This window comes from Cyprinodon tularosa, unplaced genomic scaffold (genome assembly GCF_016077235.1).
Source record: "Cyprinodon tularosa strain WSP-4 unplaced genomic scaffold, ASM1607723v1 ctg845, whole genome shotgun sequence".
Lineage (NCBI taxonomy): Eukaryota > Metazoa > Chordata > Actinopteri > Cyprinodontiformes > Cyprinodontidae > Cyprinodon > Cyprinodon tularosa.
The window spans coordinates 27-144,205 of record NW_024039613.1 but is presented as its reverse complement, the minus strand read 5'-3'; the positions used below and the strand labels follow the sequence as shown (position 1 = coordinate 144,205).

The 144,179-nt window shown below is 47.9% G+C and overlaps 1 protein-coding gene across 1 annotated transcript; it reads right to left on the bottom strand.

The window, feature by feature from the left end:
* Positions 1-71,191: 71,191 nt before the first annotated feature.
* On the bottom strand, positions 71,192-140,951 carry LOC119775033 (solute carrier family 12 member 9-like; the record flags this gene model as incomplete). The annotated part of the gene is made up of 10 exons (XM_038272886.1): positions 71,192-72,699; positions 72,772-72,918; positions 73,896-74,070; positions 86,337-86,529; positions 104,579-104,703; positions 119,822-119,904; positions 121,411-121,568; positions 138,597-138,708; positions 140,035-140,142; positions 140,543-140,951. Coding segments are annotated over 10 exons (2,430 nt in total), but the record flags the coding sequence as incomplete, so codon positions are not given.
* Positions 140,952-144,179: the final 3,228 nt, after the last annotated feature.

The window sequence follows — 144,179 nt, the reverse complement described above, 5'->3', positions numbered from 1 at the left end:
CCACACTAAGGCAGCCCACTGCTCCCCAGGCGCCGCACTAAGGCAGCCCACTGCTCCCCAGGCGCCGCACTAAGGCAGCCCACTGCTCCCCAGGCGCCACACTAAGGCAGCCCGCTGCTCCCCAGGCGCCGCACTAAGGCAGCCCACTGCTCCCCAGGCGCCGCACTAAGGCAGCCCACTGCTCCCCAGGCGCCACACTAAGGCAGCCCGCTGCTCCCCAGGCGCCACACTAAGGCAGCCCACTGCTCCCCAGGCGCCGCACTAAGGCAGCCCGCTGCTCCCCAGGCGCCGCACTAAGGCAGCCCACTGCTCCCCAGGCGCCGCACTAAGGCAGCCCGCTGCTCCCCAGGCGCCGCACTAAGGCAGCCCACTGCTCCCCAGGCGCCACACTAAGGCAGCCCACTGCTCCCCAGGCGCCACACTAAGGCAGCCCACTGCTCCCCAGGCGCCGCACTAAGGCAGCCCACTGCTCCCCAGGCGCCACACTAAGGCAGCCCACTGCTCCCCAGGCGCCGCACTAAGGCAGCCCACTGCTCCCCAGGCGCCGCACTAAGGCAGCCCACTGCTCCCCAGGCGCCGCACTAAGGCAGCCCGCTGCTCCCCAGGCGCCGCACTAAGGCAGCCCACTGCTCCCCAGGCGCCGCACTAAGGCAGCCCGCTGCTCCCCAGGCGCCGCACTAAGGCAGCCCACTGCTCCCCAGGCGCCGCACTAAGGCAGCCCACTGCTCCCCAGGCGCCGCACTAAGGCAGCCCGCTGCTCCCCAGGCGCCGCACTAAGGCAGCCCGCTGCTCCCCAGGCGCCGCACTAAGGCAGCCCACTGCTCCCCAGGCGCCGCACTAAGGCAGCCCACTGCTCCCCAGGCGCCGCACTAAGGCAGCCCGCTGCTCCCCAGGCGCCGCACTAAGGCAGCCCACTGCTCCCCAGGCGCCGCACTAAGGCAGCCCGCTGCTCCCCAGGCGCCGCACTAAGGCAGCCCACTGCTCCCCAGGCGCCGCACTAAGGCAGCCCACTGCTCCCCAGGCGCCACACTAAGGCAGCCCACTGCTCCCCAGGCGCCACACTAAGGCAGCCCACTGCTCCCCAGGCGCCGCACTAAGGCAGCCCACTGCTCCCCAGGCGCCGCACTAAGGCAGCCCACTGCTCCCCAGGCGCCGCACTAAGGCAGCCCACTGCTCCCCAGGCGCCACACTAAGGCAGCCCACTGCTCCCCAGGCGCCGCACTAAGGCAGCCCACTGCTCCCCAGGCGCCACACTAAGGCAGCCCACTGCTCCCCAGGCGCCGCACTAAGGCAGCCCACTGCTCCCCAGGCGCCACACTAAGGCAGCCCACTGCTCCCCAGGCGCCGCACTAAGGCAGCCCACTGCTCCCCAGGCGCCACACTAAGGCAGCCCACTGCTCCCCAGGCGCCGCACTAAGGCAGCCCACTGCTCCCCAGGCGCCGCACTAAGGCAGCCCACTGCTCCCCAGGCGCCACACTAAGGCAGCCCACTGCTCCCCAGGCGCCGCACTAAGGCAGCCCACTGCTCCCCAGGCGCCACACTAAGGCAGCCCACTGCTCCCCAGGCGCCACACTAAGGCAGCCCACTGCTCCCCAGGCGCCGCACTAAGGCAGCCCGCTGCTCCCCAGGCGCCGCACTAAGGCAGCCCACTGCTCCCCAGGCGCCGCACTAAGGCAGCCCACTGCTCCCCAGGCGCCGCACTAAGGCAGCCCGCTGCTCCCCAGGCGCCGCACTAAGGCAGCCCACTGCTCCCCAGGCGCCACACTAAGGCAGCCCACTGCTCCCCAGGCGCCGCACTAAGGCAGCCCACTGCTCCCCAGGCGCCGCACTAAGGCAGCCCACTGCTCCCCAGGCGCCACACTAAGGCAGCCCGCTGCTCCCCAGGCGCCACACTAAGGCAGCCCGCTGCTCCCCAGGCGCCGCACTAAGGCAGCCCACTGCTCCCCAGGCGCCGCACTAAGGCAGCCCACTGCTCCCCAGGCGCCGCACTAAGGCAGCCCACTGCTCCCCAGGCGCCGCACTAAGGCAGCCCACTGCTCCCCAGGCGCCGCACTAAGGCAGCCCACTGCTCCCCAGGCGCCGCACTAAGGCAGCCCACTGCTCCCCAGGCGCCGCACTAAGGCAGCCCACTGCTCCCCAGGCGCCACACTAAGGCAGCCCGCTGCTCCCCAGGCGCCGCACTAAGGCAGCCCGCTGCTCCCCAGGCGCCACACTAAGGCAGCCCGCTGCTCCCCAGGCGCCGCACTAAGGCAGCCCACTGCTCCCCAGGCGCCGCACTAAGGCAGCCCACTGCTCCCCAGGCGCCGCACTAAGGCAGCCCACTGCTCCCCAGGCGCCACACTAAGGCAGCCCGCTGCTCCCCAGGCGCCGCACTAAGGCAGCCCGCTGCTCCCCAGGCGCCACACTAAGGCAGCCCGCTGCTCCCCAGGCGCCGCACTAAGGCAGCCCACTGCTCCCCAGGCGCCGCACTAAGGCAGCCCACTGCTCCCCAGGCGCCACACTAAGGCAGCCCACTGCTCCCCAGGCGCCACACTAAGGCAGCCCGCTGCTCCCCAGGCGCCACACTAAGGCAGCCCACTGCTCCCCAGGCGCCGCACTAAGGCAGCCCACTGCTCCCCAGGCGCCGCACTAAGGCAGCCCACTGCTCCCCAGGCGCCACACTAAGGCAGCCCACTGCTCCCCAGGCGCCGCACTAAGGCAGCCCACTGCTCCCCAGGCGCCACACTAAGGCAGCCCGCTGCTCCCCAGGCGCCACACTAAGGCAGCCCACTGCTCCCCAGGCGCCGCACTAAGGCAGCCCACTGCTCCCCAGGCGCCGCACTAAGGCAGCCCGCTGCTCCCCAGGCGCCACACTAAGGCAGCCCACTGCTCCCCAGGCGCCACACTAAGGCAGCCCGCTGCTCCCCAGGCGCCACACTAAGGCAGCCCACTGCTCCCCAGGCGCCGCACTAAGGCAGCCCACTGCTCCCCAGGCGCCGCACTAAGGCAGCCCACTGCTCCCCAGGCGCCACACTAAGGCAGCCCGCTGCTCCCCAGGCGCCGCACTAAGGCAGCCCACTGCTCCCCAGGCGCCGCACTAAGGCAGCCCACTGCTCCCCAGGCGCCACACTAAGGCAGCCCGCTGCTCCCCAGGCGCCGCACTAAGGCAGCCCACTGCTCCCCAGGCGCCGCACTAAGGCAGCCCGCTGCTCCCCAGGCGCCACACTAAGGCAGCCCACTGCTCCCCAGGCGCCGCACTAAGGCAGCCCGCTGCTCCCCAGGCGCCACACTAAGGCAGCCCACTGCTCCCCAGGCGCCGCACTAAGGCAGCCCACTGCTCCCCAGGCGCCACACTAAGGCAGCCCGCTGCTCCCCAGGCGCCACACTAAGGCAGCCCACTGCTCCCCAGGCGCCGCACTAAGGCAGCCCACTGCTCCCCAGGCGCCGCACTAAGGCAGCCCACTGCTCCCCAGGCGCCACACTAAGGCAGCCCACTGCTCCCCAGGCGCCGCACTAAGGCAGCCCACTGCTCCCCAGGCGCCACACTAAGGCAGCCCGCTGCTCCCCCAGGCGCCACACTAAGGCAGCCCACTGCTCCCCAGGCGCCGCACTAAGGCAGCCCGCTGCTCCCCAGGCGCCACACTAAGGCAGCCCACTGCTCCCCAGGCGCCGCACTAAGGCAGCCCGCTGCTCCCCAGGCGCCACACTAAGGCAGCCCACTGCTCCCCAGGCGCCGCACTAAGGCAGCCCACTGCTCCCCAGGCGCCGCACTAAGGCAGCCCACTGCTCCCCAGGCGCCGCACTAAGGCAGCCCACTGCTCCCCAGGCGCCACACTAAGGCAGCCCGCTGCTCCCCAGGCGCCACACTAAGGCAGCCCACTGCTCCCCAGGCGCCGCACTAAGGCAGCCCACTGCTCCCCAGGCGCCGCACTAAGGCAGCCCGCTGCTCCCCAGGCGCCACACTAAGGCAGCCCGCTGCTCCCCAGGCGCCGCACTAAGGCAGCCCACTGCTCCCCAGGCGCCGCACTAAGGCAGCCCACTGCTCCCCAGGCGCCGCACTAAGGCAGCCCGACTGCTCCCCAGGCGCCGCACTAAGGCAGCCCACTGCTCCCCAGGCGCCACACTAAGGCAGCCCACTGCTCCCCAGGCGCCGCACTAAGGCAGCCCACTGCTCCCCAGGCGCCACACTAAGGCAGCCCGCTGCTCCCCAGGCGCCACACTAAGGCAGCCCACTGCTCCCCAGGCGCCGCACTAAGGCAGCCCACTGCTCCCCAGGCGCCGCACTAAGGCAGCCCGCTGCTCCCCAGGCGCCACACTAAGGCAGCCCGCTGCTCCCCAGGCGCCGCACTAAGGCAGCCCACTGCTCCCCAGGCGCCGCACTAAGGCAGCCCACTGCTCCCCAGGCGCCGCACTAAGGCAGCCCGCTGCTCCCCAGGCGCCGCACTAAGGCAGCCCACTGCTCCCCAGGCGCCGCACTAAGGCAGCCCACTGCTCCCCAGGCGCCGCACTAAGGCAGCCCACTGCTCCCCAGGCGCCGCACTAAGGCAGCCCGCTGCTCCCCAGGCGCCGCACTAAGGCAGCCCACTGCTCCCCAGGCGCCGCACTAAGGCAGCCCACTGCTCCCCAGGCGCCGCACTAAGGCAGCCCACTGCTCCCCAGGCGCCGCACTAAGGCAGCCCACTGCTCCCCAGGCGCCGCACTAAGGCAGCCCGCTGCTCCCCAAGGGGAGCGGTTAAATGCAGAGAGGTGCTGCTGACAGTAGAATGACAATAAAACAAAAATAAACTTCTGTAATAAACGATGCATCAACACCATTAACAGGTGATTTTTGGTTAATAATATTTTCATCTTATAAGAAAAACCAGCTTTACAGCAAAGCAGAAGGCAGATGAGGTTCAGCTGGTTAATGAGGTTGATTAGGAGGATGTTTAGCAAATAGATGATGGATGATGGTAGAGACTGAATGGATAGAAAAGAAGCACATAGATGGCACAGACAGAAAGTCAATAAGTCATAGCAGGAGAGTGAGGATGAGGAGGGATGAGCCGTTTCACACAGAGAGAAGGAACCAAGTTTCTGAGCCAAAGCCAGTTTCTCTTTTCCTCAGGATGGAGCTCAGCCAGTGAGAGGGAGCCATTTATCCTGTCCCATTACCACGGACACTGCTGTGAAATTGTCCAATAAATCAGTGTCTGGGAGACGCTGTGCTCCCATTGCTGACCGGCTGACCGGCTAACTGACTGACTGACGGAGCTGCAGCTATCGAACCAAACACAGGCCATGGGGGGGGGGGAGCCGTCCATTAGGTGTTTGGTGACACGCAGAAGATTTCAGGTGGTGAGATGCAGCCGCTGCTGTTTAGATCAGATCAACCTTTTCCAGGCCAAGGACCCCAAACTGATGGAGCGGGGCCCCCCTGATTATAGATATTCTATGAAATAGTGTTCTATCAAACTGGTCCTATAGTCACTCTATTACAGATGGAGTAATGTAACTAAAGTAATCCCTCCCTGGGATTATTAAAGTATTCCTGCTTCCTGGTTGATGGGACAGGTGTTGTGAATGAAACTTTGCCCAGGTTGATGTGTGTCTCTGAATGTGAGCATTGATGACTGAAAGACATCTGCCTCCATTTATCTGTTTACTACAGTCTGTTGGATTCATGTTCATGTGGATTTAAAGACATTTCAATTAGTGGAAAAACTGCAGGAGGGAATATTAAAACTCTAATCAACCAAAACGTTAGCGACCCCCATGCAGTACCTCTGTGGACCCCCTAGGGGTCACGGACCCCCTGTTGAAGACCTCCGGTTTAGATTGTAGGCAGAATGATTGTTTTGATGGAACAGACCTCTGACAGCAGCTAAAGTCGGTCATATGGTCACATGCTAGTCTGAGAACAGACTGGATGTAGAGAACAAGCTGGGTGAACTCAAACAGATATTAAAAACGTAATTTTTGATTGATCAAAGCTTGTTTAATTGGTCCTGAATGTTTTGCATGTGGACTAAACACCTGAAACCATGACAATAGAACATTTCTATCATTTCTATTCTATTTCACTGATAAATCTGCTCATATTGGACATTAATAGACTAAACTTATTGCAGTTGTTTATAATCTGCTTGGCTCTCAGGCTGATAAAGCTACAAAGCTAGTTTCTATGCATTTAGGAAATAATGTCATTGGTCTGAGTGGTTTAGTCACTTATGATGTCATAATAGCAGCAGAGATTGATTTTGCCATAGAGTCATAGATGCTGTAATTAGCTGGAAGAATAAATCTCCAAAGTGGCGTCATTAATTGAGCAGCAGGACAATGACTCAGCTAGCATTTAATGGCTCAGTAGGTGCAGCAACAGCTGAATGCATTACACCTTAAAGAGCCTCTGATTTATCTGGGCTTCATTTAGGTGCTGCTGTTGCAGTTAAAGGCTCTAAAACACAGAGACACAACATCTCCATCATGCCTCCGTCTGATGGGGCTCCTTTCATTTAGCGATGCTACAGCTGGACTGCTTTCCATTCTGACATCGTCCTCGTGCTCCGAAGGCTGCGACACTCACCCTACTGTCGTCCAATTAAATGCTGTTATTAATTCCTTTATTTATTCAATGATGTCATATATTGTTCTACGAACACACGCTGAACTTGCTGTGTCTTTGCACAACAAATGAGTGTGAATCGAGCTCAAATCCTGGTGAAATATATGGGTTAGTTCACCACAATTTCCATTATAAATATTAGAATTTATTAACAAAATAAATTCAGCTCCAAGTTAAACATATTTCAGTAGAAAACTCTGAACTAAACTAGGCTACTATGAAAACAAACGAGAAGAGAAAATGAACCAGATTATTTAGTTATAACTGACTCCATCCTTTTTTTGTGCATATTATGTTTGTTGTTTTTGTTGTTTTTTTGCACCTAATGTCCCTGAGGATTTAGCTAATAATTTTGGATTTATATTGAAGGATGTTGAAAAAGTTTACGGGGCTTTTACTTTGAAGTTCTGCTTTTCTATTTCCTGAAGATGATTCTACTTTCATAGCGATGGCTTTTTCCTTTCTAAAGGACGTTACAGGTTTCCAAGCATTTCATTTGGCATCTGGCTGAAAGGCGAACAGGAACGATTCGTTTTATATGAAAACAAAGTTTAAGGAAACAAATAAGCTAATGTTAGCTAATTGCATTTATCCTTTATCGTTTGGTTGGCTAAATGCAGAGATGGGAAGTAATGAAGTACAAATACTTCGTTACTGTACTCAAGTAGATTTTTCTGATATCTTTACTTTACTACTTATTTTTATGGCGACTTTTTACTTCTACTCCTTACATTTTTACACAAATATCTGTACTTTCTACTCCTTACATTTTAAAAAATTGTCTCGTTACTTTAGTTTTGAATCATTTCAATGGAGTTACCGTTATTATTTTTCATGTCATCAATACCAAATTCAATCTAATTGGATGGGAATCTACGTTGCATTTGACGCACCACTACAAGATGAATCGACAGATTCGGCGGTATTCATTGGCGGCAAATCATTGCAGCTTGGTGGCGGTGGCGTTAGCATAGTAGCATGGACGACGAGATGATTGAAAATGAACACAACGGAGATCTAGTCCTATTGGCAGACATCCATTTAAAATGTAGGCAACGGCATGAAAAAAGTGGTTTCTACTTTTACTTTTAGACTTTAAGTAAATTTACAAGCCTGTACTTTGTTACTTTTACTTGAGTAAAGAAGTTTAATCAGTACTTCCACTTTTACCAGAGTATTTTTTAACACAAGTATCTGTACTTTTACTCAAGTACGGAAAGTGAGTACTTTTGTCATCTCTGGCTAAATGAGTAAAAAATTGATCATATGTAAACTGAATCAGTTTTTGCTTTATTTTATTTCCAGCTCTTACGTTGCATTTATGATGTTTTCTCCTGTTGAATAAATGGGTTGGATCACGCCGCCATAGTCCATCAGTCCTCATCATTTCTCGTCTGACTCCAGTCTGGCTAGAACGCTACAGGGACTATAAATTCAAAATAGACATTTACCAAAAACCAATCAAACGTATCCTAAGTTATCACACCTGTATGAAACTGTACTGGTCAATAGTTCCTGTTTTCCTATTTTTAGTGAAAGGTGAATATATGAGTTCTGAAGTAATAAACGTGAACAAGAGCGACGTTCACTCTGAGAAGAATGAGTGACACACTCGGCTCACGTTGGCGTTCATTGATAACAACACTTTTCTGTGGATGACGTCCGGTTTTAAGGCACGTATGACGGTAAACAGCCTGACAGAGCAGCGTGTCTCCTTTTAATGCCAGTCTGCTCCTTTCAGACGCATCTTCTGATGCCAGTTTAGCAGAACGCTTTGCAGAGTTTGATCAACTGGGACAGAAAAAACAGCAACAGTCTGAGGGTTTAAAACCAACATGGCGGATAAGAAAACACTTTTCAGAGCAAACGGCCATAAAAGAGGTTCTAATCTAAGGCAGGAATGATTGACGCAGAAATACTAAGACTTCTAAATAAAACCGATGAAACTACATTTCTCCTACAAAGAGCAGTTAATCCAGACTGTGACGTTAATAAAAACACCTGACCAACAAATGTGGATATGTCCTAAACTCTGATAGTTGAATATATGTTAAATCCAACGTTTGGCCCCCCTGCAAACACATTTCTGCACAGGTCCAGAGAACTAAAGATGAGCAATAAACTACCATGAATGTACAGAATAAATGCAGGTAAAACCATAAAAAAAAGTATATTTCTTTACAAAATAAGCCTAAGTTCAATTATTTCTAAATGTCAAATTAAAAAGTTGAGCTAAAAGAGAATTAAAATCCTTCACGGTGTTGATCGTTAAACAGCTTGGAGGCTGAAACTTTTAAATGATTTCAATCTATCAAATACCTGACTGTAGGTTTGTTGGTGGTTTATACTAATAATAACTGATTTATGAAAAAACTTTATATTTACAAAAAATCTTAAATCTGAGAGGTACATATTTTACTCGGCTCTGTTTCTCTTCTGTGGAACCAACTACCAGTTTTAGTCCGTGAGGCAGACACCCTGTCTACTTTTAAGGCTAGGCTTAAAACTTTCCTTTTTGATAAAGCTTATAGTTAGAGTGGCTCAGGTTATCCTGAGCTATCTCTATAGTTCTGCTGCTATAGGCTTAGACTGCTGGAGGACATAGGGACCCCTTTTTCATCATTCTGCTACTTTCAGTCTTCTGACTTGACCAGTTATTTTAATGAACTGAACAGCTCATCACTCTCAGTACAGTCTTGTATCTGCTGGGCGGTGCTTAAAGTTCTCGGTAGTCATGGAGCTCCTCTCTCCTCCACAGTGGAGGAGAGAAAATTACCCACAGCTGCAGTGATTTATGCTCCTCAGGAGACTCCAGATGCACAGAAGTGTTTCCAGCGTGGATGAAACCTACAATTGGTTAGTTAGTTTTATTTATTCAGAGTTGCTGAAACTGCTTGAATTATTTTACAAGAAATTTTCCTTTTTTCCCTCAATCATTCAGAAAAGATTAGCTTTTCAGTAGGTCCTTCCTTCCTTCCTTCCTTCCTTCCTTCCTTCCTTCCTTCCTTCCTTCCTTCCTTCCTTCCTTCCTTCCTTCCTTCCTTCCTTCCTTCCTAAAATCATTGCAATCGATGGATCATAATCAGTTTCCAAATCTGTTCCTGGGGGGGGGGGGCAGAGCTGTAAATTGGGATTATTTTTCATTATTTCAGATCTTATTTTCCTCTTTTATGTAAAGTTCCCTTCGATGGGAGGAAAAGGAGCTTTGCATCATTCTTCAGTGGATAATAATGCTTATTAAAGTAAAGAGTTGGTGCTTCATGAAGACCTGGACGTTTGCTACAACATTAAAGAAATAAAATCCGTTATATAATGGCTCCCATTATTGATCCATTTGCTTTTTATGCAGAACCTCATTTAAAAATAATTATAGAGTAATTGTTGTAATTTGTTAGATGCATCTAATATCAAAACCTCTGAGTGCAGATTTTAGTATTTTGTGGAAAATGAGATTTAATTTTTTTAAGAAAGTTTTTTTTAACACCTAAATAAAATTAAATGCTATCCAGAAATGAAGCATCTTTATAAAAAAAACAATATATTAATCTAAAAACAAGGTTATGGAGTAAATTTGCTCTTTTTCTCAGATTATGATTTTGATATATATATATACATATATATATATATGTGTGTGTGTGTGTGTGTGTGTGTGTGTGTGTGTGTGTGTGTGTGTAAAGGCAAATTAATAGGAGATAACTTTTATTTCCCAAAACTACTCTAAAAATCTCCATCTTTGCGTATGTGTCTCGGTCCTGTTGTTCTAAACATCATCCATGCGCTCAGCTGTCTCTGCCAATCAAATATATGTAGATGAAAAAAATGCCTTTATCTAATTTCAGGATTTTATTTCTTTAAACTCCTGAGAGGTCTTTAAATCTTTCTTTACTTTCCTCTGATGGATTCCCTTTATTTTGTCCAGAATAAACGTGATTGTTCTGCTGCAGACGGTTTGGATGAAGAGCAAAAGGCAAACAGCATCTTGATCACGTCTCTCACTGTTCCTCCGTTTCTGTTCAGTCTGGATGTAAATGTTTTTGTGTTTCTCTGCTTTCTTCTTTTAAGTTATGACTTTCATGGCTTTATAACCATTTTAAAATAAATCTCCCACATAAGTCCGGATCATAACAGCTCATTGGAAATGTTTCACGGAGCAGAGCTCAGCCGGAAGCAGCTTCATTTGTGGATCAGCGTCTCATTTCATCGCAATAATTCCAGTAAATCTTCTCCATCTTCTGCTTTCAAGGGTGTCAATAAATGGAGACCCTCATTTACAGGTGCTGGTCATAAAATTAGAATATCATGAAAAAGTAGATTGATTTCAGTAATTCCATTTAAAAAGTGAAACTTGTATATTATATTCATACATTACATACAAACTCATATATTTCAGATGTTTATTTTGTTTAATTTTGATGATTACAAATGACAACAAATGAAAATCTCAAATTCATCATAGCAGAAAATTAGAATATTGTGAAAAGGTTCAAAATTGATGGCCCCTGGTGCCACACTCTAATCAGCTAATTAACTCAAACCACCTGCAAAAGCCTTTAAATGGTCTTTCAGTCTAGTTCTATAGGCTACACAATCATGGGGAAGACTGCTGACTTGACAGTTGTCCAAAAGACGACCATCGACACCTTGCACAAGGAGGGCAAGACACAAAAGGTCATCGCTAAAGAGGCTGGCTGTTCACAGAGCTCAGTGTCCAAGCACATTAATAGAGAGGCGAAGGGAAGGAAAAGATGTGGTCGAAAAAAGTGTACAAGCAAGAGAGATAACCGCACCCTGGAGAGGATTGTGAAACAAAACCCCTTCAAAAATGTGGGGGAGATTCACAAAGAGTGGACTGCAGCTGGAGTGAGTGCTTCAAGAACCACCACACACAGACGTATGAAAGACATGGGTTTCTGCTGTCGCATTCCTTGTGTCAAGCCACTCTTGAACCACAGACAGCGTCAGAAGCGTCTTGCCTGGGCTAAAGAGAAACAGGACTGGACTGCTGGTGAGTGGTCCAAAGTCATGTTCTCTGATGAAAGTAAATTTTGCATTTCCTTTGGAAATCAAGGTCCCAGAGTCTGGAGGAAAAGAAGAGAGGCACTTCATCCACGTTGCTTGAAGTCCAGTGTAAAGTTTCCACAGTCAGTGATGGTTTGGGGTGCCATGTCATCTGCTGGTGTTGGTCCATTGTGTTTTCTGAGGTCCAGGGTCAACGCAGCCACATACCAGGAAGTTTTAGAGCACTTCATGCTTCCTGCAGCTGACCAACTTTTTGGAGATGCAGATTTCATTTTCCAACAGGACTTGGCACCTGCACACAGTGCCAAAGCTACCAGTACCTGGTTGAAGGACCATGGTATCCCTGTTCTTAATTGGCCAGCAAACTCTCCTGACCTTAACCCCATAGAAAATCTATGGGGTATTGTGAAGAAGAAGATGCAATACACCAGACCCAACAATTCAGAAGAGCTAAAAGCCACTATTAGAGCAACCTGGGCTATCATAACACCTGAGCAGTGCCACAGACTGATCGACTCCATGCCACGCCGCATTGCTGCAGTAATACAGGCCAAAGGAGGCCCAACTAAATACTGAGTGCTGTACATGCTCATACTTTTCATGTTCATACTTTTCAGTTGGCCAACATTTCTATAAATCCTTTGTTTTTATTGGTCTTCAGTAATATTCTAATTTTCTGATATGATGAATTTGAGATTTTCATTTGTTGTCATTTGTAATCATCAAAATTAAACAAAATAAACATCTGAAATATATCAGTTTGTATGTAATGTATGAATATAATATACAAGTTTCACTTTTTAAATGGAATTACTGAAATCAATCTACTTTTTCATGATATTCTAATTTTATGACCAGCACCTGTATTGTTAAGTAGTCAAAGATGGACGGACAGAAGAGAAACGGGGACTTTATTAGAAATGTTCTGAACATTAAACATGTGTGCATCTTTTCATCCTGAAATTGATAATCAAAAACAATAAATAATATTTATTATTCTCAAATAATCTAAATGGAAAAGCTAAATATAATCTAATATAAATATGTTCTGCTTTGCTTCATGCAGGGCAGATATATTAAAGTATGTCCGAAAATGATCTGAATACTTTAGCAAAGCCTGAAGTATCTGAGCATCAAAGCTTCTCCTGAAAGTTTCTAACAGCAAACTGCAGCTCAGCTTCATTATTCATGTAACTTATGCAGACTTTGCTAAAAGATTCGCCAGATGTTTTGGACTGTGGCTACCTGGGAAATGTGAGCAGCTGAGAAATAAATCAGTGGATATTATTTTAAAAAGTGATTTTTTTTTTATGGTTTGCTGCAGCAACTGGAAGGTCTCTATCGGCCATGTTGTATATTAGAAATAAATGTCCCGTTTGTGAGGCGAGCTGAGAGCGTTTCGAGTGGTTGTGTCCACAGAGAGAAGGATGTGAGGCCGTTTGGGGGGAGAATGGGTCTGCTGGAAGTCTATTGATGGCTTTGTTTTGTTCTTGATGGTTTCCTGCAGACATGCGGAGCGTGTTATGGTCTGGACCCGCTCTGCCAGACCCATCAGTGGCTCTGAGCTCAAACTGCAACCTGAGAGGAGCTCATTCTGCCAGTGAGTGACTGCTGCGCTCGCAGCTCTGATCCGTGTGTGTGGGAGGGGGTCAGGAAAAGCTGATCAGATTGTAGCTATCTGCAGACGTCGGTCCATCAGTCAGACTGAACTCTGCTCCATGTGTTTGTATGTGAGGCTGTTAACCCAGAAGCCCTTGAACATGTATGAACGGCATATTGGGGAAATACGCAGAGAATCAAAGAGTTTTTATTGTTTAGATGAGAGGAAAGCTGCTGCTGCTCTCCAGTCCCTCCACATCTGGAGAAGTCATCACATACAAACTCGCTGCGTGTTCCCATAGATCCTGGACTTATAGACCACATGGTAAGTCCATAAACTCTGTGTGTGTGTGTGTGTGTGTGTGTGTGTGTGTGTGTGTGTGTGTGTGTGTGTGTGTGTGTGTGTGTGAGTGTGCAGGCATCTGAGCTGATTGCAGCAGGGAGGATGTATATGTGCTGCAGTAGCTGCTCTTTATTTCCCTGAGCAAAGCCTGTCCTCCTCTGTTGGCTTAGAAACTCTTCCTGACCTAAAGAATCCTCAAACTGCCGGCAGCTTCTCCTGGTGTCCGCCCTGATGTCGGGCATGCGCTGGATAAATGGGCACCATGTGACAGCACGGTTCAAACTGCATGCAGCGAGGCTAACTGCATACAGCGATGCTAACTATATGCAGCGATGCTAACTATATGCAGCGATGCTAACTATATGCAGCGAGGCTAACTGCATACAGCGAGACTAACTGCATGCAGCGTGGCTAACTACATACGGCAAGGCTAACTGCATGCAGCATGGCTAACTGCATGCAGCGAGGCTAACTGCATGCAGCGTGGCTAACTACATACGGCAAGGCTAACTGCATACAGCGAGGCTAACTGCATGCATCATTGCTAACTGCATGCAGCATGGCTAACTGCATGCAGCGAGGCTAACTGCATGCAGCGTGGCTAACTACATACGGCAAGGCTAACTGTATGCAGCGAGGGAAACTGCATGCAGCGTGGCTAACTACATACGGCAAGGCTAACTGTATGCAGCGAGGCTAACTACATACGGCACGGCTAACTGTATGCAGCGAGGCAAACTGCATGCAGCGAGACTAACTACATACGGCAAGGCTAACTGTATGCAGCGAGGCAAACTGCATGCAGCGTGGCTAACTACATACGGCAAGGCTAACTGTATGCAGCGAGGCTAACTACATACGGCACGGCTAACTGTATGCAGCGAGGCAAACTGCATGCAGCGAGACTAACTACATACGGCAAGGCTAACTGTATGCAGCGAGGCAAACTGCATGCAGCGAGACTAACTACATACGGCAAGGCTAACTGTATGCAGCGAGGCAAACTGCATGCAGCGTGGCTAACTACATACGGCAAGGCTAACTGCATGCATCATTGCTAACTGCATGCAGCATGGCTAACTGCATGCAGCGAGGCTAACTGCATGCAGCGTGGCTAACTACATACGGCAAGGCTAACTGCATGCATCATTGCTAACTGCATGCAGCATGGCTAACTGCATGCAGCGTGGCTAACTACATACGGCAAGGCTAACTGTATGCAGCGAGGCAAACTGCATGCAGCGTGGCTAACTACATACGGCAAGGCTAACTGCATACAGCGAGGCTAACTGCATGCATCATTGCTAACTGCATGCAGCGTGGCTAACTACATACGGCAAGGCTAACTGTATGCAGCGAGGCAAACTGCATGCAGCGTGGCTAACTACATACGGCAAGGCTAACTGCATACAGCGAGGCTAACTGCATGCATCATTGCTAACTGCATGCAGCATGGCTAACTGCATGCAGCGTGGCTAACTACATACGGCAAGGCTAACTGTATGCAGCGAGGCAAACTGCATGCAGCGTGGCTAACTACATACGGCAAGGCTAACTGCATACAGCGAGGCTAACTGCATGCATTATTGCTAACTGCATGCAGCATGGCTAACTGCATACAGCGAGGCTAACTACATACGGCAAGGCTAACTGCATGCATCGTTGCTATCTGCATACAGCGAGGCTAACGCTTTTTTCCGCTTTCCCTGCCTCCTGTTGCAAGCGTCAGAATCTGACCCAGAATGGATGAAGACAGATAGGACTGATTTAAAGCACTTTGCAGAACATTTTAGAATGCGGTTTTTGGTTGTTGGCCTTTATATAAATATACTGGTGTGATACCTTAGTATACGTTTGATAGGTTTTTGTTATACGTCGATTTTGACGTTATAGCGCCCCCTGGAAAAAACTCCACCAGTCGCCACTGATCCCATTTGTACATTTCAGCAAAATAAGTCTTCGGTATTTAACATTTTCCTTTGAAAATCCCTCAGTGGGCAAACAAGGATTCTTCTTCTTCTTCCTCTCTTCTGTAAACCCAGCAGCATGGCGGGGGGGCAATGAGTGAAATGGAGTTCTTTCTGTCAAACTGTCAGACCGTAGTAGCCACGTTAGCTCAGCCATGTCTTTGTCCAAATACGTCGTCTCCTTTTCTTTTTAGGGCTTTCAGCACTAAATTGCTCAAATAACCAAGGCAGCGCGTTTCACTGTAGTGAGCTTCATGTTCCTCTGCTACTGGTTTCCAGATAGACGAGTCCGAGTAGCGCCATCTCACTGCGGAGCTGAGTCCCACCTGGTTTTTATTCGTACAGTGTGAGAAGGTAGATCGCATCAGAGCGTCGGGTCGCACAGCGTGAGGACAAACATCGTGAGCTGAGAACTTTTAAATCCTGCGTTTTTTTTCGTACAGTTTGAGCTGTAGCTGCGAGCAACAATAACAATATCGTACAGTGTACGCTCGGCTTAAGGGGAGCAGCTCACAGTCAGGAGGAGCAAATAGCAGCAGATTGTGGGGAACCAGCAGCCTACTTGTGAATAGAAGCGTCTGCTGGTCTCACTGAACGCTGGAATAATCTGGCACCAATGGATGGGAGGAGGCGGCTAAATAGCAGCAGGAACAGGTGGATCTGATTAGAGACGATGAGTGCTGGGTCACCGCTTTTCAATAATCAATCAACACAGACATCCTAACTAAAGGGTTTGAATAGTTGATATAGACAGACGACTGCATTGAATCACAGGCTTTACCTGCAGCATTTCTTCAATAAAGACTTTACTCTCTATCACTGGAATCTGGTTTTATTTTGATTATCTTTAAGAGAATGTAATCATGATGTGATGCTCTCTGTAGTCATGTTGTTTCATGGCTCTAAATGGCAATAGAAACAGCTGCTAATCCCAGCTCAGACTGATGCAATAATTAATGTTTGCAGAGCAGCAATAGTGTTTTCGATGGATCCAGTTTCTAATGTAGAAAACTCCTCTGGCATCCCAGGAAATGTTCCAGACTCTCGTTTCTACGTGACTCCAGGCTGCAGATGTGAACCTGAATGCAAACAGAGTTTCTGGTAAAGCCTCACACGCGTGTTTTGATTGGAAACCAGGAAGGATTTGATTGAAACCACAGATGGAAGAGGATTTGCTCTTTCCTATCGCTGCTTAGAAACCAACTTTCCCTGCTAGATTCTTCAGTCTAACTGTGAACTGAAGCTGAGCTGTTTATGTCCAGCCAGCCATCAGATCAGCGGCGGACAGCGTCTGCAAACCCATTTCTCACTGGACCTTTGTTCGCAGCACAAACTGATGCTGTTGCTCCGGGTCTCTGGCTCCTCTAAATCAACTAGGTGTGAAAACAGTGTCAGTAAGAGAGGAGCAGCGGAGCACCTTAGGGTGTTAGAGAGGGGGGGGGGGGCAATAGGAGGCATGGGGGAGGGGGGGGGAAGCAGGAATGAGGAGAGTTATGGGATGAGAGAGGGGTGCTATGAAATGAAATAAATGGGGTCAAAAGCAAAAAAAGGTGGCGGGGGGGGGCAGGAGGGAGGTGTAACAGAATGGAAGTGAGACTGAGAGAGAGAGTGTTTGAAGCAGATAGAGAGAGAGAGGGAGCCGCAGCTACAGAAGCTGAGAGGGACAGAAAGAGATTTATCAGCACCCAGAACTAAGCTCTGCATTTCTGGGCTCAAACTCTCTGACTGCAGCTGAGATGATGCTTCCTGCTTCCAGGATCCTGGATTTTATTCCCCTGAATCAATGTTCTGCACGGTGGGGCAGCTGCTTGTTCTGCTGCTGTGGTTTGATTCCAGGGCCGAGGTCTTTCTGCATGGAGTCTGCATGGTATCCCTGAGCATGCGCGGGTTCTCTCCGGGTACTCCGGCTTCCTCCCACTGTCCAAAAACACGACTGTTAGGTTCATTGGCTTCTTTAAATTCTCCTTAGTCCTGGGGGTTGGGGGGGGGGTGGGGGCAGGGGGGGGTGGGGGTGGGGGGGGGGGGGGGGGTGAATGTTGTTGCTTTAAACTTGTGAGACTGTAATGACAATAAAAAACTGAAACATTACAGGTACTAATCTGACAGCAGAGCCAATAAAAACCATTTTGCTGCTGGAACCTTTAGGGAGAACCGTTAAGCGAGCTGCCAGACGGTACCGTGGAATTGGAACGCATGGAAACGGTTCTGAACAGGAACCGGTTTTCAATTCCCATCCCTGTTCTTGGATGGTCCTTGGTTGGTCCTTGGCTGGTCCTTGGTTGGTCCTTGGTTGGTCCTTGGCTGGTCCTTGGTTGGTCCTTGGTTGGTCCTTGGCTGGTCCTTGGTTGGTCCTTGGTTGGTCCTTGGCTGGTCCTTGGTTGGTCCTTGGCTGGTCCTTGGTTGGTCCTTGGCTGGTCCTTGGTTGGTCCTTGGTTGGTCCTTGGCTGGTCCTTGGTTGGTCCTTGGTTGGTCCTTGGTTGGTCCTTGGTTGGTCCTTGGCTGGTCCTTGGTTGGTCCTTGGTTGGTCCTTGGTTGGTCCTTTGATGGTCCTTGGTTGGTCCTTGGTTGGTCCTTGGTTGGTCCTTGGATGGTCCTTGGTTGGTCCTTGGATGGTCCTTGGATGGTCCTTGGCTGGTCCTGGGTTGGTCCTTGGCTGGTCCTTGGTTGGTCCTTGGCTGGTCCTTGGCTGGTCCTGGGTTGGTCCTTGGATGGTCCTTGGATGGTCCTTGGCTGGTCCTGGGTTGGTCCTTGGATGGTCCTTGGTTGGTCCTTGGATGGTCCTTGGATGGTCCTTGGCTGGTCCTGGGTTGGTCCTTGGCTGGTCTTTGGTTGGTCCTTGGCTGGTCCTTGGCTGGTCCTGGGTTGGTCCTTGGCTGGTCCTTGGTTGGTCCTTGGCTGGTCCTTGGTTGGTCCTTGGTTGGTCCTTGGCTGGTCCTTGGTTGGTCCTGGGTTGGTCCTTGGCTGGTCCTTGGTTGGTCCTTGGCTGGTCCTTGGCTGGTCCTGGGTTGGTCCTTGGCTGGTCCTTGGTTGGTCCTTGGTTGGTCCTTGGATGGTCCTTGGTTGGTCCTTGGCTGGTCCTTGGTTGGTCCTTGGTTGGTCCTTGGCTGGTCCTTGGTTGGTCCTTGGTTGGTCCTTGGCTGGTCCTTGGTTGGTCCTTGGTTGGTCCTTGGCTGGTCCTTGGTTGGTCCTTGGATGGTCCTTGGCTGGTCCTGGGTTGGTCCTTGGCTGGTCTTTGGTTGGTCCTTGGCTGGTCCTTGGCTGGTCCTGGGTTGGTCCTTGGCTGGTCTTTGGTTGGTCCTTGGCTGGTCCTTGGCTGGTCCTGGGTTGGTCCTTGGCTGGTCTTTGGTTGGTCCTGGGTTGGTCCTTGGCTGGTCCTTGGCTGGTCCTTGGCTGGTCCTGGGTTGGTCCTTGGCTGGTCTTTGGTTGGTCCTTGGCTGGTCCTGGGCTGCTCCCCTAAAATTCCTTTTATAAACATCAATCTTTATACTAAAATATTCTGTCATGATGTGTGAACATTAAGATCTAAAGAGGAGCGCCATCTCCTGGTCAGACCCTTTAATTCAGTGGAAGGGAGGAGTCAGAGTGAAACAATATTCTAGATGGGGTCTCTGTAGTGGCTGGAAGTTGGAGGGGATTCTACTGGGAGCTGCAGGGAAGTGGGCTGCCATTCAGTATTTACTGGGAACGGCCATTTTGATTGGCTGCTGCTGTAAATTGTACCAAAAAATGTAAAAGAAAAGGCTTCTTAAAACGAGGTGAATGTAAACTCAGCGATGGATCATAAGTGAGGATCCCTTTGATCCTAAAGGGACTTGATGTGAACTTTGGAGCATTTTTCTGTTCACTTATAAACCTGCAGCAAATTTAGACGCATCCCATAGACAGGTTGAACATTTCACCCATTTTATGGTCTTTCCAGTCATTCAAAGAGACTCTTTAGTTGCAGGCCTTCCGATGCAAACCTGGATAATTATCCACAGGAATCCCTGAAGCCATCCATGGAGTCCTCCTGTGTTTAGAGTTACTGATAAACGATGATGACATCCAATGCTTCCTCTGACCGAGCCACCAGTGCTGCAGTGGAACCGTTGCCATAGCGTCTGCAGAGAACCTCCATCGCTCACAGAGCCGGACTGGAAAACATGTGATGATAAGAAACTTCACCCTCACCTGTTCAGGTCGACCTCCATCTATCCACACGGACAGAAATTCTCTGCTAGAGTCAACTTACATTCATTTTTATCTAAGTTATTCTGGCCACAACCTGTTTGATTTATTCCTGGAGTTTTATGCTTAAATGATTCATCAATAGGTGAAAATGACAGAGCAGCAGTCAGACGGAGAAATGTGAAACAGCCATCTAAACGTCTTTAATCTCAAACATAATTTCACTTCCTGTCACCGCCGGATGATGCATTGAAGTTTGATGCCGCAGAGCAGCACACTGGAAGGGAAATGGTATTCTGAAAAGTGCGGCATGCTGGTGTAATCAAAAATAATGTCCAAAGCGTTGAACATCTGAGCGAGCAGGAGACTCAGCAGCTGCCGCCTAAACCAGGCCTAACTGAACCAGGCCTGACTGAACCAGGCCTGACCGAACCAGGCCTGACTGAACCAGGCCTAACTGAACCAGGCCTGACTGAACCAGGCCTGACTGAACCAAGCCTGACTGAACCAAGCCTGACTGAACCAGGCCTGACTGAACCAGGCCTGACTGAACCAAGCCTGACTGAACCAAGCCTGACTGAACCAAGCCTGACTGAACCAGGCCTGACTGAACCAAGCCTGACTGAACCAGGCCTGACTGAACCAGGCCTAACTGAACCAAGCCTGACTGAACCAAGCCTGACTGAACCAAGCCTGACTGAACCAGGCCTAACTGAACCAGGCCTGACTGAACCAGGCCTGACTGAACCAGGCCTGACTGAACCAGGCCTGACTGAACCAAGCCTGACTGAACCAGGCCTGACTGAACCAAGCCTGACTGAACCAGGCCTGACTGAACCAAACCTGACTGAACCAAGCCTGACTGAACCAAGCCTGACTGAACCAGGCCTGACTGAACCAAGCCTGACTGAACCAGGCCTGACTGAACCAGGCCTGACTGAACCAGGCCTAACTGAACCAAGCCTGACTGAACCAAGCCTGACTGAACCAAGCCTGACTGAACCAAGCCTGACTGAACCAGGCCTGACTGAACCAGGCCTGACTGAACCAGGCCTGACTGAACCAGGCCTGACTGAACCAAGCCTGACTGAACCAGGCCTGACTGAACCAAGCCTGACTGAACCAGGCCTGACTGAACCAGGCCTGACTGAACCAAGCCTGACTGAACCAAGCCTGACTGAACCAGGCCTGACTGAACCAGGCCTGACTGAACCAAGCCTGACTGAACCAAGCCTGACTGAACCAAGCCTGACTGAACCAGGCCTGACTGAACCAGGCCTGACTGAACCAAGCCTGACTGAACCAAGGCCTGACTGAACCAAGCCTGACTGAACCAGGCCTGACTGAACCAAGCCTGACTGAACCAGGCCTGACTGAACCAGGCTAACTGAACCAAGCCTGACTGAACCAAGCCTGACTGAACCAAGCCTGACTGAACCAGGCCTAACTGAACCAGGCCTGACTGAACCAGGCCCTGACTGAACCAGGCCTGACTGAACCAGGCCCTGACTGAACCCAGCCTGACTGAACCAGGCCTGACTGAACCAAGCCTGACTGAACCAGGCCTGACTGAACCAAGCTGACTGAACCAAGCCTGACTGTGAACCAAGCCTGACTGAACCAGGCCTGACTGAACCAAGGCCTGACTGAACCAGGGCCTGACTGAACCAAGCCTGACTGAACCAGGCCTGACTGAACCAGGCCTGACTGAACCAGGCCTGACTGAACCAAGCCTGACTGAACCAAGCCTGACTGAACCAAGCCTGACTGAACCAGGCCTGACTGAACCAAGGCCTGACTGAACCAGGCCTGACTGAACCAAGCCTGACTGAACCAGGCCTGACTGAACCAGCCTGACTGAACCAGGCCTGACTGAACCAGGCCTGACTGAACCAAGCCTGACTGAACCAAGCCTGACTGAACCAAGCCTGACTGAACCAGGCCTGACTGAACCAAGCCTGACTGAACCAGGCCTGACTGAACCAGGCCTGACTGAACCAAGCCTGACTGAACCAAGCCTGACTGAACCAGGCCTGACTGAACCAAGCCTGACTGAACCAGGCCTGACTGAACCAGGCCTGACTGAACCAGGCCTGACTGAACCAAGCCTGACTGAACCAAGCCTGACTGAACCAGGCCTGACTGAACCAGGCCTGACTGAACCAGGCCTGACTGAACCAGGCCTGACTGAACCAGGCCTGACTGAACCAGCCTGACTGAACCAAGCCTGACTGAACCAAGCCTGACTGAACCAGGCCTGACTGAACCAAGCCTGACTGAACCAGGCCTGACTGAACCAAGCCTGACTGAACCAGGCCTGACTGAACCAGGCCTGACTGAACCAGGCCTGACTGAACCAAGCCTGACTGAACCAAGGCCTGACTGAACCAAGGCCTGACTGAACCAAGCCTGACTGAACCAGGCCTGACTGAACCAGGCCTGACTGAACCAGGCCTGACTGAACCAGGCCTGACTGAACCAAGCCTGACTGAACCAGGCCTGACTGAACCAAGCCTGACTGAACCAGGCCTGACTGAACCAGGCCTGACTGAACCAGGCCTGACTGAACCAGGCCTGACTGAACCAGGCCTGACTGAACCAGCCTGACTGAACCAGGCCTGACTGAACCAGGCCTGACTGAACCAAGCCTGACTGAACCAAGCCTGAACTGAACCAGCCTGACTGAACCAAGCCTGACTGAACCAAGCCTGACTGAACCAAGGCCTGACTGAACCAAGCCTGACTGAACCAAGCCTGACTGAACCAAGCCTGACTGAACCAGGCCTGACTGAACCAAGGCCTGACTGAACCAAGCCTGACTGAACCAAGCCTGACTGAACCAGGCCTGACTGAACCAGGCCTGACTGAACCAAGCCTGACTGAACCAAGCCTGACTGAACCAAGCCTGACTGAACCAGGCCTGACTGAACCAAGCCTGACTGAACCAGGCCTGACTGAACCAGGCCTAACTGAACCAAGCCTGACTGAACCAAGCCTGACTGAACCAGGCCTGACTGAACCAAGCCTGACTGAACCAGGCCTGACTGAACCAGGCCTAACTGAACCAAGCCTGACTGAACCAAGCCTGACTGAACCAAGCCTGACTGAACCAGGCCTAACTGAACCAGGCCTGACTGAACCAGGCCTGACTGAACCAGGCCTGACTGAACCAGGCCTGACTGAACCAAGCCTGACTGAACCAGGCCTGACTGAACCAAGCCTGACTGAACCAAGCCTGACTGAACCAGGCCTGACTGAACCAAGCCTGACTGAACCAGGCCTGACTGAACCAGGCCTGACTGAACCAGGCCTAACTGAACCAAGCCTGACTGAACCAAGCCTGACTGAACCAAGCCTGACTGAACCAGGCCTGACTGAACCAGGCCTGACTGAACCAGGCCTGACTGAACCAAGCCTGACTGAACCAGGCCTGACTGAACCAAGCCTGACTGAACCAAGCCTGACTGAACCAAGCCTGACTGAACCAAGCCTGACTGAACCAGGCCTAACTGAACCAGGCCTGACTGAACCAGGCCTGACTGAACCAGGCCTGACTGAACCAGGCCTGACTGAACCAAGCCTGACTGAACCAGGCCTGACTGAACCAAGCCTGACTGAACCAAGCCTGACTGAACCAGGCCTGACTGAACCAGGCCTGACTGAACCAGGCCTGACTGAACCAGGCCTGACTGAACCAAGCCTGACTGAACCAGGCCTGACTGAACCAGGCCTGACTGAACCAGGCCTGACTGAACCAGGCCTGACTGAACCAGGTCTAACTGAACCAAGCCTGACTGAACCAGGCCTGACTGAACCAAGCCTGACTGAACCAGGCCTGACTGAACCAAGCCTGACTGAACCAGGCCTGACTGAACCAGGCCTGACTGAACCAGGCCTAACTGAACCAAGCCTGACTGAACCAGGCCTGACTGAACCAAGCCTGACTGAACCAGGCCTGACTGAACCAGGCCTAACTGAACCAAGCCTGACTGAACCAGGCCTGACTGAACCAGGCCTGACTGAACCAGGCCTGACTGAACCAGGCCTGACCGAACCAGGCCTGACTGAACCAGGCCTGACTGAACCAGGCCTGACTGAACCAAGCACTGCCCCTACGATGGAGCTCAGTCTGTTGATTAGCTCTCTGTGTGTCACTGAAGCCTAATAAAGACGTAACTTTACTGACGTGTGAAACAGGATTGATTCCAGCTGTTAGTCCTTTTCTGCAGAGTCAGCTGGTCTCTGTGTTTGTTCCGCCCGGCCAGGTGAGTCCAATCAGAGGTTAATCCACTCTGCAGTTTGGACTCACCTGCTTCAGTCGCTGCACAGAACAAAGCCATTACATAGAAGTGACCCCCCCCCCCATCTCAGCTTTTCTGTGCTGCATTTCTGCAAGGCTGTTCAGAGCCATGGAGATAGGAGAGTTCTGACAATAGGTGACCTTCACAGAGCGACGCACAGTCTCGGTTTTGTTATGTTTATTTAGAGTATTCAGCTTGACTTTGCTTCTTGTTTTAGTGTTTAATTATTATTTTGTTGTTTTCTTGTTAGTTCCTGTCTTCCAGGTTTTCCATTTGTTGTCCTCTGCTGCCCCCTTGTGTCCTCTTTCCCTAGCTCTGTTTTCTGCTCTGTCCTCACCTGTTTCCAATCCCCTCGTTAGCCCTCTCTTTGTCTCTGTCCCCTTTAAAAGCCCTCCCTCTTCAGTTCCTGTTTGCTGGATCCTCGTCTAACGTCTGTCTGCTTACCTCGTCTCTCCCTGGTTCCTAGAGTTTGGTTTCCCCTGAGGTCTCCTTGGTTCTGGTTCGTTTGTTATTTTTGTTGGATTTTTTGATTCCTGCCTCGGTTCCTGTGAACCTCATTAAACCCACCTAAATTCACCTCTGCCTACCTGCCTCTGCTTTTGGGTCCTCAGTCCAACACCAAATCCTGACAGAGCGTCAGTGTTTGGTGGAAGCGATGCGCTCATGCTAGCGTTGGCGTAGACGGCGTGGAATAATCTATAGTGTTTAGAAAAGGTGAGCGGTTCAAAGAAACGATGGTTTCCATCCTCCGCTGAGTGGATCCACCTCCAATCTGAGTTAGTCTGTTCCACATTAAACCATTTGATAAATAGATCAAAGAGACATTTTACCTGTTACAGGTATAGTTATACATTAATACATTCCATACGGTTTAAGTCAGGCACTGCTTAGGAACTACTTCTCTGTACGTCCGTTTCATCTCCTGAACTATCATCATTCATCTATGACAGCTCAGTTTGGCCTCTATGAACCCTTTAACTATAGTTAGTTATCTTTTTATGATATTTTATCAGAAACTTCCTCACATAATATGCAATTCTTATCTATTTACTGAAGAAAAAACACAAGAAAAGGAAAAGCTGTCGGTTTATTATCAGGATCAATTGAATCATCATGGTCAGTTTTTCCCAGATCAGCGCCTCACGTCAAAGAATAATTCATTAAAATGTGTTAATGATCCAAATGGTGAGTAAATTTAAGCTATAGGTGTAACACTTGCTGCTCGGAGGTTTGAGCTCTCTGAGGGCTTTTCTAGTTATTCTATAGAAAGCAGAGATGATGCATAAAGTCGCATCAGACGGGATGAATAAGACATTTATTTATCTCCTCTCTATAGTGACTTTAGTTCAGACAGAAAGACGTCCAGCTGACTTCCTGCGTGTCAACAGACGCCCTGCTGTTTGAGATGCACAGAAGCAGGCATGTGCTGCAGATGAGGCTGAATCTACTCGTTTAGTTCCTGTCAGAAAGACGCCCTGCAGCGGTCACATGACGCTGAGGCAGGGAGGGGTTGGGAAAAAGGGAAGCAGTTCAGCAAGCATGCATGTGTTAAATCAACCTCCTCAGAAAACGGATCAGCGGCTAATCTGGGTTTTTATACCATCAGTCATCCAGGTCAGAGTCAGTAAAAATAAAGAAAATTAAAAACAATCCACTTTGTTTCCAAGTTTGAAGATGTTTCACCTTTTCAGCTGAATATTATCAACTATTCAGCAATACCCTCTAACGCCCCCCCTTTCAGAGACATAGACAGGTATGGGGCATTGCAGGCTAACAAAGAAGCCAAACGACCCCCATTCCAAAGGGGGGGACCCGTTCATCCGTTTCTATTTGCATGTTTTCTAAACTAAAACCAGGCTTTGTTGGGCTGCTGGATAAAACCTGGAACTAAACGCTATTTCTGCCATTTTGAATGAAAAATCTTCCTGGATGGAAGAGAAACGTCTTCAAACTTGGAAACAAAGTCCAGAGGATTGATTTTGTTGTTTTTTAATCAAAATCCAAGCTTTTTATAGCCTTCAGTATTATTTATTTCCAGTTACAGAGAAAATGCAGACATTCAGCAGTTCCTTCTGATAAAACAGTGGAGATCTGGACTGATGGTTTGATTAATTAACTGTTTATTTACTTTTTTCTAGTTTTTACCACCATTTTTTTTGGCTTCCTTTTTTAACACAGTTTAAATCTCTCTATTTCATTACATGTTAATTTTCAAAAGTCCGTCCATCAATCTTCTCCCCCTCAGTCCTGTCAGGGTGGTGGAGGGGGGCGGGGCCTATCTCCGGCTGTCTATGGGCGAGAGGCGGGGTCTATCCTGGACACGCCTCCAGTCTGTTGCAGGGCAACACAGAGACGTTCAGCCATTCACACTCACACCTTTAGAGAAGCCAGTTACCCTAACAGCCATGTTTTTGGACTGTGGGAGGAAGCCGGAGTACCCAGAGAGAACCCACGCATGCTCAGGGAGAACAGGGAGACTCCATGCAGAAAGACCCTGGGCCGGGAACCAAACCCAGAACCTTCTTGCTGCGAGGCAGCAGTGCTACCCATTCAACATATTCTCATTATCAGTTCGTATGAAATCGTACGAAAAGTTATGCACACTATTTCGTACGATTTGGATGTTTTTCCTCAAAAAACCACATCAGTGCGCTGGCAGACAGAAAAAAAAAGTAGATCCGCGGACGGACGTAAAACTGGGAAAAACAGTGCAATCATCACTTCTTCATGTCTCTAACTACATTGCTTGCTGTTTTATATCTTAGGGTTAGGGTTAGGGCTAATTGTAATTTATATTCTATATTTGTGAATGGTGCGTCAGATGCGCATACAACGAAAAAAAAAACGTACGAAATTACGGTGCATAACTTTTCGTACGATTTAATACGCACTCATGAGAATAGGTTGACCCATTGCTACACTGAAGCAGCCAAATTTCTGAACGTTCACATAACAAATTAATTTTATTGACCAAAGTTCTGATCAGTTTCTGGGCGGGGCCAATCTCATGACTTTTAATCATCTTTAGAGTTCTGCTGCTGATGTGCCTTTTATTCAAGTCACAGAAACCCATTTCTTTACAGGCGGCCATGAAAAAGTCAGAGAAATTCATTGATTGTCAAAGCTGAGAATCTATAATAGATTAAGGTTTACATCAAACACGATGAAATCAATGTTTATTAGAAAAGATGATGGAGGCAGAGTCTGAACACAGCTCAGATTATTAAACTGAGTTTAATCAGGGCCAAAATGGCCGCTCCCAGACTCAGCGATCGCCACGAAAATTATTACTTTTATTTTTTTACTGATTCATTAAATCAAACGTATTAATTTCATGTCTAAATAATGATCCATTGGTTATTCTGGACTTTAAGTAAACCAACAGTATTTATGATGCGTTTAAAGTTTAAAGCATCAGGGGGGGGGTTGGAGTCGGACTCATGGCGTCTCCCCAGTTCCACCGACTTCATCGCCTGATCAACGCTGCTGTGCTGCTCAGGTCTTTAAAGCAGCTCACCTCAAATGAAACAGCAGAATAAAAACATCTCATTCTATATAGATGAATCTGCCGTTCATCATGTGAGGGGATTCCTGACCTGAGTCCAGATCTGGAAACATAGAATGTAATCATGTTTAATAGGGTTTTAGCAGAGTTAGCTGCTGTTCATTTTTATTCAGTGAAGCCAAACTTAGTTTTCTATAAACCTGTCAGATATTTGTACTGATTTCTCCACCTGTTCAAGCGTTTCTAGATGAAACTGCAGATTAATGGAGGATTACTGAATGATTCTAATCATAAGAAGCTGTTTGGTTAGAAAACATTTGAACCTTAGTTAAACTGGAATAGCAGCATAGATTCTCCTCCTTTGGTGAAACAGAAGCAACATGTTTTTGCCTCTAAATGCCTGAAGAACAGCTGAGATGACTTACTGCGCAGACCAACCTCCATGTGTGCATATTTACAGCCGACGGGACAAAGAGGAGCTTCCCTTTCAAACTGCGGTGACTCAGCAGAGGCGGCAGACTAAGGATGGAAACTTCCTGTAGAGCAGAAAGCTGAACCACTGGAGGATCAATCAAAGTGGAGGAATACTCTGGCTGCTTCAAACACAAACAGAACTGCTCCCAGTAGGTCTTTATTCCCACTCCCTCCTCCCTCCCTCCATCTTTTATTATTTTATTATATCTTTTTTATACAAAGTTCAGTCTGTGATCAGAAGAAGGAGTAAAGTCTAGAGCAGCGGAAATGCTTTGCTTTTTCCTGAGCGGGAGCCAGAGATCCAGGACAGAAGAAGAGCTGCGTCCTTCAGGGCTCATGTAGGAACCAAAAGATCCAGAAGGTTTAATGCAAGCTGTGGTCAGAAGACAGGTCCAGGGTCGGCAGCAGGCTAAGTCCAGGTAGCAGTCCAGAACAAACAGGGGCAGTGGAAAACTCAGACGTCCGTAGGCAGAAAATAGATCAGGAACCGGAAAAACCAAACAATGGGAACGCTAGAGTTAGTCTGGCTTAGGAGCTTAAATAATCTGGCACCAAAGGCTGGGCTCCAGAGGCTTAAATAGCAGCAGGAACAGGTGGATGAGATGAGCGCTAATGAGCAGAGGGCGGAGCAAAGCAGAGGAGAGCAACAAGGAAGAAACCCAGCCTGAAGGAATCATTAGAAAAGTTGGTTAGAGATGATGAAAAACATCCTGGAAGAAAACCTGTTTGAGAAAAAACACAAATAAAAAATAAATTCATTCAATAATCTTTGTCCTTGATTGGAAACGGATCTATTAAATCCCTTCAGCTCTGCGGCAGGTTCTCCTGCCGGATCAGAGCTCTCTGGGTTTCATTAAACTGTCCAGTCTGCTGTTAAAGCACATCAGCTGGTTCACTATCAAAACTTTATCTGTTGGTTTTAAAGCTTGGAGTAAAATGGTTTTCTGACCAAATATCTATAGATTGCATAGATTAGAAAGGCTCAGACCATCCATGATCTTCCTTTCCTCTCATACCAGCCCTGTCCCACACCTCTCTCTCCTTCATGCCTAAGATGGATTGCAAAGTTTGCAAAGCCATAAATCTATTAATATCCCCTTTGGAGAGAAGAAGACAATAAATTGCATCCATAAATGTGCCACACAGGGAGCAGAGTACAGACTCACACCCCGCATGACGGCGTAGGCAGTTCATTAAGCGGCTGAGGGACGCCACGACGCCATCATGTCTGTTTATGTGACTTCTCATGATGGATTCAGGCTCAGCTTAGGTTAGAGAGGTCGCTCTGCAGGATCACACTCACTTCACTCATTAAATCACACAGTTAGATTTGATGGAGACAGAAAATAATTAATTTCAAATTAATGTTGACCATCGACCACTGATGGATCATATTTCTAACCCTAACTCTGTCTATAACACACCAAGCAGCTGCTGTTTGAAATTAGTGGATTTAAATGTTAGATATTCCTATAAAGCAAAGCTAAGAATGATTTATTTCTCTGGTGGGTTTTTTTAGGCACTTATTGCAAACATTAGACAGTTGCTGCATTTTAAAATCATCCCAGGAAGTATTGCTTCCGACTATTATATGTAATTGGGTGTTTTTTTTTAATGGTTCGACAGACAGTTGAGTCGGAAAAGAACAAAACAGAAAAGTAATTCAGGCATTTTCAGCTCTTTCCAAATGTCTCTGGTGATATCGGTGCTTTAACGTTGTTATAAACTACTTTTTAATTATTTTATCCTGTAGAATAGAGCTTGGCTCAGAAATGTAGGCAAAGTCAGAGACAGAGTTTAAAGTAAAGTTTTTCACCTCTTCTTACAGAAAACAAATGGAGCCTTTGGTAAAATGCAGTTTGAAAAATGGAGGCTACTGTGTTCAAATAATCAACATTTTTTGCAGGAAAAGCTCAGTTCCTGCTCTATAGGACAGACGGGAAATCAAAGTAATGATTTTAGATGACAACAGGAGCAATGCAGCCATTATAACCAGTGAGCCATTTATTTATACGCACCTTAACAGCAAAACATTTCCTAGATAGTTTATTTTTCAGTTAAGATAAATCATACAATCATCTTAAAAACTGTTCTTTGGATAAAAATATTACTTCTTATCATTCTTTATTAATCTTTTTAAAATCTCAGTTTAATAATCGGTAAAACATTATATTTCCCTGCAGTTGAGGCTTGTTGATCATATATATGTAGATATAATTCAATTCTATTCAGTTTATTTCTATAGCTCCAATTCACATCATGTCATCTCAGGTCACTTTATAGATCCAGATCAACCAGATCATCCAGTCAGATTGATTCAAAGTTTTCTATCTAAGGAAAACCAGCTGATTGCATCGACTCATTGACTCTTCAGCAATCCCTCACACTAAGCATGCTTGTAGCGACAGTGGAGAGGAAAAACTCCCTTTGAACAGGAAGAAACCTCCAGCAGAACCAGGCTCAGTGTGAGCAGCCATCTGCTGAGGCCCACTGGGGTTCTGATGGTTTATCGTTCTGAGTTTGTTCTGAGTCTGGTTGGTGCATTCCAGCAGACCGAGGCTACAGCAGCTCAGGCCACCAGGCTACTGGGTGACCTGATTGTTTATGAAAAGGCTGTTTCCAGCAATCCCTTGAAACTAGAAGAAATGCTCCATTCTCTGTATTGAGCTGATTAGAGTGAGATTTGTGGGTTTTTCTGTTGGAATAAAAAAATGTGTGTTATTGTTGGTAATGAGCAGTTATCTCCTTGTTGTGTCATCGGTCTAGCTCCAGCCTGTATTACTGCCGTTTCTTAGCTGCTATCATTGCGAACTCTGACTGGTTGTCATGGCAGCAGATTGGCGGGGTGTGGCCTATGGGAGGGCGAGGGTGTGAAACGGCAAAACAGCTCATTTAGAAGAAGACTGAATGAATGATTGGTAATCTGAGAGAAAGCAGCTCTGGAGGCTCGTTGTTAATAGTTTTTATTTGCAAATGTAGAATAAAACCGAACCTTTAATAAGTGTAAATTTATGTCATTTGTTCTAATCCTGGTTCTGTTATTAATATTTCCTCTCATTCTCTCAGTTATTCCTCCAGTTGCTTCTTGATCCCATTAAACCTTTTTCTTTTTTCATTCCTTTTTCAGTTAATGACCGATGATTCTCCGTCTTTGATTTACTCATAATTACTTGTAAATAAAGCTCAGCCACGCCTCCTGCTGAGTTAATTCAGTGGAGTCAGAGATGCGCCCTGTCGCTGCACCCCACGTCGCTTTAAAGGCTCTTTTTATATTCTATTTCTATTCATAAACGTGCCACAATATTTCATTTCAGTCATTTTTAGTAATTTTGCTTTTATTGTTTAAGGATTGCCTGCCTTCCTGCCACATCGCATCCCGGCCTGCAGACGTTTCTTTCTTTATTAATATTTTTCTGCTATTGTTATTTCTGAAGGCCGGAATATGTTTCCATGCAAACCGAGTATCTCCTCATTCTCTGGCTTCGTACTAAATCCCCCTTTGGGCTGCAATAGCTGAAGAAATGAGTTTAAAGTCGTACTGAAGTCATATTTAAATGTCAAATCATTCTGGCTTAAACATGTATATAAATGTTCTCTTTATCAGATCATATTGTCCCAAAATTTAGAATTTCTATTTTTTAAAACAATCCTGTCTTAAAATCTGTGTTTTTTCCGTTATCTTCTGCAGGCCAGTTAGTTCTACGTCAGCCTGGAAGCCTTCTACACCAAACCAAGCTTCTGCCGCCCTGGCGTCCTCTTCCACAACATCTTCGTCCCCGCTTTCCTCCTCTAAATAAAAAATGGATGACGGAGGAGACTCATCCACGACCTCCGACACTAAACTCTCCTCCTCTTGCATGTTTCCGCTGTCCATAGCGTTCCTTGACAGCGTCGTTTCTAAGTCACCAATTTAGTGCTACTTGGTCCCAATGGAATTTCCCATTGGGAACCTGCTAGCACTAAGATGCTAACTGGTTAGCAAGATGCTTCCCACAAACCGGCCACAATCAAACTTGCTCACAAACCTGCCACAACAATCCCGCCCCCTTGATAATCGACCAATCATATTCAGTTTATTCACTCGTTGAGAACCGCTCGGGAGAATTCGGAAATGCAACGATTGGAACGGCCGCTTCACTACGACTTTAAAACTAAGTTTTAGAAGGTATCATTCAGTCAATATTGAAAAGGCCAGAACTGATGGTTAAATCGTGATTCATGAAGCCATGCATATCATCAACCAATGTGAGAGCTGGACAAGAGCAAATAATTATCATAGCATTTCCTTATATTTTTCATGAATAATTAATGTCATTACTTCTGTCAAGGACTTTATGCCTTCAGTGGAGTTTGTGTTTGTTCTGTTTGTTCGTCTGTCCTCATTCCAAGGAACAATCCATTACACTTTGGTGATGATCCACATTATAATCCAGATGCAAGAATTTTATTAAGGATTATTTAAAATTATTTGGCGGAACAAGCAGTTCATCCCTAAACCAGACTCAAAAAGTCCTGAAGGCGTCATGACTCAGAAAAGAGGACCAAGTATTCAAGGCAAAACAGAAAGTGGGATATCTCAGAAGCGTTTATTTAAAACTAGCGAATCTGAGTAGCAGTGGCTAGGGCGTCTGAACTGGAAACTCTGCAGGAGAGAAACACAGGTTAGTGACCAATCTAACGGGGGAAGATTATGAACATGAGTCACTAACTGGGTTTTCTAACGAGGTAGGATCCAGCCAACAAGCAAACAGCCTGGAGAACATGCCAGGTCAGGCAAACAGATCAGAACAGGAACAGGCAGGCTCAGAGGTTGAGAAGCAGAACAGGTCAGGATCAGGTAATCAGAAGGGGAGTGGTTAGGGCATAGAGCTGGGAATCCAGAGCTTCTGAGTTCAAGCCCCACTCCCACAGACGGCACTAAAGTTTGTCTTAGTCTAAGGAAGTTAAGGAAGCTTTTAACTGGTAGCCATGTGGAGCAAAACCTCAGGCAGAAATTGTCTGACATGTCCTGATAACGGGCGGTAAGATCGTCCATCTTTGATGGAAGCTCCACGCTGATCACTCTGGGAGAATAACTCTCCTCTCATCAGTCCATAAACTATTTCAATTTTCCTGCTTCAGACATTTTTCTTGGGTTTTTCTGAACAGGTTTTTGTTCAGTGGTAGTTTGGTTTCAGCTAAGCTAACGTTGCTAACGCTGATGGAGCCTCTGGGTTCTGCATGTTGGTTGTTGTGCTGATGAAGATTCTCAGTCATTCCAAAAACAAAAAAAAAACTGACTTTGTTTCCAAGTTTGATGTTTCACACTTGGAAACAACTTCCAGTGGATTGTTTTTTACGTTTCTGCGAAGGTTGGTTGTTAGTTCTGGAAAATCAATCCTTTCTTATCAATAAGATGAGACAGGAACTGCTGCAGCAATGTGCTGATAAAAATGCCCTCCAAATTTACACAATGTTGTTTTAAAAGTCATAAAAACAGATTTTTTGTTCTCAAAGCATCTTTCTGTTATAATTCATCAGTAGTCAGTTTAGTAATGAGAAGCCCTGTTAATAAATGCTTCATGTGAAAAGAAATGATTGCTAATTTGAATCAGGGCTAAGCTCTGATAACATCCTGACCATAAACTGAACTTTTCATTTTTAAACCTATGTGGTGAAACGCTCCAGCTGAGCTAATTACAGTAAGATTTTTAATGTTGCATGTGGTCACACTCTATGCGTTTTATTGGCCGTTGGAGGCAGCAGACACAGACCACATTAAGCCTATCTAAAAAAATGAGGAGCAGAACAGTTTGTAAAACTAAAAATCAATGGTGCAATTTGCAGGATAAGAGTTTCTTCACTAAAGCTTCGCTGACTTTATTCAGCATCTGATCTCAATCAGCTGCACTGCTGATGGAGCACCGGCGGCTTTATGAGGGCCCCCCCTCCAGGAACGGGTCAGGTCGGGTGTGTGAGCGAGTCCTATCGGGGCGACATCAGGATATCTGAGTCTGGTGACTGATGGCCGACTCTTTAACTGCTTTGTTTTACTGATATTTACTTTCCCCTGAGTGTGAATGTTTGCTGCTTCCATGATAGAGGCTGAGATGTGCTGCAGAGAGAAGTCAGCTTATCTGGAACAGCAGATGGGCCTCCTCTCTGCTCACTCACTGTCAAAGGTGCCATGATGGCTCAGAAAGCAGGACTGACAAGGATCTGCTGCAGCAGGCGGACATTTGTATTAAGGTAATAAACAACAGGACAGATGTGGACTGCATGGGAGGAGCCGCTGATAGGACCAGGTGGCCACTAGTTTTATCTGTAAATGTCATTATTTACTTTCTTCTCATTTTCTGATGAATAATTTAAAAGTTTTTAGATCCACGTTTTAGATTTTTTAGTAAAAATTCCTAAGAGTTCTCCCTTCAGACTGGACCAGTAGAACCCGTCCTCCTCTGGACCAGTAGAACCCGTCCTCCTCTGGACCACTAGAACCCGTCCTCCTCTGGACCAGTAGAACCCGTCCTCCTCTGGACCAGTAGAACCCCTCCTCCTCTGGACCAGTAGAACCCCTCCTCCTCTGGACCAGTAGAACCCCTCCTCCTCTGGACCAGTAGAACCCGTCCTCCTCTGGACCACTAGAACCCGTCCTCCTCTGGACCAGTAGAACCCGTCCTCCTCTGGACCAGTAGAACCCCTCCTCCTCTGGACCAGTAGAACCCCTCCCCCTCTGGACCAGTAGAACCCGTCCTCCTCTGGACCAGTAGAACCCGTCCTCCTCTCTGGAGCTGCAGGATTTAATGGGGAGTAGCGTGACCTGCAATGAAAACAGGCTTTTTTAGGAAGGGGCCAGGTGGGGACTAGGTGGGGGCCAGGTGGGGGCCAGGAAGGGGCCAGGAGGGGGCCAGGTGGGGACCAGGTGGGGACTAGGTGGGGGCCAGGTGGGGGGCAGGAAGGGGCCAGGAGGGGGCCAGGAGAGGGCCAGGTGGGGACCAGGTGGGGACTAGGTAGGGGCCTGGAAGGGGCCAGGTGGGGACCAGGAGGAGGCCAGGAGGGGGCCAGGTGGGGGCCAGGTGGGGACCAGGTGGGGACCAGGAGGGGGCCAGGTGGGGGGCAGGAGGAGGCCAGGAGGGGGCCAGGTGGGGGCCAGGTGGGGACCAGGTGGGGACCAGGAGGGGGCCAGGTGGGGGGCAGGAGGAGGCCAGGAGGGGGCCAGGTGGGGGCCAGATGGGGACCAGGTGGGGACCAGGTGGGGGCCAGGAGGGGGCCAGGTGGGGGCCAGGAGGAGGCCAGGAGGGGGCCAGGAGGAGGCCAGGAGGGGGCCAGGTGGGGGCCAGGTGGGGGCCAGGTGGCGACCAGGAGGAGGCCAGGAGGGGGCCAGGTGGGGGACAGGTGGGGGCCAGGTGGCGACCAGGAGGAGGCCAGGAGGGGGCCAGGAGGAGGCCAGGAGGGGGCCAGGAGGAGGCCAGGAGGGGGCCAGGTGGGGACCAGGAGGGAGCCAGGAGGGGGCCAGGAGGAGGCCAGGAGGGGGCCAGGAGGAGGCCAGGAGGAGGCCAGGAGGGAGCCAGGAGGGGGCCAGGAGGAGGCCAGGAGGGGGCCAGGAGGGAGCCAGGAGGAAGCCAGGAGGAGGCCAGGAGGAGGCCAGGAGGGGGCCAGGAGGAGGCCAGGAGGAGGCCAGGAGGGGGCCAGGAGGAGGCCAGGAGGAGGCCAGGAGGAGGCCAGGAGGGGGCCAGGAGGAGGCCAGGAGGAGGCCAGGAGGGGGCCAGGAGGGGGCCAGGAGGGGGCCAGGAGGAGGCCAGGAGGAGGCCAGGAGGGGGCCAGGAGGGGGCCAGGTGGGGGCCAGGTGGGGGCCAGGTGGGGACCAGGTGGGGGCCTGGTGGGGGCCAGGTGGGGGCCAGGTGGGGGCCAGGAGGGGGCCAGGAGGGGGCCAGGAGGAGGCCAGGTGGGGGGCAGGAGGAGGCCAGGAGGGGGCCAGGTGGGGGCCAGGTGGGGACCAGGTGGGGACCAGGTGGGGGCCAGGAGGGGGCCAGGTGGGGGCCAGGAGGAGGCCAGGAGGGGGCCAGGAGGAGGCCAGGAGGGGGCCAGGTGGGGGCCAGGTGGGGGCCAGGTGGCGACCAGGAGGAGGCCAGGAGGGGGCCAGGTGGGGGCCAGGTGGGGGCCAGGTGGGGGCCAGGTGGCGACCAGGAGGAGGCCAGGAGGGGGCCAGGTGGGGGACAGGTGGGGGCCAGGTGGCGACCAGGAGGAGGGCAGGAGGGGGCCAGGAGGAGGCCAGGAGGGGGCCAGGTGGGGACCAGGAGGGAGCCAGGAGGGGGCCAGGAGGAGGCCAGGAGGAGGCCAGGAGGAGGCCAGGAGGAGGCCAGGAGGGGGCCAGGAGGTGGCCAGGAGGAGGCCAGGAGGGAGCCAGGAGGGGGCCAGGAGGAGGCCAGGAGGGGGCCAGGAGGGAGCCAGGAGGAAGCCAGGAGGAGGCCAGGAGGAGGCCAGGAGGGGGCCAGGAGGAGGCCAGGAGGAGGCCAGGAGGGGGCCAGGAGGAGGCCAGGAGGTGGCCAGGAGGAGGCCAGGAGGTGGCCAGGAGGAGGCCAGGAGGAGGCCAGGAGGAGGCCAGGAGGGGGCCAGGAGGGGGCCAGGAGGGGGCCAGGAGGAGGCCAGGAGGAGGCCAGGAGGGGGCCAGGTGGGGGCCAGGTGGGGGCCAGGTGGGGGCCAGGTGGCGACCAGGAGGAGGCCAGGAGGGGGCCAGGTGGGGGACAGGTGGGGGCCAGGTGGCGACCAGGAGGAGGCCAGGAGGGGGCCAGGAGGAGGCCAGGAGGGGGCCAGGAGGAGGCCAGGAGGGGGCCAGGTGGGGACCAGGAGGGAGCCAGGAGGGTGCCAGGAGGAGGCCAGGAGGGGGCCAGGAGGAGGCCAGGAGGAGGCCAGGAGGAGGCCAGGAGGAGGCCAGGAGGGGGCCAGGAGGGGGCCAGGAGGGAGCCAGGAGGAGGCCAGGAGGAGGCCAGGAGGGGGCCAGGAGGGGGCCAGGAGGGGGCCAGGAGGAGGCCAGGAGGAGGCCAGGAGGGGGCCAGGAGGGGGCCAGGAGGGGGCCAGGAGGAGGCCAGGAGGAGGCCAGGAGGAGGCCAGGAGGGAGCCAGGAGGAGGCCAGGAGGGGGCCAGGAGGAGGCCAGGAGGAGGCCAGGAGGAGGCCAGGAGGGGGCCAGGAGGGGGCCAGGAGGAGGCCAGGAGGAGGCCAGGAGGAGGCCAGGAGGGGGCCAGGAGGGGGCCAGGAGGAGGCCAGGAGGGGGCCAGGAGGGGGCCAGGAGGGAGCCAGGAGGAGGCCAGGAGGAGGCCAGGAGGGGGCCAGGAGGGAGCCAGGAGGGGGCCAGGAGGAGGCCAGGAGGGGGCCAGGAGGAGGCCAGGAGGAGGCCAGGAGGAGGCCAGGAGGGAGCCAGGAGGAGGCCAGGAGGAGGCCAGGAGGGGGCCAGGAGGGAGCCAGGAGGAGGCCAGGAGGAGGCCAGGAGGGGGCCAGGAGGGGGCCAGGAGGGGGCCAGGAGGGGGCCAGGAGGGGGCCAGGAGGGGGCCAGGAGGGGGCCAGGAGGGGGCCAGGAGGAGGCCAGGAGGAGGCCAGGAGGAGGCCAGGAGGGAGCCAGGAGGGGGCCAGGAGGAGGCCAGGAGGGGGCCAGGAGGGGGCCAGGAGGGGGCCAGGAGGAGGCCAGGAGGAGGCCAGGAGGGGGCCAGGAGGGGGCCAGGAGGAGGCCAGGAGGGGGCCAGGAGGGGGCCAGGAGGGGGCCAGGAGGGGGCCAGGAGGAGGCCAGGAGGGGGCCAGGAGGAGGCCAGGTGGGGACCAGCGTATTTTCATCAGGGAACAGAAAAACCTGAAATAAAAACAGGGCAATAGATTAAAATATATTAAAGGGATAGTTCGGTATTTTTGACATGAATCTGTATGGCGTCCCCATCACCAGTGTCATACAATCACACTGACTTACCCCTGGCAGCGTCCTGTGAGCAGAGTTCTCGTCCAGTTTTGGTCAAGCTAAAAGTAGTCCGGCAGGTTTGCTAGATCCAGCGAAATAAAACATTTCTCTTCCCAAAACATTATGTGTTCAAAAGAGTGATATTTTTGCATCCCAAAAACGTTGTAGTGGAAAAAGTCACACGTCGTTATCACTTGGTCCTATTTTCTCTCTGTTCGTATCAGTGCGCGCCGTCATTCTGACAGCGAGCTCAACAACAGCCAGATGCATGTCTCCCTCCGCCTAGCTCCTACCTGGGCGGAGGGAGACATGCATCTGGCTGTTGTCAGGTTAGTAGGCCCTAGCTGTCAGAATGACGGCGCGCACTGATACGAACAGAGAGAAAATAGGACCAAGTGATAACGACGTGTGACTTTTTCCACTACAACGTTTTTGGGATGCAAAAATATCACTCTTTTGAACACATAATGTTTTGGGAAGAGAAATGTTTTATTTCGCTGGATCTAGCAAACCTGCCGGACTACTTTTAGCTTGACCAAAACTGGACGAGAACTCTGCTCACAGGACGCTGCCAGGGGTAAGTCAGTGTGATTGTATGACACTGGTGATGGGGACGCCATACAGATTCATGTCAAAAATACCGAACTATCCCTTTAATATATATCAGTGTGCGTGAATGACTGACTGCATGAAGTGAAATGTATATTCTATTAGGTTTAATTAAAATTATGTCTTTTTAGGTCAATAAACATTCATAATTCAGGCATTTTAAATATTTATGGCTTAGTTTAAGTTAAAATTACTGTTTTCTATCAAATGGGAATTAGAACTGCACAAAAAATGATAAATTCAGCTGTAAAAATTAGTAAATTAGAGTATTTGATTTGAAAAGAAAAAAAAATGAAACCGATATAAAGGACCTATCCACGTCTGTTCCAGCGCAGATCATCAGTAGAACTTCTTAATGCCTTCAGTATGGGGGCCATAATAGGGGCCTGGCCATGATCTACAGGGGCACTGGCCCCCGTTGGCCCCTGTCTAGAGCCACCCATGATGGGAGGGTTCGGGGTGATGAACATCGTCAGCATTCTTTCCATATTTTTATCCACATGTGAAAAATGTTGAAGCGGAAACATTATTATATTGAGCTTTAAAGCAGTTGCGTAATTTACCAACCTTTAGATTTCCATTTAACACGAACGCACCACAGAATAAAGCACCATTTAAAATACCCAGCGGATCAATTCTGACTGTGACTAACTGGATGTGCTCTCTTCATCCTCTGACATGGGAGCTGGCTCAGAGCTCGTCTGCCTGGCTGTGTGTTTCCTGGACGGGGCCGCCTGTGGAGCTGGTTGACAGTTGCCTTTTGTATCTATGCTTCTTTTTCTATGTCTGCTTCTGTCTCCTTGAACCCCAGTGGGCCTCAGCAGATGGCCGCTCACACTGAGCCTGGTTCTGCTGGAGGTTTCTTCCTGTTCAAAGGGAGTTTTTCCTCTCCACTGTCGCTACAAGCATGCTTAGTGTGAGGGATTGCTGAAGAGTCAATGAGTCGATGCAATCAGCTGGTTTTGCTTAGATAGAAAACTTTGAACCAATCTGACTGGATGATCTGGTGAACTGGAAAGTGACCTGAGATGACATGATGTGAATTGGAGCTATAGAAATAAACTGAATAGAATTGAAGTATTCATACTTTGATCTGATTGTCTGTAAGGAGGTTAGACCCCACAGAAGACAGAAACCTGCTTTTTTTTATCTATTTCTAGAATAGTATTTTATGAGACGATATAATCAGCGATAAAAGACGAGGAAAGCGGCCATCTTTAGTTTGGAGCTTCAGCTATAAATAAGTTCTGATTTTAAAACTCCTTCCTACATTTTTCCATCTGTCAGTTTTTCTCATTGCTGTGAAACGTCCTCCGGCTCCAAAGTTTTATTTTATTTGTTTTAATCTTTGTCTCGTTTGAACTGAAACCATGAGAGCCGAGGTTTCAGCACCTCCTGCTCTCTCAGCTCATTTCCACCGTTCCTCTCATCCTTCTCTCTTCGTCTGGAGGGGTTTCTTTCTTCTCCTTCTTCTCTCTCATCACTTCCCCTCCATCATGGTGCCCCCCCCCCCCTCTCTGTCTGCTTTTATTAGAAGAGAGGAAATGAGTTGAAGGTGATTCTTTGATTGCTCCAGCATATGTCCGAGGCCTATAAATCCTCCAGTGTGGCGCTGCGCAGGAACTCACTGCTGTAATTCAGCGGTGACCACTGGAAGGACTGAGGAAGAGGAGGAGGGAAGGTCTGAGAGTAGCCTCTGAGGAGATCACATCACAACCATTTAAAATGACTTTTCATTTGATGCTTTGTCACACTTCATGATTTTAATTCATAAAACGAAATCAAAGGGTGGTTTCATAATGATTATTTCATTCGATGGGAAAAATCTGCTGCTGTGTAAATAATATCTGCCCACTGCACTGCAAAACAATCCAGAAACAAGTAAAACAAATATTAAATTAAGTGTATTTACCCTTAATTAGAGTAGTTAAATAAGATAAATTGCCAATGGAATGAAGATTTTTATTCTTAAAATTGTAGGGAAGCGGCTGTTCCAACGTTGCATTTCTGAAGTCTTACACCCGACTTTACAGGAGTCGTTTATCAAGGGGGCGGGATTGTTATGGCGGAAGGTTCCCAAGCCCTTTTGGTTGTGGCCGGTTTGTTGGAAGCATCTTGCTAACCAGTTAGCATCTTAGTGCTAGCAGGTTCCCAATGGGAAATTCCATTGGGACCAAGTAGCACTAAATTGGTGACTTATAAACGACGCTGTCAAGGAACGCTATGGACAGAGGAAACATGCAAGAGGAGGAGAGTTTAGTGTCGGAGGTCGTGGATGAGTCTCCTCCGTCATCCATTTTTTATTTAGAGGAGGAAAGCGGGGACGAAGATGTTGTGGAAGAGGACGCCAGGGCAGCAGAAGCTTGGTTTGGTGTAGAAGGCTTCCAGCCGTACATGTTTGAGCCCTTGCCTCGCAACGCTGCCAGTTCTGTTAGCTCTACGCCTGCCGAAGACACAGACGTCCATCCCCGTGAACACTGGGACGCAACTCAATGGGAAAGGATTCTGGTTTCAACCGTTGCGTATATTAGCTGCGACACATGAATCAAGATGCTATGACCGAAAACATTTGATTGACAGATGACCGTTGATATATGATTGGCCGAATTTAGGTGTTCAGGCTGATGTAGAACTAACTGGCCTGCAGAAGATAACAGGAAAAACACAGAGAGAAGCTGCTCTGTAACCTTTGCAGACTGATAGATTTTCTGATCTAGATTTTCTTCCTAATCTGTCCTTAAATTGAATCAAATTGAGGTTTGATCTGTTGCTCATCGGGATCATTTCATCTACAGCCGTCTGTCTTAAAACTGCAGCAATTCAAAGTTAATTTATGATTTAACAAGCGAGTTATTATATTTCCTCGCAGCGCCTGGTTGGTTTGGGAAGCTTTCATCGTAACAAATGAAACTGTCAGCTGAACAATGCTGCTTCTATTACCTGTCTGATGTTAACATTCCTCTGATGATATGAAACACGACACAGAGAAAAAAACCTTCAGGAGGGCAGAGAGAGCAAATTAAATCAGTGATAGAAAGAGAACATGAGCTGCAGAATGGAACGTTAAAAACAGACAAACACTTTCAGGCAATTTGGAAGCTGGTGATTTAAAAAAAGGACGAGTTGCGTCGCCTCAGACGCTGCAATTTATCTGTTAGTGAGACAATCAGAAGAACACACAGCTGTTCCTGCAGAACATCAACGACCCCCCCCCCTCCCTAAACTCTCAAATGCATGAATTTGTTTGAAATGCTAAAAAAGATCTCCAGTAGCTGTTTTTGCTCTGACTGATGTTCTCTGCGTTGCTCTCAGCACATAATGAAAGAAAAAACCCGTCTGCAGAAAAACTGTTTGAAGAAACTTAAAACCAGCAGTTTTTCAGCTTTCATTGTGAAATCTGTCACCTCTCGGTCGTTCCAATGATCCCGCTGGTAAAACACACGGCTTTGTGCCGCTGCAGATGATTTGCCTGTATTAGGACGAACACATGCAGCTGAGGATTCTGGAAATTATGCAAAACTAAATTAGTTTTAGGTTGAAATATGAATGTGAGTCCAGCACCGTCTGATGGCAGAAGAAGAAGAAAAAAGGTGAAACTTTTAGCCTCATAACTGTATTTATTCCAACTGTGAGATGAAACTATTTTCTCTAATGCTGAATAACATCTATATCTGCTATATAAGTTCATAAACTGGTCTTTATTTTTCAGATTTTGTCTGTAAAAGTCCTTTAATGCTGATATTCCAGACAGTAAATGGTGAGCGGCTGTGTTGCGTAACCTTCTCCATCATGGTCATCATTCATTGCTTCATAACTGAATTTCTTCTAAAATGAAATGAAACCTTTGGAAGGATCAGTAATTAAACATTTTTCTAACTAAGCTGTAAATACGACGTCCCAGATCCAGCTTCCTGTAGAGTTTCTGTCCCCAAATTAATTATTCTTCATTGTTTTGCTTTTTTTCCAGAACTACAGTGAATGTGATGAATGGATGAGAGTTTAAACCCAGAAGGTCTTAGGAGCAAATCAGGAGTTCAGCTTCCAAACTAGAAATTAGAAATAAATTGCTTGTTTTTGTGTGACTGAAAGTCATTTAGGAATATTTTTCAAGTGGAGCCACTATTTTAAATGTCACCATGTCTGATTTATAGGTGATTAAGCAAAGAAAAAATGAAATCTTGTTTCCAGAATAAACAGTAAAACACCATAAAGCCCATTAGAATCTCTGGATGAACCTCAGACTCTATAGATCTACATCTTGGGTAGAATTCAAGCTAATCTGGACTGAATCAGTTGAAGTGTGTTTTTCTCCTCATTAAAGGGAATCTGGTCAGATATATATTCTGATTTCCATTATTAGAGACCTTCTGCATGAGGCGAAGCCTTTGCTCCTCAGATTCAGTCGTTAGTTGATTGAATTTACCAATAAAATCACCAAACTGGATAGAAAATAAGAATAACAGAGCAGCTGATGTAACGCATGACGGTTACATCACCTGAAATGACCTCTGACCCCTGCTTGGAAAGGTCTGAGCCTCTAGTTTCCAATGATGGCGGCCATTAGGGGGCGGGGCTAAAGAGGAATACCTGCTGTTGCATTAATCACACGTGTCAGTTTGAATTTTAAATCTTATTTCATTTTTTTACACAGCAACAAAAACTAAAGTATTTGTGAAAAAATTATTTAGAAACACGTTTTAGAAATGTTAAAGCCCCATTTGAAGGGCGTGTTGATGAAACACCATGTGACTGAGTTTGGGCCATTTTTATAAATAGATAAACCTGAGCGGGTGTCGGCTGAGGCCCGGTTCAGGGGCCGCCGGCCTTTAGGGGTCTAAAGCTGGACATTGCTGATCGGTCATTGATTCACGGCGCGCCGCAGGGAACACCTCCTGGCTCCTGTTCATTTTTTAATGTCTTCCTTCCTTTGCTTATTAAAATGTCCTCAATTTTCTTTATACATGAATATTACATCTAACTTCATGATACAGGTTAGGGTTGAACCTTAATATTCTTTATTCTAGTTATGAAATAAATAATACGATCTGTTTTCAGGCACATATTGAAAGGTTTTAACTGGAATTTCTGTGTTGGTCTTTAGAATAGTCCAGCAGGTGGTTTACTGTAAACCAGCTGCTTCCAAGCAGAAATAATCCGTCTCTGGGTAAATATCTAATCTCACACTGAGCTACATGAATGCAGATGCTAATGTGTTTATCAGGTACCCCAACCCCCCCCTTAGGAGCCCCATTCACATACTGGCAAGCGTGTGATGCTGAGGTGAAGCTCCATCGTTTTCAACTTGGGTCAAACCCCCCCTCCCCACACATTTCTTTCTTATCTGTTTCAATGCCACGCCTCACCACATTCAATCACAGTCTAGGCTTTGTTTTTCCCTCTTCTCTTGTTTGATTTTTTGGCCGTTTTTCACACCCAGTCACACAGAAAGAGTCGCTTTCTTCTTGATGGGAGCCCAGTTTCTTCCCCAGATCTCACTCTGGACTGAATGCGATCCTTCACTAAGCAAATATAAAGCAGCACCACCGAAACACAGCACTGATAGATATCAGCAGGTGTTTAGGGATGGAAATAGGAGCAGGAGGAGCAGGAGGAGCTGCGCCTCCTGCTGCAGGACTGGCTGCAGAATGAAGTCAGGATGTGGTTGGTCGGAGCGTCTGACAGAAAGCTGAGTTAGAAGAGCTGCAGCTTCTCAGCCCTGCAGCTGAGATTTAGTTCAGCTGCTTGTGAAGGAAATGCTCACATCTCAGTTTGTTTCCATACTCCTTATTAAAAGTTATTGAGTCATTCCTGCGGCTTAACAGCAGCTAATTTCAGATGGGGGGGGTATCAAGTCATTTGTCAGGCAATCTTTTTAAGCGTTGGTAGGAGTAAGTTGTCTGGCCTTAGAGAATATCTGAGGGGGTTGCATCTATCACCTGAAGGCTCCTGTCTCACCTGGATGATTTATCCAGCATCTGCAGAAAAAGGTTTATTTGATCGTAGTATTAACCTGCTGCTGTTTACCTTAAAAAAGAAGAAATAAATAAATCAGGTTTCTGGTGTCAGCAGATTGAGCATCATGTCTGCTAGGAAGTGTGTTGGTGGTGGGCGTGAACGCAGGGAGGATCCATCACTCACCTTCTGGCTCACCCTATGATGGGGATGAAGTCTGGAGGAGAACTGACGGTTTCCTCCTGTGAACCCCCTTTATACCAAAACGCTGCCAATACGCCATTATACAGTAGCTGGAAGTTAGAAACACGTTCAGCGCTCGTCTGGAACACGGCAGATACGCTGATATGCTGGAGAGAAGTTCTGGATAAGTTACTCAGAGGTTTAGGATCAGCTAGACGCCACGACTGATGAGGAACTGATGCTGAACGGATGTTCATCAGATAACTGACCTGGAACTGACGGACCATGGATGGCGGACGCTGGCGTATGGCGGGATGTTTGGTCTGTGCCAGCGTGTTTTCAGCGTGCTTATCACTTCTACAACACCTACCTATGACTTTGCTTGCGTTTTTTAACGATTTTTCGTACGTCAGGAATTCGCTGTCTAAATCATCCAGCTGTGACACAGCCTTAAAGCTGTAAAGGGTTCAAATCTAGAAAAATAACTGTTAAAAGTTGAAAGTAAGCAGTTGTTATTTTTATTAAAACCCAACAGCGATGTCCTGCTGGAAATGACTGCTAACAAACTGATTTAATGCGTTTCTGTCCTTTAAACCTGTAAACTTTTATGACGGATTGAGCAGAATATCAGCTGCTTCCTGATGCCGAGATTAACTTCTTTCTATTATTTCAAATGACTTCCTGCTGCGTCTTCCATCAGTAAAGCTCACTCAGTGCTTATTGTAATTAGCTTCTGCTAGATTGGGTAAAAAAACTGACAAACTGGATTGGTTGCTTTAACTAAAACATTGGTTGAACATAACTTCCAACTTGTTTAAAACCAAAAACTGTGGAAAAACTATAATATTTGAATAAAATGACCAAAACTTTTAATTTTGCACAAACATTTTCACTGCTTGAGCTTATTTCACTAAAATGACAGAAAAAATTATACCTTAAATAATTTGTCTCTTTTAGGACATTTTCACTCAAAAAAAGATTTTATTATGCACACCAATCATTAACAATTTCAAAGGAACTTAAATGAGAAAAAAAAAAAGAAAACAAGAAAAACAAACAATCCCACATTACTAACTGTAGTTCTGCACTCCACCAGTAGGTGGCAACATGTTCACCTGAAGCTTCATGAATGGTTGGGATCGTTGAAGCAATTCGGCCAAACGGTTCAACGAGGCTTCATCTCAGCATCACTGAGACCAAAAACTCCAGATAACGTCAGAAAAACAGAGAAAAGGAAGCAAGAAGAAACCAGAACTGAGTGAAGACTGCTGCTCTTTAAAGCCCCCTGCTGGTCAGACTGATGAACTGCACCTGTGTAGACCATCCAGGTTCTCCACCAAGATCCTCTCAGGAAGAGATGCATCACTAGACCTAAAACACAGGAACCCTGACAATAATTTCTATTTAATTGATGATTTTATGTGATTTTGTTGTCAGAACAAAAAAATCAAATCATTCATTTTGATTGAGAATGTTTTATTTCAATGTTCCCTTTGTTTTTTTCTTTAGCAGTTTACATATATATCTATAATTCTATATCGTAGCATATGGTGATATGCTGGAGCCACACAGCCCTTTCTGGAAGCTGTTGACACGCCTGATTTAAATGTTGGTTTTAGGCTAAATCTGGACGGTCCGTCAAAGTCTGGATGTAATCCAGGAATACTTGTTGAAATTTGGGCTGTTTGGTCGCTCTGAATTTATTCACTTTAGATCAATAATAGACGTTCAAAAACCTTCTTTTCAACTATCTAAAAATTACGACTTTTCACCAAATGTAGACATTGTTTGGACGTAAAGCAGGTCGTCTTTTAACCCATATTTGCTCGGTGGGAACCTACAGTGGTGCTTCTGAGGTTTATTTAATGTAGGTTTTAAGTATTGCAGTACTGGAACATTGGCCTAAAGTATTGCTGCTATATTTTTATCATCATTTTATAGTTTATTTTATTTTTAATATCTCTGTTTCTTTTGTTACTTTTTATTTGTAAGCTTCTGTGTCGGTTTAACATCTTTTCTTGGGTGAATTTTGTTTTGGACCCCAGGAAGAGAAATAACGAGTTAAACTGATGCTAATGTTGATCCTTAATAAACTGCGGCTGAAATATTTCAGTTTTATTAGACCAAGGAAAGGTTTTTAGACGTAGATGTCCATTTCTGGAACCATGACTGCAGGGAATGACTCTGCTTAACCTGTTCAATGCAGACTGATGCAGACGAAGGGAGATGAAGGAAAAGCCAGAAGGCATAATGTGTTGAGAGGAGCTCAGCTGCTAAACCTGCTTCTCTTCTCCTCCTTCCTTTCTTGGCAGTTAGCTGAGAGATAAGATCCAATCACAGCCTCCAGGCGACCAGCCTTACAGGTGGGGCCCTCAGACGTGGCCCCGGATTGACTAATTGAAAAAAAGGAAATCCTATTTACGCAGCAACTTTTCATATCTTAAAACTGGTTTGAAATGCTTGATCCAATCCAAAATTCTAGACTCTCACCTGGGGCAGAGAATATTAGCCTGAGTCTAAATGTGAAAGGCTGAGCCGAGCAGAGCCGCTGCACTTAGAAGCAAAATGAAGATGTCCTATCTTATTTCTCTTTGCTCTTCAGGTCTTTGCTCAGATCACAGCATGCCTGGTGTCGCTGCCCCCCCCCCCCCCCTCTGCCTCCTGCCAGTATGAACTGTGTTGTGCATGAATGGCTTTTATGCGACAGCCCTATTTTCCACAGGGCCAAAGGAACACACCATTAAAGTGTCAGCAGAGATCGGTCTACTCACACGACTCCCACAGTGAACAAACATGCAGCGTTTTTTCATTTTCAGTCTGCGGATGTTTCAGCAAGCGACAGCTTCATCCATCAGGCGTCTCTGCTAGTTGAGCTCTAAAGATCATTTCTGTTGGATGGAAATTGTATTTCTAGTTTAGGAACTGTCTGGCCATGCCACGGCTCACAGCAGAGGACCCAGTAAAGCAAGACAGACGGTGGGATTCCTCAAACAGCTTTTATTTTAAAACGAACTGCCAATTCGCAGTAGCGAATTTCCATTACTGACGCCAGTAATGGAAAAGCAGGAATCTCTGCAGGAGAGAAACACAGGTTAGTGACCACGATAATCTGATGGAGGATGATCATGAACGCGTGAGTCACTACCCTGGTTTCACATTTCAGTCTGTGCCCAGAGATTGAGGTTGATACCAGGCGGTCGGCCGACCAGACGCAGCGGTAGCCGAACAGAGAGTTACAGACGCTGACGCCTTGAAGATTACAGAACGGACAGAAGATCAGATCCAAGCAGATGAAGGACGGCAGAATGATCCAGAGGGCGGAGCTAAAGGCGGCGCTGAGGAGGAGATGCTCAAGATTCAGAACCAGGAGATCAGAGGTCCTCTTACCAAAAGCACGAAAACGATCTGGCACTGATGATTGGAGCAAGCAGGTTAAAAAGAAGCTGGAACAGGTGGATCTGTTGATTCCAGCCCCTCCAGCTGCAAGGAAACTATAAAACACATTTTATAGAAAAACTGTTAAGGCCAGAAGCCTTACTGCATTACCCTATGTAAAATCCTGGATGATAACTTCCTTAAACGTTATTTTCTTAGTTTAATGATCTGCCCTAATAGCTCACCTTAATTGTTCACTTCATTCACCTGTCTAACTCTGCCCTGTTTCTAATCATTGCTCATCTTATCCACCTGCGTCTGCTGCTTTATATTCTGCTCAGCCCAGCTATCAGGGCCAGATCATTATTTGATGCCTGTTTTGTTAGTTTGGTTTATTTCCTTGGTTCATGTTCCCGTTCCCGGAGGCCAGTGCTTAGAGAAGTCTGTTTGTCTTGTCTCCTGATCGTGTCCTGGCTCCTAGCTGGGAGTACAGTTTAAAGTTCTGCAGTAATCCTGGTACCATGTCTTGTCTCTTCCCTCAGTCACTGAGCCTGCCTGTCTGCACAACATATTCTCATTATGAAATCGTACGAAAAGTTATGCACACTATTTTGTACGTTTTGGACGTTTTTCCTCAAAAAACCAGATCAGTGCGCTGGCAGACAGAAAAAAAAGCAGATCCGCGGACGGACGGAAAACTGGGAAAAACAGTGCAATCATTCAATTTCAATTCAATTCAGTTTATTTATATAGCGCCAAATTCACAACACATGTCATCTCAAGGCACTTTACAGTTCAACCAGATCATACAGTCAAATTGATACAAAGTTTTCTATCTAAGGAAAACCAGTTGATTGCATTGACTCATTGACTCAAATACAATCCCCCACACTAAGCATGCTTGTAGCGACAGTGGAGAGGAAAAACTCCCTTTTAACAGGAAGAAACCTCCAGCAGAACCAGGCTCAGTGTGAGCGGCCATCTGCCGAGGCCGACTGGGGTTCAAGGAGACAGAAGCAGAGATACAAAAAGCAGCTGTAAAAGGCGGCCCCGTCCAGGAAACACACAGCCAGGCAGACGAGCTCCAAGGCAGCTCCCATGCCAGAGGACGAAGAGAGCACATCCACTCAGTCACGGTCAGAGAAACAGGACCACACTGAAAAACAGGCCGATCTCCAACATCTATTAACAAGGGTGTTGATAGAAGCAGCACAGCTGAGGTTTTTTTCCAGGATGACGTCACAGCCAAACAGGAACAGACGAGGCAAAGCTACTCTGAGGAAAAGCAGAGAGAGCAGAAGGTTAGAGATTGAACTAACAGATTCTGCAGAATAGGAGAACAGAGAAAGAATGAAGCAGAATGATGAAATGGGGGTCCCTATGTCCTCCAGCAGTCTAAGCCTATAGCAGCATAACTATAGAGATAGCTCAGGATAACCTGAGCCACCCTAACTATAAGCTTTATCAAAAAGGAAAGTTCTAAGCCTAGCCTTAAAAGTAGACAGGGTGTCTGCCTCACGGACTAAAACTGGTAGTTGGTTCCACAGGAGAGGAGCCTGAGAACTAAAAGATCTGCCTCCCATTCTACTTTTAGAAATTCTAGGAACCACTAGTAAACCTGCAGATTGAGAGCGAAGTGCTCTGTTAGGAACATAAGGAACAATCAGATCTCTGATATCAGATGGAGCTTGGCCATTTAAGGCTTTATATGTGAGAAGGAGGATTTTAAATTCTATTCTGGATTTAACAGGAAGCCAATGAAGAGAAGCCAGGATAGGCGAGATATGATCTCTCTTTTTCATTTTCATTAGAACTCTGGCTGCAGCATTTTGGATCAGCTGAAGGCTTTTAACTACAGTTTGTGGACTTCCTGATAGTAAAGAATTACAATAGTCCAGCCTTGAAGTAACAAATGCATGGACTAGTTTCTCAGCATCACCCCTGGACAGGAGATTGCTCATTTTTGCAATGTTCCTCAGATGAAAGGAAATTCTAGAAACCTCTTTGATCTGGGATTTAAATGACAGGTCCTGATCAAAAATAACACCAAGATTTTTTACTTTATCATCTGAAATCAGTTTAATCCCATCCAAATGAAGTGACTGGCTAATCAGTTTCTTTTTCAGAGACTCTGGTCCAAAGACTATAACTTCTGTTTTGTCTGCATTCAGAAGCAGAAAGTTAAGAGTCATCCAGGTTTTTATGTCTTCAAGACATGCCTGTAATCTATGTAATGGGTTAGCTTCATCTGGATTATAGACAGATATAGCTGGGTATCATCAGCATAACAGTGGAAATTAATCCCATGCTGTCTAATAACTCTACCAATTGGGAGCATGTATAAAGTAAAGAGAATTGGTCCTAGCACTGATCCCTGTGGTACTCCACAGGTAACCTTTGAGCGTGTTGAAGATCTATCATTAACATGAACAAACTGAATTCGATCAGATAGATAAGATTTAAACCAGTCTAGTGCTGTTCCTTTAATTCCAACAAAATATTCAAGTCTTTCTAAAAGAATATTATGGTCAACTGTATCAAATGCAGCACTAAGATCCAACAGGACGAGCACAGATACAAGTCCATTATCTGAGGCCATGAGAATATCATTAGTGACTTTCACCAGAGCTGTTTCAGTGCTATGATGAGCTCTAAAGCCAGACTGAAACTCTTCAAAAAGTTCATTATGGTGGAAGTGATCGCAAACTTGTTTGGCAACTACTTTCTCAAGAATTTTGGATAAGAAAGGAAGATTGGATATAGGTCTATAATTAACCAAGTCATCTGGGTCAAGAGACGGTTTTTTAAGCAGAGGTTTAATTACAGCAATCTTAAAAGCTTTAGGTACATATCCCTGTAACAGAGATAGATTAATCACATCTAAAATGGAGGAGGAGATCAAAGGGAATACCTCCTTAAATAACCTGATTGGAACTGGATCTAACATACAAGTTGAAGGCTTAGATGAAGACAATAATTTTGCTAATTCAGAGAGTTCAACTGGATCAAAGCAGTCTAAACCCGGTTCAGATTCCATGACTACCTCAGGTACAATCGCGGATAGAGGAGTGCTTATGATCTTATTTTTAATAAGATCAATCTTATTTATAAAGAATCCCATAAAATCATTGCTGCTAAGAGCAGGTGGAATGGACGGTTCAACCGAGCTATGGCTCTGGGTGAGTTTGGCAACTGTATTAAAAAGAAATCTAGGATTATCACAATCATCACTTATTCATGTCTCTAACTACGTTGCTTGCTGTTTTATATCTTAGGGTCAGGGTTAGGGTCAGGGTTAGGGCTAATTGTAATTTATATTCTAGATTCGTGAATGGTGCGTCAGATGCGCATACGACGAAAAAAACGTCCAAAATGTACGAAATTTTGGTGCATAACTTTTCGTACGATTTCATACGCGCTCATAATGACAATAGGTTGGTCTGCATCTGTGCTTTTCAGTCTGAGCTCGCTGCTCAACTCCGAACTCTGAAGCTGCCTTCATGCTCTGTGGATTCCTGGAACCCTGGATCTGTCTGTTCCTGTAAAGATCAGAACCCCTGACTGGTCTGCAGGCTCCTGGATTCCAGAACTGTTCCTGTCTGATCTGTTTTAATGCTACTTTTAATGCTATCATACGTTTATGCTACGCTTGGCTATAATAAACAGGAAGTAGAGGTAGCTAACCCAGACCACAGCCCAGTGAAGTCTGAGATTTTAATGGAATCAGGTCAGTTATATCTCCTGTATTTTATCAAGTAAGTTGATTTGGATGTTGCTGTTTCCATCAACCTGATGTGATGCCTCAATTCTGAACTCCCTAACCACTGGGTAAAGCTGCAGGTGTGAAATGGGCTTTAGACAGAAAATCATTTTGAACCCTGAGGCTGGATGTCTGAGACGGGGACTGACATTGTCCTCCATCAGGACAACAACAGACGTCCAACCAGGGTTACAATGAGATGCTCATCATTCCTACGGCAAAACATGGCGGCGGTGGCGGCATCAACGACCAAATGTTAGTCTATATGGAGAAAGGAAGAAATGTAGACGGACGGACGGACGGACGGACAGACAGATAGATAGATAGACTATAACTAATTACTTTTTCAAAGTAACGTTCCCAACACTGTTCTTCACAGAAGCTTTACATCCAGTCAGGAAAATCGGGCTTCATTCAACGGGGGGTCAATAAAAGCTGCCGTAGATCAAAACACCTGCAACTGGATTTAAAGGTGGTTCTATTTCCAATTTAAGGCATTTCATTATTATTTTTAATCTTATCATTTTTATTATTGCTGTTCTTGCAAAGAAAGGAAAATAGCAACATGAGAGAAAACAGCCAAACTTTGCTCTGTAGCAAAAGGCAAAGGTTAGAGAAGCGAGTGGAGCGTTTCAGAGCCATTAGTGCATCCATTCATGGCCTGAGTGTTTCCTCTGGGAAGCGGTTCTGGACCTTAACGTTTATGCGTCGGTCTCCTCATTGACCTGGAACAAAAACACTGCTACCCTTCAAACTGCTTCCAGCTCGTTTACATGCCTCAGATTGTCTTTCTACCTCCTGAAGTCCAATTATACACTCAGACCAATGAACATCTTGCCTGCAATTAGCCCACTCTGAGTTTACTGGGTGCCTGTCAGGCACTCAGTGAAACCAGTGGGTGTGTTTTGGCGTGGAGACGGAGCCATTACTGGTGGGCTCCTGCTGTATGGCAAATATGAGCATTCTGCTCTCAGCAATATTCACTAATTACAGCTGTAAACACACACAAACAAAACTAAACATGGCTGCTTCCTCGTTTTAATGTCCCGTCTCACTCTGTCTCTTCGCTCTGCGCCTCATTTCAAGCCAAACCTTTTGTCTCGGCTGTGAAGAGATGTAAGTTGTTTGTTCGCTGGAAAGGATCAGTTTCCACCGATGTGGACGTGTGGAAGGCAGGGGGCAGTTTCATCTTCATCACTGAAGAGATCTGATTATACCTCGGGGCGGTACGAAGGCGGAGAGAAAGTAGGCCGAGACAAGAGGTCAATAAATAATGACGGACTGCGACTGAGGCAGGACGGAGCGAACGGCTCATTTTCTTCTCCTATTTAGGCCACGGCACTGATTACTGACCAGATACTTCTGAAAATAATGGATAGAAAGAACAGGAAGACTATTTACTTACTTATTTCATGTATTAACTTATCCTGTTTAATCACTATAAAGGTTTTCACTCAGTCTGTAGCACCTCCATGGCCACACAATGCCATGGCGGAGTTTGTAGACCAGATAGAGCTTCTTCCCAAACAAACCAGATTCTTTCTCAGGTTTATTCATGTTACTGTTTAACCAAAGTGTCTGGAATTTTGTTTTGACTCTGACTACTTTCCATTATTGATAGTAAGGAGGAACGAACGCTGCTCAGGTAGAACAGGGCTGATTACCGAGCAGGAAGGACCGTATGAGGAACTGTTCGCTCTTTGCAAAGATATAAGAAAGTGCTGAATGAGTGAAATCCATCGATCTACGTTTATTCAACTGGAATGAACAGTTTAATACTTTTCCCCCTGCAGTGTTGAAAGATGCAGATCTGATCAACCCGAAGAGTTGGATGGATGAACAGGCAGGCACCGTTCCAGGACCTTCCAGGCACAGCACCGTTCCAGGACCTTCCAGGCACAGCACCGTTCCAGGACCTTCCAGGCACAGCACCGTTCCAGGACCTTCCAGGCACAGCACCGTTCCAGGACCTTCCAGGCACAGCACCGTTCCAGGACCTTCCAGTCACAGCACCGTTCCAGGACCTTCCAGGCACAGCACCGTTCCAGGACCTTCCAGGCACAGCACCGTTCCAGGACCTTCCAGGCACCGCACCGTTCCAGGACCTTCCAGGCACAGCACCGTTCCAGGACCTTCCAGGCACCGCACCGTTCCAGGACCTTCCAGGCACCGCACCGTTCCAGGACCTTCCAGGCACAGCACCGTTCTAGGACCTTCCAGGCACAGCACCGTTCCAGGACCTTCCAGGCACCGCACCGTTCCAGGACCTTCCAGGCACAGCACCGTTCTAGGACCTTCCAGGCACAGCACCGTTCTAGGACCTTCCAGGCACAGCACCGTTCCAGGACCTTCCAGTCACAGCACCGTTCCAGGACCTTCCAGGCACAGCACCGTTCCAGGACCTTCCAGGCACAGCACCGTTCCAGGACCTTCCAGGCACAGCACCGTTCCAGGACCTTCCAGGCACCGCACCGTTCCAGGACCTTCCAGGCACAGCACCGTTCTAGGACCTTCCAGGCACAGCACCGTTCCAGGACCTTCCAGGCACAGCACCGTTCTAGGACCTTCCAGGCACAGCACCGTTCTAGGACCTTCCAGGCACAGCACCGTTCCAGGACCTTCCAGGCACCGCACCGTTCCAGGACCTTCCAGTCACAGCACCGTTCCAGGACCTTCCAGGCACAGCACCGTTCTAGGACCTTCCAGGCACAGCACCGTTCCAGGACCTTCCAGGCACAGCACCGTTCCAGGACCTTCCAGGCACAGCACCGTTCCAGGACCTTCCAGGCACCGCACCGTTCCAGGACCTTCCAGGCACCGCACCGTTCCAGGACCTTCCAGGCACAGCACCGTTCCAGGACCTTCCAGGCACCGCACCGTTCCAGGACCTTCCAGGCACCGCACCGTTCCAGGACCTTCCAGGCACAGCACCGTTCCAGGACCTTCCAGTCACAGCACCGTTCCAGGACCTTCCAGGCACAGCACCGTTCCAGGACCTTCCAGGCACCGCACCGTTCCAGGACCTTCCAGGCACAGCACCGTTCCAGGACCTTCCAGGCACCGCACCGTTCCAGGACCTTCCAGTCACAGCACCGTTCCAGGACCTTCCAGGCACAGCACCGTTCCAGGACCTTCCAGGCACAGCACCGTTCCAGGACCTTCCAGGCACAGCACCGTTCCAGGACCTTCCAGGCACCGCACCGTTCCAGGACCTTCCAGTCACAGCACCGTTCCAGGACCTTCCAGGCACAGCACCGTTCCAGGACCTTCCAGGCACAGCACCGTTCCAGGACCTTCCAGGCACAGCACCGTTCCAGGACCTTCCAGGCACCGCACCGTTCCAGGACCTTCCAGTCACAGCACCGTTCCAGGACCTTCCAGGCACCGCACCGTTCCAGGACCTTCCAGGCACAGCACCGTTCCAGGACCTTCCAGGCACAGCACCGTTCCAGGACCTTCCAGGCACAGCACCGTTCCAGGACCTTCCAGGCACCGCACCGTTCCAGGACCTTCCAGGCACCGCACCGTTCCAGGACCTTCCAGGCACCGCACCGTTCCAGGACCTTCCAGGCACAGCACCGTTCCAGGACCTTCCAGGCACCGCACCGTTGCAGGACCTTCCAGTCACAGCACCGTTCCAGGACCTTCCAGGCACCGCACCGTTCCAGGACCTTCCAGGCACCGCACCGTTCCAGGACCTTCCAGGCACCGCACCGTTCCAGGACCTTCCAGGCACCGCACCGTTCCAGGACCTTCCAGTCACAGCACCGTTCCAGGACCTTCCAGGCACAGCACCGTTCCAGGACCTTCCAGGCACAGCACCGTTCCAGGACCTTCCAGGCACAGCACCGTTCCAGGACCTTCCAGTCACAGCACCGTTCCAGGACCTTCCAGGCACAGCACCGTTCCAGGACCTTCCAGGCACAGCACCGTTCCAGGACCTTCCAGGCACAGCACCGTTCCAGGACCTTCCAGGCACCGCACCGTTCCAGGACCTTCCAGTCACAGCACCGTTCCAGGACCTTCCAGGCACAGCACCGTTCCAGGACCTTCCAGGCACAGCACCGTTCCAGGACCTTCCAGGCACCGCACCGTTCCAGGACCTTCCAGGCACCGCACCGTTCCAGGACCTTCCAGGCACAGCACCGTTCCAGGACCTTCCAGGCACCGCACCGTTCCAGGACCTTCCAGGCACCGCACCGTTCCAGGACCTTCCAGGCACAGCACCGTTCCAGGACCTTCCAGGCACCGCACCGTTCCAGGACCTTCCAGTCACAGCACCGTTCCAGGACCTTCCAGTCACAGCACCGTTCCAGGACCTTCCAGTCACAGCACCGTTCCAGGACCTTCCAGGCACCGCACCGTTCCAGGACCTTCCAGGCACAGCACCGTTCCAGGACCTTCCAGGCACCGCACCGTTCCAGGACCTTCCAGTCACAGCACCGTTCCAGGACCTTCCAGGCACCGCACCGTTCCAGGACCTTCCAGTCACAGCACCGTTCCAGGACCTTCAAGGCACTGCACCGTTCCAGGACCTTCCAGGCACCGCACCGTTCCAGGACCTTCCAGGCACAGCACCGTTCCAGGACCTTCCAGGGACCGCACCGTTCCAGGACCTTCCAGTCACAGCACCGTTCCAGGACCTTCCAGGCACCGCACCGTTCCAGGACCTTCCAGTCACAGCACCGTTCCAGGACCTTCCAGGCACCGCACCGTTCCAGGACCTTCCAGTCACAGCACCGTTCCAGGACCTTCCAGTCACCGCACCGTTCCAGGACCTTCAAGTCACAGCACCGTTCCAGGACCTTCAAGTCACAGCACCGTTCCAGGACCTTCCAGTCACAGCACCGTTCCAGGACCTTCCAGGCACCGCACCGTTCCAGGACCTTCCAGGCACAGCACCGTTCCAGGACCTTCCAGGCACCGCACAGTTCCAGGACCTTCCAGTCACAGCACCGTTCCAGGACCTTCCAGGCACCGCACCGTTCCAGGACCTTCCAGTCACAGCACCGTTCCAGGACCTTCCAGGCACTGCACCGTTCCAGGACCTTCCAGGCACCGCACCGTTCCAGGACCTTCCAGGCACAGCACCGTTCCAGGACCTTCCAGGCACCGCACCGTTCCAGGACCTTCCAGTCACAGCACCGTTCCAGGACCTTCCAGGCACCGCACCGTTCCAGGACCTTCCAGGCACAGCACCGTTCCAGGACCTTCCAGTCACAGCACCGTTCCAGGACCTTCCAGGCACCGCACCGTTCCAGGACCTTCCAGGCACAGCACCGTTCCAGGACCTTCCAGGGACCGCACCGTTCCAGGACCTTCCAGTCACAGCACCGTTCCAGGACCTTCCAGGCACCGCACCGTTCCAGGACCTTCCAGTCACAGCACCGTTCCAGGACCTTCCAGGCACCGCACCGTTCCAGGACCTTCCAGTCACAGCACCGTTCCAGGACCTTCCAGTCACCGCACCGTTCCAGGACCTTCAAGTCACAGCACCGTTCCAGGACCTTCAAGTCACAGCACCGTTCCAGGACCTTCCAGTCACAGCACCGTTCCAGGACCTTCCAGGCACCGCACCGTTCCAGGACCTTCCAGGCACAGCACCGTTCCAGGACCTTCCAGGCACCGCACAGTTCCAGGACCTTCCAGTCACAGCACCGTTCCAGGACCTTCCAGGCACCGCACCGTTCCAGGACCTTCCAGTCACAGCACCGTTCCAGGACCTTCCAGGCACTGCACCGTTCCAGGACCTTCCAGGCACCGCACCGTTCCAGGACCTTCCAGGCACAGCACCGTTCCAGGACCTTCCAGGCACCGCACCGTTCCAGGACCTTCCAGTCACAGCACCGTTCCAGGACCTTCCAGGCACCGCACCGTTCCAGGACCTTCCAGGCACAGCACCGTTCCAGGACCTTCCAGTCACAGCACCGTTCCAGGACCTTCCAGGCACCGCACCGTTCCAGGACCTTCCAGGCACCGCACCGTTCCAGGACCTTCCAGGCACAGCACCGTTCCAGGACCTTCCAGGCACCGCACCGTTCCAGGACCTTCCAGGCACCGCACCGTTCCAGGACCTTCCAGGCACAGCACCGTTCCAGGACCTTCCAGGCACCGCACCGTTCCAGGACCTTCCAGTCACAGCACCGTTCCAGGACCTTCCAGTCACAGCACCGTTCCAGGACCTTCCAGTCACAGCACCGTTCCAGGACCTTCCAGGCACCGCACCGTTCCAGGACCTTCCAGGCACAGCACCGTTCCAGGACCTTCCAGGCACCGCACCGTTCCAGGACCTTCCAGTCACAGCACCGTTCCAGGACCTTCCAGGCACCGCACCGTTCCAGGACCTTCCAGTCACAGCACCGTTCCAGGACCTTCAAGGCACTGCACCGTTCCAGGACCTTCCAGGCACCGCACCGTTCCAGGACCTTCCAGGCACAGCACCGTTCCAGGACCTTCCAGGGACCGCACCGTTCCAGGACCTTCCAGTCACAGCACCGTTCCAGGACCTTCCAGGCACCGCACCGTTCCAGGACCTTCCAGTCACAGCACCGTTCCAGGACCTTCCAGGCACCGCACCGTTCCAGGACCTTCCAGTCACAGCACCGTTCCAGGACCTTCCAGTCACCGCACCGTTCCAGGACCTTCAAGTCACAGCACCGTTCCAGGACCTTCAAGTCACAGCACCGTTCCAGGACCTTCCAGTCACAGCACCGTTCCAGGACCTTCCAGGCACCGCACCGTTCCAGGACCTTCCAGGCACAGCACCGTTCCAGGACCTTCCAGGCACCGCACAGTTCCAGGACCTTCCAGTCACAGCACCGTTCCAGGACCTTCCAGGCACCGCACCGTTCCAGGACCTTCCAGTCACAGCACCGTTCCAGGACCTTCCAGGCACTGCACCGTTCCAGGACCTTCCAGGCACCGCACCGTTCCAGGACCTTCCAGGCACAGCACCGTTCCAGGACCTTCCAGGCACCGCACCGTTCCAGGACCTTCCAGTCACAGCACCGTTCCAGGACCTTCCAGGCACCGCACCGTTCCAGGACCTTCCAGGCACAGCACCGTTCCAGGACCTTCCAGTCACAGCACCGTTCCAGGACCTTCCAGGCACCGCACCGTTCCAGGACCTTCCAGTCACAGCACCGTTCCAGGACCTTCCAGGCACCGCACCGTTCCAGGACCTTCCAGGCACAGCACCGTTCCAGGACCTTCCAGGCACCGCACCGTTCCACGACCTTCCAGTCACAGCACCGTTCCAGGACCTTCCAGGCACCGCACCGTTCCAGGACCTTCCAGTCACAGCACCGTTCCAGGACCTTCCAGTCACCGCACCGTTCCAGGACCTTCAAGTCACAGCACCGTTCCAGGACCTTCAAGTCACAGCACCGTTCCAGGACCTTCCAGGCACCGCACCGTTCCAGGACCTTCAAGTCACAGCACCGTTCCAGGACCTTCCAGGCACCGCACCGTTCCACGACCTTCCAGTCACAGCACCGTTCCAGGACCTTCCAGGCACCGCACCGTTCCAGGACCTTCCAGGCACCACACCGTTCCACGACCTTCCAGTCACAGCACCGTTCCAGGACCTTCCAGGCACCGCACCGTTCCAGGACCTTCCAGTCACAGCACCGTTCCAGGACCTTCCAGTCACCGCACCGTTCCAGGACCTTCAAGTCACAGCACCGTTCCAGGACCTTCAAGTCACAGCACCGTTCCAGGACCTTCCAGGCACCGCACCGTTCCAGGACCTTCAAGTCACAGCACCGTTCCAGGACCTTCCAGGCACCGCACCGTTCCAGGACCTTCCAGGCACCGCACCGTTCCAGGACCTTCAAGTCACAGCACCGTTCCAGGACCTTCCAGGCACCGCACCGTTCCAGGACCTTCCAGGCACCGCACCGTTCCAGGACCTTCCAGGCACCGCACCGTTCCAGGACCTTCCAGGCACCGCACCATTCCAGGACCTTCCAGGCACCGCACCGTTCCAGGACCTTCCGGGCACAGCACCGTTCCAGGACCTTCCGGGCACCGCACCGTTCCAGGACCTTCCAGGCACCGCACCGTTCCAGGACCTTCCAGTCACAGCATGGTTCCAGGACCTTCCAGTCACAGCACCTTTCCAGGACCTTCCAGTCACCGCACCGTTCCAGGACCTTCCAGTCACCGCACCGTTCCAGGACCTTCCAGTCACCGCACCGTTCCAGGACCTTCCAGCCACCGCACCGTTCCAGGACCTTCCAGTCACCGCACCGTTCCAGGACCTTCCAGTCACAGCACAACCTTTCCAGGACCTTCCAGCCACCGCACCTTTCCAGGACCTTCCAGGCACCGCACCTTTCCAGGACGTTCCAGTCAAAGCACCGTTCCAGGACCTTCCAGTCACAGTACCGTTCCAGGACCTTCCAGTCACCGCACCTTTCCAGGACCTTCCAGTCACCGCACCGTTCCAGGACCTTCCAGGCACCGCACCTTTCCAGGACCATCCAGGCACCGCACCTTTCCAGGACCTTCCAGTCACCGCACCTTTCCAGGACCTTCCAGGCACCGCACCTTTCCAGGACCTTCCAGTCAAAGCACCGTTCCAGGACCTTCCAGTCACCGCACCTTTCCAGGACCTTCCAGGCACAGCACCGTTCCAGGACCTTCCAGTCACAGCACCGTTCCAGGACCTTCCAGGCACCGCACCGTTCCAGGACCTTCCAGGCACCGCACCGTTCCAGGACCTTCCAGTCACAGCACCGTTCCAGGACCTTCCAGGCACCGCACCGTTCCAGGACCTTCCAGGCACAGCACCGTTCCAGGACCTTCCAGTCACAGCACCGTTCCAGGACCTTCCAGGCACCGCACCGTTCCAGGACCTTCCAGGCACCGCACCGTTCCAGGACCTTCCAGTCACAGCACCGTTCCAGGACCTTCCAGGCACCACACCGTTCCAGGACCTTCCAGTCACAGCACCGTTCCAGGACCTTCCAGGCACAGCACCGTTCCAGGACCTTCCAGTCACAGCACCGTTCCAGGACCTTCCAGGCACCGCACCGTTCCAGGACCTTCCAGGCACCGCACCGTTCCAGGACCTTCCAGTCACAGCACCGTTCCAGGACCTTCCAGGCACCGCACCGTTCCAGGACCTTCCAGTCACAGCACCGTTCCAGGACCTTCCAGTCACAGCACCGTTCCAGGACCTTCCAGGCACCGCACCGTTCCAGGACCTTCCAGGCACCGCACCAGGACCTTCCAGTAACAGCACCGTTCCAGGACCTTCCAGGCACCGCACCGTTCAAGGACCTTCCAGGCACCGCACCGTTCCAGGACCTTCCAGGCACCGCACCGTTCCAGGACCTTCCAGGCCCCGCACCGTTCCAGGACCTTCCAGTCACAGCACCGTTCCAGGACCTTCCAGGCACCGCACCGTTCCAGGACCTTCCAGTCACAGCACCGTTCCAGGACCTTCCAGGCACCGCACCGTTCCAGGACCTTCCAGGCACCGCACCGTTCCAGGACCTTCCAGGCACCGCACCGTTCCAGGACCTTCCAGGCACAGCACCGTTCCAGGACCTTCCAGGCACCGCACCGTTCCAGGACCTTCCAGGCACCGCACCGTTCCAGGACCTTCCAGGCACCGCACCGTTCCAGGACCTTCCAGGCATCGCACCGTTCCAGGACCTTTCAGTCACAGCACCGTTCCAGGACCTTCCAGGCACCGCACCGTTCCAGGACCTTCCAGGCACCGCACCGTTCCAGGACCTTCCAGTCACAGCACCGTTCCAGGACCTTCCAGGCACCGCACCGTTCCAGGACCTTCCAGGCACCGCACCGTTCCAGGACCTTCCAGTCACAGCACCGTTCCAGGACCTTCCAGTCACAGCACCGTTCCAAGACCTTCCAGGCACCGCACCGTTCCAGGACCTTCCAGTCACAGCACCGTTCCAGGACCTTCCAGTCACAGCACCGTTCCAGGACCTTCCAGGCACCGCACCGTTCCAGGACCTTCCAGGCACCGCACCGTTCCAGGACCTTCCAGGCACAGCACCGTTCCAGGACCTTCCAGGCACTGCACCGTTCCAGGACCTTCCAGGCACTGCACCGTTCCAGGACCTTCCAGGCACTGCACCGTTCCAGGACCTTCCAGGCACTGCACCGTTCCAGGACCTTCCAGGCACTGCACCGTTCCAGGACCTTCCAGGCACTGCACCGTTCCAGGACCTTCCAGGCACTGCACCGTTCCAGGACCTTCCAGGCACTGCACCGTTCCAGGACCTTCCAGGCACAGCACCGTTCCAGGACCTTCCAGGCACCGCACCGTTCCAGGACCTTCCAGGCACTGCACCGTTCCAGGACCTTCCAGGCACTGCACCGTTCCAGGACCTTCCAGGCATTATATTTTTCCTGAGTTTGAATCATTTTTGACTTCAGATCTTGAAGTGAAAGCAGCGTGAAAATGTTACCGCCTGGTTTTTCTCCAGAGTGATTGCAGCTCTTCAACCATCAGCAGAATGGATCTGATGTTGATTAGAGGAGCTTTCATGGATGCTAGGCTAATTAGCGCTCATTATCATTTGGCTAATTCCTTATTTTTGACCATCAGTAATGGAGATCCTGCTGCTCTGATGTTTTATATGAAGCTTTGATGGACCATCAGGATGAATTCACCTTTATTCCTTTCCTGCTGAAGATGAAGAAGCCGTTTTTAAATCTGCTCTCTGATCGTTTATAGTTCATGTTTCTGTAACTGCGGAACATTCTAGAAACATAGATCTATGCTGGTTAGACCTCCCAGGGTTTGTCTGGCTGACTGCAAATCAAACCCTGAGGAGCGGAGCGGCGTTCACCTGCTGACCGTTGCAGATTGTTCCAGCATGCTGGATGATGTTCCTCCGTCCTTCTTGGCGTTTGAACTCGATCACGTTCTGTTGCTTCGTTTTATCTTTATTAAAACCAACGGAAGCAGAGGAGGAAAAACGGAACATTTGAAAAACGACTTTCATAGAGATTTTAGACCAAGAAAACCAAAAGTATTCTCCCTGTAGAAATCAACGAAACGGAAAATTATGGTTGTCTGGGCAACCACTATGTTTTACGTCATTGTTGCAACGTTCAGCCAATCATAAAGCGTAACGTCTCTGGCATGCAGAGCCTGAGCAGATCTGGTAGCTGCAGCGCCACTGAGTGAATTTATTAATCACATAAAAACAAAGAAAAGCATCAAGCTAGATTATTCCATCTGAAGCAGACTACTTCCTGTCGCTTTGGTCCAAATTGTAGAGTTGGAGTCACTTTCAGAGGCAATAAACTTCCTGTGACCTCATTCTGATGGCAACACATTCAAATGTTCCTGTTTCTGCTTTCACATTTAATAGAAGGATTACGGTAAAAACCTCCTGGATCATGGAGGCAGATGGTAAAAGATTGGAGCATAAATCAGATTTTAACTGCATCAAAGAAAGATTGAAGCAGAAGCTCATTGAATATTTTAACCATTTTATTCTCCTGACCTGGAATCATCATTGAAGGATCCTTTCCTGCAGATTGTTTGGATCTAAAGGCCGAAACGTCGTCTGTCCCTCCGCCTGCATCTGAAGAACCATCTCATCTTTACCCCCCCCGGCATATTTCATCCTCTGGTCTGGATTATCTGCAACATTTTCATCCGACGCCTCTACTGTAGGTAACTTCTAATCCTCTGAAAGGTTTCCGGTTCATTTCTTAACAGTTTTTACTGCAGAAAATGTTTAAATATGTTTTTCCAAGATGAGGCCAATGGATCATTGAACTGAGATTAACTCTTCGACTGCATTTAAAACGTCGTCTGTTGGGTCAAACTTTCCTGCATGTCATCCGATAAGAAACCGTTGCTCTTTTTTCATCAGTTTCCATCCGACCTGTTTAACTCAGAAAACAGGCAGGATCAACGATCTGGTGCCAGCGGAGGAATCTGGACGCCATCGGAGGATCTCTAAGGTAACGGGAAGGAGGGAAATTAGATCAGACAGGTGAACCAAATGAACCAATAAGAAGGAAAAACATCATTTCCAGCATGAAAAGTTGAATCTGCTGAAGGATAAATCAGGATGTGACCTGCAGGTTTCATCATCGGCACATCAAGGACCATCGTTCTGCTCTGCAGTTACAGGGAGGGGATAAAAAATAACGATAAAAAATAACGATAAAAAATAACGATAAAAAATAAAAAATAATGATAAAAAATAAAAAATAATGATAAAAAATAAAAAATAACGATAAAAAATAAAAAATAATGATAAAAAATAAAAAATAATGATAAAAAATGAAAAATAATGATAAAAAATAAAAAATAACGAAAAAAAATAAAAATTAACGATAAAAAATAAAAAATGATAAAAAATAATGATTAAAAAAATGATAAAAAATAAAAAATAATGATAAAAATAAAAAATAATGATAAAAAAAACAAGCTTAAAGTCCTTAAAGGTGAATAAATGAGTAGCGAGAAGCAGCTTTAGAGGCGAAGATGGATAGAAGTCTAGAAATTGAACAATAATTAATTAGATGTTAGAGTCGTTATCATAGTTTGCTTATTAAAGCTGATTAGAGTTAACCCTTTCCCTCCCAGCCTAATAAGATCTAGAATCCTGCAGTTATTAACATGACGGATAAACTCCTTCAGCCCTTCAAGGTGACGTCATTTTAGAAAAAAAGAATTAATATAAACATTATATGATCAAATAATTATTTACAGACAGTAAAATGAAACAAGGCATAAAAGTAGGTATAGAAACTTCTGGTAGAAGCTGAATCCTCCTTTATTTAATGAAATCACTGAATGTTTCAGAGATTCACTGAAAACTGATTAGATTTTATAATTATTAGTCTGATTTACTCCTCAGTCAGATTTAGAGCTGAAATGTTTGATTTTGTAAAGTTAAAAGAGGAAGAAGGCGAACAGGAAGCTGTAGGGAGCAGAAGGTGCTGGAATGAGGAGGGCGGGAGCGGAGGAAGCATCCTGAGGGCTTTCCCAGGATATGTGAGAGATGTTAATGAGGAAGAGGAGCGTAAAGCGGAGCGTTTGCGCCTCAGAGTCTCAGCGCTGCTCGGGTCCTGATCAGAGGAAACTTGTCACATCGCTGCCACTTCTACAGCCGTCACACTGCCATCCAGCAGGGCCGCCGTCGGCGAGCACGCTCCGCGCCGCAGCCGCCTTCTGATTGCTTCGCCGTTTGAAAATCTCTGCCTTCCCCGATCCTCCTAATTGTAGGTGACATGCAGATTAGCGCCGTCATCAGATGGATGATGGAGGGAGGGTTGAAGGATGGGGAGGGACGCCGCCTCTGTCAGCCAATCACCTTTGACCTCAGAGGAGGAGGAGGAGCCTAAGGGTCTGCAGAGACCAGATCCTGCAAGTTTATTTCTAGAGCAAAATTCAAAGTGTTTTACAAGAATTAAACAATTAAATATTAGAGAAATAAAAACAACTACAGATGAAATCCTGATAGAAGCAGCTAGAAAAGCAGATAAAAAATTCTAGATGAGAAACTGAAACAGTTTAACTCCATCAGTCAAAGAACTCAGATCCAGATCTGTAGAGCATAGATGCTGCTTCTCCAGGTTTGGTTCTAGTTCTGGGTGGACAGAAGAGGATGGAACTAGAAGACCTGAGTGAAACAGATCTGTTATGGACTGAGGTGCTGATCTATTCTGTGATTTCTAGACTAACAGAAGGACTTTAAAGTCTGAGCTACAGGAAACCAGAGGAAGAACTTCAGAACCAGGCTGATGTGATCTACTTTCTATAGTTCTAGTGAGGACGCAGGCAGCAGCAAAATCCTAACAGGAAGATCTTTAGCTGTAGTTTCTATAAAGTCTATATCTGCGTATCCATGTTTGATGTTATAGATGTTGGAGCTTGGCCTGTTTTCCAGTGTAGTCCTGTTTCTCTGACTGTGACTAACTGGATGTGCTCTCTTCATCCTCTGACATGGGAGCTGGCTCGGAGCTCGTCTGCCTGGCTGTGTGTTTCCTGGACGGGGCCGCCTGTGGAGCTGGTTGACAGTTGCCTTTTGTATCTATGCTTCTTTTTCTATGTCTGCTTCTGTCTCCTTGAACCCCAGTGGGCCTCAGCAGATGGCCGCTCACACTGAGCCTGGTTCTGCTGGAGGTTTCTTCCTGTTCAAAGGGAGTTTTTCCTCTCCACTGTCGCTACAAGCATGCTTAGTGTGAGGGATTGCTGAAGAGTCAATGAGTCGATGCAATCAGCTGGTTTTCCTTAGATAGAAAACTTTGAATCAATCTGACTGGATGATCTGGTTGATCTGGAAAGTGACCTGAGATGACATGATGTGAATTGGAGCTATAGAAATAAACTGAATAGAATTGAATGACTCCGTATTAAAGTACAGAAATAGTTACGCTGGAAACAACACTGGTTTAATTTTCTGGATTTAAGGCTCCATTTTAATGACGCCCCCCCCCCGCTTTGGTTTCAGGTTTTCATCTTTCAGCTCCAATAATCAGCATTTTCATTTAACTGAAACCGAAACATCAAAAAGGTCCATTAGATAATTAAATATCCGTTTCCTTTGATCTCTGGGCTCCCAAGGAGTTCATGGAGAACTAATTTAAAAAGATCTACTTTCACAGATCTGTTATTTCACACATTTTTGTTTTTCTAATATTTAGATGCAAACTAAAATCTATTTATTTCACCTTCAGCAGAAATGCTAATTAGCAATGTAGCCACGCCCCCAAAATATAGGAGCCCAATAAGGAACCAGCCCAACCCCCTAAGATAGAAAATATAGATTTATATAGAGGTTTATGATGTAGAAATAGATTTAGCATATAGAATTTAGCTATAGATTTAACATAGAGATTTTTGTTATAGATTTAACATAGAGATTTTTGTTATAGATTTAACCTAGAATTTTATTTGTAGATTTAGCATATAGATTTTACTTATAACTAGTATTTGGAGTTTTACTCATAAATGTTAGAAAAAAGCAGAAACTATGAAGACAAATAGCTAAATAACAGATATGTGACTGAAATGATGTTGTTCTAGTTTTTTTTGTTCTACATTTTTTGTTTTTCACTGATGCCAGTGAAGCAAAGCTTCATCCTGATTAAGGTTTCCTGCTGCTTCGCCATTAACTGAAGTGTTTCCTGTTTGCTGAGAGGCGTTTCTTCCCGCGTCGCTCGGCTCCTGCTTCAAACCAGCCAAGAACCAAACAGCTTCAACTTCTCTGAAATTAAAGCTGCAGCCGTGATGCAGATCAATCTGGACAGAATTTAAAACTTAGATTAGAACTAAAAACTGGAGGAAGTTAGAGACGTTTCTGAATCCGTTCCTTCAGATATTTTGATCTTTTAGCCTCTTCCTTCCCGCCGTCTGCAGGGTCAATCTGATCCCAGATCAGAGCCAATGGTTGGAAACATTCACCTGCTTTCCCTGAGATGGAAACAAACGCAGCGATTTTCATGTGATGAAAACCTGCAATAATTCCTCTTCTTTCTGTCACAGACCTCCTTTATCCTCAGACTGCCTCCTTCATCCTCAGACTGCCTCCTTCATCCTCAGACTGCCTCCTTTATCCTCAGACTGCCTCCTTTATCCTCAGACTGCCTCCTTTATCCTCAGACTGCCTCCTTTATCCTCAGACTGCCTCCTTTATCCTCAGACTGCCTCCTTTATCCTCAGACTGCCTCCTTCATCCTCAGACTGCCTCCTTTATCCTCAGACTGCCTCCTTTATCCTCAGACTGCCTCCTTTATCCTCAGACTGCCTCCTTCATCCTCAGACTGCCTCCTTCATCCTCAGACTGCCTCCTTTATCCTCAGACTGCCTCCTTTATCCTCAGACTGCCTCCTTTATCCTCAGACTGCCTCCTTCATCCTCAGACTGCCTCCTTCATCCTCAGACTGCCTCCTTTATCCTCAGACTGCCTCCTTTATCCTCAGACTGCCTCCTTTATCCTCAGACTGCCTCCTTTATCCTCAGACTGCCTCCTTCATCCTCAGACTGCCTCCTTCATCCTCAGACTGCCTCCTTTATCCTCAGACTGCCTCCTTCATCCTCAGACTGCCTCCTTTATCCTCAGACTGCCTCCTTTATCCTCAGACTGCCTCCTTTATCCTCAGACTGCCTCCTTTATCCTCAGACTGCCTCCTTTATCCTCAGACTGCCTCCTTTATCCTCAGACTGCCTCCTTTATCCTCAGACTGCCTCCTTCATCCTCAGACTGCCTCCTTCATCCTCAGACTGCCTCCTTTATCCTCAGACTGCCTCCTTTATCCTCAGAATGCCTCCTTTATCCTCAGACTGCCTCCTTTATCCTCAGACTGCCTCCTTCATCCTCAGACTGCCTCCTTCATCCTCAGACTGCCTCCTTTATCCTCAGACTGCCTCCTTCATCCTCAGACTGCCTCCTTTATCCTCAGACTGCCTCCTTTATCCTCAGACTGCCTCCTTTATCCTCAGACTGCCTCCTTTATCCTCAGACTGCCTCCTTCATCCTCAGACTGCCTCCTTCATCCTCAGACTGCCTCCTTTATCCTCAGACTGCCTCCTTTATCCTCAGACTGCCTCCTTTATCCTCAGACTGCCTCCTTTATCCTCAGACTGCCTCCTTCATCCTCAGACTGCCTCCTTCATCCTCAGACTGCCTCCTTTATCCTCAGACTGCCTCCTTCATCCTCAGACTGCCTCCTTTATCCTCAGACTGCCTCCTTTATCCTCAGACTGCCTCCTTCATCCTCAGACTGCCTCCTTCATCCTCAGACTGCCTCCTTTATCCTCAGACTGCCTCCTTTATCCTCAGACTGCCTCCTTTATCCTCAGACTGCCTCCTTCATCCTCAGACTGCCTCCTTCATCCTCAGACTGCCTCCTTTATCCTCAGACTGCCTCCTTTATCCTCAGACTGCCTCCTTCATCCTCAGACTGCCTCCTTCATCCTCAGACTGCCTCCTTTATCCTCAGACTGCCTCCTTTATCCTCAGACTGCCTCCTTTATCCTCAGACTGCCTCCTTCATCCTCAGACTGCCTCCTTCATCCTCAGACTGCCTCCTTCATCCTCAGACTGCCTCCTTCATCCTCAGACTGCCTCCTTTATCCTCAGACTGCCTCCTTTATCCCACTCCTCCTCCTCCTCTCCTGCACCTCTTCATGCTCCTTGTAATGAGAACCATCCTCTTCTAATCATCACCAACTCAACTTTTGTTCTCCAGCTTCTTATTGAGCTCAGATAAATTGGAAACCTTGGAGCATTGTGACATTTTCCAGCACTGAAGGTGGTGCGTCATGTAAATAAGCGCAGACAGAAAAATGTCATTGGAAGCGGTGGAGACGCTCCTCATTATGTTTCCTCCTGGCAGCAGAGCCTTTGTTTAGTCCCGGCTTTGTTGTGATAATTGGCTTCGATGGCGCCTCGGTCCACGACTCAGACGCCTGATTAGGTTCCATCCCTTCCTGTCAAACTTCCAGAGGCCGCACTTTAATTCCTCTGTCAGCCTGTTAAAAGTTCAGAGGTCACCAGCGCCGCCCCTGCAGTACCTCTGTGAGCCTCTAGAAGGCAGCGACCCTGTGACAGAGGATGACATCACATTGGGATGTATGTCTTCATGAAACAAACGTTTCCATTTATTCCATTAGACCAGAACCAAAAAATAAAATGCACTTTCCTGAAAGATAAAACAATAAAAACTGAACTATTAATTGCAATAAAAACAACAAAAAAATTGAAAATTAAACAATTTAAGTCCTTAAAATGCTGAGCAGCTGTTTGCATGTTTTTATTTTCTGATTGGATCCTCTGAGGCTGGAAGACCTCCATGCCATCCCCCTAATCAATAGCTTTGGTCTAAAAGCTGGACATTTATTTTAGGAACTAAAATAAAATCTATATTTTGAGTCTCCAAAGTGTAAAGATCTGGTTTAAAATATATTTAAACATATTTTTTAAAGAGTTGTTGAGGCTGCAGTAACTGCAAATGTTTTTCTCATTTTAGCAGAAACTTTTAATTCATAAAACTTAAACTTCTGCCAAAAAAGAGCAGGAGATCTCGCCTGGTCAGTCAGGCCAACTATTCCCTCTAACGACCCCCCTTTCAGAGGCATAGACAGGTATGGGGCATTGCAGGCTAACAATGAAGCCAAACGACCCCCATTCCAAAGGGGGGGACCCGTTCATCCGTTTCTATCTGCATGTTTTCTAAACTAAAACCAGGCTTTGTTGGGCTGCTGGATAAAACCTGGAACTAAACGCTATTTCTGACATTTTGGAATGAAAAATCTTCCTGGATGGAAGAGAAACGTCTTCAGACTTGGAAACAAAGTCCAGAGGATTGATTTAACTTTTTTGGAATGACTCTGACCTGGATGACTGAGAATCTTCACCAGAACCTCATCAACTGAAAACATAATTTTATGCTGTTTGGTGTTTAATGGCATCACTACGCTGCAGCTTGAGTATAAAACTATTTAGTCAGATCACTTAGGAAACTACTGGCAGTTTAGATTGAAATAAAATGTTTTTGTTGCTTTAAATGTAAATTATTGGGGTCCAATAATAAAAATGATGCGTTTTAGTTCAAATCAGACTTGAACATCAAAAACTTTGTTTTGTTTTTTGGGGATCAGGAGCCTGAAAGAAGTGATCCATGTCTGCCTTTTGCTAAGAGTCAGGTAGAACGTTTTTGGGGGCTTGTCCGGGATCTAACCGTAACAATAGGATGGTTGTCCCAAAGCAGTTCCTGCGCTGCTGTGGACAGACAGCCGATGATGGTAAACCAGGTTAGCATGAATACAGTCTTTTATCTTGAATTTCCATGAATATTTTCCTTAAAAAATTATGTAGCCATGGAAGTATTTGCTTCATTCTCAAAGCTAAACATCTGTTTAACATATTGAGGGTCTTTCTCAGCTTCATTTCTCTGTTCTCGAGTGAACGAGGAGAATTTCTGTTTGCTTGGCAGAGCAGCAGCATGTTGCCCATCCGGCTACATCCGGCCGGCCGCTTATCGCTCCGTCTGAGGGAATCCCAGACGTATCAGAACCAGCACTGCTCAGATGAACCCGTCCAAAGTTACCGTATACTCTGAGAGGTTTTGTTCAGAAGCAACTGTGCAAATGGAAAAAGACGTTTATTTGTTTTCATTAAAGTCAACAGCTGGAAAAATGTGGACATAATTAAACAGTCATACAAAAACTGATTTCATCTGTAAACTTCATTCAGTGGATTTATTGTTCTATAAAACTGAAAAAAAAAATCCCATCAAACAGGAAGAAATGTAGTGCGACGGTTTAAGGGGTGTATTTTCTAAACTCCAACAGATTAGTGGAAAAACAAAGGAAGGAAGAAGAGAAATGAGTCAAAAATGGGAAATCAGATTCAGGTTCATTAAAGCAAAAAGTTTGGCTGATTCACGATTATTAAAACATTCAAACCGCAGATTAAGGGAAATACTACGGAAGCGTCTGTTAGTTCGCTGATAAAAGCAGGACTCTCACATAAAGCCCACTTTGTTCACACAGCTGAGCACAATTTGCATAAAGTTGTTTTTAACGTTAGAAGCACTTAAGGTAATGAGATGAGCAGATATTTAAATTCATCCGAACAATTTAGCTGAAGGCCGGCGGACCAACATGGCCTCCTGAGAGGAACGGCGGAGTGGCGAGGACGCAGGAGATCATCAACAGTGGGAGCCGCGGCTGAAGCCCGGAACGCTTTTCACGTCTGAGCATCGTGCAAAGGTCAGGAAAAATAGTGCATTTTGATTAAAGGAATGTTTTCCTGGAATCCACATGGAATCATCCGGGAAAAAAATTCATGTTGGAAAAGCATCTCTAATGTCGTTCATCTGAAAGGAAAAAGAAGCGACTCCTGCAGCAGTAGAGAGGAAAAGGCACTTTATGGTCTGAGGACATGTGGAACGAACATTAGAGGAATGACATCAGAGCCGACGCTGCGCCGGAGGGAATCCTGCTGCTCCATGAGGGCGGCCATTACTGCAGCTCCTTAACGCCGTTCAGTCGCAGCCGCCGGCGCTCACAGGTCGGTGGTGATTACAGGCGTGACTCCGTGGATCAGCAGAGCGGGACCCAAGTCCTGAGTGAGCAGATCCAGCTGGTGAAGGTAGGCGGCGTAGCGGCGGGTGTCCGCGGGGGGGCGGGGCAGGTACAGGAAACGCACCGCGGGAGGCGGGATGGCCTGATCCAGGATCAGCCTATTGACGGCCGTCAGGTAGTCGTCGGAGACTCGCGTGGCGTTGCTGGGGAAGCTGTTGACGTAATCGTCTTCGCTCTCCTCCTCGGCGGCGCCGGAGTCGGCGGCCTGCGACCTCTGGTTCTTGCTGAAGCCGCCTTGCCTCTGCCAGTGCAGCGCCACCACCTGGTCCCAGGGAACGGGGTACACCTGAGCTTTGATCCTCAGGTCTTTGAGGAGCTGGCCCAGCTTGGCCTCCGAGCCTCTGACGCTCCGCCCCTCCTCCACGCACAGGAAGAGCCGCAGCGTGGCTTTCCGCCACGCCTTCACCATGTTCAGGATGCACGCCATCTGCAGCAGGAAGAGGGAGCAGGTGTCCACGTAGCTGCAGCTGTCCGGTCGCAGCAGGTTTACCGGCCACACGTCGACAAACACCTTCGCTGCCGAGGACGGCGGCGAGAGGACCTGCGCTCGGTCGAAGTCATTGAAATATCGGGCCAGAACCACGTTCTTCAGCATCTTCATGGCATCTGAAATGATGGAGACGAACTCCTGGGGGCCTAAAACCTTCCCGTTCCCAAATTCACCCGCATCGCCGGACCCCCGCAGGGCGGCGAAGTGGTACGGAGGCGGCTGATCCAGGACCTGGGAGGAAACCACGGGATCCGACGACTCGGTGGGAAACAAGGACGATTCAATCAGCTTATCCTTGGGGAGGCCGTCGTCATAGAAACCCAGGACCAAGGTGTTGGGCCGCATCCCGCCTACAGGAACAGCAGACTAACTCAGTCAGCAGCTCTGACATCATCACTTTAACGTCAGCAGGCGGTACTGACCCAGTCCGGAGATGAAGAGGAGATGTTGGACGCCGTGGCGGACAGAATCGGCCAGCGTCAGGTTAACAAACGCCTTGATGTTCAGGTGGTCGACCAGCGACAGCCAGGAGTCGTACTGAGCCTGGAGGGGGTCCGACGGCAGAGAGCCTGAAGGGAGGAGAGCAGACGGGTCAGAAGGGATGGAAAGATGGATGGATGATGGAAATGTTTATACTCTAATAATCCCAGAGAGAAATTCATTAATCTAACCCCTCCCCTTGGGGAGCAGAGGGCTGCCATTTTGTCTGCCAGTCTGTGGGGGATCGAACTCACAACCTCAGGATTCAAAGACCTATGCCCTAACCACTGGGCCGCCACACCCCCGCTAAAATAAAACCTGTGAAAAAAATCTATAACTAACTTTGAAATAAAAAAATAAAGCAGATTCCATCTGGAGGTGAATTGATAGATTTAGATAAATACATTAAAAAGGAATCCTGGAATAAAGAAATTAAACCTTGAATAAATTTATGAATAAATCTTAAAGTAAATCAAAGTCAAAATTAGCTACAAGATCTTTAAAAATATATACTTTTATGAGTTAATGCATTTTTTGTCATAACGGCTTTCCATACAGCAGCTCATCAGGAAGGAGCTGAATGTTCCAGATAATGGCGGCCGGGTTTGTTATGAGGAAGAAATGAAATCAGGCCTGGAGGACGGAGGAGGATCCCTCCATCATTTCTACCTGGAATTAGTTCAACTGAACAGCAGCTGCTAACAGGAGAACCAGGAAAAGCAAACCCTGCAATCAGAGCGGCGAGCGGCGGCTTCAGGTACAATTTTAATCAAAACACAGACGCCATTTAGACGCCATCCAGACGCCATCGCTGCTCTCTTCCTCTGGGGAGTTTTTCAAACCAGGAGAGAAACAGGAAAAAATAAAATCCTCTTCCTGTTCCTGCCTGAATGAAAACCTGCAGGTTCCATCAGAACCAGAGAACCTTCAGGGAATGAAGGACATGATCTGAACTGAGCTGCGTCCTTCTGCTCCACCATGGAGACATGGTCAGACAGCAGGACAGGAGAGTCTGAGAGACCAGTATCCAGACTGGGAGCACTGGAACCAGAACCACCTTACTTACTCAGGTCTCCTAGCTGGACGTGTCCCAGCACGTACAGGCCGCTCTTCTTGATGTCGTTGATGAAGGTGATGAGGCCCACGCTGCTGCGGGGGTTGGACACCATCAGGAGGACCTGAGGTCTCCAGAACTTGATGTGGTCTTTCCTCACGTCCAGCATCAGAAGGTATTTACGCACCTGCAGGCGGGAGGGAGACAGCGAGCGAGAAGATGAGGCCTCATGGTTCAGCAGGAGATGAAGAAGCCTCCGTCATCATCATCATCATCATCATCATCATCATCCTCACATGCACATCCCTTCTCTGAGCCCTGAGCACCCAGACGTCTACCCGCTACAACCAGGACCACCCAGAAACAACCCTGATGGTCATGATGGGACGTTAGCGTCAGAAATAACCAGTTTGGTCTGTTTGCAGCTTCATGTTTAACGTTTAAATGTTAATTAGCTGAAACTTATTGAAGCAAATCCTGAAAAACATCCAAATGAATCCAAATCATCGATAATTATTCCATCATCAAAGCAGCTTCAGGTCATTTATCAGGATTAAAGGCAAACTTCAACTTTCTGAATAATAAGAAAAGCCTGAGTTGCGCCATAGCAACCGCTGGGTTTCCTGCATGCTGCATTCATCTCATCTGGTACCAGTGATACCAGTGATACCAGTGTGTTACTGGACTTCTGACTTATGAATATCAGAGCAGACTATATTACCAAATCCTGTTGGTAATATATATTGATATTTTTGGCTGCCTAATATAATATCTGTGGATGTTTTAGTTCCTGGCAGAGCATGTGAGCAGAGAGAGGAGAGGAGCAGAAGGTCATAGCAGTTCACTCCGATGCGCTCGCTATAAAATAAATGAATAATTAAACAGGAAAGGCGGAGCAACATTATAGAGCGAGGTGTGGCGTTCACGGCTGCGATAATTTAACAGCCAGTTAAATAAGGCGGTCCACGTGTATCGGTCACATCATTCAATCAAACGCCGCGTGTCTCAGGGTCCTGGCTTCATTACAGGAAGGAAAACTGTCAGAAAATGCCTTCTGCTGAAAATCTGAGTGAGCGTGGAGCGATTTCGCCGCAGCGGCGGGAAAATGAAGGTGAGCACGGAGCGGATTTAGAGCGTAGCATCCTGGAGCAACTTTGAGCGGCGGAGCGAATGAGCGAACATCCTCCTTAGCGGGAATCAATTCACAAACTCTGGTTCCTAGTATTGATTTTTTTTAAAGCAAAACATTTTTACCTAAAACTGAGGACAAATGGGCTCCCAGGCTGGTAGGTGGCGCTGTGGAGCCGTTTAGCTGTGCGGCGCAGCTCTTTATCTGTAGTTGAGGCGGTCACAGTGGAAGATGGTGACTGACTCATACCCCAAACTACATGGAAACCAAAATGGCTGTCTGTGGCAGCCAGGGTTAACGTTAGCCCGTCTGCAGCAGCCAGGGTTAACGTTAGCCCATCTGCGGCAGCCATGGCTAAGGTTAGCCCGTCTGCAGCAGCCATGGCTAACCTTAGCCCGTCTGCAGCAGCCAGTGCTAACGTTAGCCCGTCTGCAGCAGCCATGGCTAACGTTAGCCCGTTTGCAGCAGCCATGGCTAACGTTAACCCGTTTGCAGCAGCCATGGCTAACGTTAGCCCGTCTGCAGCAGCCAGGGCTAACGTTAACCCGTGTGCAGCAGCCCTCTCTCTGCATAGCCGTGTGCGAAGGACCGCTGGCTCTGATGGAGATAATTTTGTCAAAATATTCATTTGATTTGTGTTTATCTGACTGTGTTCATCATTATTCCTCCACTAAATGAAAAAAGCTATGATTCTCTATATTCCATAAATAACAGGAGGTGAAATGCGGCTCCAGACGAGCTTTGAATGTGGTGATGTCATCAGTACGCTGCTGCTCCAGTTGACCCAGATTTATTCTGCTCCCGTTCTCCCCGAGTCCAGACGCCAAGTCTGTTCGTGACTAGAACAGACTTGGCGAGGACGCGAGTCCGTACTAGCGTTCTATAGAATTGGGAACAACAATTTGCTCTCCAACTACACACCTGTAACGGTCACCCTACTCTGCGAAGATTCTGATTTCAACCGTTGCGTATATTAGCTGCGACACATGAATCAAGATTCTATGACCAAAAACATTTGATTGACAGATGAGCGTTGATATATGATTGGCTGAATTTAGGTGTTCAGGCTGACGTAGAACTAACTGGCCTGCAGAAGATAACGGAAAGAAAAAAATGATTAAAAGGGTTCAGAGATTCATCCTGAAAATTGTAGAAATGATTTAAATTCAGTTTAATAATGTTTATCCAGATAATGATTAAAAAGTAAAGATATAAACAACAGAATAACTGTTATAATCTTCTTAACAGTAAGAGACAGAAAGTCAGGAAGTGATGTTTGACGGCTTCCACTCTGCGAAGCATCCGTCTCCCTTTATCTCTCCATTTCACCGTCTTCTCATCCATCAGACCATCATGGTTTCTCTGCAGCTTCCATCCATCCATCACTCCGTTCTCCAATCATCTCCTGCTTATATCCTGCTCCCACCTTCTCTCCCTCAGATACAATCAGAGCTCCTCGGCTGCTTTTTCTCTGTTTCTCCCAGTTATCAGCCGCCCACCATTGATCCTAATGTTCTCCCCTCAGCGTCCCACAGCGGCTGGGTTGGCTTCAGGGTCCGACTGTAAGCGTGCCGGTGGCCCCGGGGCCCCGGCGGCGTCCTTTCCTTCAGGTTTTAGTTCTATTAAAGCAGCTTCTGCTGGAGGACCCACTACTGATGATGATGATGATGATGATGAGGGGAGGGGGCGGCCTTTAAGATGCTACATTTAAAGTTCATAGAAATTATGAATTAGCTCATAAACGTCCTGATATGGAGGCATATTTACGCTGTTTGCTAAATGAACACAATCGTTTATCTAAACGAGCCTCGGATCGTTAATAACGGCGATTAGTTTCTGTCTGCGGATCCAGATCAGCTCTGATCAGCAAACTGGATTCTTGGTTCTGAGGGTTCGGTCCAGTAGAACCAGGATGGACACAATGGTTTATACTTTATAAAGCAGGGAAATAATAATAAAACACGTTTATATAAGAACGACTAAGTTAATGAGTTTCACCCAGTTGGCTCCAGTTTAACTTCCTGGTTTAAATCCATCAGAAAATCACTTTGCTTTCTGTTGATTATCGATCAATAGACAAAAATAATCTACAGATTAAAATATTCATTAGTTTGCTGGTAAAGATTCTCAGCCATAATCAGCTAATAGTCATTCCCCCCCCAAAAAAATAGACTAGCTTAGCAACCAACGCTAATCCAGACCTTCTGAATTAAGAAGGGAAGAAAATCCTCAAACTTGGAAACCAAGTTCAGATGATTGTTTTTCAGTTCAGGGATGGTCTAGTAATGGTCGGTTAAGGTCAGGGATGATCTAGAAATGGTAGGTTAAGGAGGTTAAGGTCAGAGATGATCTAGTAATGGTCGGTTAAGGTCAGGGATGATCTAGAAATGGTAGGTTAAGGTCAGGGATGATCTAGAAATGGTAGGTTAAGGTCAGGGATGATCTAGTAATGGTTGGTTAAGGTCAGAGATGATCTAGTAATGGTCGGTTAAGGTCAGAGATGATCTAGTAATGGTAGGTTAAGGTCAGGGATGATCTAGAAATGGTCGGTTAAGGTCAGGGATGGTCTAGTAATGGTTGGTTAAGGTCAGAGATGATCTAGAAATGGTAGGTTAAGGTCAGGGATGATCTAGTAATGGTTGGTTAAGGTCAGAGATGATCTAGAAATGGTAGGTTAAGGTCAGGGATGATCTAGTAATGGTTGGTTAAGGTCAGAGATGATCTAGTAATGGTCGGTTAAGGTCAGGGATGGTCTAGTAATGGTTGGTTAAGGTCAGAGATGATCTAGTAATGGTCGGTTAAGGTCAGGGATGGTCTAGTAATGGTTGGTTAAGGTCAGAGATGATCTAGAAATGGTAGGTTAAGGTCAGGGATGATCTAGTAATGGTTGGTTAAGGTCAGAGATGATCTAGTAATGGTCGGTTAAGGTCAGGGATGGTCTAGTAATGGTTGGTTAAGGTCAGAGATGATCTAGAAATGGTAGGTTAAGGTCAGGGATGATCTAGTAATGGTTGGTTAAGGTCAGAGATGATCTAGTAATGGTCGGTTAAGGTCAGGGATGGTCTAGTAATGGTTGGTTAAGGTCAGAGATGATCTAGTAATGGTCGGTTAAGGTCAGGGATGATCTAGTAATGGTTGGTTAAGGTCAGAGATGATCTAGTAATGGTCGGTTAAGGTCAGGGATGATCTAGTAATGGTCGGTTAAGGTCAGGGATGGTCTAGTAATGGTTGGTTAAGGTCAGAGATGATCTAGTAATGGTTGGTTAAGGTCAGAGATGATCTAGTAATGGTAGGTTAAGGTCAGGGATGATCTAGAAATGGTAGGTTAAGGTCAGGGATGATCTAGTAATGGTTGGTTAAGGTCAGAGATGATCTAGTAATGGTCGGTTAAGGTCAGGGATGGTCTAGTAATGGTTGGTTAAGGTCAGAGATGATCTAGAAATGGTAGGTTAAGGTCAGGGATGATCTAGTAATGGTTGGTTAAGGTCAGAGATGATCTAGTAATGGTCGGTTAAGGTCAGGGATGGTCTAGTAATGGTTGGTTAAGGTCAGAGATGATCTAGTAATGGTCGGTTAAGGTCAGGGATGATCTAGTAATGGTTGGTTAAGGTCAGAGATGATCTAGTAATGGTCAGTTAAGGTCAGGGATGATCTAGTAATGGTAGGTTAAGGTCAAGGATGGTCTAGTAATGGTTGGTTAAGGTCAGAGATGATCTAGTAATGGTCGGTTAAGGTCAGGGATGATCTAGTAATGGTCGGTTAAGGTCAGGGATGGTCTAGAAATGGTCGGTTAAGGTCAGGAATGATCTAGTAATGGTCGGTTAAGGTCAGGGATGGTCTAGTAATGGTTTGTTAAGGTCAGAGATGATCTAGTAATGGTCGGTTAAGGTCAGGGATGATCTAGTAATGGTTGGTTAAGGTCAGAGATGATCTAGTAACGGTCGGTTAAGGTCAGGGATGGTCTAGTAATGGTTGGTTAAGGTCAGAGATGATCTAGAAATGGTTGGTTAAGGTCAGGGATGGTCTAGTAATGGTTGGTTAAGGTCAGAGATGATCTAGTAATGGTCGGTTAAGGTCAGGGATGATCTAGTAATGGTCAGTTAAGGTCAGGGATGGTCTAGAAATGGTTGGTTTAGGGTCAGGGCTGATCTAGTAATGGTTGGTTTAACTGAGTGTGCAACTGAGTGTGCAGCTGTTCAGAGGATCTCCATCTGAAGTTAAGTTATTTTCTCTGTGATATCTCTGTATCTAAGTAACTCTAACTGACTACTTTAAAACATAGCACCTTCTGCTGCACTTTTCTACTGAGCACTTGTCAGTTTCACACGGTTTTATTTCTGATAGCAAGAAGTAGCTAGCCTAGGCTAGCGCTAGCTTAGCATTGCTATGGCTTCTCTCTCTCCCTCCCTTGACTCTTTTCCAACTCTTCCTTCTTCCTCTCCTCTCTCCTGCTCTCTGTGTCAGATGTTCAGTTATTCCTCTGCCTCCTTTAGTGATAATGGGATGTGTAATAAGTGTAGTATTTTTGTAGCTTTGGAGGCGAGGGTGTCAGAGTTAGAATCCAGGCTTCAGGCTGTTGAAGTAGGCCCCCCACGTAGCTGTCCTCCAAAAGTGCCTGAGCAGCCAGGCGATTGGGTAACTGTACGCAGAAAGCGTAGTCGTGGATCTCTGCCCACTGGTCACCACCAACCCGTTCACGTTTCTAACCGGTTTTCCCCACTCAGTGACACACCCACTGAGAAGCCCACTCTGGTGATTGGCAGCTCCATAGTCAGAAACGTGGCATTAGAGACACCAGGGACCATAGTCAAATGTTTGCCGGGGGCCAGAACGGGCGACATCAAATCCTACCTGAAACTACTGGCTAAGGATAAGGTTAAATACAGTAAGATTGTTATTCACGCTGGTGGTAATGACACCCGGTTACGCCGATCGGAGGTCACTAAAATTAGTGTTGCTTCGGTGTGTAAGTTTGCCAAAAAAATGTCGGACTCCGTAATTTTCTCTGGTCCCCTCCCTGATCTGACCAGTGATGACATGTTTAGCCGCATGTCGTCATTCAATCGCTGGTTGTCTAGGTGGTGCCCTGAAAACAACGTGGGCTACATTAATAATTGGCAATCCTTTTGGGGAAAGCCTGGTCTGATTCGGAGAGACGGCATCCATCCCACTTTGGATGGTGCAGCTCTTCTTTCTAGGAATCTGGCCACATTTATTAGTCCTCCAAAACCCTGACCACCCAGGGTGCAGACCAGGAAGCAGAGTTGTAGTTTAACACACATCACTGCAGCTTCTCTACTGTTACCCACTCTTTACTCCATCCAGACAGTGTCTTGCCCACGACCAAAATCTAATAAATTAGCAAAGATTCCCAAAGGAGTAAATCAGGATAATCTAATTAAAATCAAAATAACTCCAATTGGGGAAAAAGTTAAAACAATTAAATGCGGTCTGTTTAACATAAGATCGCTTTCCTCTAAAAGTCTACTAGTTAATGACTTGATTTGTGATAATCACATTGACTTGTTTTGCCTTACAGAAACCTGGCTGCAGCAAGAGGATTATGTGAGCATAAATGAGGCAACTCCTTCAAGCTATTTAAATTTTCACATCCCCAGAAGTTCTGGGCGAGGAGGAGGAGTAGCAACAATCTTCGAGTCTGACTTACTGATTACTCCCAAAACAATTAATTCCTACAACTCTTTTGAACATTTAACCCTTAATTTCCCTGATCCAAATTTCAAGGCAAGAAAACCTCTTCTTTTTGTAACTTTGTATCGTCCACCAGGTCCTTACTCTGAATTTTTAGATGAGTTTTCAGAGTTCCTTTCTGATTTGGTATTAAATACTGACAGGGTCATCATAGTGGGAGATTTTAACATCCATGCTGACATTGAAGGCGATAGCTTAAGAGCAGCCTTTAATGCTATCTTAGACACTATTGGCTTTTTTCAAAATGTGAATAGTCCCACGCATTCTCATCTTCATACTTTGGATCTTGTGCTGACATACGGCATAGAATGTGAAGAAATAACAGGATTTCCTCACAACCCTGTCCTCTCTGACCACTTTCTAATAACCTTCAGGATTACTTTAACAGAGTTCTCCTCCCCCAAAAGAAGGTTCAATTTTAGTAGATCTTTATCAGATAGTGCAGTTATAAATTTTAAAGAATCTGCTTCACTTTCTCTCTGCTCTGTGTCACTGAGCAGTGCTGCAGAGTGCAAAAGCTTAGCTTATTCCCCTTCACAGGTTGATGATTTTGTTGAGGGGGTTGCTAGTTCTCTGCGTATTGCCTTAGACAACGCAGCTCCTTTGAAAATGAAAACCGTTAAAAATAGAAAGCTTGCTCCTTGGTTTAATGCAGAGCTGCGTACTTTGAAGCAAAATGCTATGAAAATGGAGAGAAAATATCGCTCCACAGGCCTGCGAGAGTCCTTCCTAGTCTGGAAAAATGGTTTACTGCTGTATAAGAGGACCCTTTGTAAAGCAAGAGCAGCATACTTCTCCTCATTAATAGAGGAGAATAAGAATAATCCTAGATTTCTTTTTAATACAGTTGCCAAACTCACCCAGAGCCATAGCTCTGTTGAACCGTCCATTCCACCTGCTCTTAGCAGCAATGATTTTATGGGATTCTTTATAAATAAGATTGATCTTATTAAAAATAAGATCATAAGCACTCCTCTATCCGTGATTGTACCTGAGGTAGTCATGGAATCTGAACCGGGTTTAGACTGCTTTGATCCAGTTGAACTCTCTGAATTAGCAAAACTATTGTCTTCATCTAAGCCTTCAACTTGTATGTTAGATCCAGTTCCAACCAGGTTATTTAAGGAGGTATTCCCTTTGATCTCCTCCTCCATTTTAGATGTGATTAATCTATCTCTGTTACAGGGATATGTACCTAAAGCTTTTAAGATTGCTGTAATTAAACCTCTGCTTAAGATACCGTCTCTTGACCCAGATGACTTGGTCAATTATAGACCTATATCCAATCTTCCTTTCTTATCCAAAATTCTTGAGAAAGTAGTTGCCAAACAAGTTTGCGATCACTTCCACCATAATGAACTTTTTGAAGAGTTTCAGTCTGGCTTTAGAGCTCATCATAGCACTGAAACAGCTCTGGTGAAAGTCACTAATGATATTCTCATGGCCTCAGATAATGGACTTGTATCTGTGCTCGTCCTGTTGGATCTTAGTGCTGCATTTGATACAGTTGACCATAATATTCTTTTAGAAAGACTTGAATATTTTGTTGGAATTAAAGGAACAGCACTAGACTGGTTTAAATCTTATCTATCTGATCGAATTCAGTTTGTTCATGTTAATGATAGATCTTCAACACGCTCAAAGGTTACCTGTGGAGTACCACAGGGATCAGTGCTAGGACCAATTCTCTTTACTTTATACATGCTCCCAATTGGTAGAATTATTAGACAGCATGGGATTAATTTCCACTGTTATGCTGATGATACCCAGCTATATCTGTCTATAATCCAGATGAAGCTAACCCATTACATAGATTACAGGCATGTCTGAAGACATAAAAACCTGGATGACTCTTAACTTTCTGCTTCTGAATGCAGACAAAACAGAAGTTATAGTCTTTGGACCAGAGTCTCTGAAAAAGAAACTGATTAGTCAGTCACTTCATTTGGATGGGATTAAACTGATTTCAGATAATAAAGTAAAAAATCTTGGTGTTATTTTTGATCAGGACCTGTCATTTAAATCCCATATCAAAGAGGTTTCTAGAATTTCCTTCTTTCATCTGAGGACCATTGCAAAAATTAGAAATATCCTGTCCAGGGGTGATGCTGAGAAACTAGTCCATGCATTTGTTACTTCAAGGCTGGACTATTGTAATTCTTTACTATCAGGAAGTCCACAAACTGTAGTTAAAAGCCTTCAGCTGATCCAAAATGCTGCAGCCAGAGTTCTGATGAAAATGAAAAAGAGAGATCATATCTCTCCTATCCTGGCTTCTCTTCATTGGCTTCCTGTTAAATCCAGAATAGAATTTAAAATCCTCCTTCTCACATATAAAGCCTTAAATGGCCAAGCTCCATCTGATATCAGAGATCTGATTGTTCCTTATGTTCCTAACAGAGCACTTCGCTCTCAATCTGCAGGTTTACTAGTGGTTCCTAGAATTTCTAAAAGTAGAATGGGAGGCAGATCTTTTAGTTATCAGGCTCCTCTCCTGTGGAACCAACTACCAGTTTTAGTCCGTGAGGCAGACACCCTGTCTACTTTTAAGGCTAGGCTTAAAACTTTCCTTTTTGATAAAGCTTCTAGTTAGAGTGGCTCAGGTTATCCTGATCTATCTCTATAGTTCTGCTGCTATAGCATTAGACTTTTGGAGGACATAGGGACCCCCATTTCATAATTCTGCTTCATTCTCTCTCTGTTCTCCTATTCTGCAGAATCTGTTAGTTCAATCTCTAACCTTCTGCTCTCTCTGCTTTTCCTCAGAGTAGCTTTGCCTCGTCTGTTCCTGTTTGGCTGTGACGTCATCCTGGAAAAAAACATCAGCTGTGCTGCTTCTATCAACACCCTTGTTAATAGATGTTGGAGATCGGCCTGTTTTCCAGTGTGGTCCTGTTTCTCTGACTGTGACTGAGTGGATGTGCTCTCTTCGTCCTCTGGCATGGGAGCTGCCTTGGAGCTCGTCTGCCTGGCTGTGTGTTTCCTGGACGGGGCCGCCTTTTACAGCTGCTTTTTGTATCTCTGCTTCTGTCTCCTTGAACCCCAGTCGGCCTCGGCAGATGGCCGCTCACACTGAGCCTGGTTCTGCTGGAGGTTTCTTCCTGTTAAAAGGGAGTTTTTCCTCTCCACTGTCGCTACAAGCATGCTTAGTGTGGGGGATTGTATTTGAGTCAATGAGTCAATGCAATCAACTGGTTTTCCTTAGATAGAAAACTTTGTATCAATTTGACTGTATGATCTGGTTGAACTGTAAAGTGCCTTGAGATGACATGTGTTGTGAATTTGGCGCTATATAAATAAACTGAATTGAATTGAAATTGGTTAAGGTCAGGGATGGTCTAGTAATGGTAGGTTAAGGTCAGGGATGGTCTAGAAATGGTTGGTTAAGGTCAGAGATGATCTAGTAATGGTCGGTTAAGGTCAGGGATGATCTAGTAATGGTCGGTTAAGGTCAGGGATGGTCTAGAAATGGTTGGTTAAGGTCAGGGATGGTCTAGAAATGGTCGGTTAAGGTCAGGGATGGTCTAGTAATGGTAGGTTAAGGTCAGAGATGATCTAGTAATGGTCGGTTAAGGTCAGAGATGATCTAGTAATGGTCGGTTAAGGTCAGGGATGGTCTAGAAATGGTTGGTTAAGGTCAGGGATGGTCTAGTAATGGTAGGTTAAGGTCAGGGATGGTCTAGAAATGGTCGGTTAAGGTCAGGGATGATCTAGTAATGGTCGGTTAAGGTCAGGGATGGTCTAGAAATGGTTGGTTAAGGTCAGGGATGGTCTAGTAATGGTAGGTTAAGGTCAGGGATGGTCTAGAAATGGTAGGTTAAGGTCAGGGATGGTCTAGTAATGGTAGGTTAAGGTCAGAGATGATCTAATAATGGTCGGTTAAGGTCAGAGATGATCTAGTAATGGTCGGTTAAGGTCAGGGATGGTCTAGAAATGGTTGGTTAAGGTCAGGGATGGTCTAGAAATGGTCGGTTAAGGTCAGGGATGGTCTAGAAATGGTTGGTTAAGGTCAGGGATGGTCTAGAAATGGTCGGTTAAGGTCAGGGATGGTCTAGTAATGGTAGGTTAAGGTCAGAGATGATCTAGTAATGGTCGGTTAAGGTCAGAGATGATCTAGTAATGGTCGGTTAAGGTCAGGGATGGTCTAGAAATGGTTGGTTAAGGTCAGGGATGGTCTAGTAATGGTTGGTTAAGGTCAGGGATGGTCTAGTAATGGTAGGTTAAGGTCAGGGATGGTCTAGAAATGGTCGGTTAAGGTCAGGGATGATCTAGAAATGGTTGGTTAAGGTCAGGGATGGTCTAGAAATGGTTGGTTAAGGTCAGGGATGGTCTAGTAATGGTAGGTTAAGGTCAGGGATGGTCTAGAAATGGTCGGTTAAGGTCAGGGATGATCTAGTAATGGTCGGTTAAGGTCAGGGATGGTCTAGAAATGGTTGGTTAAGGTCAGGGATGGTCTAGTAATGGTAGGTTAAGGTCAGGGATGGTCTAGAAATGGTAGGTTAAGGTCAGAGATGATCTAGAAATGGTCGGTTAAGGTCAGGGATGATCTAGTAATGGTCGGTTAAGGTCAGGGATGGTCTAGAAATGGTTGGTTAAGGTCAGGGATGGTCTAGTAATGGTAGGTTAAGGTCAGGGATGGTCTAGAAATGGTAGGTTAAGGTCAGAGATGATCTAGTAATGGTCGGTTAAGGTCAGGGATGATCTAGTAATGGTCGGTTAAGGTCAGGAATGGTCTAGTAATGGTTGGTTAAGGTTAGGGGTGATCTAGTAATGGTTGGTTAAGGTCAGGGATGGTCTAGTAATGGTAGGTTAAGGTCAGGGATGGTCTAGAAATGGTCAGTTAAGGTCAGGAATGGTCTAGTAATGGTTGGTTAAGGTCAGGGCTGGTCTAGTAATGGTTGGTTAAGGTCAGTCTTAAGGCATAGAAATAGTTAAACAGAGGAAGGTTTTAACACATGGTCCTCACTACATATAGAGACGAGAGTGAGTGTGTGTGTGAGTAGAGCAGACTAAGAAAACAGTTTGAGGGAAAAGGCAAAATAAATTAAGAAGCTGTAATAATGTTCTGTCTCCTGACAAGCTGCTGGTAAACCCAGCCAACTCCCCCCTCCCTGCCCATAACCCCCGCCTCCAGCATTGGCAACGGCTCCCCTCGGCTCCGGGCCCTTCTGACAACATTGGCCCCTCTTCTCTAAAACAGCGACAGAGGACAGGGCGAGCTGAATGATGGAGAGTGTGTGTTTGCTCCATAAATGTAGAGAGCTTCATCGAGGGAACAGAGGCAGACGCGTGTGTGTTGGTGTGTTTTTACGTCTGCTAAGCCTGATATAAACTTGATAGATGTCGGCTGTAGGAACGACAAGCTTTAATGTGTACGGCAGAGAAAAAAAAGCAGAGGGAACGTGTGTGTGTTCTGCTAAATGTAAAACGATTTGTTGAGGCAGGAGAGAGCCGTGGCAGTGAGACTGTGTGTGTGTGGCGTCTATAAAGCTGATAGAACGATTGCTTGGCAGACGTACAGCTCCGTGTAAAGCGAAGGGGATGAGATTTTAGTTGCTATAGAAATGACAAGCAGGAGCGAGAGCGTGTTTCTGGGTGTGTGCGTGTCAGACCTGGTGGAAAATGAGAGCCTGGCTGATGTATCCCCAGCTGGACGTGGGGCTGAGGTAGTGAATCAGCAGGAGGAGGAGCAGCATGAAGGCGATGCTAGCCGAGGCGTAGATGGCGTTGATGAGGAACATCATGATGGCGCAGCCGATGATGCCCAGCACGCACGTGTACCAGGTGAAGTAACGGAAGGTGGGCCTGAGAGGAAAACCAGCGTCAGAGAGAAAAAGGAGCAGATTTTATTAGAAATCCCCAGAGGGTATTTGGTCCAAATCAGTTCAGCTCTAAATCATTTCAAAATTAATTATGTGATTAAAATAATTTGGGTGAAATCAGCAAAAGGTGTTTTTTTGTCTCATCTGGTTACCAGTAGTGAGGTCCTCTTACTATAGGGTCTGATTTAGGGCTTTAGAGCTTTTTACAGCACTAATGGCTCTTTTTTTTTTTTTTTTATACAGTGGGCTGAGAGGAAAGGGGGAATGAGGGGGGGACATGAGGCAAAGGACAAAAGGGCGGATTTGAACCCGGGCGGCCATGACGAGGACTAAGGCCTCTGTCATGTGCTAACTAGGGCTAAAACAATTAATCAGATTAATCAATTACTTAAATACTCATTAACTGATTTTTTTTACCAATTAATGGTTAACTGGAGTTTACCTTCAGTAGCAATTAAAAACATTCAGAATTTATCTGTCAATCTGCTCTATAATCCAGAAGTCCTCAAGTGGAAAAAGTTTCAGTTGGTTTAATCTAGTGAAAATTATTCTTCAATTCTTCAGGAAATATTTGCAATCCAATTATTAATGGATTAATTGAAAAAAAAAAATAAACAGATTAATTGATTTAAAAAATACTCGTTAGTTGCAGGCCTGGCGCTAGCTACAGCGCCACAGAAGCGCTAGCCTCAGCGCCACAGAAGCGCTAGCTACAGCGCCACAGAAGCGCTAGCCTCAGCGCCACAGAAGCGCTAGCTACTGCGCCACAGAAGTGTTAGCTACAGCGCCACAGAAGCGCTAGCTACAGCGCCACAGAAGCGCTAGCTACAGCGCCACAGAAGGGCTAGCTACAGCGCCACAGAAGCGCTAGCCTCAGCGCCACAGAAGCGCTAGCTACAGCGCCACAGAAGCGCTAGCTACAGCGCCACAGAAGGGCTAGCTACAGCGCCACAGAAGCGCTAGCCTCAGCGCCACAGAAGCGCTAGCTACTGCGCCACAGAAGCGCGTCTAGTGATAGTTTTAATTAAACTATAAACAATCACCTGAAACTTTGAAAAAATATATATAACAAAAAACTATGAACCTAGTTTTTTTCTTAGTGGCTGCTGTAAGTAGTGTGTTTCTCTTTCAGCTTTTTTAGAGTCCATGTGCCATAGCTCTACGTAACTATTCCATTAAGGCTGTTTCACCCCCAGAGAGTTAAACAGCCGAAACCAGGACCCAGTGGGACCTGATCCCAATGGGACCAGATCCCAGTGAAACCAGGACCCAGTGAAACCAGATCCCAGTGAAACCAGATCCCAGCGAAACCAGATTCCAGTCAAACCAGATCCCAGTGGGACCAGATCCCAGTGAAACCAGATCCCAGTGAAACCAGATCCCAGCGAAACCAGATTCCAGTCAAACCAGATCCCAGCGGGACCAGATCCCAGTGAAACCAGATCCCAGTGGGACCAGATCCCAGTGAAACCAGATCCCAGTGAAACCAGATCCCAGCGAAACCAGATTCCAGTCAAACCAGATCCCAGCGGGACCAGATCCCAGTGAAACCAGATCCCAGCGAAACCAGATTCCAGTCAAACCAGATCCCAGCGGGACCAGATCCCAGTGAAACCAGATCCCAGTGGGACCAGGTCCCAGCGAAACCAGATCCAAGCGGGACCAGATCCCAGCGGGACCAGATCCTAGTGAAAACCGATCCCAGCTGATGAGCAAAGCTGCTGAGGACCTTAACCCTTAATCTAGTCTGAAATAAAGACCATTTATTGACCTCTGTTGACCCCTGATTACTGATGATTTGCTAAAATGAGATGTTTACTATCTGGATTCAGGCAATGGGTAAAAATGTTTCATTAAGAAAGACGACTTCTGTTGCATTCTAACAGTGCATGACCCCACCCCCCCTGTTTACACCCCACCACCAACAAGAAAAGCCGTTGGGCAGCGAGTCCTGCAGGACGGAGGCTCTGATGTCCAGGCTGCTGACTGGATGTGGACGTAATGGGACTCGCTGTGACCGGAGGGACGGACTTGGACCAGGAGCCGTCAGCGATGTCTCCTGAAATCAGGCCTGAGGTTGATGGTTTGAAATCTTCATCGTTTCAAGAGAGAAACACCAGAAATAAGCAGTTTGATCGTTGCTTCGCTTGGAGCGTCACAGTTTCACATTCATGGATGAAGGATTCTGTTTCTATGATTAGAAAACTTTAACCTGAGGCTGCATGATGCAGAGAAAAGCTCTCAGAGCAAAACGCAGACATGGATCATCCCCACTACTCTGCTCAATCATCTCACCGTCCCACCACTCCCTCTAAAAGCATCGCAGCTTTTTATGTCGACTTCAGAGCATCCAAACAAATGTGGCATTTATGCTGATTAAAGATCAATTAAACTAAAAGCTACACAGATGATTAGCTTGATGCTGTAGAGTCTGTTTGCTGCTTAATGAATATGGAAACAGACACATTAGCTCTGGTCTTCAGGCTCATATTTCAGCAAAGAGACGCTCGCTGAACGGAGGAGCCAACATTTCTACTTCATCAGGTAATTGACCCCAATTTCACTGCCGCACCTGAAGAAGTGTAGATCTAGAGCCGTTAGAACAGACAGATGCTAATTACACAGCTGCACTCACACAGGGCGACTGCTTCCTGCACAGATCAATTCACACATTTCCACTAAGAGGTAGAATAACCATCAATAAACAGGAGCAGCAGAGGAGCTAGAACACATAGATGCTACAGCAGATGGTGGAGGAAGAGATCGAACGACAAGACCACAGAGAAAATCAATCCACCCAAAAATGGACACCAGGAAAACCCCAGAGAGTGAAACAGCCTGACCCAGTGAAACCAGGACCCAGCAGGACCAGGACCCAGCGGGACCAGATCCCAGCCGGACCAGATCCCAGCGGGACCAGATCCCAGCGGGACCAGATCCCAGCAGGACCAGATCCCAGCCGGACCAGATCCCAGCGGGACCAGATCCCAGCAGGACCAGATCCCAGCCGGACCAGATCCCAGCGGGACCAGATCCCAGCCGGACCAGATCCCAGCGGGACCAGATCCCAGCGGGACCAGATCCCAGCCGGACCAGATCCCAGCCGGACCAGATCCCAGCGGGACCAGATCCCAGCAGGACCAGATCCCAGCGGGACCAGATCCCAGCAGGACCAGATCCCAGCGGGACCAGATCCCAGCGGGACCAGATCCCAGCGGGACCAGGACCCAGCGGGACCAGATCCCAGCGGGACCAGATCCCAGCGGGACCAGATCCCAGCGGGACCAGATCCCAGCAGGACCAGATCCCAGCCGGACCAGATCCCAGCGGGACCAGATCCCAGCCGGACCAGATCCCAGCCGGACCAGATCCCAGCGGGACCAGATCCCAGCAGGACCAGATCCCAGCCGGACCAGATCCCAGCGGGACCAGATCCCAGCCGGACCAGATCCCAGCGGGAACAGATCCCGGCGGGACCAGATCCCAGCGGGACCAGATCCCAGCGGGACCAGATCCCAGCCGGACCAGATCCCAGCGGGACCAGATCCCAGCAGGACCAGATCCCAGCGGGACCAGATCCCAGCAGGACCAGATCCCAGCGGGACCAGATCCCAGCGGGACCAGATCCCAGCGGGACCAGGACCCAGCGGGACCAGATCCCAGCGGGACCAGGACCCAGCGGGACCAGATCCCAGCGGGACCAGATCCCAGCGGGACCAGATCCCAGCGGGACCAGATCCCAGCCGGACCAGATCCCAGCGGGACCAGATCCCAGCCGGACCAGATCCCAGCCGGACCAGATCCCAGCGGGACCAGGACCCAGCGGGACCAGATCCCAGCGGGACCAGATCCCAGCGGGACCAGATCCCAGCCGGACCAGATCCCAGCGGGACCAGATCCCAGCCGGACCAGATCCCAGCCGGACCAGATCCCAGCGGGACCAGATCCCAGCCGGACCAGATCCCAGCCGGACCAGATCCCAGCGGGACCAGATCCCAGCGGGACCAGATCCCAGCGGGACCAGATCCCAGCAGGACCAGATCCCAGCCGGACCAGATCCCAGCGGGACCAGATCCCAGCAGGACCAGATCCCAGCAGGACCAGATCCCAGCGGGACCAGATCCCAGCCGGACCAGATCCCAGCGGGACCAGATCCCAGCCGGACCAGATCCCAGCGGGACCAGATCCCAGCAGGACCAGATCCCAGCCGGACCAGATCCCAGCGGGACCAGATCCCAGCCGGACCAGATCCCAGCGGGACCAGATCCCAGCGGGACCAGATCCCAGCAGGACCAGATCCCAGCGGGACCAGATCCCAGCAGGACCAGATCCCAGCCGGACGAGATCCCAGCGGGACCAGATCCCAGCCGGACCAGATCCCAGCGGGACCAGATCCCAGCAGGACCAGATCCCAGCCGGACCAGATCCCAGCGGGACCAGATCCCAGCAGGACCAGATCCCAGCAGGACCAGATCCCAGCGGGACCAGATCCCAGCCGGACCAGATCCCAGCGGGACCAGATCCCAGCGGGACCAGATCCCAGCAGGACCAGATCCCAGCCGGACCAGATCCCAGCGGGACCAGATCCCAGCAGGACCAGATCCCAGCAGGACCAGATCCCAGCGGGACCAGATCCCAGCCGGACCAGATCCCAGCGGGACCAGATCCCAGCAGGACCAGATCCCAGCCGGACGAGATCCCAGCGGGACCAGATCCCAGCCGGACCAGATCCCAGCGGGACCAGATCCCAGCAGGACCAGATCCCAGCCGGACCAGATCCCAGCGGGACCAGATCCCAGCAGGACCAGATCCCAGCAGGACCAGATCCCAGCGGGACCAGATCCCAGCGGGACCAGATCCCAGCAGGACCAGATCCCAGCCGGACCAGATCCCAGCGGGACCAGATCCCAGCAGGACCAGATCCCAGCAGGACCAGATCCCAGCGGGACCAGATCCCAGCAGGACCAGATCCCAGCGGGACCAGATCCCAGCAGGACCAGATCCCAGCAGGACCAGATCCCAGCGGGACCAGATCCCAGCGGGACCAGATCCCAGCAGGACCAGATCCCAGCCGGACCAGATCCCAGCGGGACCAGATCCCAGCAGGACCAGATCCCAGCAGGACCAGATCCCAGCGGGACCAGATCCCAGCCGGACCAGATCCCAGCGGGACCAGATCCCAGCAGGACCAGATCCCAGCAGGACCAGATCCCAGCGGTTCCAGAGGAAAACCTGCAGAAACCTTTTCAGGTTTAGTGATTAGAAGCAACAGCAGCAGCAGAGTTGAGTGTTTTTCCAGCTTCTCAGCTCAGGATCGGTTATTATCTGACATCGTTCAGCCGCTCATTAATCAAACATAATTACATTTACTGCAGGACTGTGTTGGTGACAAATAGGGATCCAATTTAATTTGTTTACTTGATCAATCGTGCACATCCCTCCTCAGAGCTGCCTTTTAGTCTGACTGATGTTCTGTTGGCACCAAACTGACATGTTGAATGTTTTGTTTAATCGTAACTAAAGACCCTGAAAGGTCAAAGTTTCCATTGAAACTGAGCTCCTAGCAAGCAGAGCTAACAGCTCACAGCCTCAGAACTCAAACTCCTTCTGCTTCAGAGTCTCACTCATTCTAAGCTGCAATGATTCCTAACAGCGCCCCCTGCAGGTGAAACACCCACTGTGGTCCCATGTGGCTCATTAAGGCGGATCAGAGGCTGGAAGCGAATGGCCGCCCTGTAGGGCGCTATATGGGGCCATGCCATTTTAGAGGAGCGTCTGAACATCCAGGGGAGGAAAAAGTAGTGGACACCAAATTGGAGTCGGTCTGACGGATCACCATGCAGGTTATTATCGCCATCAAACATCCATCATAGATGAGATGTTTTCTGCCTTTGGTTGATCAACGTTCTTCACTGCCTTTTTACTGCGAGCAGAAACTATTTCCAGAAGGTTTGCTGGTTTTATCCAACTTTCAGGAACTTTCATTTGTCCTTGACTCCATCACTTAGCAGAAGCCTTGGCCTCCATCCTCCCCCCTCCATCCCATCTAGGAGAGGAACTCATTACTGTAAAAGCCTGCCCACCCTCACCCCATCCTTTCAGCTTCTGCAGCTCCCAGCATGCTTTGCTCCACTGAATGATGTCACTTAGCTGACACAGCACAATCAACCCAGAAAAAAAAAAGAAAGATTCTTCCACAGATCAAGTCCTTGAAGACAAACAGACGGAGCAGCTGGGATGGAGAGCAGAGAGCCAGAAGACACGTCATTTCTGAGGGGCGGGCGGCGAGGCGTGTAGGGTGGGCGGCAGGCGGCGAGGCGTGGAGAGCGAGACGTTACGTCAGGCTGGCGCTAACATCGACCTCAGGAACCTGAACCTGATCAGAGCTGGATCGACCTGAGGAACGGCAGCTTCTCCTCCTCCCCATGTAGGAGGCGTGGCGCTTTACCACCGAGTGTTAGCGCCACGCTTCTTTCTTCTATTTCGACAATGAAGTCGTAACATTACGCGAACAAAGTTGCAACAATTGAAATTAAATTACAAGAATAAAGTCTTAAAATTATGGGAATAAATTCCTAAAATTACGAAACAAGTCGTATTTTATGACAACTCTTCCAAGAAGCCCTTTCTTCCCTAAAATGAGGAATGTGGAGCATCATGTGAAGTTCTACTTTAACATCGGTTTGACAAATCAGGAAATCTTTTAGCAGCAGCATCAAACTGGGCAGGATGTCATCTGGTGGGCGGAGCTACAAGCTTTGCTTCTGAAACGGGTTGATGAATGATGACTTAGTAATATTACGACTTTACTCTCAAAATAAAAACATCTCTAATCTGGCCCTGATAGTCCATCACAGCGAAATGGTCTCACAATGACCTCAGACCCCTCCTTGGAAAGGTCTGAGCCTCTAGTTTCCAATGATGGCGGCCATTAGGGGGCGGGGCCTGTTGATGCATTACTCCCGCAGAGTCACACGTCAGGTGGAATTTAAAATCTCATTTTATTTGTTTAGACGGCTATAAAACAAAACGTATTTCTGAAAAAAATAATTTAGAAACATGTTTTAGGAATCTTAAACCCCCTTTGAAGGAAGTGTGCATGAAACACCATGTGACTGTGTTTGGGTCGTTTCTATAAATAGATAAACCTGAGCAGGTATCAGCTGGGCTCGGTATCAGGCCTGCAGGGCGTCATGTTTAACTTTTCCAAATCACACTACAGGATGTAAACACCTTTGATCACAAGTGGATTAATGGCCGTTTCTCACTAGGTGAACTTGTGCATCTTCGTGTTCTAGTGAATCGTCATCATCCTCAGCCCTCCTAGAACAGCAGACTGTGAACAGACAAAGCCCGATGTAGTTCTGGCCCCTCCCTCTTTACCCAGCATGCATCAAAGCAGACCTGTCCGTTCTACAGACTGACAGCTGTCCCAGCATGCACTGCAGCAGCAGCAGCTTCCAGGTTAGCGCTCAGAGAGCTCAGAGGATTAAGATAAAAGTTCTCTTTTCTGTTGTCATATTTTTGTAGAATAAACCAGTAAAGTTTGTGAAGCTAAAACAAGCAGCTTTAGCTTCAGTCTGAAGGTCTCAGCGGCGTTGGTTCTGCCACAGCGGCGTTGGTTCTGCTGTCAGCGGCGTTGGTTCTGTCTCAGCGGCGTTGGTTCTGCTGTCAGCGGCGTTGGTTCTGTCTCAGCGGCGTCCTCTGGCCTCCATGTGGAGCTGCGGATGGTTGCCTGTGACTGTGTGATACTATGCATGTCTGAGGATGTTCTAACAGCATGTTGGAGTCGCTGGTCCAGGCGGCGGCAGAAGCAGAGCATAAATAAGCCTCTGAGGAACATCGCAGCAGCTGGAGGCACCAGTGATAAAGATGCAGCCGTCACTGCAAACAGAACTCACTAAAGATAACAAACACAACCTCACGCTGGAGATAGGAGGCTCAGTCACTGAGGTACGCTCTGAAAAAACCAGACAATAGAGGCTCCAAAGTTCCCGCAAACACCCACAGACACTAAACAAGCAGCCATCTTTTCCGCTACATCATAATTTCAGCCCCTTCCTCCCCGACGCAGCAGCAGATTCAAGGGAAAGGGAAATATTTCTGCTAAATTAGTCATGCTAATTACAGAGCAGCTCTCAGGGGAGAGAAGGCGCTAAATGGCTTTTAATTCCTCTCGCCTGGAAAGAGATGTGGGAAGAGACAGAGGAGGCAGCAAGCGCTGAGAAACGGCAGAAAAAAAGGAAACATTGAAGCAACAGAGCGGCGGCATTAAAGCCAGCAACTAAACTCTGGGGGGGAGGCGTCTTATCGGGGCCCGGGGCCCCCGGCCAGCACGAGAAGTTCACTTTAAGTCAGGCTTAGTGTCCAGTACTGATAAGGAGGATGGAGCCGACAGCAGATTAATCATCAGGTCACATGACTATAACCCCCACCATGTTCAGGTAACAAACGGACACCTTTGGTGGAAGCAGGAAGGACCTGGTTGTTCAAAACACCCAGAGCAGGCGCCATCTTTAATGGCAGCGTCTAATCAGAAGGTCCATCGTTGGACATGTCCATGATGGACGGCAGGAGACACCGGAGCAAAACTAAAACAAACATGGCGTCTCCATCCATGACGGATTCTGTTGCACCTTAGATGCAATAAAGGCAGCAAACAGAGATCCTTCTCAGACCTTCTGCGTCTACATCTCCTCGTCTAACGCCGTCTAGTCTCAGTTATTCCGCTGCACAATATAGACTCCAGACTTTCCTCTCATCGCATCATGTCCATCGCAGACCTTCGCCTTAAAGCTACAGCCTCTTATTCCTCATTCTGTTCATAGACTCCCTCCATCTTTAAAGACTGAGGGAATGTTTTTCATTAAAGGATTTCAGTTTAAGATAAAAGAAAATATTTAAAAATCCTGCTTTTAGCTGCAATGGTAGCTACTGCTTTATATTGAGAACCCTTTGCTAAATAAATGTCATATTATCCGCCGTGTTTTAAGGATGCGCTGCTTTGGTTTGTCCTGATGTTACGCTGCAAACTTTGCTCAGATTAACTTCAAATGTAGAAACCTGCCGGCAGAATATGTTGGCTTTTATTATCCTGCTGCCTGCAGTTTGTAGCACAGACCTGAAAAACGCTAATGCTGCGTTCACACCGGGGGCAGCTGGCGCGACAGAAGCAGCGAGTTTACATGCAAAGTCAATGGTTGACGCGTGTCAAGGCGCAGCAAAAGGTCCTGCGGCGCGTTTCGAGCAGCAAGCGCAGCGCGTCTGAGCAGCTGAAGCAGCGCGTCGGGCGCGTTTTGGCATCTGACGCGCGTGACGCGCCGCAAACGCGTTGCTGCTCGAGATGGAAAAATTGAATTTTTGCTGCTCGACGCGCCGCGTCAACCAATCAGAGAAGCTGATCTGGGAGCTGGCTGGGAGAGAGACACAGCGCTGATGACACAGACCGCTCTGATTACTCCTCTTAAACAGTTTATTAACGCATAATTAACTTAAAATATATACATCTGCCGGCAGAATATGTTCGCTTTTATTATTGTGGTGCCTGCAGATCGGATTATTTAGATGAAAAACACCTACCAGCCGCCGCGGTAAACCGCGAGGAGGCGACCCGCCAGAGGCTGTTGATGAATGGATTCCTTCTGTCGGCGCACCGCCGGTATGTGGGGGTCTGAGCGGCTCCGACAGAAATAATATTGGGAGGCAGGATGGTAATCTGGATGAACTGACTGCACTGATTACGTTTTCAGGTGTATTTTCTCACTTAAAAACATATTAAAACTACTTTATTCCCACTGATCACAGCAAATATAGCTGCAAGGCAGAGAAAGGATAGTGAAGCTCCGCCCAACGCGCGTCAGAGCCACTTTTGGACCGCGCAGGCAGAGCAGCAAAGCTGCTTCAGCCGCGCGTCAGAACTAACTGGTACAAGCAGCAAAAATGAAGCAGCAGATGCGATTTTGCTGCTTTTGCTGTGTCCGGTGTGAACGCAGCATAACATCTACTTCCAGCCGCCACCAACAGGAGGGGAAAACCCTGGAGAGGCGAGCGGGCCTGAGGCAGCTGCTGCTGGGGATTCCCAGTGACAGCGCAGCGCCGGTATGTGGGGGTCTGAGCGGCTCCCACAGAGAAATAATCTTTGAAGGCAGGATGGTAATCTGGATGAACTGACTGCACAGACCATGTTTTCAGGAGGACTTTCTCACTTCAACATAGATTCTAACTACTTTCTACCTGCTGATCACAGCTAATATAGCAAAGCTGCTCTCTGGCATCGAACACAGGAGCAGCAGAAGCATCTGGACTCACTTTACTGGACGTCTGAGCTTAGTGAGGATCAGAGATGAAGCAGCAGGAGCTCCTCTGATGGCTTTCAGTCTGAAGGAAGCATCAGAGTCTCTGATTGGTTGAATTAATCTATAAAACATAATATAGTTCCTAAAAACCTCCACCGCTACTGAAGCTCAGATGCTTCCAATAATCAGGACTAAAGTAGAGTTGGAACAGAGACATAGACAGGTATGGGGCATTGCAGGCTAACAAAGAAGCCAAACGACCCCCATTCCAAAGGGGGGGACCCGTTCATCCGTTTCTATTTGCATGTTTTCTAAACTAAAACCAGGCTTTGTTGGGCTGCTGGATAAAACCTGGAACTAAACGCTATTTCTGACATTTTGGATTGAAAAATCTTCCTGGATGGAAGAGAAACGTCTTCAAACTTGGAAACAAAGTCCAGAGGATTGATTTAACTTTTTTTAAATTGGAACAAGGAATAAAAGTTGGCAGCATTCCACCTCAAAATGCAGGAAATAATGTTTAGAGTCTAAATTTCAACATTTTCCAGGGAGGGATCCCCTCAGACCCCCCACCCCAAGCCACAAACAGCCTAATAAGATCCATCATGGTGGACAGCTAATGGACGCCATCATCACGTCAGTTTTATTTAAGGAAGCATTTTCATTCCAGCAGATTAAAGGCTGCTTTATGACCGTGTGTTTTGTGACTGTAAATGTATTTTTATTTAAATTGTAATTCTGTGAAGCACTTTGTGACCTCTGTGTCTGGAAAGCTGCTATACTAATAAACATTCCAGCTGACCTGTGTTAGATCCTGGATGGCTGCTGCAGCAGCCGGTAAAGTCTCTGTTTAGAGACAATAGATCAGTCTCCTCTGTCTGGTTTACAGTTTAACAGAAAACGGCTCCAGGTTTAATGAGAATAACTGAACTTTATTCATCTCACATCTCTGCATTTAACTCCTCCCCTTGGGGAGCGGCGGGCCGCCATGGTGCGGCGCCTGAGGAGCAGGGTTGGGTGAAGGGTCTGGCTCAGGGACCCAGAGTGGCAGTCTGTGGGAGTGGAACTCTGAACATCTATGAACCAAAGCTCTATGCTCTGACCACTAGGCCGCCACTCCATCACAGCAGAGACTGAAGAATAACTGAGAATAAATGATTTGAGTGAAGAAAGAAACAAACAGAAATTAGATTCTAGATGTGCAGAAGCAGGTAAAAGAGCAGCAAAAGGCAGAGCTTTGATATTATTAACAGAATAATGATTCTCCTCCGTTACAGTGAGCTGATCAGTCGTCATTCCTCTGCTCGCTGAGGCCATCAGGGCGTCCATGCGTGCTCCACGCCGCCATCCTGCTTCGCTGCTTCAGCTACGCATCAGAATAAAGCATTTAGTGAGGCGTCAGCCGCCGCCGTTCAGGCAGAACCGGCACTGCTGGACCTTCATTAATCCAATGAAGTTCTGGACAATCCACCTGAGCGGCCATTTCCTGGGTGCATCAGTCAAAGGAGCGCCGCCGCTGTTAAAGCGCCGCCGCATCCAGACAGATAAGGACGTCTGTTTTATCACATCCAACATGCTTTAAAGCTTTGAGCCTCAGCAGTCAATCAACTAGATTTGATTTCAGTTCAAAGTCTTTATACTAGAAGCTGAAAGGAAATTAAATTGTTTTCTAGATTTTATAAGGAAACAGAAGTTATACAAAAAGTTTAAAGCAACGTTCTGATTAGAAATGGAGCCCAGGCAGAAGTTTGACTGAATAAACTGATCATTCACCTCTGAAATCAGCCAATCAGCTTTGAACCACGCCTCCACGACAGCCAATCAGCATCCAGAGTTCATCCAACAAGGTCTTCAATCACCTCTCATAGAAACCGCCCAAAGCTCAGAGAGCGTTATGACTCCAGTATCAGCTCACCCAGTCCGCTGGATCTCCCCATAAAGCTCAGCAGACCGTCTCTCCAACCAGCAGTCTACAGACTGACCAACTCCATCTATCTCCACTCCATCCAGCAGTCTACAGACTGACCAACTCCATCTATCTCCACTCCATCCAGCAGTCTACAGACTGACCAACTCCATCTATCTCCACTCCAACCAGCAGTCTACAGACTGACCAACTCCATCTATCTCCACTCCAACCAGCAGTCTACAGACTGACCAACTCCATCTATCTCCACTCCAACCAGCAGTCTACAGACTGACCAACTCCATCTATCTCCACTCCAACCAGCAGTCTACAGACTGACCAACTCCATCTATCTCTACTCCATCCAGCAGTCTACAGACTGACCAACTCCATCTATCTCCACTCCAACCAGCAGTCTACAGACTGACCAACTCCATCTATCTCCACTCAACCAGCAGTCTACAGACTGACCAACTCCATCTATCTCCACTCCAACCAGCAGTCTACAGACTGACCAACTCCATCTATCTCCATTCAACCAGCAGTCTACAGACTGACCAACTCCATCTATCTCCACTCAACCAGCAGTCTACAGACTGACCAACTCCATCTATCTCCACTCCAACCAGCAGTCTACAGACTGACCAACTCCATCTATCTCCATTCAACCAGCAGTCTACAGACTGACCAACTCCATCTATCTCCACTCCAACCAGCAGTCTACAGACTGACCAGCTCCATCTATCTCCACTCCAACCAGCAGTCTACAGACTGACCAACTCCATCTATCTCCACTCCAACCAGCAGTCTACAGACTGACCACCTCCATCTATCTCCACTCCAACCAGCAGTCTACAGACTGACCAACTCCATCTATCTCCACTCCAACCAGCAGTCTACAGACTGACCAGCTCCATCTATCTCCACTCCAACCAGCAGTCTACAGACTGACCAACTCCATCTATCTCCACTCCAACCAGCAGTCTACAGACTGACCAACTCCATCTATCTCCATTCAACCAGCAGTCTACAGACTGACCAACTCCATCTATCTCCACTCCAACCAGCAGTCTACAGACTGACCACCTCCATCTATCTCCACTCCAACCAGCAGTCTACAGACTGACCAACTCCATCTATCTCCACTCCAACCAGCAGTCTACAGACTGACCAACTCCATCTATCTCCACTCCAACCAGCAGTCTACAGACTGACCAACTCCATCTATCTCCACTCCAACCAGCAGTCTACAGACTGACCAACTCCATCTATCTCCACTCCAACCAGCAGTCTACAGACTGACCAACTCCATCTATCTCCACTCCAACCAGCAGTCTACAGACTGACCAACTCCATCTATCTCCACTCCAACCAGCAGTCTACAGACTGACCAACTCCATCTATCTCCACTCCAACCAGCAGTCTACAGACTGACCAACTCCATCTATCTCCACTCCAACCAGCAGTCTACAGACTGACCAACTCCATCTATCTCCACTCCAACCAGCAGTCTACAGACTGACCAACTCCATCTATCTCCACTCCAACCAGCAGTCTACAGACTGACCAACTTCATCTATCTCCACTCCAACCAGCAGTCTACAGACTGACCAACTCCATCTATCTCCATTCAACCAGCAGTCTACAGACTGACCAACTCCATCTATCTCCACTCCAACCAGCAGTCTACAGACTGACCAACTCCATCTATCTCCACTCCAACCAGCAGTCTACAGACTGACCAACTCCATCTATCTCCACTCCAACCAGCAGTCTACAGACTGACCAACTCCATCTATCTCCATTCAACCAGCAGTCTACAGACTGACCAACTCCATCTATCTCCACTCCAACCAGCAGTCTACAGACTGACCAAATCCATCTATCTCCACTCCAACCAGCAGTCTACAGACTGACCAACTCCATCTATCTCCACTCCAACCAGCAGTCTACAGACTGACCAACTCCATCTATCTCCATTCAACCAGCAGTCTACAGACTGACCAACTCCATCTATCTCCACTCCAACCAGCAGTCTACAGACTGACCAACTCCATCTATCTCCACTCCAACCAGCAGTCTACAGACTGACCAACTCCATCTATCTCCACTCCAACCAGCAGTCTACAGACTGACCAACTCCATCTATCTCCACTCCAACCAGCAGTCTACAGACTGACCAACTCCATCTATCTCCACTCCAACCAGCAGTCTACAGACTGACCAACTCCATCTATCTCCACTCCAACCAGCAGTCTACAGACTGACCAACTCCATCTATCTCCACTCCAACCAGCAGTCTACAGACTGACCAACTCCATCTATCTCCACTCCAACCAGCAGTCTACAGACTGACCAACTTCATCTATCTCCACTCCAACCAGCAGTCTACAGACTGACCAACTCCATCTATCTCCATTCAACCAGCAGTCTACAGACTGACCAACTCCATCTATCTCCACTCCAACCAGCAGTCTACAGACTGACCAACTCCATCTATCTCCACTCCAACCAGCAGTCTACAGACTGACCAACTCCATCTATCTCCACTCCACCAGCAGTCTACAGACTGACCAACTCCATCCATCTCTACTCCAACCAGCAGTCTACAGACTGACCAACTCCATCTATCTCCACTCCAACCAGCAGTCTACAGACTGACCAACTCCATCTATCTCCACTCCAACCAGCAGTCTACAGACTGACCAACTCCATCTATCTCCACTCCAACCAGCAGTCTACAGACTGACCAGCTCCATCTATCTCCACTCCAACCAGCAGTCTACAGACTGACCAACTCCATCTATCTCCATTCAACCAGCAGTCTACAGACTGACCAACTCATTCTATCTCCACTCCAACCAGCAGTCTACAGACTGACCAACTCCATCTATCTCCACTCCAACCAGCAGTCTACAGACTGACCAACTCCATCTATCTCCACTCCAACCAGCAGTCTACAGACTGACCAACTCCATCTATCTCCACTCCAACCAGCAGTCTACAGACTGACCAACTCCATCTATCTCCACTCCAACCAGCAGTCTACAGACTGACCAACTCCATCCATTTCCACTCCAACCAGCAGTCTACAGACTGACCAACTCCATCTATCTCCACTCCAACCAGCAGTCTACAGACTGACCAACTCCATCTATCTCCACTCCAACCAGCAGTCTACAGACTGACCAACTCCATCTATCTCCACTCCAACCAGCAGTCTACAGACTGACCAACTCCATCTATCTCCACTCCAACCAGCAGTCTACAGACTGACCAACTCCATCTATCTCCACTCCAACCAGCAGTCTACAGACTGACCAACTCCATCTATCTCCACTCCAACCAGCAGTCTACAGACTGACCAGCTCCATCTATCTCCACTCCAACCAGCAGTCTACAGACTGACCAACTCCATCTATCTCCACTCCAACCAGCAGTCTACAGACTGACCAACTCCATCTATCTCCACTCCAACCAGCAGTCTACAGACTGACCAACTCCATCTATCTCCATTCAACCAGCAGTCTACAGACTGACCAACTCCATCTATCTCCACTCCAACCAGCAGTCTACAGACTGACCAACTCCATCTATCTCCACTCCAACCAGCAGTCTACAGACTGACCAACTCCATCTATCTCCACTCCAACCAGCAGTCTACAGACTGACCAACTCCATCTATCTCCACTCCAACCAGCAGTCTACAGACTGACCAACTCCATCTATCTCCACTCCAACCAGCAGTCTACAGACTGATCAACTCCATCTATCTCCACTCCAACCAGCAGTCTACAGACTGACCAACTCCATCTATCTCCACTCCAACCAGCAGTCTACAGACTGACCAACTCCATCCATTTCCACTCCAACCAGCAGTCTACAGACTGACCAACTCCATCTATCTCCACTCCAACCAGCAGTCTACAGACTGACCAACTCCATCTATCTCCACTCCAACCAGCAGTCTACAGACTGACCAACTCCATCTATCTCCACTCCAACCAGCAGTCTACAGACTGACCAACTCCATCTATCTCCACTCCAACCAGCAGTCTACAGACTGACCAACTCCATCTATCTCCACTCCAACCAGCAGTCTACAGACTGACCAGCTCCATCTATCTCCACTCCAACCAGCAGTCTACAGACTGACCAACTCCATCTATCTCCACTCCAACCAGCAGTCTACAGACTGACCAACTCCATCTATCTCCACTCCAACCAGCAGTCTACAGACTGACCAACTCCATCTATCTCCATTCAACCAGCAGTCTACAGACTGACCAACTCCATCTATCTCCACTCCAACCAGCAGTCTACAGACTGACCAACTCCATCTATCTCCACTCCAACCAGCAGTCTACAGACTGACCAACTCCATCTATCTCCACTCCAACCAGCAGTCTACAGACTGACCAACTCCATCTATCTCCACTCCAACCAGCAGTCTACAGACTGACCAACTCCATCCATTTCCACTCCAACCAGCAGTCTACAGACTGACCAACTCCATCTATCTCCACTCCAACCAGCAGTCTACAGACTGACCAACTCCATCTATCTCCACTCCAACCAGCAGTCTACAGACTGATCAACTCCATCTATCTCCACTCCAACCAGCAGTCTACAGACTGACCAACTCCATCTATCTCCACTCCAACCAGCAGTCTACAGACTGACCAACTCCATCTATCTCCACTCCAACCAGCAGTCTACAGACTGACCAGCTCCATCTATCTCCACTCCAACCAGCAGTCTACAGACTGACCAACTCCATCTATCTCCACTCCAACCAGCAGTCTACAGACTGACCAACTCCATCTATCTCCACTCCAACCAGCAGTCTACAGACTGACCAACTCCATCTATCTCCATTCAACCAGCAGTCTACAGACTGACCAACTCCATCTATCTCCACTCCAACCAGCAGTCTACAGACTGACCAACTCCATCTATCTCCACTCCAACCAGCAGTCTACAGACTGACCAACTCCATCTATCTCCACTCCAACCAGCAGTCTACAGACTGACCAACTCCATCTATCTCCACTCCAACCAGCAGTCTACAGACTGACCAACTCCATCTATCTCCACTCCAACCAGCAGTCTACAGACTGACCAACTCCATCCATCTCCACTCCTCCACCAGTTTCAGGCCTGGGGGGGATCAGCCCTGTTCTTTACTCCTGTTCCTGCATGTCTATCAAATTTCTGCGCCAAAGATTAAAGTAATTTATCAATAAAATTCTTATTGTCTTTTTTTTTCTTGAGTTTTTCAGATTGAAATAATAACAGAAAACTGATGAATTTTTTTGACAAATCAGAAATGACCCATAAATATTAATTCCCACCCTGAGCTATGGGAGCTTCAGATAGAGCTGCTGTTATAGATCAGTCTCTGCCTGAGTGAAAACCATCAGCTTAGCTAGATTCAACCTCTAACTGTCAACTAACTGTTTTAGATCTTTTAAAGCTTTATATTGGAGTTTTCATTGCTCTTATTTGTGTTATTCTAGATTTTTCGGTTGTATTTGCGTTCTTATGTATTCCTTGTTTGCCCTTTACTGCCCCCTAGTTTCAGTCTCCTCCCCCTACCTCCCTTCTAGATGCTTCCATCCACACCTGCTCCATATCAGCTGAGCAGAGATAATCCAATCAGGGAGCAGAAATCATTTTCATCTCCGAGCATCGATACGCATCATCGCTCCGGTTCAGCCTCATAGTTTATTCATCCTGCGGAGGCTGCAGCTCCGGATGCTTTATGCTTCTAATCAGCATCCCAGGCCTAAACACTGAGAGCAAGGGGGGGGGGTGTCCTGGAGGAGTACCTGAAGTTAGGCGCCGAGGCCCATTCCAGGGCGAGGCACGCCAAGTCCACGGCGGCGTAGACCAGCAGGAAGAAGATGGTCACAATGCTGGCGATGGTGTTGAGCTTCCCTGAAAACAGCACCAGCTGCGGATGAAGGAAGAGCAGAACGACGTTAGAGGATTCAGCTTCACGCACAGAAACACCTGGAGTGAAAAAGTCATTAAGTTCATCCTTTTCATTTAATGCATTTTAAACTGATAAAGTTGCCTCAGAATATTGCAGAAGTTGCTCTAGTTTGATTCAGATCAAACAGAAAAAGATTGAACAGTTTTACAGCCTCTGGTGCGTCATGGCAACACGCCGACCTGCTGACCTGCATCACAAGCAGCCTCTGATCAAACAGGTGAGACCAGAGATGCACAGGAAGCAGGAAGTCAGAGGTTTCACACTGCAGCCCCTCTGCTGACGGCGGCGAGCACCATCACAGCCGCCTGAAACCGCCTGACCGCCATCAGCAGGCAGCACGGGTCAGCGGTCTCAGGCAGGGAGCCGAACCATCAACTCCGCTGCAGCTGCTGTTAGCTAGCAGGAAATGTTTAGCATCATAGAGGCGATTAGAGGAAGCATCTCTGTGGATCCAGGAGGGATGCTGAACGCTGCGTTCTACGCTGGAAGAACCACAGAAGAAGAGATGCTTTGAAACGCGCAGACAAAGCTGCTGAAAGAGGGAATAAGTTCCTCTAACCATGGAGGAGATCAGGCCAACCAGAAACTCTCTGATGCACGGTGGGCGGAGCTACTCTATCCTTTCTCGGCCTGGAACAATGGCAGCTATATTAGCTGTGATCAGCGGGTAGAAAGTAGTTAGAATCTATGTTGAAGTGAGAAAGTCCTCCTGAAAACATGGTCTGTGCAGTCAGTTCATCCAGATTACCATCCTGCCTTCAAAGATTATTTCTCTGTGGGAGCCGCTCAGACCCCCACATACCGGCGCTGCGCTGTCACTGGGAATCCCCAGCAGCAGCTGCCTCAGGCCCGGGTGACTTTTTTGCAGTTTGCCGCGGCAGCTGGAAGCACCAGGATAATAAAGCGGACATGTTTTGTTGGCAGGTTTCTACATTTGAAGTTAAAGGAGAATTCCGGTTTTTAACACTTTTAGCCCATTTTCTGTAGTGTCCAGGATGCAATCGAATGATCGACACCAAAAGTTTGACAATTGGTCCTGTCTCTGCTTTTTGGCTCATTTAGAATCCCCCCCTGGCTGCTTCAGAATGGCTTCCATAGTGCATGTCCGATAATGTCCTTAAAACAACCTTAAACGTTCTTTTTTTAAAATATGCTACTCACCGGGTCGTCAGCGCTGTTCAATGACGTTCCAGAAAAAGTTTCGTAAAGAAAAAACGTTCCTGTAGTGTTTTATTTAGCATTTTGTAAATCCCATTGAGTTCTGTTGGAATAGTCAATATTCCGCTGCCACCGGAAACGGAAATGGGGCCTGTTTACACAGTTGTAGTCTTTTCGCTTCACTCTGCGTACTCCGACGTCGAGGTGCTAACGTCTCTGTTAAACACTTTAAAAAACTCTGAAAATGGAATACGAAAGGTGGATTCTTGATTCTCGACGTCGGAGTGCACAGAGTGAAGCGAAAAGACTACAACTGTGTAAACAGGCCCCATTTCCGTTTCCGGTGGCAGCGGAATATTGACTATTCCAACAGAACTCAATGGGATTTACAAAATGCTAAATAAAACACTACAGGAACGTTTTTTCTTTACGAAACTTTTTCTGGAACGTCATTGAACAGCGCTGACGACACGGTGAGTAGCATATTTAAAAAAAAGAACGTTTAAGGTTGTTTTAAGGACATTATCGGACATGCTCTATGGAAGCCATTCTGAAGCAGCCAGGGGGGGATTCTGCATGAGCCAAATAGCAGAGACAGGACCAATCGTCAAACTTTTGGTGTCGATCATTCGATTTCATCCTGGACACTACAGAAAATGGGCTAAAAGTGTTAAAAACCGGAATTCTCCTTTAATTTAGGCGTTAATAAACTGTTTCAGAGGAGTGTTCATAGCGCTCTGCATCAGCAGTGCTGCGTCTGACTCCCTGCCAGCTCCCAGATCAGCTGCTCTGATTGGTTGATGTCCAGCAGCTAAAGTTACATGTTTCCAACTCCAGCAGCTGCTGCTTCTGCTTCTTGCATTGCGCTGCAGGACCTTGTCAACCGTTGCCTTTGCATGTAAACCTGCTGCTTAAATCTTAAATCTTAAATTACATTCCATCTTTATTTTGTTGGCTTAGAGATGATTTCCAAATAAAACCTAAATCCTTTTATTCTACAGCAATGATCAGGACGTTCTACTGTCTAACATTTACTGATGGATGTTCTCACAGTGATCAGACCAACACTGATGCACGTCCATCATGGCGCTGCTGGTTCTGTGTTGGGGGGGGGGGCTCTGCTGAGAGACCCAGTGACTGAGGCAAAGGTCACTTTTAATTAAGATGGTATCTGAGCTGCTGCTGGGCGTCAGCTGTTAGCGGTGGCAGCAGCGCGACACGCAGCCCACCTCCCTCCTTGTTATTTAAATTGGAAGCAGCTCATTTGGAGGCAGAGCTGGACATCTAATGAGAGCAGAGGCTGCGAGGACGAGCGTGATTCACCGCCACCGCCGCCGCTCACCATCACATGTGTGAAGATAGCTGAGCAGCAGTTATTCACACTCACTCCACAAGTTCAAGAAAAATAAAATCTAACTTTGGTTTAAACCTTATTTTGGTTTCTAAGAGTTACATAAAATATCCAGATGTGTTCATGTTTGATTTCATGCTTAAAATCAAATACGAAGATTATAATCTGATTATAATCAGATTATAATCTGATTATAATCAGATTATAACCAGATTATAACCAGATTATAATCAGATTATAATCTGATTATAATCTGATTATAATCAGATTATAATCAGATTATAACCAGATTATAACCAGATTATAATCAGATTATAATCAGATTATAATCTGATTATAATCTGATTATAATCAGATTATAATCTGATTATAATCTGATTATAATCAGATTATAATCAGATTATAACCAGATTATAACCAGATTATAATCAGATTATAATCAGATTATAATCTGATTATAATCTGATTATAATCCGTTGCAAAAAAAAAAACACTTTTTCCCCAGAAAGAATGTTTTCATGATTTTAGTAGATTTGACTTATTTGAAAAAAAGGGGTTATGTGTTTTACGATTAAATATGATCAGAAAAAGTGAGGCGTGTTTAAGAGTAGCGTCAGACGGTTCAAAGGTAGAATGGAGAACAGGTGTGTACTCTGATAGCGTAGCGCTAAAGGAGGTCAAATCCACGTCTGACTCATTGGCAGCAACAATCCTTTAAAGTTCCTTCTGTTGTTTTTTTATTGTATTTTTATTCACAGTTTAAAGCTGGTTCATCCGTCCAACGTTTTTGCTGCTGATTAGTTCCTTATTTTATCTGCTGGTAACTGCATGTTTTTTTTAAGTGCTGCATAAATTATGTTTGACTGAATGAAAGTAAATCAGAACAAAGAGTAAACATCCAAGCATCCTTATTTCCCCACATCTTCATAACCCAGGTGAGTCAGTAACTCAGAGATGTTTTCTGACGGCGCTGGACGCTCCTCGCCATCGCCCTGATGCTGTTAGTGCAGCTCTGTGGGTTTTTCATGGTTTCCTGCAGCTGAGCCGTAACTGCAGCTCTGCAGCTTCCTCCCAATTATCATGTGTTTTATGACCGGCTGTTAAGAAGCTCCACTTGAGTGGGAGCCTTGTTATGTTTTTCTTTAGCTCAAGGGCAGCTTGGTGTTTGGGGGGGGGCGGGGAGTAACTCTGTAACTATGAGGCCTAAGAGACAGGAAATGATGTGGAATGGGGATTAATGATGTCACAGTGACAGGCGGGATGAGCGGCAGCAGCAGGAGAAAAGGACTGTCGGGGTCTCTGGAGTTTTCCGCTGTGAGTGAGCTTCCTGTCACAGAGAGGATCTTTGCTCACCTGTGCTGCTGCTGCTCACCTGAGAACATTTCTCCATCAGGATGAGCAGCGTCTTCATAAGGAGGATCATCGGTTACCTTCTCTGAATGTCTTACATGATTTATCTTTACCGTTAATTGAGTAAAACTGTTAAAGTACTTCTGCTCGTACTGCAGAGTAATTGAGTAAAACTGTTAAAGTACTTCTGCTCGTACTGCAGAGTAATTGAGTAAAACTGTTAAAGTACTTCTACTCGTACTGCAGAGTAATTGAGTAAAACTGTTAAAGTACTTCTGCTCGTACTGCAGAGTAATTGAGTAAAACTGTTAAAGTACTTCTGCTCGTACTGCAGAGTACTTCACTGCCCTCTGATCTCAGCAGTGGGAGAAAATCGCCTCATTTAAATACTTTATGGCTTAAATTAAAGTAAAAACTTCAAAGCAATAAATAGGATTTATTATTTGCTTTCCTTTTCTTCACAGGAACATCGCTGACAGGATTTCTCTCTTTTTTAAATCCAATTCTCTGTATTTTGATCATTTTCATAGATCTGAGTGACAGAAGCAGCTGAACTGCAGACACAGGACAGGAGGCGGGGCTTAAAGAAGGCCAGCCAATCAGCAGAAAGTGTTGGGTTTTAACGAAGATTAAGAGGGAGGAGACGACTAAAGGCGAGGTCAACATGGAGGATAGAGACGATGTGTGACCCCCCCCCCATCCTGACGTGTCGTTCCTAAAGCGTTTCACCGTGATCCTGGTGAACGTTTCCAGAACAGTCACTCCAAAGAACGGTAAACATGCAGACGTCAGTTTTTCAGTCCACTTCTTCTCACACTTCACCTGCTGACTGGATCTAAACTAATCAACCTGTTTATGTTATTATTGGTTCCTTTCTGGATCTAAACTAATCAACCTGTTTATGTTATTATTGGTTCCTTTCTGGATCTAAACTAATCAACCTGTTTATGTTATTATTGGTTCCTTTCTGGATCTAAACTAATCAACCTGTTGATGTTATTATTGGTTCCTTTCTGGATCTAAACTAATCAACCTGTTTATGTTATTATTGGTTCCTTTCTGGATCTAAACTAATCAACCTGTTTATGTTATTATTGGTTCCTTTCTGGATCTAAACTAATCAACCTGTTTATGTTATTATTGGTTCCTTTCTGGATCTAAACTAATCAACCTGTTTATGTTATTATTGGTTCCTTTCTGGATCTAAACTAATCAACCTGTTTATGTTATTATTGGTTCCTTTCTGGATCTAAACTTATCAACCTGTTTATGTTATTATTGGTTCCTTTCTGGATCTAAACTAATCAACCTGTTGATGTTATTATTGGTTCCTTTCTGGATCTAAACTAATCAACCTGTTTATGTTATTATTGGTTCCTTTCTGGATCTAAACTAATCAACCTGTTTATGTTATTATTGGTTCCTTTCTGGATCTAAACTAATCAACCTGTTGATGTCATTATTGGTTCCTTTCTGGATCTAAACTAATCAACCTGTTGATGTTATTATTGGTTCCTTTCTGGATCTAAACTAATCAACCTGTTTATGTTATTATTGGTTCCTTTCTGGATCTAAACTAATCAACCTGTTTATGTTATTATTGGTTCCTTTCTGGATCTAAACTAATCAACCTGTTGATGTTATTATTGGTTCCTTTCTGGATCTAAACTAATCAACCTGTTTATGTTATTATTGGTTCCTTTCTGGATCTAAACTAATCAACCTGTTGATGTTATTATTGGTTCCTTTCTGGATCTAAACTAATCAACCTGTTTATGTTATTATTGGTTCCTTTCTGGATCTAAACTAATCAACCTGTTTATGTTATTGGTTCCTTTCTGGATCTAAACTTATCAACCTGTTTATGTTATTATTGGTTCCTTTCTGGATCTAAACTAATCAACCTGTTTATGTTATTATTGGTTCCTTTCTGGATCTAAACTAATCAACCTGTTTATGTTATTATTGGTTCCTTTCTGGATCTAAACTAATCAACCTGTTTATGTTATTATTGGTTCCTTTCTGGATCTAAACTAATCAACCTGTTTATGTTATTATTGGTTCCTTTCTGGATCTAAACTAATCAACCTGTTTATGTTATTATTGGTTCCTTTCTGGATCTAAACTTATCAACCTGTTTATGTTATTATTGGTTCCTTTCTGGATCTAAACTAATCAACCTGTTTATGTTATTATTGGTTCCTTTCTGGATCTAAACTAATCAACCTGTTGATGTTATTATTGGTTCCTTTCTGGATCTAAACTAATCAACCTGTTGATGTTATTATTGGTTCCTTTCTGGATCTAAACTAATCAACCTGTTTATGTTATTATTGGTTCCTTTCTGGATCTAAACTAATCAACCTGTTGATGTTATTATTGGTTCCTTTCTGGATCTAAACTAATCAACCTGTTTATGTTATTATTGGTTCCTTTCTGGATCTAAACTTATCAACCTGTTTATGTTATTATTGGTTCCTTTCTGGATCTAAACTAATCAACCTGTTTATGTTATTATTGGTTCCTTTCTGGATCTAAACTTATCAACCTGTTTATGTTATTATTGGTTCCTTTCTGGATCTAAACTAATCAACCTGTTTATGTTATTATTGGTTCCTTTCTGGATCTAAACTAATCAACCTGTTTATGTTATTATTGGTTCCTTTCTGGATCTAAACTAATCAACCTGTTGATGTTATTATTGGTTCCTTTCTGGATCTAAACTAATCAACCTGTTTATGTTATTATTGGTTCCTTTCTGGATCTAAACTAATCAACCTGTTTATGTTATTATTGGTTCCTTTCTGGATCTAAACTAATCAACCTGTTTATGTTATTATTGGTTCCTTTCTGGATCTAAACTAATCAACCTGTTTATGTTATTATTGGTTCCTTTCTGGATCTAAACTAATCAACCTGTTTATGTTATTATTGGTTCCTTTCTGGATCTAAACTTATCAACCTGTTTATGTTATTATTGGTTCCTTTCTGGATCTAAACTAATCAACCTGTTGATGTTATTATTGGTTCCTTTCTGGATCTAAACTAATCAACCTGTTTATGTTATTATTGGTTCCTTTCTGGATCTAAACTAATCAACCTGTTTATGTTATTATTGGTTCCTTTCTGGATCTAAACTAATCAACCTGTTGATGTCATTATTGGTTCCTTTCTGGATCTAAACTAATCAACCTGTTGATGTTATTATTGGTTCCTTTCTGGATCTAAACTAATCAACCTGTTTATGTTATTATTGGTTCCTTTCTGGATCTAAACTAATCAACCTGTTTATGTTATTATTGGTTCCTTTCTGGATCTAAACTAATCAACCTGTTGATGTTATTATTGGTTCCTTTCTGGATCTAAACTAATCAACCTGTTTATGTTATTATTGGTTCCTTTCTGGATCTAAACTAATCAACCTGTTGATGTTATTATTGGTTCCTTTCTGGATCTAAACTAATCAACCTGTTTATGTTATTATTGGTTCCTTTCTGGATCTAAACTAATCAACCTGTTTATGTTATTGGTTCCTTTCTGGATCTAAACTTATCAACCTGTTTATGTTATTATTGGTTCCTTTCTGGATCTAAACTAATCAACCTGTTTATGTTATTATTGGTTCCTTTCTGGATCTAAACTAATCAACCTGTTTATGTTATTATTGGTTCCTTTCTGGATCTAAACTAATCAACCTGTTTATGTTATTATTGGTTCCTTTCTGGATCTAAACTAATCAACCTGTTTATGTTATTATTGGTTCCTTTCTGGATCTAAACTAATCAACCTGTTTATGTTATTATTGGTTCCTTTCTGGATCTAAACTTATCAACCTGTTTATGTTATTATTGGTTCCTTTCTGGATCTAAACTAATCAACCTGTTTATGTTATTATTGGTTCCTTTCTGGATCTAAACTAATCAACCTGTTGATGTTATTATTGGTTCCTTTCTGGATCTAAACTAATCAACCTGTGATGTTATTATTGGTTCCTTTCTGATCTAAACTAATCAACCTGTTTATGTTATTATTGGTTCCTTTCTGGATCTAAACTAATCAACCTGTTGATGTTATTATTGGTTCCTTCTGGATCTAAACTAATCAACCTGTTTATGTTATTATTGGTTCCTTTCTGGATCTAAACTTATCAACCTGTTTATGTTATTATTGGTTCCTTTCTGGATCTAAACTAATCAACCTGTTGATGTTATTATTGGTTCCTTTCTGGATCTAAACTAATCAACCTGTTTATGTTATTATTGGTTCCTTTCTGGATCTAAACTAATCAACCTGTTTATGTTATTATTGGTTCCTTTCTGGATCTAAACTAATCAACCTGTTTATGTTATTATTGGTTCCTTTCTGGATCTAAACTAATCAACCTGTTTATGTTATTATTGGTTCCTTTCTGGATCTAAACTAATCAACCTGTTTATGTTATTATTGGTTCCTTTCTGGATCTAAACTTACCAACCTGTTTATGTTATTATTGGTTCCTTTCTGGATCTAAACTTATCAACCTGTTTATGTTATTATTGGTTCCTTTCTGGATCTAAACTAATCAACCTGTTGTTGTTATTATTGGTTCCTTTCTGGATCTAAACTAATCAACCTGTTTATGTTATTATTGGTTCCTTTCTGGATCTAAACTTATCAACCTGTTTATGTTATTATTGGTTCCTTTCTGGATCTAAACTAATCAACCTGTTGATGTTATTATTGGTTCCTTTCTGGATCTAAACTAATCAACCTGTTTATGTTATTATTGGTTCCTTTCTGGATCTAAACTTACCAACCTGTTTATGTTATTATTGGTTCCTTTCTGGATCTAAACTTATCAACCTGTTTATGTTATTATTGGTTCCTTTCTGGATCTAAACTAATCAACCTGTTTATGTTATTATTGGTTCCTTTCTGGATCTAAACTAATCAACCTGTTTATGTTATTATTGGTTCCTTTCTGGATCTAAACTAATCAACCTGTTTATGTTATTATTGGTTCCTTTCTGGATCTAAACTTACCAACCTGTTTATGTTATTATTGGTTCCTTTCTGGATCTAAACTAATCAACCTGTTTATGTTATTATTGGTTCCTTTCTGGATCTAAACTAATCAACCTGTTGATGTCATTATTGGTTCCTTTCTGGATCTAAACTAATCAACCTGTTTATGTTATTATTGGTTCCTTTCTGGATCTAAACTAATCAACCTGTTTATGTTATTATTGGTTCCTTTCTGGATCTAAACTAATCAACCTGTTTATGTTATTATTGGTTCCTTTCTGGATCTAAACTAATCAACCTGTTTATGTTATTATTGGTTCCTTTCTGGATCTAAACTAATCAACCTGTTTATGTTATTATTGGTTCCTTTCTGGATCTAAACTTACCAACCTGTTTATGTTATTATTGGTTCCTTTCTGGATCTAAACTAATCAACCTGTTTATGTTATTATTGGTTCCTTTCTGGATCTAAACTAATCAACCTGTTGATGTCATTATTGGTTCCTTTCTGGATCTAAACTAATCAACCTGTTGATGTTATTATTGGTTCCTTTCTGGATCTAAACTAATCAACCTGTTTATGTTATTATTGGTTCCTTTCTGGATCTAAACTAATCAACCTGTTTATGTTATTATTGGTTCCTTTCTGGATCTAAACTAATCAACCTGTTTATGTTATTATTGGTTCCTTTCTGGATCTAAACTAATCAACCTGTTTATGTTATTATTGGTTCCTTTCTGGATCTAAACTAATCAACCTGTTTATGTTATTATTGGTTCCTTTCTGGATCTAAACTTACCAACCTGTTTATGTTATTATTGGTTCCTTTCTGGATCTAAACTTATCAACCTGTTTATGTTATTATTGGTTCCTTTCTGGATCTAAACTAATCAACCTGTTTATGTTATTATTGGTTCCTTTCTGGATCTAAACTAATCAACCTGTTTATGTTATTATTGGTTCCTTTCTGGATCTAAACTTATCAACCTGTTTATGTTATTATTGGTTCCTTTCTGGATCTAAACTAATCAACCTGTTTATGTTATTATTGGTTCCTTTCTGGATCTAAACTAATCAACCTGTTTATGTTATTATTGGTTCCTTTCTGGATCTAAACTAATCAACCTGTTTATGTTATTATTGGTTCCTTTCTGGATCTAAACTAATCAACCTGTTTATGTTATTATTGGTTCCTTTCTGGATCTAAACTAATCAACCTGTTGATGTTATTATTGGTTCCTTTCTGGATCTAAACTAATCAACCTGTTGATGTTATTATTGGTTCCTTTCTGGATCTAAACTAATCAACCTGTTAATGTTATTATTGGTTCCTTTCTGGATCTAAACTAATCAACCTGTTGATGTTATTATTGGTTCCTTTCTGAACCCTCAGTCCATCAGAGTCCCATTAAAGTGGTTTTATTTCTGCCGCCCAGCCGGCATCACTCAGCTGCTCACCACCGTCCTGCTGCAGCTGAGCTGAAGTCCATCACAGATCTTTGCAGGAGGAGCCCCGCCTCCAGTAATCCCAGTAGTCCCAGTAGTCCTAGGTCCAGCTAGGACTTCAGATAAATTGTGATAAAACCAACAGAAGATGCAGCAAAGCAGCAAACTAAACAGCCTTTTCCTCTCTAATCTTCTTGGTCTTTTGTCCGACTTCAGTTTTTCCTTTTTTTCCTGAGAACTCAATAACCCCCCCCCCCCCCCCCCCCCCCCCCCCCATTCAGGGCTGCATTGTCCAAGCAGTGTTCAAAGCCATATTACAATCAGACTTTTGTGATCAGTTAATCATCCTTATGGTGGAGAAAGAGGAGAGGAGCAAATGATCTCTGACGGCGAAGGACTCTGCTAACGATTTCCATCTAATTGCTCCTCCTCAGTTGGAGAGCGGCGAGGGAGAAGGAGAGGAGGACAAGAGGGCGACAGACGGTGAGAAAAGAGAGGGCGCCGATAATGACCGGCCATTCAGCCTCCAACACTCACCTCTGATAATGATGGCTTAGTCAGGACCGTTTGATCCCCGCCTCTGTCCTCCGCCTGAACCCCCCCCCCACCATTTTAACATGTGCTACATCAGAACAACATGAGAACGTCATTCAATTCAGTTTATTTTCAATTCAGTTAATTTATATAGCGACAATTCACAGAACAGAACAACACGAGAACGACAGAACAATACCAGAAAAACATGAGAACGTCAGAACAACATGAGAACAACGTCAGAAAAACACAACAACAACAGAACAACGCGACAACAACGCGAGAACGTCAGGACAATTAGGGAATGTCAGAACAATACCAGAACAACACGAGAACAACATCGGAACACGGGAACGTCAGAACAATTAGGGAATGTCAGAACAATACCAGAACAACACGAGAACAACATCGGAACACGGGAACGTCAGAACAACACGAGAACATGAGAACATGAGAACATGAGAACAATACGAGAGCGTTAGAACAACACAAGAACAACATCAGAACGACACCAGAAGAACGTGGTGTTATTCTTCCATGTACTGCGGTCTGAGTGAGGCGCCATCTTTGTTTCAACCCAAACAGCCCTCTGGGCTTCAGCCGGAGCAGGAGAAACATCAACATTCACACATAAGGTTTCTGCAGGGCTGGCTCTGCTGCCCCCTGCAGGAGGGGAAGGTAACACCCTAACACTTCAGACTGAACTGATCACATTATGAACCCTACTCTATTTAAACTAAACGTTAAATAAATTCATTTCGTCTGGATGGTTTAATGGGATTCAGCTGATAATGCATCTCTGACGGTTATTAAACCCAAGAAATAAACTGCTGCTGATAGTTGGTGAGTAATCAGAGTAAAAAGCATCCCTCTGATCTCTCCTGACAAAAACCTTTTTCACGCCACAAACAGGAAATGAGGTTGATTTTCTCTCGCCGTCCTGCCTGCCTTTCATTTATTAGCAGAAATAACAGCCGCCTGTTTGAAGCCTCATTTTCTCTCTGATCTCTGCGCCTTCAAAGCTCAGCTTTATTTTTATGCTCTTTATTATCTCTGTTTAACCAACTTCAGGAAAATACCTTAAAGTCTAAAGCTGCTTAAATGCTGCTGTCCTGCAGATTAGTTGAAGAATAAATCTCAGTTTGAACAGTTTTCCTCTCCGGTCAGCGTCAGACGCCATCTTACAGGAACAGGATTCAAAGCAGGCCGCTTATTCCAACATCATAAGACTGAAACCCTGGAATCTATTGGATAAACCAATAAAACTGGAGTCCAGCGTGTCGTTAGGCAGTCTAAGGGTTAACTTCATGGTCAGAAGGCTGAGGCCACTGAAACCAACCAGCCGTCTGCAAACCCTGAAACCTGCTGAACTGCTCCGATTCAGCCTGAAGGCCTGCTTATCTCCTCAAATGAAGCTCCTGACATTTCAGGGGGGGGGGACGGACAGTTTAAGGTCAACGCGTTTAAAGTCTGGAGCAACGATCCCAGAGGAGAACATTTCCCGGCAGGAAACCTTCCTGCTGGCGTTCCAGACATCAGATGAAGAGAGGAGACTCCAGATCTGGCTCAGGGAGGGGGGGGCTGTCCTGTAACCAGTGGGTTGCTGGTTTGAGTCCCGGTCCACTGCTCACTGGGTATTTACCCCCATCATCCCCACTATCATTAAATAATCAACCCACTATGACACTGATTCTCATATTCAGACCCACAATCCTTTGCTGCATCACATGACTGATCCGCCCTCCAGAAGGAAATATGGGTTCATATCGGCTCGATAAGATTAGAAAAGAACGACGATAATGTGGCTAAAAATCAGACATCACTACTAAACAACTGGAGAACAGCACCACCTTCATCATCACCTTCATCATCATCATCACCTTCATCATCATCATCACCATCATCTTCATCACCATCATCATCACCTTCATCATCATCACTTTATCATCACCTTGATCATCATCATCATCATCACCTTCATCATCACCTTCATCATCATCATCACCTTCATCATCATCACCATCATCATCTTCATCACCATCATCATCACCTTCATCATCATCACTTTATCATCACCTTGATCATCATCATCATCATCACCTTCATCATCACCATCATCATTATCATCATAGTCACCTTCATCATCACCATCATCATCATCGTCACCTTCATCATCACCATCATCACCATCATCATCACCTTCATCATCATCATCATCATCATCATCATCATCATCACCTTCATCATCACCATCATCGTCATCATCGTCACCTTCATCATCATCATCACCATCAGCATCACGATCACCATCACCATCATCATCATCACCTTCATCACCATCATCATCATCGTCACCTTCATCATCACGATCATCATCATCATCACCTTCATCATCATCACCATCATCATCTTCATCACCATCATCATCACCTTCATCATCATCACTTTATCATCACCTTGATCATCATCATCATCATCACCTTCATCATCACCATCATCATTATCATCATAGTCACCTTCATCATCATCGTCACCTTCATCATCACCATCATCACCATCATCATCATCATCATCATCATCATCATCATCATCACCTTCATCATCACCATCACCATCATCATCATCACCTTCATCACCATCATCATCATCGTCACCTTCATCATCACGATCATCATCATCATCACCTTCATCATCATCACCATCATCATCTTCATCACCATCATCATCACCTTCATCATCATCACTTTATCATCACCTTGATCATCATCATCATCATCACCATCATCATTATCATCATAGTCACCTTCATCATCACCATCATCATCATCGTCACCTTCATCATCACCATCATCACCATCATCATCATCATCATCATCATCATCATCATCACCTTCATCATCACCATCATCGTCATCATCGTCACCTTCATCATCATCATCACCATCAGCATCACGATCACCATCACCATCATCATCATCACCTTCATCACCATCATCATCATCGTCACCTTCATCATCACGATCATCATCATCATCACCTTCATCAGCATCACGATCACCTTCATCACCATCATCGTCACCTTCATCATCATCATCACCTTCATCACCATCATCATCATCGTCACCTTCATCATCACGATCATCATCATCATCACCTTCATCAGCATCATCACCTTCATCATCATCATCACCATCACGATCACCATCACCATCATCATCATCACCTTCATCACCATCATCATCATCGTCACCTTCATCATCACGATCATCATCATCATCACCTTCATCAGCATCACGATCACCTTCATCACCATCATCGTCACCTTCATCATCATCATCACCTTCATCACCATCATCGTCACCTTCATCATCACGATCATCATCATCATCACCTTCATCAGCATCACGATCACCTTCATCACCATCATCGCCACCTTCATCATCATCATCACCTTCATCACCATCATCATCATCGTCACCTTCATCATCACGATCATCATCATCATCACCTTCATCAGCATCACGATCACCTTCATCACCATCATCGTCACCTTCATCATCACCTTCATCATCATCACCTTCATCATCATGGTCGTCATCATCATCATCGTCACCTTCATCATCACCATCATCATCATCATCACCTTCATCAGCATCACGATCACCTTCATCACCATCATCGTCACCTTCATCATCATCATCACCTTCATCATCATCATCACCTTCATCATCATGGTCGTCATCATCATCATTGTCACCTTCATCATCACCATCATCATCATCATCACCTTCATCAGCATCACGATCACCTTCATCACCATCATCGTCACCTTCATCATCATCATCACCTTCATCATCATCACCTTCATCATCATCATCATCTTCATCATCATCACCTTCATCATCATGGTCGTCATCATCATCATCGTCACCTTCATCATCACCATCATCATCATCATCACCTTCATCAGCATCACGATCACCTTCATCATCATCGTCGTCATCATCATCATCATCACCTTCATCATCATCGTCGTCATCATCATCATCATCCCCTTCATCATCATCATCATCACCTTCATCATCATCACCTTCATCATCATCGTCGTCATCATCACCTCCATCATCATCATAATCCTCATCATCACCATCATCATCATCTTCATCATCAACATCATCATAATCATCATCATCACAGGTATTTCAGAGAGGACCATCTGCCTTTCTACTGACCTGCACCAAGAACCAGGACATGAGCACAGAGACCCAGGGGTTCCCGCTGTGGGACGTCTTCTTAGCCAGAGACAGAACCGTACCTGCAGAGACAGCAGGAGGTCAGCAGGAGGTCAGCAGGAGGACAGCAGGAGGTCAGGAGGTCAGCAGGAGGTCAGCAGGAGGTCAGGAGAAAAAAAACAAGTTAGAAATGAGTCAAACCTGCAGCAATGTTCAGAAAAGAATAAATTTCAATTATCAGCAACATTTTTCTGATTATTGATCTAACAGAAGCTGCAGGATTTACTGATAATAAAAACACTGACTGAGTTTATTTCAACATCTGGAACAAAAACAGACAAAATAAGAAACTCAGATATAGAAATAAAAACACTAAAAATTATTATCATTGTGTATAAAGGCTAAAACTGGACATCCTCAATAAAAAGGAGACAAACTGATCGGGTTTAAAAACTTTCTATTGCTAGAAAAAAGAAGTAAAGCATTTATTGACAGTTTTTGTGAAACTACATCAGTCATCGAACCTTCACCTGCTTTAGTTCTGGATTAAATCTGATTAAAGGCTCAATTTCTATCAGATTATTAATGAATGATTCAAAGAAAAATGGACAGACTGATAAATCAGCAAAGTCTCCTCTAAGAAGCTCAGCCTGTTTTCCAGTGTAGTCCTGTTTCTCTGACTGTGACTAACTGGATGTGCTCTCTTCATCCTCTGACATGGGAGCTGGCTCGGAGCTTGTCTGCCTGGCTGTGTGTTTCCTGGACAGGGCCGCCTGTGGAGCTGGTTGACAGTTGCCTTTTGTATCTATGCTTCTTTTTCTATGTCTGCTTCTGCCTCCTTGAACCCCAGTGGGCCTCAGCAGATGGCCGCTCACACTGAGCCTGGTTCTGCTGGAGGTTTCTTCCTGTTCAAAGGGAGTTTTTCCTCTCCACTGTCGCTACAAGCATGCTTAGTGTGAGGGATTGCTGAAGAGTCAATGAGTCGATGCAATCAGCTGGTTTTCCTTAGATAGAAAACTTTGAATCAATCTTGAAGGAGGCTGTGTTGTCATGGTGACCATTAAGACCTTTGATAGTTGATGGAGGGCAAACCTTCATACTGTACCTAATAAAGTGGCCACGTCTAACAGTGTTTAACTGGCTTTAATAAGGTGACATTTACACAGATTTCTGGGATTGATCCATGACGCTGCAGCGGGTGGCGTGCCCGTGCGTCACTTCCGGCGCCTTTGCTTTGCTGCAGAGCGACTTCCCCTGACGGCCAGTCACCAACAAACCATCAGCTCGTTTGCACAACCTGATTAAACATCAGGGACTCAATAAATAACGCAGTTACGGTATTAAAATTATTTATTTCTATTATGAAATCACTAAAACAATGTTTACTATTTTAGGGAGGGAAAAACGTAATTTGGTCTTTTTACAAAGTGGAATGGAGGGCGAGCTGGATGGTTATGTGGTTGATGATAAGCTGATGGGACGGATCAGGTGGCGTCAACTATCCCTCTGAAGACCGCAGCTCTGATGCTGAGGTTCCAAAATTGCGCCAATGTGAAGAAGAGACGGCAGAACGCCGTCGCCATACCCACCGAATAAGTCATCCTTGGCCAGGGCGTAGAGGATGCGAGAGGCTCCGATGAGATTGCTCATAGCGGCGGACAGCGTGGAGCAGTAAACCCCGGTGATGACGAAGGGATTCCAGATGTTGATGTCTCTCAGGAAACTGTAGTCCCTCTGAAGAAGAACCCTGCAAAGAACAGAAGACAGAGCGTAACCGCCATGGTTCTACTGGAGGAACCTGAACGCAGCGAGGGGACACGGTTCTACTGGAGGAACCTGAACGCAGCGAGCAGACACGGTTCTACTGGAGGAACCTGAACACAGCGAGGGGACAAGGTTCTACTGGAGGAACCTGAACTCAGCGAGGGGACACGGTTCTACGGGAGGAACCTGAACTCAGCGAGGGGACACGGTTCTACTGGAGGAACCTGAACGCAGCGAGCAGACACGGTTCTACTGGAGGAACCTGAACGCAGCGAGCAGACACGGTTCTACTGGAGGAACCTGAACGCAGCGAGGGGACAAGGTTCTACTGGAGGAACCTGAACGCAGCGAGGGGACAAGGTTCTACTGGAGGAACCTGAACGCAGCGAGCAGACACGGTTCTACTGGAGGAACCTGAACGCAGCGAGGGGACAAGGTTCTACTGGAGGAACCTGAACGCAGCGAGCAGACACGGTTCTACTGGAGGAACCTGAACGCAGCGAGCAGACACGGTTCTACGGGAGGAACCTGAACGCAGCGAGGGGACAAGGTTCTACTGGAGGAACCTGAACTCAGCGAGGGGACACGGTTCTACGGGAGGAACCTGAACTCAGCGAGGGGACACGGTTCTACTGGAGGAACCTGAACGCAGCGAGCAGACACGGTTCAACTGGAGGAACCTGAACGCAGCGAGCAGACACGGTTCTACGGGAGGAACCTGAACGCAGCGAGGGGACAAGGTTCTACTGGAGGAACCTGAACTCAGCGAGGGGACACGGTTCTACGGGAGGAACCTGAACTCAGCGAGGGGACACGGTTCTACTGGAGGAACCTGAACGCAGCGAGCAGACACGGTTCTACTGGAGGAACCTGAACGCAGCGAGCAGACACGGTTCTACGGGAGGAACCTGAACGCAGCGAGGGGACAAGGTTCTACTGGAGGAACCTGAACGCAGCGAGGGGACACGGTTCTACTGGAGGAACCTGAACGCAGCGAGGGGACACGGTTCTACTGGAGGAACCTGAACGCAGCGAGGGGACACGGTTCTACTGGAGGAACCTGAACGCAGCGAGCAGACACGGTTCTACGGGAGGAACCTGAACTCAGCGAGGGGACACGGTTCTACTGGAGGAACCTGAACGCAGCGAGCAGACACGGTTCTACTGGAGGAACCTGAACGCAGCGAGCAGACACGGTTCTACTGGAGGAACCTGAACGCAGCGAGGGGACAAGGTTCTACTGGAGGAACCTGAACGCAGCGAGCAGACACGGTTCTACTGGAGGAACCTGAACGCAGCGAGCAGACACGGTTCTACGGGAGGAACCTGAACGCAGCGAGGGGACAAGGTTCTACTGGAGGAACCTGAACTCAGCGAGGGGACACGGTTCTACGGGAGGAACCTGAACTCAGCGAGGGGACACGGTTCTACTGGAGGAACCTGAACGCAGCGAGCAGACACGGTTCAACTGGAGGAACCTGAACGCAGCGAGCAGACACGGTTCTACGGGAGGAACCTGAACGCAGCGAGGGGACAAGGTTCTACTGGAGGAACCTGAACTCAGCGAGGGGACACGGTTCTACGGGAGGAACCTGAACTCAGCGAGGGGACACGGTTCTACTGGAGGAACCTGAACGCAGCGAGCAGACACGGTTCTACTGGAGGAACCTGAACGCAGCGAGCAGACACGGTTCTACGGGAGGAACCTGAACGCAGCGAGGGGACAAGGTTCTACTGGAGGAACCTGAACGCAGCGAGGGGACACGGTTCTACTGGAGGAACCTGAACGCAGCGAGGGGACACGGTTCTACGGAAGGAACCTGAACTCAGCGAGGGGACACGGTTCTACTGGAGGAACCTGAACGCAGCGAGCAGACACGGTTCAACTGGAGGAACCTGAACGCAGCGAGCAGACACGGTTCTACGGGAGGAACCTGAACGCAGCGAGGGGACAAGGTTCTACTGGAGGAACCTGAACTCAGCGAGGGGACACGGTTCTACGGGAGGAACCTGAACTCAGCGAGGGGACACGGTTCTACTGGAGGAACCTGAACGCAGCGAGCAGACACGGTTCTACTGGAGGAACCTGAACGCAGCGAGCAGACACGGTTCTACGGGAGGAACCTGAACGCAGCGAGGGGACAAGGTTCTACTGGAGGAACCTGAACGCAGCGAGGGGACACGGTTCTACTGGAGGAACCTGAACGCAGCGAGGGGACACGGTTCTACTGGAGGAACCTGAACGCAGCGAGGGGACACGGTTCTACTGGAGGAACCTGAACGCAGCGAGCAGACACGGTTCTACGGGAGGAACCTGAACTCAGCGAGGGGACACGGTTCTACTGGAGGAACCTGAACGCAGCGAGCAGACACGGTTCTACTGGAGGAACCTGAACGCAGCGAGCAGACACGGTTCTACTGGAGGAACCTGAACGCAGCGAGGGGACAAGGTTCTACTGGAGGAACCTGAACGCAGCGAGCAGACACGGTTCTACTGGAGGAACCTGAACGCAGCGAGCAGACACGGTTCTACGGGAGGAACCTGAACGCAGCGAGGGGACAAGGTTCTACTGGAGGAACCTGAACTCAGCGAGGGGACACGGTTCTACGGGAGGAACCTGAACTCAGCGAGGGGACACGGTTCTACTGGAGGAACCTGAACGCAGCGAGCAGACACGGTTCAACTGGAGGAACCTGAACGCAGCGAGCAGACACGGTTCTACGGGAGGAACCTGAACGCAGCGAGGGGACAAGGTTCTACTGGAGGAACCTGAACTCAGCGAGGGGACACGGTTCTACGGGAGGAACCTGAACTCAGCGAGGGGACACGGTTCTACTGGAGGAACCTGAACGCAGCGAGCAGACACGGTTCTACTGGAGGAACCTGAACGCAGCGAGCAGACACGGTTCTACGGGAGGAACCTGAACGCAGCGAGGGGACAAGGTTCTACTGGAGGAACCTGAACGCAGCGAGGGGACACGGTTCTACTGGAGGAACCTGAACGCAGCGAGGGGACACGGTTCTACGGAAGGAACCTGAACTCAGCGAGGGGACACGGTTCTACTGGAGGAACCTGAACGCAGCGAGCAGACACGGTTCAACTGGAGGAACCTGAACGCAGCGAGCAGACACGGTTCTACGGGAGGAACCTGAACGCAGCGAGGGGACAAGGTTCTACTGGAGGAACCTGAACTCAGCGAGGGGACACGGTTCTACGGGAGGAACCTGAACTCAGCGAGGGGACACGGTTCTACTGGAGGAACCTGAACGCAGCGAGCAGACACGGTTCTACTGGAGGAACCTGAACGCAGCGAGCAGACACGGTTCTACGGGAGGAACCTGAACGCAGCGAGGGGACAAGGTTCTACTGGAGGAACCTGAACGCAGCGAGGGGACACGGTTCTACTGGAGGAACCTGAACGCAGCGAGGGGACACGGTTCTACTGGAGGAACCTGAACGCAGCGAGGGGACACGGTTCTACTGGAGGAACCTGAACGCAGCGAGGGGACACGGTTCTACTGGAGGAACCTGAACGCAGCAAGGGGACACGGTTCTACGGGAGAACCTGAACGCAGCGAGGGGACACGGTTCTACTGGAGGAACCTGAACGCAGCGAGGGGACACGGTTCTACTGGAGGAACCTGAACGCAGCGAGCAGACACGGTTCTACTGGAGGAACCTGAACGCAGCGAGCAGACACGGTTCTACGGGAGGAACCTGAACGCAGCGAGGGGACAAGGTTCTACTGGAGGAACCTGAACTCAGCGAGGGGACACGGTTCTACGGGAGGAACCTGAACTCAGCGAGGGGACACGGTTCTACTGGAGGAACCTGAACGCAGCGAGCAGACACGGTTCTACTGGAGGAACCTGAACGCAGCGAGCAGACACGGTTCTACGGGAGGAACCTGAACGCAGCGAGGGGACAAGGTTCTACTGGAGGAACCTGAACTCAGCGAGGGGACACGGTTCTACGGGAGGAACCTGAACTCAGCGAGGGGACACGGTTCTACTGGAGGAACCTGAACGCAGCGAGCAGACACGGTTCAACTGGAGGAACCTGAACGCAGCGAGCAGACACGGTTCTACGGGAGGAACCTGAACGCAGCGAGCAGACACGGTTCTACTGGAGGAACCTGAACGCAGCGAGCAGACACGGTTCTACGGGAGGAACCTGAACGCAGCGAGGGGACAAGGTTCTACTGGAGGAACCTGAACTCAGCGAGGGGACACGGTTCTACGGGAGGAACCTGAACTCAGCGAGGGGACACGGTTCTACTGGAGGAACCTGAACGCAGCGAGCAGACACGGTTCAACTGGAGGAACCTGAACGCAGCGAGCAGACACGGTTCTACGGGAGGAACCTGAACGCAGCGAGGGGACAAGGTTCTACTGGAGGAACCTGAACTCAGCGAGGGGACACGGTTCTACGGGAGGAACCTGAACTCAGCGAGGGGACACGGTTCTACTGGAGGAACCTGAACGCAGCGAGCAGACACGGTTCTACTGGAGGAACCTGAACGCAGCGAGCAGACACGGTTCTACGGGAGGAACCTGAACGCAGCGAGGGGACAAGGTTCTACTGGAGGAACCTGAACGCAGCGAGGGGACACGGTTCTACTGGAGGAACCTGAACGCAGCGAGGGGACACGGTTCTACTGGAGGAACCTGAACGCAGCGAGGGGACACGGTTCTACTGGAGGAACCTGAACGCAGCGAGGGGACACGGTTCTACTGGAGGAACCTGAACGCAGCAAGGGGACACGGTTCTACGGGAGAACCTGAACGCAGCGAGGGGACACGGTTCTACGGGAGGAACCTGAACGCAGCGAGGGGACACGGTTCTACGGGAGAACCTGAACGCAGCGAGGGGACACGGTTCTACTGGAGGAACCTGAATGCAGCGAGTCGATATGGTTCTACGGGAGAACCTGAACGCAGCAAGCAGACAAGGTTCTACTGGAGGAACCTGAACGCAGCGAGTCGATATGGTACTACGGGAGGAACCTGAACGCAGCGAGGGGACACGGTTCTACTGGAGAACCTGAACGCAGCAAGCAGACAAGGTTCTACTGGAGGAACCTGAACGCAGCGAGCAGACACGGTTCTACGGGAGGAACCTGAACGCAGCGAGGGGACAAGGTTCTACTGGAGGAACCTGAACTCAGCGAGGGGACACGGTTCTACGGGAGGAACCTGAACTCAGCGAGGGGACACGGTTCTACTGGAGGAACCTGAACGCAGCGAGCAGACACGGTTCTACTGGAGGAACCTGAACGCAGCGAGCAGACACGGTTCTACGGGAGGAACCTGAACGCAGCGAGGGGACAAGGTTCTACTGGAGGAACCTGAACGCAGCGAGCAGACACGGTTCTACGGGAGGAACCTGAACGCAGCGAGGGGACAAGGTTCTACTGGAGGAACCTGAAAGCAGCGAGGGGACACGGTTCTACTGGAGGAACCTGAACGCAGCGAGGGGACACGGTTCTACTGGAGGAACCTGAACGCAGCGAGCAGACACGGTTCAACTGGAGGAACCTGAACGCAGCGAGGGGACACGGTTCTACTGGAGGAACCTGAACGCAGCGAGCAGACACGGTTCTACTGGAGGAACCTGAACGCAGCGAGGGGACACGGTTCTACTGGAGGAACCTGAACGCAGCGAGGGGACACGGTTCTACTGGAGGAACCTGAACGCAGCAAGGGGACACGGTTCTACGGGAGAACCTGAACGCAGCGAGGGGACACGGTTCTACGGGAGGAACCTGAACGCAGCGAGGGGACACGGTTCTACGGGAGAACCTGAACGAAGCGAGGGGACACAGTTCTACTGGAGGAACCTGAATGCAGCGAGTCGATATGGTTCTACGGGAGAACCTGAACGCAGCAAGCAGACAAGGTTCTACTGGAGGAACCTGAACGCAGCGAGTCGATATGGTACTACGGGAGGAACCTGAACGCAGCGAGGGGACACGGTTCTACTGGAGAACCTGAACGCAGCAAGCAGACAAGGTTCTACTGGAGGAACCTGAACGCAGCGAGTCGATATGGTACTACAGGAGGAACCGGAACGCAGCGAGTCGATATGGTACTACGGGAGGAACCTGAACGCAGCAAGGGGACACGGTTCTACGGGAGAACCTGAACGCAGCAAGCAGACAAGGTTCTACTGGAGGAACCTGAACACAGCGAGTCGATATGGTTCTACTGGAGGAACCTGAACGCAGCGAGGGGACACGGTTCTACGGGAGGAACCTGAACTCAGCGAGGGGACACGGTTCTACTGGAGGAACCTGAACGCAGCGAGCAGACACGGTTCTACTGGAGGAACCTGAACGCAGCGAGCAGACACGGTTCTACGGGAGGAACCTGAACGCAGCGAGGGGACAAGGTTCTACTGGAGGAACCTGAACGCAGCGAGGGGACACGGTTCTACTGGAGGAACCTGAACGCAGCGAGGGGACACGGTTCTACTGGAGGAACCTGAATGCAGCGAGGGGACACGGTTCTACTGGAGGAACCTGAACGCAGCAAGCAGACAAGGTTCTACTGGAGGAACCTGAACTCAGCGAGGGGACACGGTTCTACGGGAGGAACCTGAACTCAGCGAGGGGACACGGTTCTACTGGAGGAACCTGAACGCAGCGAGGGGACACGGTTCTACTGGAGGAACCTGAACGCAGCGAGGGGACACGGTTCTACTGGAGGAACCTGAACGCAGTGAGGGGACACGGTTCTACGGGAGGAGCCTGAACGCAGCGAGGGGACACGGTTCTACTGGAGGAACCTGAACGCAGCGAGGGGACACGGTTCTACTGGAGGAACCTGAACGCAGCGAGTCGATATGGTACTACGGGAGGAGCCTGAACGCAGCGAGGGGACACGGTTCTACGGGAGGAACCTGAACGCAGCGAGTCGATTTGATACTACGGGAGGAGCCTGAACGCAGCGAGGGGACACGGTTCTACGGGAGGAACCTGAACGCAGCGAGCGGACACGGTTCTACTGGAGGAACCTGAACGCAGCGAGCGGACACGGTTCTACGGGAGGAACCTGAACGCAGCGAGCGGACACGGTTCCACGGGAGGAACCTGAACGCAGCGAGCGGACACGGTTCTACTGGAGGAACCTGAACGCAGCGAGCGGACACGGCTCTACTGGAGGAACCTGAACGCAGCGAGCGGACACGGTTCTACTGGAGGAACCTGAACGCAGCGAGAGAACACTGTTCTATGGGAGGAACCTGAACGCAGCGAGGGGACACGGTTCTACGGGAGGAACCTGAACGCAGCGAGCGGACACGGTTCTACTGGAGGAACCTGAACGCAGCGAGCGGACACGGTTCTACGGGAGGAACCTGAACGCAGCGAGCGGACACGGTTCTACGGGAGGAACCTGAACGCAGCGAGCGGACACGGTTCTACTGGAGGAACCTGAACGCAGCAAGCGGACACGGTTCTACTGGAGGAACCTGAACGCAGCGAGCGGACACGGTTCTACTGGAGGAACCTGAACGCAGCGAGCGGACACGGTTCTACGGGAGGAACCTGAACGCAGCGAGCGGACACGGTTCTACGGGAGGAACCTGAACGCAGCGAGCGGACACGGTTCTACTGGAGGAACCTGAACGCAGCGAGCGGACACGGTTCTACTGGAGGAACCTGAACGCAGCGAGAGAACACTGTTCTATGGGAGGAGCCTGAACGAGCGGACACGGTTCTACTGGAGGAACCTGAACGCAGCGAGCGGACACGGTTCTACTGGAGGAGCCTGAACGCATCGAGTCGATATGGTTCTACTGGAGGAGCCTGAACGCAGCGAGCATACACGGTTCTACGGGAGGAACCTGAACGCATCTAGCGGACACGGTTCTACCGGTTTTTTGAGTAGTGTATTAATGGCGTACAGGTGGGATGAGTGTGACCTGGCCGTTAAGACACAGGTCGCAATTAAAAAGATCGGATTCGTATCGGATTCAGGAACACAGAGCCAAGTGGATCGCATTGGAAAGAATTGGATCTGTGTTGTTCAGACTGACATGGAGAGATCAGATCCAAAAATGGGATTTGGGTCACTTTAGGCTGCAGTGTGAACGCAGCCTAAACAAGCGGCAACATTGATGTCAGATGGTTTACGTTATCATTTCTCAGCAGAATGTACTCTATGCTTCTATGTTTTGTTCCATGCTTACAGGGAGGATGTATATCTGAGTAGGAGGGAGGGGGGGCTGCGTAGTTGTGCTAGTGATCGTAATTATTGATCAGATCATCCAATGAACTCTGCTGTAGAAATAAAATAAATAGAGAGGAGAACAAAAGCTGCAGAGAGCGAGCGACAGATTAAAGAGGCTGTTTAGAAAAGAGGAGGAAACGCAGCTCAGCCAGCAGAATGAGCCCACAGAGATTGTTTGGTCGATTGTTCTCTCCTCCCATCCGCCTCCAGGCTTCAGCTCATTTGTTTACCATTTTCATTCATGCCATCAATTGTGTATTCATGCGTATTCATATTTTAATCCATCATGCTGTGTGTTTGTGTGTCTGATAATTCACCTGCGCTTTTGTTGAACATTATGGATTAATTATGCACGATTTCTCAAATGGGATGAAAAATGAAGCGCTGACACTGAGGGCGGGCTGCATGCTTCACTGTTTTTAGGTGGAAGAAATGATAAAACAAGTAAAAGTCACAGAAAGTTTGTGTGCAGCTCCTGGAAGCAGAGCAGCAGTTGAAGATGTTCCAGCCTAATGATCCTGCAGAAAGTCCAATAAAAGCTCAGATGTGATCAGAGCTTCTTAGCGAGAGGCTTTGGTTGATGGCCAACATTGCTGTCATACTTACTGCACTATTAAATTATCATTTGTGTGCGAGGAATACATGAACAATAGACAAGAAAGTCAATATTCATTACAACAGCCATTTCACTGGAGCTTTATTTCATTAACCCCGCCCACTCCAATGGCTTTAATGCTTCAGGCTGGAATCCAGAGCCAGAAACGGCTGCTTTCCTGTTTCAACGTTTGGCTGCGATTCGCGTCGTGTTTTAAACACCGATCCCGCAGAACCAGAACGTTTTTACTCTGCATGCCACCATGTTCCTGAGTATACCAGCTTTCTGCCTGCAGTGTTTCTCTTCATGTGGTCCTGATCGTTCCTCGGTTTTTAAAAATGGCGCCCCCCCGGCACCCAATCGAGAAGGACGACCACACAGGCAGCTAGAAAGGCGCACCAAGGACCAATCACAGCTGCTTTTTGTCTGCGCACTTCCGCTACAGGTCTGTGCAGGTTTGCGTCCGGCACGTAGTCAGGATTATTTTGAGGTGTGCGACGATGGATGCAGAACCTCTGGTGGGGGCGTGGTCACAAACAGAGACAGATTTGACGGTTGCAGAGGCTAAGCGTGAGAGAGGTTAGCATTGCAGAGAGGTTAGCGCTACAGAGAGGTTAGCGCTAAAGAGAGGTTAGCATTTCAACTTAGCTTCCTAATAAAAGAGGTGAGGAATGGGTTCCCCCTGTACTGTAAGCTAACTATGCTAATAACCTGCTGGAATTGAACTCATCCAGTTCAATGATTGCTTCATTATATTTGCTGAAGCATCAACAGCTCATTCATTTCCTTCAGAAAGCAAATCGCCACGTTGGAGAAGAACGACATGTTCAACCTGGGTCGTACTTCCACCTGTCCTCATCCTGCAGCATCTCCACCATGGGTCAGGTACAGAGCTAGGAAATGACACAGAGCCACTGCTGCATTTATTTTCTGCAGCAATTAAAAGTAAATGTTGATGCAGGATGAAAGGCTGAGAGTAATGACTGCTCTCCACCAAGAGACGTGAAAACCAGCCAGGATGGAGGGAAGCAGATGGTTTGGTTTCTGGTACGGGTCGAGCTCCACGAGCACAAAGAGCTGCTCATTTTATTTACAGCTTCTGTTTCCTAAATGCCCACTCGTTAAAAAAACCCGGGCTTTTAGGCTCCCTCTGACTAACTTTAGGGCTGAGGACCAAGGTGAAAGAACCTCCGCTTAGTTTTCAGGCTGAATATGTTAAATCCCACTTTCAAAAAGATCAGAGGGAATAAAAGGGCCGGTCCGAACAAGTGCAGTGTAATCATCACCGCTGTTGAATGTCAAGTGTTTGTTATAAAAGCATAGCAGCTCGGCCCAAAGAGGTGAAAATGGGTCTATTTTACACTCTGCCAGAGGGAAGAACAATAAGCAGCCGACTCTGCAAGCAAAGGCAGAATGAAGACGCTGGAAGCAGAAGCCGCCTGATCGGCGGAGGCCGTATTTAGACCGACTCCATGGCAACAGATGCAGCCACAGAGAGGCGGACCTTTCCCCCCTGGGATCCACCGCTGGGCTTCGGAGCCAATCCTCCTTGACCTTGCAGGTTCTGTCAAAGTGTAACCTGAGCTTGGCGCGGCCAAATGAAGTCAGAGACAGAAGAAGCAGCATCGGAGGGAAAGGAGCGAAACGCAGAGGCGGGAGACGAGCAGAGTTAAGTGCTCTCAGGAGAGCAGACTGTGGTTAAGGATTATTAAATGGGATCAATAACTAACAAGGCCTCTGCACGCACCATCACACACAGCCTCCACCCCCCGATCCTCCATCATCCTACGCTCAGGACCGAGCCGTCTCCTCCCTCATCAAACCACAGATACCTCTCAGCCTTTCATTGCTTCTGCTGTCCCCTTTATCAGGAAATCTGTCCTTAAATCCAGTGGCGGCTGGCCAATAGAGGGCGCTATGGCGCGCCCCACCCGCCCAATGACTCTGATTAAGACATTAAAAAAACATTAACATTTAAATATTTCAAAATATGTTGATATATAATTTTTAGATGTGTTAGATAAATATTTAATCTGTAATGACGACTAAAGCGTCAGACATTTTTTGTCTGTGTCCAGCAGCTTGCTCAGATTTTGATCATTACTGTTTAATCCCAATAAACTAGTTTTAAACAACTAGATTGGTTGTTTTTCCAACCAATCTATTCTTTAGAATCTATCCAGACTCTATCCAGCTGACAGCAGCTCTCCTCCAAACTCCCACATCTGGACTGAATCCTGAGGCTCTTTAACTGCCTGTTGAAGTTCCTGCTGGTCTGAACCGCTTCTTGAGGCCGTCACGTCGAATTACGATGGAGAGGATTCAGGCGTCATCAATTTTGGCCCCTCGCCTAAATTAATCACACCTCAACGCGCACTTCTTGGAAACGCCCCCTCCATTACTCGCCATACGCCTCCAAGCCTCGGCTAATCTCATAACCTCACTAGCGTTAGCTCACCGCCTCCCGGCACAGGGCAAACGTTTTGCTGGTGATTGACAGGTTGAGAGAGGTTTGGTTAAGCTGCAAGGCTAGGCTAACTGCATGCAGCGAGGCTAACTGCATGCCGCAAGGCTAACTGCGTGCAGCGAGGCTAACTGCATGCAGCGAGGCTAACTGCATGCCGCAAGGCTAACTGCGTGCAGCGAGGCTAACTGCCTGCAGCTAGGCTAACTGCGTGCAGCAAGGCTAACTGCGTGCAGCAAGGCTAACTGCCTGCAGCTAGGCTAACTGCATGCAGCTAGGCTAACTGCCTGTAGCGAGGCTAACTGCGTGCAGCTAGGCTAACTGCGTGGAGCTAGGCTAACTGCCTGCAGCTAGGCTAACTGCCTGCAGCGAGGTTAACTGCGTGCAGCTAGGCTAACTGCCTGCAGCGAGGCTAACTGCATGCCGCAAGGCTAACTGCGTGCAGCAAGGCTAACTGCGTGCAGCGTGGCTAACTGCGTGCAGCGAGGCTAACTGCGTGCAGCTAGGCTAACTGCGTGCAGCTAGGCTAACTGCCTGCAGCTAGGCTAACTGCGTGCAGCTAGGCTAACTGCCTGCAGCGATTCTAACTGCGTGCAGCGAGGCTAACTGCGTGCAGCGAGGCTAACTGCGTGCAGCTAGGCTAACTGCGTGCAGCTAGGCTAACTGCCTGCAGCTAGGCTAACTGCCTGCAGCGAGGTTAACTGCGTGCAGCTAGGCTAACTGCCTGCAGCGAGGCTAACTGCATGCCGCAAGGCTAACTGCGTGCAGCAAGGCTAACTGCCTGCAGCTAGGCTAACTGCCTGCAGCGAGGCTAACTGCGTGCAGCTAGGCTAACTGCCTGCAGCAAGGCTAACTGCGTGCAGCGAGGCTAACTGCATGCAGCTAGGCTAACTGCATGCAGCTAGGCTAACTGCCTGCAGCGTGGCTAACTGCGTGCAGCGAGGCTAACTGCGTGCAGCTAGGCTAACTGCGTGCAGCTAGGCTAACTGCCTGCAGCGATTCTAACTGCGTGCAGCGAGGCTAACTGCGTGCAGCGAGGCTAACTGCGTGCAGCTAGGCTAACTGCGTGCAGCTAGGCTAACTGCCTGCAGCGATTCTAACTGCGTGCAGCGAGGCTAACTGCGTGCAGCTAGGCTAACTGCATGCACTTTTCCCCCCCAGCTTCCTGTTTACCACGACAGTCCGCCGCAGCGATCTGTCTATCGATCTAACGCTCCATCCATCCATTCATCACTCGTCAACATATTTCAGACGTCCTGCCAGCTAAACAGCGGGTCTGTAGGCCTGACCGGATCACCTTCATGTACCAGCTTCTGATCTTCACCTGGTTAACATCTGGTCAACCAGGGTCAGCGGCGCTGGAAGGAGCCATGAAGAAGAGGATAGATTAGAGGCAGGGAGCGAAGGGGAGATGCCCAGAGGAGACCGACAGCAGAGCCAGAGCTGGCCTCTAGAGCTGCCGTTGTCAAACCCTCTTCTTCACAAGTGAACATAATCACTGCAGGACAGAGATAACCAGGGGGGGGGGGGGCTGATGGATGAATGACGGACAGCGGGGGGATGGAGGCCAAGATGGCTGCTGCTAGGCGATAGGGAACAACAGAGAGGCTGGAGCGGCTGCTGTCCAGGAACCACGGCCTCACCAGGATGGGAGATGGGGGGGGGGGCTATGCTGGATGTGGTTTTTTCTTATATTTTAAAATCTCCAGTTGTCCAGATTTATCCATCAATGGCAGCGACAGCAACAATGGGAGGAAGGAGACCCCAGATATGAAGCTCTGGGCCACAGATTTCCAGTTTGCCCATCAGGCGCTGTGGGATGATGCTGTTGCTAAGAGACGGAGCTCCTGTCCTCCATGTTGGTTTGATTCCCGCTGATTTTCCGGAATGTCTTCACTTCCTGCACAGCGACTCCAGGAAAACACCATCTGGACCAAACTTTTCTAAGGAAACTTCCAGGACTGGTTATTAGGACGATAAATATTATCCGGTCAGTGATGGAATAACGGGAATGTTATCCGGATCCTTTGGGTTTCCTCACTCTTCCTTTAACGGGAAGTTTTTATTTTCACAGCAGGTTAAGGAAGCCGGACTGCTGCCTAAAACAGCTGGATTAGAGAGGCAGAGTCTAACCAAAGCACAGGCAGGGCAATCAGTCCTGACTGGAGGTTAATAGGTCCCCCCCCCCTCCTCTTCGCTTCTGGCAGACCCCTTTTGGATCCACTCTATAAACATGAATCTATAGAGCAGATTGGGTGATAAGGCTGTGTGTTTGTAACGGCCAGGGACAGGGATGAATGAAGCTGCAGCGTTCTGCTCCCTCCTCTCTGTTACTGCGCGTCGCTCGCTCTGGTTTAACATCATGAACCAGATCAGGTTTGTTTACAGATGACTGACCAGAACGGCTCAGTCAGGACGATTGTTTAATCCGTCCAGTCCGTCAGAACCTGGCTGCCGCAGGTCAAAGGTCATGATGAGCTCCGCCTCTCATCCACGGAGCCTCTAAATGTTCAGGTAGACGCCGTTAATAACGGCCACAGCCTGCATCAGGCAGGAAGTCTAAATGTAAAGTTGGATTCTCCCTCAGAGAATCTGCAGAGAGCATTACTGCCCCCCTCTGGACAACAGGCCTAATTACGTGTTTGTTAGATTTCCTCACATAAAAACACCTTTAAATATTCAAAGTCTCCATAAACTTCCTCTAAAAACCACATTATCTGAGGTTACTGATCAAAATGCAGAACAAAAGAACATTTTTAAAACCTTCCCTGCTGGAATATAAACATATTCGCTGTTTTTGATGCTTCTTCTCGTTACAGAAAATGGAAATATTTCATTTATTCCTGTAAACAGGCTGATTAGTTCCAGTGCCATGGAGGCTTTTGGTTCTGTGTGAACCCGTTTGTCTGCATGGCTTTGTTTCCTATAATTACCAACTACAGCTCTATTTCTACCAGCTCTTTATTTGCTATAACTGCTGTATAATTGCCTGCAGAATCATTTAGCACTTATGAATATGAAAAAATGCTTCTTCTATCTAATTATGAGCATGCTGCATAATTTAGACTGTTAGTTTGCCCGGCTTAGAGCAGCAGAGGTTTCTATTAGTAGGAAATAATATGTTTCTTTAACGGTGCCTCATAATTATGACAGCGATAAACTTGATTACAGTTTGTATTTATTTTTTCATCTTAACTTAAACTTCCTGCGCTGCGGTTCTGGCTGCAGGTGAGAAAACCTCCAGACAAAGAAGGTCGTATTTCAGTCCCACCTTCTACCTGCAGAATCGACGCCATTAAATCAACCTGCTGTCTAACGGCTCCACCAAAGCTTTCATTATTTATTTATTAATTTATTAGGATATTTCCCTCAATTACAGGAAAACATGCTTTATGCTGCATTCATTGTTTCTCTTTCAAATCCCATAAAAACCAACATTTTTATCCCACTAAAGGTTTCTATTGTTGCAGGTATTTGTTGTGGCAGCTTCAGGCAGTGTTTGGAGCTGCAGCAGGGAAGCCCTAGATGATGTTAAACAGAAAGGAAGAGAGAAACGCGCCGCAGGACGTCCCTCAGCGCCGCCATTTCATCCTGACGCCTCGATGATCAGAACGAAGGAGATCAGAGCGAACGCAGCATCAGAAGAAAGAGGAGGAGAAAAAGCAGGAAGTGAAATGTTTCACTAAGAGAAGATGAATTTTATTCATTAGGGCCTTTCCAGACTCTTAAGGTCTGTTTGCATCAAAAACAAACCTGGAAGGAACTGATTTGGAAATTAAGGATCCATAAAATCAGGGGTGGATTTAGCAAATCTGGGGCCCTGGGCAAAGACAGGAAGGGGCCCCTCTGAATGGAGAAGACAACACATCAAACAGCCCCATTCTCCAGATATAGAAATGTTAATAGAATAGACATCCATTATCTGTTCTAGGTTGTGTCCCTCTCTTCTTGTCCCTTTTCTTCTTGTTTTCCTCTCTATGTTTTGTACTCAGCTGACTTTTCATGCTGTCTCTAAAGGAATGAAAGATTTTTTCCAAGCACTAAGCTCACTTAGCTGATTGCTCCTTCCTGTGTTTCCAAAAAGGCGACGGCAAAAGGTGCCCAGAAGCACCATAGAGAGCGTCGTGCATTCATTAACTGATAATCCCTCCCCCACAAACACATTTCCAAAGTGAATCTCATCACCATCCCTTTGCAGAAAGTCCTAATACTGTTGTCACTTTATACCAGTGTTGCCTTGTCTGTCTGTATATACTTAATGTGTATGTATATATATATGTATATATATATATATTTTTTTTTTATACTTTGTATTCTTCTTCTTCTTTTTTCCTACTGTACTGTGATGCAACGCTGCAATTTCCCCACTGTGGGACAAATAAAGGATTATCTTATCTTATCTTATTCTGTCTGAGTGTGATGGATCCTCTGGTTCCTTTATTCCTGCAGTAGTTTAGTTTAAAGCTGTTCTTGGTGAGTGAAGCTCTCTCAGTGGATTGTTCCACCTGAGCTGTGGATCACTGCAGCTCCTCCACACCAACCACAGGGCTGCCTCCTGTGGTTTAGCTGTGTCCCTTCAGGACTCATTTATTCTTCATAACAAACTGAACCGTTATGCAGCGCTTCGTTGCCTTTATCCCATAAAATCTCCCAAAAAAGAAAATATGATGAAATTTATAGTTTAAATCTGACAAAATGTGAAGAAAATCCAAATAGTTGAAGGTGCTGCATCCCGGCAGAGGCAGAGGCTCTTCTGAGCACAGAGCCGCCGCCGCTGCCGCCGCCGCAGGGTAAATCATGGCCGTATCGATCTCCAATGCGCTTTTTTTCACCTGTCATGTCAGTTTAGCGGCTCAGCAACATTCGCCTTTAAGACTCCATCAATAAGAGACTGCGGCGCTCAGCGGTCAGAGAGGAGAGAAAATACGAGCAGCTGGAGCTTCGCTACTAAGAGCTTTACAAGCAGGAAAACTTCTCAAAGTTTTTAGATTAAATATAGATTAATCCTGACTTTTAATGAATTGTTGATCTGAATCATTTTATTGTTCTTTGACTCACCGACACGGAGAGGGAGGAATGGCCGACAGGTTAGAGCAGAGCTCTGCTGTCAGAAGGTCGCTAGTACCAGCTCCCATCCCCACTGCCTGCACTCTGGGTCCCTGAGCCTGACCCTTAACCTGCTCCCCGGGCGCCGCTCCATGGCAGCCCACTGCTCCCCAGGGGGAGGGGTTAAATGCAGAGAGGGAATTTCTCCAATGTGATTCAATAAAGTTCAGTTATTATCATTATAGATTTCAGCTGCTTTAAAATCACTATTCTGGATTCATTTCCTGGTTGGCTGCTTCTTTGCTGCCTGGTTTCCAGATGCGCTCAGCCTTTCTTTGCCAACTGATGCTCCATGGATGTCAGCTGTTCTCCCAGTTTAAGAAGAACTTCTAAACTTGATCAGACGACAGGAACCGAAGGTGGAACCGACGTTAACTAAACCGCCTTTAGGAAACAGTAAAGGTTTCTGAGCCGCTGCAGTAAAACCTGAGGAGGTTTGGGATCTAAACTAAACATTCATGGGATTCTGGTGGAATAATAACAATAATAATGAACTACAGTGTTTACTAAAAATAATGCAACTGTCTTTATTTAAAAGGGAAAACTGATTAAACTGCTTCAGACACCAGGTGGCGCTGCAGCAGCTGCAGAGGGAGGGATGGTGTTTACTGACCGTTCGCAGGAGCAGGCCACCAGGAGGCTCAGCAGGTTGTAGATGATGAAGGTGAAGATGACGGCGGTGATGGTGCCGCGGGGGATGGCGTAGCTGGGGTTCTTCAGGTCACCTGGGGGGGGCAAACAGGCTCAGCCTGAATAATCAGAACCTCATCGGTGATGAACAGCAGAAGAAGACACAGAGGGTCAGAGGAATGGCAACAGGCTCTGCAGATCTACAGGATTATAGTTGGATTAGCAAAACCTGAGCAGCAGAACTAAAGCTTAATGGAAACCAGTGGAATGCTGGGAAGTTTCTCAATTTAGTCCAACAACTCAGTTTTCCCAAACCGTCTGTGTGATTCCGTCTTTACCAGAGAGCAGGGAAATCTGAGTCCAGCCTGGAGGACGGTAACCAGCAATATATGATAACGAGCTGGTCTGGCCAATCACAGCCTCCTTCCAGCTGGTCTGGCCAATCACAGCCTCCTTCCATAACACCCATCCATTTTCTTACACGCTTAATCCCACTCGCTGATTGGAGGAGGGCGGGGCTAAAGCTGCGCTCGCTGATTGGAGGAGGGCGGGGCTAAAGCTGCGCTCGCTGATTGGAGGAGGGCGGGGCTAAAGCTGCACTCGCTGATTGGAGGAGGGCGGGGCTAAAGCTGCGCTCGCTGATTGGAGGAGGGCGGGGCTAAAGCTGCGCTCGCTGATTGGAGGAGGGCGGGGCTAAAGCTGCGCTCGCTGATTGGAGGAGGGAGGGACTAAAGCTGCACTCGCTGATTGGAGGAGGGCGGGGCTAAAGCTGCGCTCGCTGATTGGAGGAGGGCGGGGCTAAAGCTGCGCTCGCTGATTGGAGGAGGGCGGGGCTAAAGCTGCACTCGCTGATTGGAGGAGGGCGGGGCTAAAGCTGCGCTCGCTGATTGGAGGAGGGCGGGGCTAAAGCTGCGCTCGCTGATTGGAGGAGGGCGGGGCTAAAGCTGCGCTCGCTGATTGGAGGAGGGAGGGACTAAAGCTGCACTCGCTGATTGGAGGAGGGCGGGGCTAAAGCTGCACTCGCTGATTGGAGGAGGGCGGGGCTAAAGCTGCGCTCGCTGATTGGAGGAGGGCGGGGCTAAAGCTGCACTCGCTGATTGGAGGAGGGCGGGGCTAAAGCTGCACTCGCTGATTGGAGGAGGGCGGGGCTAAAGCTGCACTCGCTGATTGGAGGAGGGCGGGGCTAAAGCTGCGCTCGCTGATTGGAGGAGGGCGGGGCTAAAGCTGCGCTCGCTGATTGGAGGAGGGCGGGGCTAAAGCTGCACTCGCTGATTGGAGGAGGGCGGGGCTAAAGCTGCGCTCGCTGATTGGAGGAGGGCGGGGCTAAAGCTGGACTCGCTGATTGGAGGAGGGCGGGGCTAATGAAGAAAATGAAGTCTGAAACTGAAAGGTGTTGGACTCCCTCACAGGTGAGGACCTACCTGACATATTGGAGCCGGCCATGATGCCGGTGCAGCCGTTGAACATCACGGCGAACACCGTGGCGAAGGTCATCATCTTCCCTGTGGTGTAATCCTCAGTGTAGCCACCTACAAAATGGAGGACAACATGACGCCATCATCATCAGGTTAGACCATCGTGGTTAGAAGCTGCTCTGCTGATCCAGAAACACTGATCTATCTCTATAGTTCTGCTGCTATAGGCTTAGACTGCTGGAGGACAGAGGGACCCCTTTTTCATCATTCTGCTAATTCTATCTCTATTCTCTGCCGTGTTTGTTAGATCAGTCGGTCTCTTCCTGCTCAGCCTGTAAATCAGGGACTGGATGCAATCAGCTGGTTTTCCTTTGATAGAAAACTTTGAACCTTTAATCTGTTTGATCTGATTGATCTGGATCTATAAAGTGACCTGAGATGACGTGTTGAAGACTGGGGGATAGAACTAACCTGAACAGAAATGTCCTGATTAATGGAAGCCAGCCCTTCTTACCGTACAGGTTTCCCAGCAGCGTTTCCAGTTTGAATCCAGTGAAATTAGCGGTGGTGGGAAACCTGGGCTCCGTCCCGTTCACCTGAGGGCCGAAGGCGCTGGAGCTCGGCAGCACGATTGTTCTTGGATGCACCACAAAGAAGCTAATGAAGATCATGACCAGGACGAAGATGACCACTAGGAAGATGACGAAGGTGGCCTTGGCGTAGATGTGGGCTCCCACCAGGCACACCAGCAGGCAGAGCAAGGCCACGCCCGTGGCGTACAGCAGAGACCACCAATAGCCTGATGGCAGGATCTGATGCACGCTAGGAACCACAGACGGATCTGAAACGACACGTGAGGAGCTGCAAGACTTAGATGTTTGGATAAGAGTGAGTCTCTTCTGTGGGACGTTTCCACCATCGTCCTGCAGGACGATCACATCTGGTCACTAAATGCAGGAGGAGACCTGCAGTTATTCCTCCTCAGTCTAACGAGTCTCTATATCTGCTGAGTCACAGGAAGACTAGGAAATGAACCTTTTAAGCGGTGAAGTTAGGGAACCACCTTCTCTGATCCACAAAGATCAGAACGAAACGAAAAAAATTAAAATCACTGAAACAAGAAGAAAGAAAATCAGCTTTCATCTTTAAAGACTGTTGCCATGGTGATGGAAGAGGAGAAGAACGGACGTTTTTTCACGCCAGTGTTCTGTCAGACCAGCGAACTTATAGTCAACAGCGTGCAAAAGGCGTCACATTTACGTTTATCCCTTTAGATTTAAACGAAAAATAGACTTTAAACTCCCTAAACGGGCGATTATCCCTTTAGATTTAAACGAAAAATAGACTTTAAACTCCCTAAACGGGCGATTATCCCTTTAGATTTAAACGAAAAATAGACTTTAAACTCCCTAAACGGGCGTTTATCCCTTTAGATTTAAACGAAAAATAGACTTTAAACTCCCTAAACGGGCGTTTATCCCTTTAGATTTAAACGAAAAATAGACTTTAAACTCCCTAAACGGGCGATTATCCCTTTAGATTTAAACGAAAAATAGACTTTAAACTCCCTAAACGGGCGATTATCCCTTTAGATTTAAACGAAAAATAGACTTTAAACTCCCTAAACGGGCGTTTATCCCTTTAGATTTAAACGAAAAATAGACTTTAAACTCCCTAAACGGGCGATTATCCCTTTAGATTTAAACGAAAAATAGACTTTAAACTCCCTAAACGGGCGATTATCCCTTTAGATTTAAACGAAAAATAGACTTTAAACTCCCTAAACGGGCGATTATCCCTTTAGATTTAAACGAAAAATAGACTTTAAACTCCCTAAACGGGCGATTATCCCTTTAGATTTAAACGAAAAATAGACTTTAAACTCCCTAAACGGGCGTTTATCCCTTTAGATTTAAACGAAAAATAGACTTTAAACTCCCTAAACGGGCGTTTATCCCTTTAGATTTAAACGAAAAATAGACTTTAAACTCCCTAAACGGGCGTTTATCCCTTTAGATTTAAACGAAAAATAGACTTTAAACTCCCTAAACGGGCGTTTATCCCTTTAGATTTAAACGAAAAATAGACTTTAAACTCCCTAAACGGGCGATTATCCCTTTAGATTTAAACGAAAAATAGACTTTAAACTCCCTAAACGGGCGTTTATCCCTTTAGATTTAAACGAAAAATAGACTTTAAACTCCCTAAACGGGCGTTTATCCCTTTAGATTTAAACGAAAAATAGACTTTAAACTCCCTAAACGGGCGTTTATCCCTTTAGATTTAAACGAAAAATAGACTTTAAACTCCCTAAACGGGCGATTATCCCTTTAGATATAAACGAAAAATAGACTTTAAACTCCCTAAACGGGCGTTTATCCCTTTAGATTTAAACGAAAAATAGACTTTAAACTCCCTAAACGGGCGATTATCCCTTTAGATTTAAACGAAAAATAGACTTTAAACTCCCTAAACGGGCGTTTATCCCTTTAGATTTAAACGAAAAATAGACTTTAAACTCCCTAAACGGGCGTTTATCCCTTTAGATTTAAACGAAAAATAGACTTTAAACTCCCTAAACGGGCGATTATCCCTTTAGATTTAAACGAAAAATAGACTTTAAACTCCCTAAACGGGCGTTTATCCCTTTAGATTTAAACGAAAAATAGACTTTAAACTCCCTAAATGGGCATTTATCCCTTTAGATTTAAACGAAAAATAGACTTTAAACTCCCTAAACGGGCATTTATCCCTTTAGATATAAACGAAAAATAGACTTTAAACTCCCTAAACGGGCGTTTATCCCTTTAGATTTAAACTAAAAATAGACTTTAAACTCCCTAAACGGGCGTTTATCCCTTTAGATTTAAACGAAAAATAGACTTTAAACTCCCTAAACGGGCGTTTATCCCTTTAGATTTAAACGAAAAATAGACTTTAAACTCCCTAAACGGGCGTTTATCCCTTTAGATTTAAACGAAAAATAGACTTTAAACTCCCTAAACGGGCGTTTATCCCTTTAGATTTAAACGAAAAATAGACTTTAAACTCCCTAAACGGGCGATTATCCCTTTAGATTTAAACGAAAAATAGACTTTAAACTCCCTAAACGGGCGATTATCCCTTTAGATTTAAACGAAAAATAGACTTTAAACTCCCTAAACGGGCGTTTATCCCTTTAGATTTAAACGAAAAATAGACTTTAAACTCCCTAAAGGGGCGTTTATTCCTTTAGTGATGGAAAAAAAAACTATTTACGGTCAGATCGTCGTACGCTTCATAAAAACTATAAGGATAAACTAAAGGGATAAATTCTCTCTGCTTTTTCTATAAGCAGCTTGATCTGAACTGTTTTCCAGTGTAGTCCTGTTTCTCTGACTGTGACTAACTGGATGTGCTCTCTTCATCCTCTGACATGGGAGCTGGCTCGGAGCTCGTCTGCCTGGCTGTGTGTTTCCTGGACGGGGCCGCCTGTGGAGCTGGTTGACAGTTGCCTTTTGTATCTATGCTTCTTTTTCTATGTCTGCTTCTGTCTCCTTGAACCCCAGTGGGCCTCAGCAGATGGCCGCTCACACTGAGCCTGGTTCTGCTGGAGGTTTCTTCCTGTTCAAAGGGAGTTTTTCCTCTCCACTGTCGCTACAAGCATGCTTAGTGTGAGGGATTTGTAGCCCTCAGCTCCTAAGTCCTTTTAATTTGACGGGCCACGCCCTGTGCGACATCACCCCAACTCTATTTACCTGCAGAGTCAGAGTGCCACTCCCTCCTCCATTCCCCACCTGTGGCTGTCGCATGCTCTGTTGGCGTCTCATTTCAAAAAAAGTTACTGGATCTTCCTAAAGATCTAATATTATAAGCTGTCTTTTGGACTCGCTTCTCTCTCACAACTTGGGCCAAACCGCTCATGTTGTCTTTCATTAATACCACTACACAGACGGAGATCAACTTGTCATCCCTTCAACGGTCAGGTTTTTTTTTTATGCCAGAAAAAGGACATCACCCTCACTACAATCTGGTTCACAACAACTTTTTCTTTTTCTAATTCAACTGAAGATGGCGAGCTAAGACCTCTACCTGTGCGGTAGGATACAGACTCTTCTTTCCTATAAGGATAAAAACTATTCTCTTCTCAACCCTGGATTTACCATAGCGTA